The 127184-nt window shown below is 47.3% G+C and overlaps 3 protein-coding genes across 3 annotated transcripts; 1 reads left to right on the top strand and 2 right to left on the bottom strand.

The window, feature by feature from the left end:
* Positions 1–5609: 5609 nt before the first annotated feature.
* LOC132394440 (ABC-type oligopeptide transporter ABCB9-like) lies at positions 5610–22798 on the bottom strand. Its single transcript, XM_059970600.1, has 12 exons — positions 22684–22798; positions 21783–22337; positions 20016–20130; positions 17437–17567; positions 17157–17362; positions 16614–16811; positions 15464–15592; positions 12926–13114; positions 12079–12252; positions 10194–10353; positions 8749–8885; positions 5610–6105 (listed from the first exon to the last, which is right to left on the bottom strand). Exons 2-12 carry the CDS (start codon positions 22279–22281, stop codon positions 5899–5901), a joined length of 2145 nt encoding a protein of 714 aa, XP_059826583.1. The 5' UTR covers positions 22282–22337; positions 22684–22798; the 3' UTR covers positions 5610–5898.
* A 2651-nt stretch (positions 22799–25449) lies between these two features.
* psmb8a (proteasome 20S subunit beta 8A) lies at positions 25450–58234 on the bottom strand. The gene is made up of 6 exons (XM_059970599.1): positions 58050–58234; positions 47654–47798; positions 45665–45776; positions 40491–40620; positions 26602–26806; positions 25450–25691 (listed from the first exon to the last, which is right to left on the bottom strand). The coding sequence occupies exons 1-6, from the start codon at positions 58185–58187 to the stop codon at positions 25591–25593; spliced, it is 831 nt and encodes a 276-aa protein (XP_059826582.1). The 5' UTR covers positions 58188–58234; the 3' UTR covers positions 25450–25590.
* A 38820-nt stretch (positions 58235–97054) lies between these two features.
* On the top strand, positions 97055–106422 carry LOC132394438 (proteasome subunit beta type-9-like). The gene is made up of 6 exons (XM_059970598.1): positions 97055–97255; positions 100966–101033; positions 101912–102043; positions 103625–103754; positions 105358–105499; positions 105979–106422. The coding sequence occupies exons 1-6, from the start codon at positions 97202–97204 to the stop codon at positions 106104–106106; spliced, it is 654 nt and encodes a 217-aa protein (XP_059826581.1). The 5' UTR covers positions 97055–97201; the 3' UTR covers positions 106107–106422.
* The last annotated feature ends 20762 nt before the right edge of the window (positions 106423–127184 follow it).

The raw sequence follows: 127184 nt of genomic DNA, 5'->3' as shown, positions 1-127184 counted from the left end.
GTTTAACCATCATCTAGGTGTATTAAAAAAAGTCATCAACCACCAATACACATTTAAAAAAATAATAAAATTGGAAGGAAACCATATAGAATAATTCAAATTAAATGGTAATAATTGGCAAAAGGACCCCATCTTCTCTCAAAATCAAATCGAGGTTCAAAAGTTCTACTTCTAACTTTTCCAAGCTGAGACATAGCAAAACTTGAGAAAACCATTCAATTAATATAGGGGAAGAAATATCTTTCCATTTTAATAAAATAGCCCTTCTTGCTAACAATGTAACAAATGCAATTACATGTTGATCTGAAGATGAAATACCCTGAATATGATGCGGAACTATTCCAAATAGAACAGTTAGTCTATTAGGTTGTAAATTAATTTTCAGAGATTTAGAAATTGTAGAAAATAAAGATTTCAAAAACAGTTTTAATGAAGAACGTGACCAGAACATATGTGACAAAGTAGCTACTTCAGTTTTCTTTCTATCACAGTAATTATCTACACTAGGATATATTTTAGATAGTCTCTTTTTTGTTAAATAATAACGATGGACAATGTTAAATTGAATTAAACAGTGATTGGCACATATAGTAGAAGAATTTACGGTTTTCAAAATTCAAACCCAATCTTCATTCACAAAGGTCATATTAATTTCTCTCTCCCAATCTTGTTTAATCTTTAGTGAGAGGTTCTCTTTCTGTAACAAAAGTAAATTATAAATTCTACTAATGGAATCTTTCACTAAGGGATTCAATTTCAAAATGGTATCCAACAAATCAGATTCTTGTAAGTATGGAAACTTAGGTAAATATTGCTGTAAAAAATGTCTAACCTGAAAATATTGCAAAAAATGTGTATGAGTGAGAGAGTATTTGTTAATTAACTCTTCAAAAGTCATCAATCGACCATCACAGAATAAATCTGTAAAAAAACGGATCCCTTTATTTTTCCATAGGAGAAAAATGGGGTCGATTATTGAAGGATTAAATGAAAAGTTTCGATATAAGAACTAGACAACTTAAATTGTTTAAAATTTTAAAAATTACGAAACTGAATCCAAATCTGTAAAGATTGTTTAATAACCGGGTAAAATTTTAAATTTGGAATTTTAGAGAGCTGCAAAGGTAATGGAGCTCCTAATATTGAAGTTAAATGAAATTGTTTAACAGCTTTTAATTCCAAATCAACCCAAAGTGATTTTTGGCTCTTATCGAGCCAGTATAACCAAAAACTTAATTGTCTAATATTCACAGCCCAATAATACTGTCTTAAATTAGGAAGATGGCTAAAAATCCATCTTTTATGGCTTTTTGTAAATGGTACTTGTTAATTCTTGGTCTCTTATTGTTCCAAATAAAGGAAGAAATAAGAGAGTCAATTTGATCAAAAATATTTTGGTTAAGAAGATAGGTATAGTTTGGAAAATATATAAAAATCTAGGTAAAACCATCATTTTCACAGCATGGATGCGACCTGTTAAAGAAAGAGTAAGTGGATTCCTTCTAGAAAATAGTAATTTCATGGAGTCTACTAGAGGAACTATATTAGCTTTATAAAGATCTTGATCAGCTGTGTAAGTGAGTTGAGGATTGGAAATAAAGGGAAAGGCCGTTGATTGTTTTGTGAAACGGAGGGACCTCAGACAGAATTCGCTGGTGATGAAGATGATGTTTGGCACACTGGCCTTCATCAGTCAGGACACTGAGTTTAGGAATCTGGATGTTATGTTACAGTTGTACAATATGTTGGTTAGGCCACATTTGGAGTAATGTGTGCAGTTTTGTTTATCCTGTGTTAGGAAAGACATTATTAAATTGGAAAGAATACAGAGAAGATCTATGAAGATGCTGCCAGGACAAAAGCCAGGGTTACAGTGAGAAGATAGGACTTGGAATGCAGCAGATTAAAAGGATGACCTCAGAAAGGTATAAAAAAAATTGTGAGGGGCAGAGATAGGGTGAATTCACAGACCTTTTCCCCTGAAAATAGAGGGCATAGGTTTAAGATGAGAGATGGAAAATTTAAATGTAAAAGGGACCTGCAGGACGAACATGCAGAGGGCGATGAATAAGTGGTGAGCTGCTAGAGGAAGTGGTTGAAGCAGGAACACTATTACAACAGTAAAAGACATTTAGATTTATACATGAATAGGACTTGGGACCGAACTAGAAAAATGGGACTGGCTTGGTGGGCATCATGTTTGGCACGGACATTGGGGTGAAGGGCATGGTTTTATGCTGTATTACTCTAGACTCTAAGACATTGGGGTGAAGGGCCTGGTCTCATGCTGTAGATTCTACTACATTGACTACCCTGTTATACAACAGAACCAATCATTATGTCGCAGATTTGGCTGCTGCTGTTATTTTCTCCTGAGAGGCTGCACCACGGACAGTATCCACACTGATATGATTGTTGAGGGTGGGACAACCACAGGAGACCCCTGCACTAACTGCCTCCCCTCCTAGTAGTCACCCATGTATTTGAGTGAACCTTCAATTTGACCAACTCCCTCAAACTCTCTGTAAGGCTCTTGGTGAATCCAATTGCTGTTCCAACCAATCCGTGGGATCTGAGAGGACACACTCCCTGCAGATACAGTCGCCAGGGACTCTTGACTGTTCCCTGATGGCTCACATTTCATAGGTGGAGCACACCACCTTCTGTCTAAGTCATACTTACTAATGTAAAAAGGAATCACATTACCTCACCCTACTGAATTGCTGCTTATGCTTCTTGCCAAAGCCTCAGTATGAAAAACTGCCAACTGTGTATAACCATAGTGATGTAATTTATAAAGGGACTTTACAAGGTATTGGTGAAAATCACTCTGGGGACCAACTGTTGTTTGGGGTGGGGAGTTGGGAAAACCCCTCACCAAGGCTGTGGTAAACTCACGAGTGAATGGGTAATATCCAACCTTAGTAAAAGAAAATGAATGTATCATGTTTTCAGTGATAGAGAACGTAATTGGTAAATACTTGTTGGTGTATGCATGAGTTTAAAAACAGAACTCTAAATGTGTTTGTTTAGATGGAACTGTGGTCAGACAGCAAAGGACAACACTAGGATACTGTCAGAGTGAAAGGCGTTGAGGGCACTTTAGAGCGAGCTTTTCAGCTGGTATGTAGCAAGCTCAACACGAGGCAGGGGACAGAGGAGAGGCAATTCTGGATTTAGTTTTGAGGAAGTGAACCTGGGCACGTGACAGGAGAGCAAGTGGGAGAGGACCTTTGTGGTGGTGATCATAACTGACAGAGTTATGAAAAAGCCCGACATCACATTGAGTCACACAGTATGGAACCAGGTACTTTGGTCCAATTGGTACATAACAACCAAGATTCCCACCTAAGCTAGTCCTAGTTACCCACAACTCTCTAAATGGCTCCTATCCATGTACTGTCCAAGTAGCTTTTAAATAAGGTTAATGTACCTGCCTCAACTCCTTCCTCTGGCAGCTCATTCCATAAACTGTCCATCTTCTGGGTAAAATGTCTTCCCTCTTGCCCTAAAGCTCTTTCCTCTAGTTTTAGATTTCCCGACCCTGGGAAAAGATGGTGCACATTGACCCCAATTATGCCCTTCATGATTTCACAGTCTATTAAGATCACCCCTCATTCTCATATGCTCCATGAAACTGTCCCAGCTTGTTCAACCCCTCTCCATAACCCAGTCTCGAGTCCTAACAACATCATTGTGGATCCGTACTGCACTCTTTTCAACTTAATGGCATCTCTCTTTTCAGTGAACAGAACTCAACAGAATATTTCAAACAGCCTCACCATCATCTTGTATAACTGCAACATAACGCCCCTACGTCTATACTCGATGCCATGACTGAACACAGCCAGCTTGTCAAATCCTGTTCATTACCTTATCTATCTGCAAAGCATCTCAGAAAACTACGTAGATGTACTCTTGGGTCTCTCTGTTCTACATCATTCCCTGGGACCCTAATGCTCACTATGAAAGTCATACCCTGATTTTTCTTCCCAAAATGTAAAACCTCACTTATTTGAAATGAACTCTATTTGCTATTCCACAGAACACTAGCCAGCTGATCAAGATCCCTTTGTAAATGTGGTAAAGGTTTGGTTACTTACCTACAGGAAAGAGAACTATAAAATTTGAAGAGTACAGAGAAAATTTTACAAGGACATTGCCGGGAGGGGAGGACCCGAATTATAAGGAAAGATTAAATAGGTCATGACTTTATTCCATAGGTTGTAGAAGATTGAGAGGAGATTTGATAGAGGTAAACAAAATGATAAAGGGTATATATAGGGTAAATGTAAGCAGGCTGGGTGGGACTATTACTAGAAGTCATGGGTTAAGGGTGAAAGGTGAAAAGTTTAAGGGGAACATGAGGGAAACCTTCTCTCAGAGGGTTGTGAGAGTGTGGAATGAGCTGCCAGTGCAAGTGGAGTGAGCTCGATTTCAACGTCTAAGAGACGTTTAGATAGTAATGTGGATGGTAGGGGTATGGAGGATTATGATCCCGGTGTAGTTCGATGGGAGTTGGCAGTTTCAATGGCTCGGCATGGACTAGATGGGCCAAAGAGCCTGTTTCTTTGCTGTACTTTTCTATGACTCTATTCTCAGTTGGGGTCAGGCCAGCATTACTTGACTAAGGAGCGATTTAAAAAGCATTCAAGGAAGATTCTGAAGAGGCTTTAACAATGCAGTACTTGCTAGTGCTAAGCAGATGGGTTAGAATAGATGATGTGCTCAAACCCCGAAGTGGGTCTTTAACCCACAACTTCTGATGCAGAGGAGACATGGTCTGTTCACTTTTAATGTAGGAGAAAAGGAACCTAAGTGACTAAGAGTAATGAGGTAACGGTTTTTGGTTAATGATATCACATCAGTGTCAATATGGCTTTGTACCATCCCCCCTCACCCAAGAATTTCCAACAATCCCTCCCTGCCACTCACTCATTACCCAGTCCACTCCACTACAGTGAAATGCTAACAATAATGAATGTATCTAATCAGATTTCAAATGATAAAATGGTATTTTTTCCAGCCATTTTCGAGTTATTTTTTAGCATGTTATTTTTTAGCTTTCAAAAATAGCTTTGAATTACACCAGGTTTTCTGAAGAAATGCTAGCAATTCTCATCTTTTCTGTACGACTGTGACTCTTGAACTTCCTATATACAAGTTGGGTTTTATGTGATCCTTTGCCTAGTGAAGAGAACACGAAATTGTACGGCACAGAACCAGTCCTTCAACCCATAATGTTACCAAATTAAAATAATCCCCTCTGGCTGCACATGATCCATATCCTTCCATTCCCTGTGTATTCATGAGTCTGTCTAAATGTCTCTTCAATACGAAAGCATTTGCCTCCACCACCATCCCAGGCACCAGTTCCAGGCACACACCAATCTGTGTGGAAAAAAAATTGCCCTGCATATTTCCTTTAAACTTTTCCATTCTGTTTAAAACTACGTTTTTTTAAGATTACCTTGGAGAAATGACAATATATTTTTAAAAAAGGACTTTAAGAAAAAAACACTAATCTGAGTACTGTTTCTGGATTATGTATCAGAGCACATTTTAAGTTTTATCCAAGAGTACAAGAGGGTAATGTCTGTTTCTATAAATATATATATGATACTTTTTTATTTTGTCACTTCAGACCATTAACCAGTTGGCAAATTATTCCATGCTATTTTACATCTGGTTTGCAAATATAATGAAATATAATAACAGCCATAAACTATCTAAACTTCAAACAAATTCACAACATTTCAATTACAAATATCATCAAATGATTCTAGAACAATTTACTGATTTGGTATGAAATTTCTCTTAAGTTTCAAATAACTGTACAAAGCACTAACAGCATCAAAGCAAGTGGGTCCATGTCCAATAATATCCAGGTACTTGGCTTTACTCTCCATTATTGGACTTTATGAAGTCTCTCTGAAGTAATCTGTAGTATTGTCCTTTAGCTTGCATCAACTCAAGGTGAGATCCTTCTTCCACTATGGACCCGTTCTCCATCACCAGGATTTTATTTGCCCTTTCTACTGTTTTCAGACGATGAGCAATGACTATAATTGCCTGATCTTGGAATTTGGACAACTCCTGCTGAATCTGGAAGAGTTAATACAGAATGTTAGAGATCCTGCAGGCTCTGGAGATCCAGAGCACACACACAAAATGCTGAAAGAATTCAGCATGTCAGGCAGCATACTTGAAAAAGAATAAACAGTTGACGTTTCAGACCGAGACCCTTCATCCATCCTGATGAATGGTGTAGGTCCAAAACGTTGACTAATTATTCATTTCCATAGATACTGCCTGTCCTGCTGAGTTCCTCCAGTATTTTGTGTGTGTTAGTACAGAAGACTATTGCATTAGCATTATTCAGATTTGTTTCAGGTGCAATATTCACGTGCTCTCCGAAGCTACAGGCTGGATAAGTAAAGTATCTCCCAACCCAACGTCGACGTGCTAAAGAAACTCATTTGGCACTGCTGGGTAAGCCATTTGGCTTGTATGTCCAACATAACTCCCTCTACTAAATATCAAAGAATCAAGGATGCTCTCAAAGTCACCTTCAGTGGGAAGAATCTCTAGCCCAAGATGGCGAGGAAGCATTCTGAGTGGTACTGAGAACTTTGAGTTCATGCAGCAGGAACACTCTGAAGCCCCAGATACATCGGAATATACCACCTCACACCCATCATCAAATATTTGGCTGGAGGATACAGAGGCACAGAGAGGAGAACTAGGAGACAATCAAAGTTTTGAATGTCCTCAGGTTTACTAGTGGGATTGAGATAGCTAGCCATGTGTCACATCCCTGTAGTAAAAAAGATGGAGATGAGGGCTTTGGCCATATCCAGAGGTGTGATCCATTCAATCAGTGGCGTAAACAAGCTCACGTAATCAAATCTGGGGGTAGAGTGTTAATGCCAATAATAGTAGTGATAAAACTATATTCAATTTACCAATTCAGGAACAGAATTTGCCTGGTCTGGTTGTAACCCCAGGCCCACAAGTGTGATTAACTACAAAACTTCTTGGTTCACGGACAATCCTCATGTGAATCAGGAGCAGGATGAGACTCAGCTCCTGGAGACAACTCCCCCTTGTAGTCATGTCACAGCTGATGAGACTACAACCTCAACGCTGCGTTCCTATTTCCAGTAACCTTTCAGCCTCCCTGCTGATCAAGTATCTATCTACTTCTGACTTCAAATATTCAAAGATTGCTTCCACTGCCCCTTGATAAAGACTTTCCAAAGATTCATGACCCCTTGTAATGAAATGGTGAGCACTAGTTCGAGATTCTCCCACAAGAGGAAACAATCTCCATAGTACTCTATCAAGGCTCCTCAGGACCTTAAACGTTTTTCCTCAAGTCCCCTCGCACTCTTCTGAACTCCAGTGAATTCAAGCTCAGATTGTCCGGCCCTTCCTTACAAAACAAACTGCAGATTCAAGGAATTAATCTAGTGAACCTCCCTTCATAATGAAGTAGATCAATTCTGTAAAGTATGATTGCACCAAACCCCTATGTAGCCAAGCCATAGAATCATACCTTTTGTATTCTATTCTCCTTACACTGGACCAAAACATTTTCTATTTACTCATTGCACCTGCACTCTAGCCTTTTGAGAAATATGCACCTGGTCTCCTAGATCCATCTGCATCTTAGAGTCCTGTAATCTCTCACCAAAATATGCATTCTTGCTTTTAAAAAAATCCTGCCAAAATGAACATTTTCCACATCATTAACAAGATCGGTGCCCATTTGCTTAACCTACCTACATCTTCTCAAGTCCTCTTCACAACTTACTCTCCTTCCATTGTGTCAACAGCAACCCTGCCTTCAGTGCCTACATGTTATCTGTATAACCTGTGAAAAGTTGAGGCCCACCACTCATTACATTTTGAAAACACCTAATTATGCCAACTCTTTATTCCCTGTAGGCCAGTGAACCTTCCGTCCATACAAGTATATCACTGTCTACTCCATATGCTTTATCCCCACCACAATAGCCAGTGATGCAGCACGTTACTAAATGATTTCTATTGCTGTGTGATAAAACACTTCCCAGAAACTGAGTCACACAATGACTCCAAAGTGCTCCTCATCCCAGTCTAATCCCAAGCGAACGAAAGCCCTTACAACCCACATCATTTCTTCAGATACCAAGTATTCTGTGTTTCCTAAATGTTAGCTAAGGGTCTTAGCTGTTCATCATTTATAGTAGTCTCCAATTCCTATGCATAAGTGTCATCTTGAGAGTATCATTGATGTCTGAGTCGAGAGTTTTACAGAATAGAAATTCTTGATGCCATTCCTCTGATATCTTGTATTTAGATAGTGTTATTGTAAGATTTAACATCAATGTGATCCAAATAGTAATTAATTTACTACTTCTTATAAAAATGATTTGTGTGATACAAATATTTTGATTATTCACCTTTTTTAACCATTTAAAATTAGTATTTGACAATGGATAATGAACAAAGTGATCTTGGCTTTCATGGATTTCACTACACTTGGGTCTCTGATATTTCTCCTTGAATATATCCAAGTCACAATAATGCTTCCATTGCATGGCCACAACATTCTTGGCCCAAAGCTTTTGCCACTTACTGCTGTCCCTGCTAGGATCCTCAGCCTGGATCCCATGGTTGGTCTGCTCTCTTCGGAAGTACCTTCAAACGGGAACTCATGGTTCTACCTAACTCAGTCAGAAGAACTGGAATGAAATGTCTTACCAAGTGCTCAGTTTCTACATCCAGGGAACTGGTGGCTTCATCCAGGATGAGAACCTTTGGGTCTCGGACAATGGCTCGAGCAAGTGCAATCCTCTGTTTCTGCCCTCCGGAGAGATGACCTCCCTTTTCTCCAACATCTGTGAAGAGATTTTGCAATTGGATTGTAATGCTCATATCCCATCTTACATACAAGGGTTCACATACTCTTCGTTTAAAGCCTTGGTTCCAAAATTATGGATGTGGTATCACAAGTGTAACGTTTGGAGAGTTATGGAAATAGGCATTCAGTCCGAGTTCATTTGGACCTTCAAGAACCACTTTTGCACTCTTCCTAAATATATTCTCCCCAATTTCCATCGGTGCCATTCTCTATACCCCTGCAACTTATTCTCTTATCAACTGCCACTTTCAAAATTCAGCAGAGCCAAGGCATAATTTACAATGGCTTATTAACCTTCTGGCAAGCTTTTGGGAAGTGAATGGGAAATGGAGCAGCTGGAGATCATGGACAAAACATACAAAAAACTCCACACAGACTGTCTGAAGTGGGAGGGATGTAATGTATGAAAATTGAGGTACACTCTATATCACAGAACTCTCAATCTATGTGGTGATGTGGGTTCATTTGTAACAGTTAACAGGAATTTGGAAAGGTACATGGATGGCAATGGGGCGGAGGGCTATGGTCCAGGTGCAGGTAGGTGGGACTAGGCAGAAAACTAAACAAGCACAGACCTGATGGGCCAAATGGCCTGCTTTGGTGCTGTAGTGGTCTGTAATTCCATGTCCCAAGGACCCAACATCAGGTGCTCCCAATTGGACAAACTGTGTCCAAGAGTCAAGGAAAAAATGAGTGATCACTTCCAATAGCTCAGAGGGGTTCAGTGCCAGGTGCATGTCCAAAGTCTGTTGGATAGCTCTGTGACCTTTTTCTCTGTCCTCTACCTGGACACCAGTGGGCTTCCAGCCTCTGGTCTTCTGGCCATTAAATGGGTGAATGGAGAGGAAGTTGTTCCACCAGCCCAGACTCCTCAACCGCCAGTTATTATGATGGAACAGATGGCTTTCAGCCCACATGCAACACCTGACTCAAAGCCATGGGCTCTGAATAATTCTGGGAGAAGGGCTAGTTCCTGTTTCTACACCTCCATCCCTTTCCACATTATAATGCAACACTAGCTAGTCTAATCTCTTGGGGTGAGGAGGACCTGGAGAGAGCAGTCCTTTAGTTGTCTAGTCGAGACCCAGTTTGAATGAGGTAATAATACAGTCACATCTACCCTTAGTTTAGGACAGAGAGACAGACATCTGATATGATCCCCAGCACATGGTGTGATGCGCTATGCAGTAGAAGTCTGGGGGCTGATATGCCCTGTGATATTGCTCAGACACAACTCACTTTAACCGCTGTGGACAACCGTGTAACCGGCACATGCAACACCTGCCTGTGTCATAACCATCCTTCAAAGCCCGTGTGAAACCGGCAGCCTTGGCCTTTTCAGCAGCTTCGCTCACAGCTTTACGTGGACAGTCTGTGAGGCCATAGGAAATATTCTCCTGGATGGATCGAGCAAACAGTATCGGTTCCTGGCTGACCAGAGCAACCTGGGGGGGGGAAACAGAAAGACCAGTTTTAATATCTAACAACAACATCATCAAATATTTTTTAAAAATAGTTTTTGTTTTTATATCCATCACCCCTTTAATACTGAACTCTGATCCTGGCCTCTTGAGCAACACTCTACCACCTTCCAGCTACCAAAGTCTGAAGCTCTGGAATCTCCTTCTTTAAGAAGCTTCCTCAAACACACCTCATCAGAGTCTCTCTCTCTCTCTCTCTCTGAATGTAACCCTGGCCATAAGCAGACCAGTCCAAAGCAGTGGACATTGGTGACCCAAGCGGGTTTGCATGACAATTCAAAAACAGGGATTTGATTTTTAATCCCATGTTTAATGACTTAAACCTGAAGCTCCCAAACCATTGTGTTGGGATTGAAACTCATGTCCCTGGATCATTGCTCATCACGTAACATGACCACTACTGCAATGCACCCTGAAATTTAAGTGTCTCCCTGGAAATACTAAAATGGCACTCCATTAGCATCCTTGGTGGATATGACTGCCGTGTACCATTCAGCTGGGTCTTCTAATATATAGTAACAACCTACAACAAATTCAGAGTAGATAAAATTATAGGCGCATTTATTACTTGTGAGGAAAGTCTATCTCTAAACATCAAGTTGGTAGGTAGTTTCAACCTTATAGGACAAAACAAACCACTTTTATACTTTTACAGAGACTAGCAATTACAGTGTTCCATCCCATAACATTTCTTTCTTATCTGGAGGCTTTTTCCCCCCATGACAGACGTGAGCTGTGTTTCTCTAGTGTCAAAACATTCCTGCCTTAAACATGCATCTTGATATAAAACACACTCAGAGTACTTGCAAGCTTCCATTCAAACAACAAAGCACTCTGGGATCACATAGGTTCCATTTTGTCACAACACATTTTATAAAAGTTATAAATTCATAAAGACTTCAGGGTTACAGAAATATTTCCACATGACATTTCACGTGTCCTTTCTAAGCACAAAGGGCCAGCCAGCCTTGCACCATCACCCTTCTGCATCTGCTGAACTACATTTGCACAATTAACAATTTCTCCTTCAGTTCTATTCCCTTCATCCACATCTATGCCTATCCTTTTGGTGAAGCTATGCTCACAATGCTGCAGAGGAACGAGTTTCCCAGGAATACAAATTTTTTGGAATGTTGAGTTGGCAGTCGCACATTGTTTCAAACACATTTGCACTACTTATAAAATGCTTACAACTTTTCAGACTGAACCATTAACTGTTCAACTCTTCACAGACACTGTCCGACCTGCTGAGTGTTTCCAGCATTTCCTGCTTCTAATTCACATGAGTCGCTCATCCCAGCTATGCCAACAGCATCTCAAGGACCAATCTCCACCAATATAAAGGAGAGCGACATTGGCTGCACGGAACAGCACCATCTGAGATTCACCTCCAAAAGGGAATATGATCACCATTCCTTCCATATCACTGTGTGTAAATCCTGGAACTTCCACTGCAATATCTCTATGGGAGCACTTTCATTTGATGGCAGCAGCAGTTCAAGGCAGTTTGCATTGCCTTCTCAAGGATATTGAGAGAGGACAATAGATGCTCCTCACCCACAGCTCAAAACAAGGGAAAGCAGGAATCAGTGTGTATGTAACATTCTGTACCCCATGGCTCTCTGAACCCTCACTGTCCTGTGTATGGAGCTCTCTCACCAGCCCCTGTGTAACCCCCCCCCCCCTTACCTTGCTGTGGTAATACTTGTGCTCGTACTCCTCAATGGGAATCCCATCCAGCAGGATCTGTCCTGACTGGGGCTGATAGAAGCGTTGCAGGAGGGACACACAGGTAGTCTTCCCACCACCCGTGTGTCCCACCAGGGCTGTCACCTCCCCACTCCGCACCTCAAAGGACACATTCTGCAAAGAAAAATCAGATTTGTGAGGAACTTCCATCGTTCAAGTTCATATTTAATTGCCATTGAAGCAGGCATGTGTATCCAGCTAAACAAAATACTTACCAGCTTGCGCAAAGAAATATTCGGTGAAGCAGGATTATAGTGCTGGACAGAACTATGTTGCTTCCTATAAAACTAGTTTTACTTTTCCATGCAACAGGATATTTCCACAATGATCACTATTTCTCTTGAATAAAATTATGAAAAATTACCATCTAAATTTTGGGAACAGTTAGTCCCAGAGTAATTCTCAAGTTTCTTAGTCCTGGATTACTTCCCCCATCATCTCCACTACAAGCATCAGCTCAGCCGTTAGTGTATTAGGTAAACTAATAAGCATTCACCCAAATTCACTCAGAAATGGCAGTTCAGACCATTCATTATTCCATCATTATTTTGTATGTGAAAAGTTAGCCTTCATGTAAGGCCATTAACTAGAAACTCTATCTGAACTTTAACCATTACTGCCTAGACAATAGAATGCAAATGCATGGAAGTCCAACTGCAACAGAACAGCAGCTCTTTTGGGGAGGAGGGTGCTCAGTATGTCAGGGTGTCATGCTAACAGTGGGTCATCTTAACTGATGTGTTTGGCAACACAGTTGAACTAAGATTTTCCTATTGAACAACTTTACCTTCAGCACCATTAGCTGTGGTCTGGTGGGGTAGAAGAATGATACATTACGAAACTCCACATGACCTCTCAGTGACTTGGGCTGCAGCTTCCCATCATTGCGCAGAGCAGGTGTCCGATCCAGGTAGGCAAAGACTTTGTCTGCAGCTCCTACGGAGCGGTAGAGCTCAGCGTGGAAGTGAACCAGAGTCTGTGGACGGGTGTGAATCAAGCATATTAGATTTTGTCATTACATTCACTATCAACAGCAGAATCCTTAACTCACTCATGGGGTTTCTCTGTTAACCACATGCTTCTCATCTCAATACAGAAAGGTGAGCACGACAGCACAGAAACAGGCCCTTTAGCAGATTCACACTGTGCTGAATGTTAATCTCCCAAGCCCACACCTGGACCAGAGCCCTCCATACCCCTTGCATCAGTGTAATTTTCCAAATAGCTCGAAATGTTGAAACCTAACCCACATTCACTTCTGCTGGCAGCTTATTCAACACTCTCACCAGCCTCTCAATGAAGGTGTTCCCTTCAGGGTCTCCTTAAATATTTCACCTGTGACCATTAATCTATGACCTCCAGTCCTAGTCTCACCCGACCTCAGAGGAAAAAGCCTGTTTGCATTTACCCTATCTAAACCCCTGATAATTTTGCAAATCTCTATCCTCATTCTCCTATGCTCCAGGGAATAAAGTCCTAACCTATTCAACATTTCACTATAACTCAGGTCCTGAAAACATTCTTGTGATCTTTTTCGGTACACTTTTGATCTTAATGATACCTTTCCTGTAGGTAGCTGACCAGAACAAACAATACTCTAAATCTGACCTCACCAATGTCTTGTAAAACTTCACCAGAACATCACAACTCCTGTACTCAATACTTTGTTCTATGAAGGCCAATCTGCCAAAAGCTCTCTTTATGACCTTCTCAAATTGTGATGTCACTTTCAAGGAACTGTGGATTTGTATTCCCAGATCCCTCCGTTCTGCTGTACTCATCAGTGCCCTTCTGAGGTTAGTAACTCATCCATGATGGAACGGTGGAGCAGACTCAGTAGGCCGAATGGCCTAATTCTGCTCCCATGTCTTGTCGTCTGAAGGGACAGATGAGATGGTGCCAGTGGGTAACGGTGATGAGCATGGATCAGCAACAGAACTAAGATATTGTAGCTATGACAGAGGCTTGTTTGAGAGAGAGACAGTAATGAGTGTGTAGTGTTCCGAGTTTTGATGTTTTAAAATATATAGAAGGAGGTAAAGGGGCAACTAATCAGGAACAATAGAACAACTGCACTCGGGGGGGACGTAATGGAGAGCTCATCCACTGAGTCCATATGGGTGGAACTCAAAAATAATTATCCTCTTGCTCTTAATGTATGGATAGGATGCCTTCGACCTCTATTTAATTCAACTTGACAAGGACTTTTCATGGCCCCTCTTGGCTTTCCTAACTCCCTTCTAAAATTCTTTCTCCCATCTTTATAAACATCAAGGGCTTTGTTTGATTTTCGCTTCGTGGGGTGGTAGGTAAGGACAAGTGGAACTCTATCTCGAATACGGAGTGAGGGTGGATATCCAGGAAATGGAGAAGATGCATGTGGGAGCAGCATCAAAGGTAGATGAAGAGAAACCCAATTCTTTGAATGAGGAAGATATCACCAACGTTTTGGAATGGAAAGCCTCATCCTGAGTGCAACTGAGAAAAGGGAATGGTTTTTTTCAAGTGACAGTGTGGAAATTTACTGGATGTTTATGTTGGGACAATGAAGTATGTGTTTTGAATTAATTATGATTCATTTACTGATTTGCCTAACCTAGGTCAGTTTGTTATAGTTCAACTGCATGTCATTAAGGCAAAGGGAGAAAAGAGTTCAACAGAGATGTGCAGGGAAGATTGTTTTCATTAGAGAGTAGTGAGTGCCTGGGAGGCTGATGGAGGCAGATATGATAAAGATGTTCCAGAGCAGAGGTCCGCAACCTTTTTAATGCCATGGGCCAAGACCGTTACTCAAGGGGTCCATGATGGCTTTTAGCCATGAATGTGCAGTGAACAGAGGGATAGAGACATGGATTAGTTTAGGTGGGCAGTTTAATCAGTCTGGCACAATATCATGGGTGAAAGGGCCAGTTCCTTTGCTGTACTCTTCCATATTCTATGTTCTAATGCTCTTTTGCTTTAAACATCCTTTGAGAGAAAGACTTTATGAGGAAGGGGATTTACACAGGGTGGACGTTAAGGTACACCCATCAGGACTCTGTCAACCTGCTCCACTCAAAAGAAAACAAACTCAGCCTCTCCAGTCTCGTCTTATAACTGAAACACTGCATCCTAGTCAAAATCCTGGTGGATTTCCACACTCTCTCCACTGCAATCACATTCTTCCACAGTACGGTGACCAGAACTGCACAAAGTACTTGGAAGGTGGTCTAGCCAATGTTCTATCTGAGGCTTGTGGCTGAGGGGGAGAAGGCTAATGGTCATGGATCAGGAGGAAGTGGGGATGGAGGGAGAGAATTAATCTTACTTTGAGGAAGTAACTCACCTGAATATAAGCGCCAACATCTGTTTGATAAAGCATAAAGGAGACCAGATTTCCCACAGTCATGTAATCACTTTCGATTAGTTCCTTCCCACAGTACAGTATAAAGATGTGCATAAGCAGTTGGAGAAGCTGAAAGAAGACCAGAGATGATTATAAGCATTTAAACTAAAGCAAGTATACATACTGTAATTCAGCGGGGGTAAGATGTTGCATTAATTAATAAGGCAGACAAGGACATGGAAGTTACAACAAGTGAATAGCACAAATAAAACCCAATAAATCTGGAGCCCAGATCAAAAGCCGGCAACAGCATCAAATCTAATTAGGTGCTCACTTCTGCAGGTTACATAAAACTAAGGCCCCCAGAGGAACTGAAATGGACACCACTCTGAAATTATCACCCATTACAAAACAGCAATAGCTGCTATTCCATCAGCACCTGGCTATCTTGAGACAATCTGGTCTACACTAACTTCTCACCAGCATTTTGTCTATTTATAGAGTCACAGAAAAGTACAGCACAAAAACAGGCCCTTTGGCCCATCTAGCCCATGCCAGACCATTGAAACTGCCTACTCCCATTGACCTGCACTAGGACCATACCCTCCATACCCCTACCATCCGTGTACCTATCCAAACTTCTCTTAAACATTGAAATCGAGCTTGCATGCAGCACTTGGGCTGACAGTTTGTTCCACACTCTCACGACTCTCTGAGTGAAGGAGTTCCCCTGATGTTCCCCTTATAACTCAGAACCTCAAGTCCCGGCAACATCCTTGTAAGTTTTCTCTGAACTCCTTCAGTCTTGTTTTTGTCTGTCTTCTAGGTAGGTGACTAAAACTGAACATTATACTCCGAATTAGACCCCATCAATGTCTTATACAACTTCAACATTACATCCCATCTCCTGTACTCAATGCTCGATTTGCCAAGTAATATTTTCTGTGATCCGCCATCATCATCATAATCTATAAAATCCACTCTTACCCCTTATTTGTGATTTTTGTACAACACCTAATAACTTCAAAGCCATCGCTTCTCATAACAGAGTGGCTGAAAGTTTAAGGGGCTACTGAAAGGTTGACTAAAACCATCCTATACCCCACCCCTCATGCATATCAGACACATCTCATTGCACAAGTTCACTCACCCTCCGAAAAAGCAAGTAGCCAATTCGGATAAAGTCCCTCTTGATTTTTAGATTTTGTGTATTTAAGAGTTTCGTATGATAACGTTTTGCTTCTTCTTCTTCTGTTGCAAAGCTCCTCACGGTTTTGATAGAAGAAATTACTTCAGCTGCCTCCTGGTCTGACTTTGCCATTGAATCTTGGATCTCCTTTGCCAGATCCTAAAATTTCAACAGCAGGTTAGTAAAATATTCTGAGAAATGCTCTTTATACTACAGTCTCCTACTAACAGACAAATCAAGAGCCAGGAAACACAGAATGAAGGTAATTGTCAAAATAACCAAATTTGAAGCATAGCCAATGGGTGGAACCAGGAACACATTGCTGGTGGAATGGTGAAAGCACATTCCATTTTACGGAATAGTATCTGAAAGGACTGAATTTCAATGTTGTGGGCTGTGGGACTGCTTGGATTGCTTTTACAAGGAACCAGTACAGATACAATGGTTAAATTCAGCCCAGTATTGATTCTCAAAACACATATCTCTCTGCATACATTTAAGTACCTGATAATATTTGTTGTACAACTTATGCACTGCTCCAGTTAGAGGAGACTCAATAAACGTTAGTAAAGTGAGTTGCCAGGAGATCTTGAACATGAAGAAGTACATGCCGATAGTGTTTATGAGACTCCGAAGGAAGATGTTGACATTTGCAGCAATAGAGCGACTCATCACTGTTGTGTCCGTGGACAGACGGGATATGATTTCACCTATTGGAGCAAGAGAGAACGTGAATACTTCTGATGATGTCATTGTGGGCTGACTGACTCTGGACAGAACCTACCTGTGTGGGTGCTCTCGAAAAATCCAATTTCCTGAGAGGTCAGGGATGTGAAAAGAAGATTCCGGATCCGTTTGTTAAGTCGGGCAAGTGTGAACATAAACAGACCTCCTCGGCATCCAGCCGAAAGAGCGCTAGAGAGAATAAATCAACATTTTAATTCAATTATTTCACCTTATACAGCACTTTTTTTGCTCTTTAACATAATGTTTTACCACAATGGTAATCAGCAGTTGTTCTTTGCCCATCCTTAAAGGAACCAGATCGGGTTTTAAACAATAAACTTTTCTTGGGCTTCCAGCCAGGTACAGGTATCAATTAGAACCAATGTTTCAATGACAGACTGTGCCATCTTCATCATCCCTGATGAGGAAGATGCCAGAGTTTGTCACTGAAACATCAGTACCGATTAATGCCCGAGAAGAGTTTATTCATTGTATAGGCCTGGAAAGCACTATATCTTTTTCTCAATAAAACAGTAGTTTTGTATTTAATTTTACTAATGTGTACTTAATTTTAAATTCAAGAATTTCTAAATTTTAATTTCACGGCCATGATGGGATTTGAACTGTCCCAGATTATTAGTTTATTAGTCCATTTAGAAAGAGTGCTGTTGCAGAAAAGCAGTATCCATCAAGTACGCCCACCATCCAAGCTCTCTGCCTTATGCTGCCAGGAGATACCTGGGCCTCAAGTCCCACACCACCAAGTTCAAGAGTTACCCCTTAACCACCAGATGGGAGAACTTCAATCACCCCAAAACTAAATTTCACTTTTGAAGACGCTACAACTTGGTGGTCTTCATATTTATTTCTGTTTTTTCTTTTTGTATTTGCATAATTTGTTGTATTTTGCACATTGGTTGTTTGCCCATCTCTGTTGTGTGCATTTTTTCATTGATTCATTTGTGTTTCTTTCTATTTCCTGTGAATGCCTGCACAAAATGGGTCTCAGGGTAGTATATGGTTACATCTGTGCACTTAGATAACAAATTTACTTTGGAAAGGAGTGAAAAGGAATTTTTTGGACCAAAAAAAAATGCTTTGAAAGGCCTATTCATCAAAGGCTGTCAGCATGGTTTCGTTAATGTGGGAGATCCCTTCTGACCAACTTTATTAATTCACTCTTTAAAAAATCATCCAAGGTGATGTAGTGATCTGGTCAGTTTGAACTTCAGTAAAGACTTTGACAAGGCCCCATTGGGAGACTTGGCCCAAAAGGTTGGGGCCCAAGATATCCAGGACAAGTTGACAAATTGGATCAAAGTATGCTTGGGACCGGAGACAGAGGGTGATGATGGAGGTTCTCTTTTGTGAATGGAAGCCAGTGACCAGTGGTTTACCACAGAGATCCTTAAGTTGTTAATATGTATTAATGATTTTAAGTACAAATGACGGAGATACAATCACTATGTTTACTGTTGATACAGGAATTCATTGTGGCATTGATAATGAGAAGTCTCAGGCTACAGAGTGATGTGTATCAGTTGACTTACTGAGCAGAGCAATGGCAGATGGAATTTAATGCTGATAGCTGAGAGGTGAGACACCTTGGGAACAATAATGACTTTACACTATAAATGGTAGGATCTGGGAAGAACTGGAGAATTTTCTCACCTACAGGGTGGTTAGAATCTGAACACACTGCCTAAGGGGTTGGTGAAGGCAGAGACTTACAACTCTTAAGTAGCATCCAGACGAGCACTTCAATTGCCAAGGCAGACTGGAAGTGGACCAAGTGGTAGAAAATGGAATACATGGTTGGCATGCACAGGGTAGGCCAAAGTTCTGTGCTACATCTCACACAAAGAGGTCAGTGAGGGTTATGCTAAGGGTTATACTCTAATTGACAGAAGCAGTTAAATGAGTCAATTTGAGATTGCACAGGATGACTTATAGCTGTACTGAGAAATATTATTTTTGAATTATATACAAATTGTGTATGTTATTAACCATATAACCATACTGTAATGTTGACTCTAGGATACCAATAATATCATTGTGTAAGGCATCTAGATTAGACAAGCAGGATCTCAAGAGGCCACCTTAATTTTTAATTTCAACTCCCATTCCAATATGTCCATCCATGGCCTCCTCCACAGTCACACACTTAGGTTAGAGGAACCACGCCTTATATCCCACTTGGGTAGTCTCCAACCTGATGGCATGAACATCAATTTCTCAAACATCCGGTTATGCCCCTCTCCCACCCTTCACCATTTCCCATCTCCTTGTCCCTCTCTCATGCCATCTCCTTGCCTCCCCATCACCTCCCCCTTTTCTTTCTTCCATGGCCTTCTGTCTCTTTCACCAATCAACTTCTCAGCTCTTTGCTTTATCCCTCCCCCACCAAGTTTCACCTATCATCTATCACCTATCTCTCCCCTATCCCCACTTTCCTAATCTACTCTTCAGTGGTTTTTCTTCAGTCCTGCCAAAGAGTTTTGGCCTGAAACGTCGACTGCACTCTTTTCCATTGATGCTGCCTGGACCTGCTGAGTTCCTCCAGCATTTTCGGATTTCCAGCATCTGCAGGTTTTCTCTTGTTTGTTAGGCTATTTCACCTGGTGTTCGAATGCTTACCTCACTACCGAGGCTAAACACATTAATAAGATGGCGTTGTGAAACGCTGACGTCTTGTACTTATTGCTCAGGATATCGATAACTCTTCCAGTGAAATATGGGATAAATGTCTGGCCTGGAAAATGAACGTAAGTAGGTGATTTAACAAAAACAATTTTTAACTATTCAAATGTGACACATGACAGATTTTGAGATGACAAACCCAGGTGACAAACAATGACGTCTTAAGAGTCACAGAATCATACAGCACAGAAACAGGACCTTCGGCCCAACTGATCAATACTGACCAAGATGCACATCCAACTAATCCTACTTTTCCACATTTAGCCCTTATCCCTCTGTTTTCCAATGCCTGTAGCTGTCCAAGAGTTTTTCAGATGTTGTTCCTGTACCTGCCTCAGCTACTCCCTCTGACAGCTCATTCCACATACGCAGCAGCCTCTGGGTGAAGAGATTGCCTCTCAGCTCATTTTGATATAAGACATAAGACATAGGAGAAGTAGGCCATTTGGACCATCGAGCCTGCTCTGCCATTCAATCATGGGCTGATTCAGTTCTTCCAATCATCCCCACTCCCCTGCCTTCACCCCATACCCTTTGATGCCCTGGCTAATCAAGAACCTATCTATCTCTATCTTAAATACACCCAATGACTTGGCCTCCACAGCCACTCGTGGTAACAAATTCCACAGATTTACTGCCTTCTGACTAAAGTAATTTCTTCACATCTCAGTTCTAAAAGGACTTCCTTCAATCCTGAAGTTGTGCCCTCTTGTCCTAGACTCCCCTGTTATGGGAAATAACTGTGCCATTTCTAATCTGTTCAGGCCTTTTAACATTTGGAATGTTTCTATGAGATCCCCCCCTCATTCTCCTGAATACAGCCCAAGAGCTGCCAGATGCTCCTCATACGGCAAACCTCTCACTCCTCTTGCCCTCCAGCTTTTGATTCCCTTTCCATGAGGAAAAAAGTTTGAGTGCTTTGACTGGACCTCAGCCACTCCTGATTTTATACAGCTCTGTAGGGTCACAGGCTTTAACTTTCAGGATGTGCATACGGCTTTCCCTCAGCTACAGCCTCCTCCAAAACTGTGACAACTGCCCCAGATTAGATTTTAAAACCCAACCAAAACCTTTTCTACAAATTTGGAAATTAGCTATTGTATCATTTAATTTCCTCTGCCTTCCATCCATCTTCCTTTTTGATTGATTTATTCATTGCATCTTTTTCTTTATCAATCTTTTTACTGATTTAAAAGGAGCATAAATGCAGACAGGAGGAGAATTATCTCAAATATATATATAACAATACAGAAAGTGAAATAGACATTATCAAAATCATACATAGTGTTAAGCTAGTATATTATACATAATCAAAAAGTCATTGCATCTTAAAACCAGTAGTATTGTAAAACTAATGTTGACAATTATGATGAAAGATCATTGACTCTGTTCTCTCCCCACAGATGCCATCTGAACTTGAGTGCTGGTTAAAACAGATCCCTTCCCCCCCCCCCCCCCCCCAAAAGTTGCTTAGAAACAGGATTGTAATTAATTCAGCCTGATAGTTACCATTATTAAGGAAGGAATCCTACACACTAGTTATCTGGAGCCAAGGTCTTGGGGAAAGTAATTTTGAAAGTGAAATTTGTTGAAGCCATTCACTATATTTATAATATTTCTAAATCAAACTGTCAGGTTTTGTTACAAGATACCGGTATATCGTTGAGCTTTTTGCACATCAAAGCTGTGGGTCAGAATACTCACTGAGTACTGCAATTGTCAGGAAACAGAAAGCTCCCAGGAGGTAGAAGACGTCAGGCTTGGAATAAGAGAGGAGTCTGCGGATTGTGGCTTTGGATTTCTGTTTCTCAGCGGTGACTTGAACGTTTTCACTGGCTGGACTAACAGGCAGGAAGGTTGTCCAGAAACCCATTGCGAGGGCAGAAGCAACATGAGACAGGAGCAGGAAAACCCAGTTGTACATGTGGTTTTGATGACCCCTCTCCAGCAGCTCCTGGACTCTCCCCAGCACAGGCAGCAGGAGACACAAAGTCCCTAGGTATGGAACTAGCTCCCTCCTCTCATGCCCCTTAAACAGGTTCCCCAGGGACAGCCCAATCAGTGCGGAAACGCGGATGAAACAGAGCCATTTGTGTAGACTCGGGGGACTGAGAAAGGGCAGCGACTGCAGGGCGAAGAGGAGCCCGATATCAGCGGCTGCAAGGATCAGCAGAGGCTGGCAAATTAACCTCACGCTGGCCATGCTGATGGCAGTCTCGGCAGAGCCAGGTCCCGATCAGCCACTCACTGCACTGAGTCCTGGAATGACAGAAACATCCATATTCACTAACGCGACGGGTTACCGAGACAGGAAGTAAACTCTCCTCCAGCTATTGCACCCATCCGTCTGGCCATCGTCTCCCGACCAGAACCACACTAATATCCCTGGTTTTCCACAGTCCCACTCCGCCACAACCCCCCACCCAATGCCTCCTCACCCGCCCCAGGGTCTGCCCTCCACCTCCACCCAAAATACGCCCCCAGCTCCCGCGTTTACATCCCGGCCACCGGTCTCTATACACGACTCCGGTTCAGCCTCCGGCCCCATGCACCCTCCTTAATAAACTGCGGCCAGTTCCCCACCGACCGTCGGTAACGAACCCACCATTGAAATGACGGCGAGACTCCGCTCTCCGGGGCCACACTCGGGTTTCACTTTCACACGGGGCGGCAGTACGGGCGGGGCCAGAGTGACGGGGGCGGGGCAGAACCAAGGCGAGAGGGGCAGAACCAGGGAGAGTGACGGGGGGCGGGGCAGAACCAAGGCGAGAGGGGCAGAACCAGGGAGAGTGACGGGGGGCGGGGCGACGGAGACAGGCCGGGACCATGGAAACGGGGGCGGGACGACGGGGGATAGGATAGGCCGGGGCCATGGTGTCGAGGGCGGGACGACGGGGGATAGGCCGGGACCATGGAAACGGGGGCGGGACGACGGGGGATAGGATAGGCCGGGGCCATGGAAACGGGGGCGGGACGACGGAGATAGTCTCTGCCTATACACATCAGGTAGAATTATAGCCAGATGCAATTTAACGGGTCCAGTAGCATCATACGGGGGGGAATTATGGACGTTTCAGGTCAAAACCCTACAGATAGAATATGCTCATTGCATATTGTCAAATAACGGTCTTTTCAACATCACCCTGACTAATATCAGTTGTTTAAATACACATTATAGATTAATAGAGTTTAAAATCCAGCTCTGTTGTGCAGGCATCTGAGCTCAAAGATCTGGATCAGGATTATGACCTACCTGTTAAATACGCTCTTCTTTAGTACAGCACTAAATTAGCCTGAGTTATACATAGATCCTTGAAGTAGAATTTAAATTGCAGCAAGCCCACCTGTCTCCTCGAATTGTTCCTCCACACATCTGTTGAGGACACATTTCTCTCTTGTGGAACCAACTCTGAGTCATCATTAATTAAAAATTGGACAACATTTCCATCCCAGCATGCAAGGGGAAAGCAGAGGACTTTACAGTATTAGAAACACAAACAGGAAAAAAACCTTCTGGAAGGGTCCTTTGCACAGAGCCACAAGCTAGACCAATCCAGACAACATTTAGCTTTCTCTCTGAATTTGCCAAGCAACAGGTCAGTGTTTACTTAATTATAAGCTTTAAAGTGCTGACAAACTGGGCAATGCTCCCACAACCCAGAGCATCCAACTTTCCCATGACAAATACCGAACGTGCTTCGACTCATAATGCACTGGAAAGTGTCAGGGGACAGGAGATGAAGAGTGAGTGAGTGGGGAAGGATGAGCAGATCAGGGAGTCATGGAGAGGGGAAGATATGGCTGGTGGTGGTGTTCTGTTGCAGCTGGCGGAAATGGTAGATGATGAAGTGTTGGATCCCGAGAGTAGGGTAGCTGGAAAGGTGAGGACCAAGGGAACTCCATTGCTGTTCTCCCTAGAAAGAAGGTGGGGGGGGGGGTGAAGTTGAGAGAGGAATCCAGGAAACTGGGGAGATACATGTGAGCGGGCTCCATCAACCAACGTACTCTCTTCTGGAAGAAGGACACTTCAGAAACTCTGGAGCTGAAGGCCCCATCTCAGTAACAGACGTAACAGAGATGGAGAAACTGAGAGTAATGGGTGGCATCCTTACAGGAGTCAGAGTGGGAGGAGGCATGGCTGAGGTAGCTGTGGGTGTAGTTTTTGAAAATGTAAGTGGTACATCTGTCTCCTGAGCTGGAGACAGAGAGATCCAGAAAAGGAAGAGATGTGTGGGAATTTGAGAGCGGCATGGCAGTTAATAGCAAAAGTGACGGAGCTGTCGAATTCAACATGCTGCAGGAAGCTGAACCAATACAGTTGCTAGTGTAGCAGATAAAGAGTAGAGGGTGGTGGTGGTTTCTGGAGCAAGGCCTATTCCTCATAGCCATCAATGAGTCAGGCAGAGCTCAGACCCAAGTGAGTGTCTGTAGCTACACATTTGATCTGTAGGAAGCAGGAGGAATCAAAAGAGAATCTTTCCATTATCTCCTCGCCATCTGGTTCGACATATCACTTCCTCGTCCTTGTCCCACCCACTTTTGGCTGCTATATACGGGTGTCCTTGCCCCTTCCTTTTCAGTCCTGATGCAGAATCTTGACCCTAAACTCATATCTTTTGCCTCCCCCCTCCATATACTGATTGACCTGCTGAGTTCCAGTGCTTGTTTTTATTCTAATGTGGATTAGAGTAGATAAATGATGATTACTCATCCCTAGTCTGGGTCTGCAGAATAAATAGAAATCCATTGCTTTTCCAATAGGTTGAAGTGGGTATAGAGTCGTAGAGATGATCATAAAGTCATACGGCACAGATTCAGGGCTCTTGTCCCAATTGGTCCCTGCGATGCAAGATGCTCATCTAAGCTAGTCCCGTTTGCATGTGTTTGGCTTATATCCCTATAAAGCATTCCTTTCACATATCTGTTTTTTGTTTTTTTTTTAAATTGTTATTGACCCTACCTCAACATCCTCTGGCAGTTTATTCCACATACAGCATATACCATCCTTCGGGTAAAAAATTTGCCCCTCACTTTGCTATTAAATCTCTCCCCTCTCACCTTAAACCAATGTCCCCTAGTTCTTAATTCCCCGACACTGTTAAAAAGACAGAGTACCTTATCTATGCAGCAAGGAATAAAGGTCTAGCTTGTCAAACCTCTCCGTATAACTCAATCCCTCAAGTCCTGGCAACATCCTTGTAAATAGTTTCTGTACTTTTTCTAGTTTATTAACATTTTTCTGGTTTTCATAAACGCCTGCACCTTACCTGGCCCCAGTTTGTTTTCAGGCATGCATAGAGGCCATGACTTAATCATGCAGAGGACTGATTTTAACTGCATTAATTCATTAGAATCTGTCACAAAATAGCAAATCAAAAGCCTTTCCTGGAATTTTTTATTTAATTTTGGGATTACAAAATAAAAGGATTCTACTTGCAGATTAGACAAACATTTTTTGTGAGTCTAATGATTTGATACTGTTGAACTGGCCAGCTTGCTCTGGTGACTGTCCTCACTGGAGAATCTTGGTTTTCTCAGCTCCATACTTGTAATGAAGCTCACCAACATCATCCTGGCAAACTTTTATCCAACCATCTTCACGCATGTGATACACTAAAAACAAAAACAGAAATTAAATTGAAATATTTGCAGAGGTGCCTTGCTCCATCACAGTGAATTCATGGTGCAATTGCATCTGGAATATTGTGTACAGGTCTGGTCTCCCTCCTGAAGGAAGGATACACTTACAGTAAAGGAAGAGCAATGAAAGTTCACCAGATTGTTCACCAGGGTTTATCATGTGAAATGAGATTAAACTGTATTTGAAAGAGCTTAATAAGATGAGGAGTGATCTTAGTGAAAAGTACAATATTCTTACAGGGCTCGATAGGCTAGATGCAAGATATTTGTCCTAAAAGAGCTCCCAATTTAGAGGTCACATTTTCAGAACTTTTTTTTTTTTTTCATCTAGAAGATAGTGGATCCTCATAATTCTCCATCCTGGAGATCTGCAGAAGTTCACTAACTGAGTATACAGTATTCTAGTCAGAAACTATTAAGTCTTAAGGGAGTTAAGGGATATTGGGTTCACGCAGGAAAGTGATGAAGAAGTAGAAGACCAGCCATGTTCTTATGGGATGGTTGAACAGCCTCCTCCTGTTTACATCCTCATGAACAGATAATCAGAACATGGAGTCCAAAGCCAACCAATGTACAACGTCCATGTGAATTCTCCCAGTGTCCATTTCTGCCCTATACAGGCCAATGCCTTCATCCATGTAAAGGTAGGAAGTGACTGATATGTTATTCCAGTTAGACGGAAAGATGAAGGAAAGATCTGTGATTCAGTAACTGGTGACCTGAGCAAGGGTCTTCATTCTTCTACCCTTAACCAAATGTACTAGGAAAGGATAATTTGTGGAACCAAAATGATAGCTCAAAGAAATTAGAAAAAAGTGGGTGAGGGCAGTCGGCTGTCAAATGCATGAATTATATTTGTTTTTATTTGCTGGGAATATCTTACTGTTGACAAAGCCTCCAGAGTACGAATCGCGATGTGTGGCATGGTAAATGGCCCGTCGTGCCAGGTTGTAGGCTTCTTCCACTGTCAGATCATATCTGTAGCCACTGTCAATGACACCGTAAGCATAACAGTTTCCAGAACCAGTGGAAAACATTTCTCCAGACAGTCTTGTCCCATTGTCATCTACATAGTAGAGTCCTGGGCCCTATGTAATAAAGAAAGGTCCAATGTAAATTCCAGGCTGAGTAATATTTATTTTCTACTAAAATTGTGCTAACATGCAAAACTGCTGCAGAAACAAAGCAGGGTCTGGGACTGAATGCATAGATCTCAATTTGAATGGGAGATAGTACAACAGTGGGAGCACTTGATGGTTTGAAACATGAGGTTCTGAAGAAGTGACTGATCGGGACTGAAGCCTGATATTGCAGGATCTGCAAATTCTGGAATTTCACTATTTAAAATAGGCATCAAATATCAATAAAACCAAATGATTGTCAATATAATCATTAAACGTGTTGAATAACGGATGGTTGATGGTCAGTTTGCACTTAATGGGCTAAAGGAGATTTTTTGTGCTGTATCTTCCTACAACTTCCAGCTATTTGTTTTAATAACTGAAAAGTCTCACAAACGCTGTTAACATTGAACTACAGCACAGGAACAGGGTCTTCCCCACACCGTGCTGTGCAAAACTAATTAAACTAATCCCTTCTGCTTACACAATTTATATATTCCTCCATTCTCTGCCTTATCTATGCAATAATATATGATGGAGACTTTTAAGAGGCAAGTATGATAGACCCTCTTAAACACCTCTTTTGTATTTGCCTCCACCACCACCTATGGCAGCACATTCCAGGCATCCACCACTCTGTGTAAACAACCTCCTTTGAACATTGAACAACCCCCTCTCACCTTGAATGCATGCCCTCTCATGTTGGTCATTTTGACCCTTAGAAAAAGATACTGGCTGTCTATTCTATCTAATCCCCAGCTTTCTGATGATATTAAATTGAGTGGGAAAGCAAACTGTGCAGAAGATTCAGAGAGTCCGCAGTGAGATTATAGATAGGCTAAGTGAGTGGGCAAGGGTCTGGCAGATAGAACACAATGTTGGTAAAAGTGAAGATGTCCACTTTGGAAGGAAAAAATGAAAGAGCAGGTTATTATTTAAATGATAAAAATTGTAGTGTGCTGCTGTGCAGAAGGACTTGGGAGTGCTTGTACGTGAATCACAAAAGGTAGGTTTGCAGGTGCAGCAGGCTATCAAGAAAGCAAATGGAATGTTGGCGTTCATTACTGGAGGGATTGAATTTAAGAGCAGGGAGGTTATGCTGCAACTATACAGGTACTGGTGAGGCCGTGTCTGGAGTACTGTGTGCAGTTCTGGTCTCCTTACTTAAGGAGGGATATACTGGCTTTGGAGGCGGTGCAAAGGAGCTTCACCAGGTTGATTCCAGAGATGAGGGGGTTAGACTCTGAGGAAAGATTGAGTCTCCTGGGACTGTGCTCGTCGGACTTCAGAAGAATGATACAGAAACATATGTACAATGTCCTGGGTATGTTACTCAAAATGGCCTCTTTGGTTTGTTACAAGTAGGAATGTTTCTTTGGCGGATAAGTGTTTCTCTAGCCGTTGTTTCACTTTAGAATGGCTGATATGGTAATTGTATTCATTTGTTAATCAATGGGGAATGTCATTGTGTCTTGTGATGCTGGGAACTTGGGGGAGGGGTTTTTTTCGCGGGTTTTTTGGGGGAGGCCGAGGAAGACATGGAAGAAGGTGGACGTGTGCTGGACTGCTCGTAAGACCACCGGGGTGGTCCCAGGTGCGACGGCCGGATGGGTCGATTGGTTCGTGGATTGAGCTCCAACGAGTGCACTAAACAGACTGAACTTTGATAAGTGGCGCCTTTTGTTTTTTTCCTTGTGTATATATATTGTATTGCTTACTACTCTTTTTAATTTTAGTAAACTCTTTAAAGTGTATTTCATAACGGTATTTGTTGTGGATTTGATACTGTTGGCGGGCTCGAGGCGTAAACTCGATTCTCACAGCACCTGCGTGTACGGGAGGTGGGTTGGAGAGTGGCTGGATCTCCGTTTCCCCTAGACATACACCAGCCTGTGGGTAAGTGTTACATTTGTGGGGTGCTCGTCCCGGATTGGATTGTCAGGGGCTGTGGAATCGCGCAGGCTGCAGAGCGGAGATGGACAGAGACAAGTTTGTTTGTTGGTGCCAGTTTGAAGGTGTACCGGTACAGTACGCATGCGTAGTGAGCGGAGTGGATTTTCGAGTTTCGGGAGACGCGATAGTGCGGGGTTTAAGTTCGGTGAAGGGTATTGGGCAGGTAGAATTGGTAGCTAGACGGTGTGGTAAAGAGGTGGGGTCTAGCTGGGTGTTGGTTCGTACGAGTGCTGAAGTCAGGACGGTGGGACTGCCGGCGACGGTCAGTGTACCGGGGGAGGAGGGGCCATGGGGGCTCCACTTCTACAAGGATGAGGCTGAGGAGACATCGGGGGAAGAGTTAGAGCTAGAGGTGGACCCCAGAGAGGTGCCCGGCACTAGTAAAGAGGGGTGGGAGGAGGGAGTCGTGACTAAGCCCCGCTCCCCAGGTAGGGTGGAAGTCTCGGAGCTGGCAGCCGCACTTTATTCCCTGGTGGGGGTGGCCGAGAGGCCACGGCTGAAGCCAGGGGTGTTCTCCGGAGCCAAGCCTACTCCGGATGGGGAGGTGGACTATGAGACCTGGATCGAGCATACGTCTTTGATGTTAGAGGAGTGGCCAGGTTCAGAGGAGGAGAAGAGGCAGCGATTGCTGGGAAGTTTGAGGGGTTTAGCAGCCACAACCATCCGGGAGTTGAAAGCTGAGAAGCCTGGGGCCTCAGTGGAGGACTGCCTAGAAGTTTTGGAGGGAGCGTTTGGGTTGTCAGGGGAACCCTGGCTGCTTTTAGCAGAGTTTCAACGCCTGGAACAATGGAGAGGGGAAAAGCTCTCCGAGTACATATTTAGGATGGAGGGGATGCTCTCGGGGCTGCGGCGCCGAGGGGTAGTGAAGGCGACTGACGTGGCTAGCGTGAGGATGAGTCAGCTATTCAGTGGCTCTCTGGAGGAGGACAAGGTGGCGTGGACTATCCGGCAGGCTTATAGGAAAGGTCCCCCTCCATCCTTCGGACAACTGATTAGAGAGCTGCGAGAGGACGAGAGAGCATTGGGGCGGAAAAGGGGCACGGGCCTACGGGAGCGATCCTCAGCGATACAGGAAGTGGTGGCTGAGTGGAGGAATGACAAACCCCCGGGGAGTAGGGAACCCCCTTTGGAGGGGAGGGACAGGGGAGGTACCTACTCTCAGGGGCGATCAGTGCAGTGGATTGGGAGCAGGAGCCGTCCTGGGAGAGGAGGGGCAGCCGGCAGTGTGTGCTTTAACTGTGGGAAAGAGGGGCATTTCAGGCGGGACTGTGGAAGGCCAAGGGTGTGCTATAGCTGTGGAGAGGAGGGTCACTTTAGGTGGGATTGTGAGAGACAAGGAGTCCCGCGGAGGACAAGCCCCCCTGCGACTAAGAAGGGAGAGGTGTCGGGGAAACTTAGGAGAGGCTCAGTGAGGGAATGGACTGGAGCCTCTGGAGGAACACGTTCCCAGAGATCAGCTGGAAGACCACCGGGTGCCCACGCCTCTGTTCCGGATGGGCTGGTAGGACCCCGTGCCAGTGTGGGTCTACGGATAGAGGGAGTTTACGCAAAAGCCGTTCTTGATATGGGATCGCAGGTGACCTTATTGTACCGGTCTTTCTACAATCAACATCTAAAGCATTTGCCCATAACACCATTTGACGCCCTGCAGATTTGGGGTGTGAGCGAGGGTGACTACCCGTACGATGGGTACCTATCGGTGAGACTGGAGTTCTCAGAGGGCGATGTGGGAGTGTCGGAAGCAATTGAGACGTTGGTGTTGGTGTGTCCTGACCCGGTGGAGACCGGTGGTGCTGCCCTCCTGGTGGGGACTAACTCCCCAGTTGTGCGACGGCTCCTGGGAGCTTGTAAGGAGAAAGGGGGGGAAGACTTTCTGTTGACCCTCTCGGTGCATCCAGTGTTTCGAGCAGTGTTCAAAGAAGGGGTTGTCTCCCAAGGGCTGGACCCGGAGTGTAAACGAGGGACGGTGTGGTGTACGCAGGCGAGGCCCAAGGTGATCCAACCAGGGGAGGTAGCACTAGTGATGGGGACCCCCAGATTCCCAGGAGTGCCGACGGGAGAAGCCCTGTTAGTAGACGCCCCAGACGATCTTGAAGGGGAGACACGATTTCCGGTGGGGGCGCTGGTGAGGCCCGAAGTGCAGAGACCAGGGGTGGTACATGCGAGGCGTATAGCTATAAGTGTCAGGAACACCACGGCAAGAGAAATCACCTTTAAGAGGGGAATGCCGCTGGCACATCTGTTCCCGGTGACGGTAATGTCTAGCGCACCAGTGCGGACCCCTAACGGGGAGGGATCGGAGCATCGAAGGGAGCTGACCGCTGAAGCCTTTAACTTCGGGGATTCCCCAGTGTTGCCGGAGTGGAAACGCAGGCTAGTGGAGAAGATGCTGAAGATGGAAGCTGTTTTTTCTCGGGGCGAGTTTGATGTTGGCTGCTCCAAAAGCACTCGCCACACCATCCGGGTGACGGAGGACACCCCGTTCCGAGAGAGATCCCGGTGGCTGGCTCCGGCAGATGTTGAGGACGTGCGACAGCACTTGTGCAAGTTGAAGGAGGCCGGAATCATAGCTGAGTCTCGAAGTCCTTATGCGTCCCCAATAGTGGTGGCACGGAAGAAGAATGGGCGAGTGCGCATGTGTGTTGACTACAGGACGTTGAATCGGTGAACTGTCCCTGATCAATATACTGTCCCAAGAGTCGAGGATGCGTTGGCCTGCCTGAGCGGTGCAAAGTGGTTCAGTGTGCTGGATTTAAGAAGTGGGTATTACCAGATCCCAATGAGTGCGGCCGATAAAGAGAAGACCGCTTTTATCTGCCCACTGGGGTTCTTTCAGTTCGAATGAATGCCCCAAGGCATATCCGGAGCCCCAGCCACCTTCCAGAGGCTCATGGAGAGAACTGTGGGGGATATGAATCTGTTGGAGGTGCTGGTGTACCTGGACGATTTGATAGTGTTTGGATCGACTTTGGAGGAACATGAGGAGAGACTGTTGAAGGTGTTGGGCCGGCTTAATGAAGAAGGGTTGAAGCTTTCCCTGGACAAATGCCAGTTCTGCAAGTCGTCGGTTAACTACATTGGCCATATCATTTCGTGAGAGGGAGTGGCTACTGATCCAACCAAGATAGAGGCTGTGACCACCTGGCCGAGACCCCAGAAAGTGGGTGCTCTGCGCTCATTTTTGGGGTTCTGTGGGTATTACCGGCGATTTGTGAAAGGATACGCCAAAGTGTGTCACCCGTTAACTCAGCTGTTGTGTGGCTATCCCCCGGTGGGGAAGAAGAGGACGGGGAACCAGAGGCAGGATGCTGGAGGATACTGGAACCCGGCGGAACCTTTTGGCTCGAGATGGGATGATCAATGTGAAGAGGCGTTCCGATCTTTGAAAAGGGCACTGACCCAGGCCCCGGTGTTGGCTTTTGCCGATCCCCAGAAGCCATATGTGCTGCACACGGATGCCAGCCGAGAGGGTCTCGGGGCTGTTCTGTACCAGGAGCATGGCAAAGCATTGAGGCCAGTAGCCTTTGTCAGCCGAAGCTTGTCGCCATCGGAGAGAAACTATCCCACTCACAAGTTGGAGTTCCTGGCGCTGAAGTGGGCGGTGGTGGACAAGCTGGGCGATTACCTTTACGGAGCCAAGTTTGAGGTGAGAACGGATAACAATCCTCTCACTTATATTTTGACTTCGGCGAAGCTGGATGCCACAGGACATCGGTGGCTGGCGGCATTGTCGGTATATGATTTCAGCCTGAGGTACCGCCCCAGAAGCAAGAATATCGATGCGGATGCATTGTCTCGTCGGGAGCCGGGGGAGGAGGAGAGGGACGAGGAGTGGGAGAGTGTCCCTGCCCCTGGAGTGAAGGCGATGTGTCAGTTTGTTATCACCGTGAAGGCCGAGGGAAGAGGGAGGCTGGAACGAGCCGTGGATCATTTGGGGGTTTTTGACGACGCCATACCCCTAGTTTACTGTGACCTGACCGCTCTGGGGACTAAACAGTTGCCGGAACTGAGTCCGGGGGAAGTGGCAACTGCTCAGCAAAATGACCCGGGCATTGGCACAGTGTGGAGAGCGGTCGAGAAGGGGGATGGGGCGTTGGCTGAGAAGGCGAAACACCCATACGTGCCTCTGTTGTTGAAGGAGTGGTCTCGGTTGAAGTTAAAGAACAAAATCTTGTACCGGGTAACAACGCCTCCGGACCAACCCCGCTGTTGGCAACTGGTCCTGCCAGAGGAGTATCACCAGACTGTACTCCAGGCCTTACATGATGATTCTGGACATTTGGGGGTGGAAAAGACATATGGATTACTCAAAGACCGGTTCTACTGGCCCTGGATGAGGGGGGACGTCGAAGAATACTGTAGGGGATGCCGTCGTTGCATCCAGAGGAAGACCCTGCCAGCGTTGGCGGCTCCACTGTCGCACTTGCAGAGTGCGGGACCTCTGGACCTGGTATGTATGGATTTCCTGTCGATTGAGCCTGACACCAGCAACACCGCGAATGTATTAGTCATCACCGATCATTACACTCGCTATGCTCAGGCATTTCCCACCAAGGATCAGAAGGCGACGACAGTGGCGAAGGTGCTATGGGAGAAGTACTTTGTGCATTACGGCCTTCCCAGGCGAATCCATAGTGATCAGGGGCGGGACTTTGAGAGCCGCCTTATCCAGGAATTACTGACTATGCTTGGGGTTGAGAAATCCAGGACTACCCCTTACCACCCACAGGGAGATCCTCAGCCAGAGAGATTCAACAGGACCCTGTTGGATATGCTTGGGACGCTGGAGATTGGGCAGAAAAGCAGGTGGAGTCGTCATATTGGACAATTGGTTCACTGTTACAATTGTACTCGCAATGAGGCTACAGGGTATTCACCCTATTATCTGATGTTTGGGCGGGAAGCGAGGTTGCCCATTGACGTGTGTTTTGGAGGTGGAGTGGGTGAATTTCCCGGGAAGTCCCATCTAAAGTACGTGTCCGACATGAAGAGGGAGTTACAGCGGGCGTACGAGTTGGCCGAGGCGGCGGCTACCAAACAAAATCAGCGGAATAAGATGCGGTATGATCGAAAGGTGAAGTTTGTACAATTATTACCGGGCGACCGGGTCCTTTTACGGAATTTGGGACTCCCTGGTAAGCACAAGTTGGCAGATCGATGGGCGGCCAGCCCCTATGTAATAGAGAGCCAGATGCCGAACCTGCCAGTTTACCGGGTGAAACCTGAGGATGGGAAAGGGCCTATCAAGGTACTCCATAGGAATCACCTGCTGCCACTGGGTCAAGGGGTGCAGGTGGATAAGGAGCCCGAGTGGGAGGTTACGCCCAGTACAAGGACTCTGCGAGGGAGCGGAGAACGGGAAGAGCCCGCTGCTGAAGAGCGGGGACGGGTCCCTCACTCGGGAATGGCTACCGATTCAGAGGAGGACGACTCCGATGAGTGGGTCCTGTTCCCATTCGCTAGTGCTCCAGTACCAGGAGAGGAGGCTCCTGGCCCTTCCCATACTGAATTGGGTGAGAGGAGGGAAGGTCTTGAGGGTCAGATGGAGAGGCAGCCTACATTGGTGGGAGAGAGGGTGGAATCTGAGCGTGAGCCGGAGAGATCTCGGGTGAGGGAGGACCCCTGTGAGGAAGGGGGTGCGGGTCTGTCAGGTAGACCTGGGGTGTCCGAGACAGTGGGTTCGCAGGTGACGAGGGAGCCCAGTGGGGCAGAAGGGGTATGGAGATCTCAGAGGATTAGGCGCCCCCCGGAGCGGTTGACATATGTGGTACTGGGAGAACCGAGTGTGATTTCTACTGCTCTGGGTAGTTATGTCATTGCCTTCTGCACCTGGGTTGGGTTTTGTGTGTTGCAAGAAGCTTTGGGGACCTCTAGTAATGCCATGAGGGCATGACATTTGCTGGTGGGGAGAGAATGTACAATGTCCTGGGTATGTTACTCAAAATGGCCTCTTTGGTTTGTTACAAGTAGGAATGTTTCTTTGGCGGATAAGTGTTTCTCTAGCCGTTGTTTCACTTTAGAATGGCTGATATGGTAATTGTATTCATTTGTTAATCAATGGGGAATGTCATTGTGTCTTGTGATGCTGGGAACTTGGGGGAGGGGTTTTTTTCGCGGGTTTTTTGGGGGAGGCCGAGGAAGACATGGAAGAAGGTGGACGTGTGCTGGACTGCTCGTAAGACCACCGGGGTGGTCCCAGGTGCGACGGCCGGATGGGTCGATTGGTTCGTGGATTGAGCTCCAACGAGTGCACTAAACAGACTGAACTTTGATAAGTGGCGCCTTTTGTTTTTTTCCTTGTGTATATATATTGTATTGCTTACTACTCTTTTTAATTTTAGTAAACTCTTTAAAGTGTATTTCATAACGGTATTTGTTGTGGATTTGATACTGTTGGCGGGCTCGAGGCGTAAACTCGATTCTCACAGCACCTGCGTGTACGGGAGGTGGGTTGGAGAGTGGCTGGATCCCTTTTTCCCCTAGACATATACCAGCCTGTGGGTAAGTGTTACACATATAAGATTATGAAAGGGATAGATAGGGTAGAGAAAGGAAAGTTGTTTCCACTGGTAGGTGAGACTAGAACTAGGGAACATAGCCTCAGGATTCAGGGGAGTAGATTTAAGATGGTGATGCGGAGAAACTACTTTTCCCAGAGAGTGGTGAATCAATGGAATTCTCTGCCGAGGGAAGCAGTGGAAGCTACCTCAGTAAGTATATTTAAGACAAGGTTGGATAGATTTTTGCAGAGTAGGGAAATTAAGGGTTGTAGGGGAAAGGCAGGAAGATGGAGATGATTCCATGGCCAGATCAGCCATGATCTTATTGAATGCCAGAGCAGGCTTGACGGGCCAGATGGCCTAATTCTGCTCCTATTTCTTATGTTCAAATCCTATAAACATCTATCAGGTTATCCCTCAGCCTCCACCACTCCAGAGGCAATCCCAAGTCCAGCCTCTCCTTCAAGCAGCTAGCTTATTTCCTCAAATCCAGGCAGCATCCTGGTGAACCTCTGCTGTACACACCCCCACCCTTCCTATAGTGGGGCAACCAAAGTGAAGACAATACTCCAGATGTGGCCTAACTAGAGTTTTATAAAGCTGCAACATAACTTCCTGACTTGTGAACTCATTGCCTCAACTCAAAGGCAAGCATATTGTACACCTTCTTTATCTCTATATCAACCTGTGTAGCCACTCTCAGGTAGTTATAGACTTGGATTACAAGATGTATCTGTTTATCAACCGTGTTAATGGTCCAGCAATTAACTGTGCCCTGTCCCTTTACACTTGATCTTCCAAAGTGTAACAGTCCACACTTGATTGGATTAATCTCAACCTGCTATGGCTCTATGTAGATTTGCAATTGATCAATATCCTGCTACATCTTTGGCAATTTTCTACACTATCCACAACACCACCAATCTATGTATCTTACTAACCCACCGATTTACATTTTCATCTAGAGCATTTATATGTACAAAAAAACAGCAGAGGTCCCAGTACAGATCCTTGTGGAACACTACTAGTCGCAGACCTCCAGCCAGAATAAGTCCTATTGATCATTAATCTCTGTTTTCTATGGGCAAGACAATTCTGAATCAAACAGCCAAGTCACTATGGATCCCATGTACCTTGATCTTCTGGATGAACCTCCAATGAGATACTTTGTCAAATACCCCACGATCCTCCGTGCAGACAATATCCATAGCTCTACTTTCATTATTGACTTTCATTACCTCCTTATAAAAAACTCCATCGCATTAATAGGACATGTTCTGCCCCAAACAAAGCCCTAAAGCATGATGATTGCCCCTAGCTAGACCATGATCTACCACATAGTCATAAATCCTATCCCTAAGAACCTTCCCCAGCAGCTTCCGTACCATTGTTGTGAGACTCATTGGTCTATAGTTTCCAGGATTATTTTTACTTCCCTTCTTGAACAACGGGACAACATTAGTCACTTGCAACATCACCTGTGGCTTATGAGGACACAGCGATGCTGGTCAAAGCCCCAACGATCTCTCCTCTCACCTCAATTCTTTAAGAGACCCAACACTACCTTCTTTATGTCGAGCATGGTCCACACTGATCTCACTGTCCTCCATGACATTCTCTTTGGTAAGTATTGACACAAAGTACTAATTTAGGGCCTTACCTACATCCTCAGCTCCAAGTATATGTCCTCTCCTTTATCCCTGACTGGTCCTACCATTTCCCTAGTTATCCTTATGCTCTTGATGTATGTGTGGGAGCAATAAAGTGATTTTCCAGTTTAGTACAGTGATAACTAATGGCTCAGATACTAGGAAGTTTTTTATGTGGGATATTTTATATGCAACTTGAAGGCTTCTCTGGGTTGATGATGATAAATGCTAATCACATTTTCCCATATATCGAAGTGCAGTCCAACTAATGTTTTGGATGCCACCATGACATCCCAACTCTTATTCTTATTGCCTCATCCTATGACAGCAAATCTATCCAAAGCCTTTTTCATCACATAATCCATCTGTGTTGCCCCTTCAGACAAACTATGGAATTGAACCACGTTGTCCCTCTGTACATCAATGCTCCTAAAGTCCCTTCCATTTACTCTAAGTGTCCTACAATGAGACCAGTGATATTAAACCTGATTCTGTTTCTGATTCTGAAATATCTAATCACGTGGGAGCAACTCAATGCGTAAAAGCATGCAGACATGGTCAAGAGGTTCAGTCGTTGTTCAGACCAAACTTCAGAATAGGGAAGAAATGTGATCTGAGAGACTTTGACTGTGCAATGATTACTGGTGCCAGGCGGAGTGGTTTGAGTATCTCAGAAACTGCTGATTTCCTGGGATTTTCACACAACATCCTCTAGATTTTACAGAGAATGGTGCAATAAACAAACAAAAAAACATTAAATGAGCAGCAGTTCTGGGTGAAAATGCCTTGTTAATGAAAGCGGTCATAGGAGAAATGCCAGACTGGTTCAAAAGGAAGGCGACAGTAACCCATTCATTGCAACGGTAGTGTGCAGAAGAGCATCTCTGAATTTACAACAATGAGCTAGAAGTGGATGTAACACCAGGCCACTGAGTGAGAGAATGTGTTTGGATGTGTATGTGTGTGTATATATATTATATACAGTATATATTTATATTTATAACAAACAACAAAGTTCCCAGCACTGACCCCTGTGGTACACCACCATTTCAGACTCGGGTCACATAAACACCCATTCACCACCCTTAACTCTCCAGCTTCCATGTCATTCTCCCTGGTGATTACCTCAAGACAGTGGCAAAGTTGCCCCGAGATCTACTGAGTTTGATGCCACATATGAAATGGCTATTGACTGGTTAACAATCTAATCGGAATCTCACTTGAGAGGTCTGAGTTAATTTCTTGTCAATACTTTAGTGAAACTGTTGCATCCTACTTTAAACCTTACTCCTAGCCTAGATTAGTCTCTATCAAATGCTTAGGAAATCTAAGCAACATGCAAATAAAATTCAATGATTTTTGTCAGAAATATTTAAAGAAGGAAATCTATTGGTGTTGTTTGCAGGCCAGTGTTAATTGCCTCTCCCTAATTACTCTTGAGAAATCTGACGTGAGCAGTGCCTTGAAGCTCTTGGTCCTCTGGTGAAGCTCCCCCCATAGTCCTATTGGGGAGAGAATTCCAGGATTTTGACCTGGCGATACTGAATGAACATTTCCCAGTCAGGATGCTGTGCAGCTTGGAGTGGAATCTCATAATGGTGGCAACCCTCTACATCTACTTCCCTTATTCTTCTTGGTGGTAGAGGTCACAAGTTTGGGAGGTGGCATGGAATTAAGCTCGATGAGTAACTGCACACTACAACCTGTGTGTTTATGATGAAAGGAATCCATGTTTAAGGTAGTGAATGGGAAGCTGATTAAGTGGACTGTTTGTTCTGAATCATGTCAAGCTCATTGCCAATGGAGCTGCAGTTATGCAGACAAGCATTCCATTGCACTCCTACTCTGTGAAAGATGGAAGACCTTGGGGTATTGGACTACAAGTTACCCTGCCTCTGAACTGCTCTTGGAACCATCGTTTCTATGTGGCCACTTTGGTTCAATTTCAGGGTGTTGATGTTGTAGACCCAGCAACTGATAAGTAGTTAGACTCTCTCTTGTTGGAGAAGATCACTGCCTAACAGTACAATGATGGGAATGTTTTTGCCATTTATCAACCTATGCCTGAATGTTCTCCAGGTCCTGCTCCATGCAGGCATAGGCTATTTCATTTGCTAAGGAAATGCAAATGGATTTGAGCATTGTGCAGTCATCAGTGAATATCCCTACTCTTGAAATGGTGTTATAAAGGTCTGCCTGTGACATTGAGTGATTCCATTGCTCCCATTTATTCCCATTGCTTTTCATTCTACTATTTACTGCAAATGAACAACAATAAGATTAGCTTGGCCATTTCAGTGGATTGCTAACAATCAAAAATATTACTGTAGATTAGGAGTGACACACATATAAACCAGGAATGAAGTTATTTCAGCCTGGGTCCAAATGGATGAAATCTAGAGGTGAGCTGAGAGTGACATCAAGGTAGTTTGACTGTGTGTTAACAAAGAGACTAGGTAAAACAGAAGTCCATAGGCATTAAATCGAAAATGCACCATCTAGATGGTATTTTCATCACTCAGTACTCCACCATAAATATCCTTGGTCACCGTTGACCAGACACTCATCTGGAACAGCCACGGAGATAATCTGGCTATAAGAACAGGTCAGAGGCTGCATATTCTGAGATGAGTGACTCATCTTCTGACACCCTAAGGCACAGGTTAGGAGGGTTATGGAGCAGTCCTTACTTGTCTTGGTGATTATGGCTCCAACTTTCAGGAAGCTCAATACCATCTGGGACCAAACATCCTGCTCAACAGGTACCCCTGCACCACCCTAATTATGAATTCCCTCCTTGAACATAATGGCTTTGGTGTTTATGAGATGGACTGCAATGATGTACCACAATTTCACTGACAACACCTCTCATCTCCATGACCTTGTGGAGGTCAAGGCCAGCAGGAACAAGGGAAACACCTCTGTTAAACTCCCCATCAACTTGCATATCACTCTGAGTTGGAACTGTTTTTCCATTTTTTTCATCTATGCAGACAAAAATCATTAAACCATCCTTCCCCACAAAAGCAACGTGGGAGTACACCAGAAAGGCTTCTGGAGTTCAAGGCAGCAGATCACCACCACCACCATCTGAAGGGCAGAGAGGAATGGACAATAAATGGTGGTTTTGCTAGTGATATCCACAGTTTGTAAAAGAAAAATCAAAGGTATAAATGCAGGTAGATCTTGGCTGACCTTATACTCAACCACTCAGGATCTCACTGAATGGCTGAACATAATCAACAGCTCCAATAGTCTATTGGCGTTTCTGACTGCATTGTCCAACACTTTTGAGGTTGGGATGATGATAGTGTGTTGCTGGTCAATATTTACCCCTGCACCACCCGAATTACTAATCCCCTGATTATAATCTTTCTGGTGTATTTCCACAATGCCTTTACAGTAGATTGTGATCCAAGATTGTGACCCAGTGTTAAGGAATGGGCATATAATCCACATCATGTAGGTTGGTTTCCTGTTCATAACTGATACCATGATATACCAGTGAGATGGGTCAGGGTGTATTTTCGAACTGTTATGATACTCTACCTTCTTGTCCCAGCCACAGATCATGCTGCCCATGGACAGCCCCATGCCTCTGTACTCACACATCATGTTGCTCAGCAGTTTGGAAGCAGCTGATACCGTGATGCGTTCTTTGTTTCTCAGTTTGTATAATCTGTCAAAACAATATGCCAGCATAGTTTTAGAGACCTTAACATCAACATATCAGTGCTCCTGAATGAGGTCACCTTTCCGACATATACCATAACTGTTTGTGTACAACAGCACTTCCTGACGTACACCATGACTGGGTAAAAAACAGCACTTTCTGACATATGGTTGCAAATGTTGTTCCATTGCTCAGGAAAGGGAGTAGAGATAACCCAGGAAATTATAGACCAGAGAGTCTGACTTCAGTGGTGGGCAAGTTGTTGGAGAAGATTCTGAGAGGCAAGATTTATGAGTATTTGGAGAGACATAATCTGAATAGGAATACTCAGCATGGCTTTGTCAAGGGCAGGTCATGCCTTCTGAGCCAGATTGAATTCCTTGAGGATGTAACAAAACACATTGATGAAGGTAGAGCAGTGGATGTAATGTATGTGGATTTCAGTAAGACACTTGATAAGGTTCCCCATGCAAGGCTCCCTTGGAAAGTAAGGAGGCATGGGATCTAAGGAGATCTTGCTTCTTGGATCCAGAATTGGCTTGCCCACAGAAGGCAAAGGATGGGTTGTAGATGGTTCATATTCTGCATGGAGGACAGTGGCCAGTGGTGTTCCACAGAGATCTGTTCTGGGATCCCTCCTCTTTGTGATTTTTATAAATGACCTGGATGAAGAAGTAGATGGGTGGGTTGGTAAGTTTGCTGATGGCACAAAGGTTGGGGGTGTTGTGGATAGTCTAGAGGGTTGTCAGAGGTTACAATGGGACATTGATAGGATGCAGAACTGAGCTGAGAAGCGGCAGATGGAGTTCAAGCCAGATAAGTGTGAAGTGGTACATTTTGGAAGGTCCAATTTGAAGACAGAATATAATATAAATGGTAAGAATCTTAGCAGTGTGGAGGATCTAAGAGATCTTGAGGTCCCTGTCCATAGGACACTCAAAGCTGCTGTGCAGGTTGACAGTGTTGTTAAGGAGGTGTATGGTATTTTGGCATTCATCAACCATGGGACTGAAATCAAGAGCCTGAGGTAATGTTACAGCTTTATAGGACCCTGGTCAGACCCCACTTGGAGTACTGTGTTCAGTTCTGGTCACCTCACTACAGGAAGGATGTGGATACTACAGAGAGAGTGCAGAGGAGATTTACAAGGATGTTGCCTGGATTGGGGAGCATGCCTTATGAGAAGAGGTTGAGTGAACTTGGCCTTTTCTCCTTGGAACAACGAAGGATGAGAGGTGACCTGATAGAGGTGTATAAGATAATGAGAGGTATTGATTTTGTGGATAGTCAGAGGCCTTTTCCCTGGGCTGAAATGGCTAACACGAGGGTCATAGTTTTAAGGTGCTTGGAAATAGGTACTGAGAAGATGTCAGGGGTAAGTGTTTCATGCACTTTCAGGCAGTGGAAGCAGATACAATGGGGTCTTTTAAGAGACACCTGGATATGTACATGGAGCTTAGAAAAATAGAGGGCTATGCAGTAGGAAAATTCTAGGAAGTTTTTACAGTAGGTTACATGGTCGGCACAACATTGTGGGCCGAAGGGCCTGTAATGTGCTGTAGATTTCTAACATATACCACAACTATTTGTGTAAAAACAGCACTTTCCGACATTCTGCTTGACAGCCCAGAATGTCATCAGTCTACACACATCTGGGAACCTCATGGTTGGGCCAGGCTTTTTACTGCCCACCCCCTCAACCTTTCAATGTTAGTTTTCTCCAGACATGTAAAGAGTGCTCGAGCAATGGCTGACCTGGAACGCAGAGAATGGGGGCAGATGTTACAGGTGAGGTTCAGAATCTTTGGAGGTACAGTGATGTAAGAAGGTTTATTTGTGAGTTGGTTTAGGAGGGGATCAATGAGGGGGAATGCGCTGTGTGTGATTAGTGGAAAGTTATCTTCAGTAAGGAATTAATGTGCAAGCCAATGGGTGCAGTGGGGGCATGGCATTTCTGAGGGTAAATAGCCATGGGGGGAATGGTAGTGCTCCACTTCACCCCTTCCTTTCTCACTGCCAACTCTTACTTGAATAGGTCTGCTGTTCACCCTAGTTTAAACACAATGAAGCAAGCTGCACGTGTTATTTATTTATGTAGGGATGCAGCTCAGAACAGGCCCTTCCAGTCCAACAAGCTGACCCACCCAGCAACTTACTGATTTAATCCTAGACTATTCACAGGACAATTTACAATAACACAGGGGTTCCCAACCTTTTTTATGGCATGGCCCCCAAGTTGGGAACCCCTGTACTAACCGGTACGTGGGAGGAAACACATGTGATCACAGAGAGAACTTATAATTTCCTTACACATGGCACTGGAATTCAAAGTTCAAAGTACTACAAAGTACATTAATTTTTCAAGTATGTTTACAATATACAACCTTGAGATTCATTTTCTTGTAGGCAGCCATAAAACAAAGAAACACAATAAAATCCATGGGAAAAAACCCACACAGCATAGTCAGTCAAACATTCAAAGTGAGAAAGATAAAGAGCAAATCATGCAAACAATGAAAAAGTAAATGAATCATACATAGAACCCCAACCACAGAGTCCCAGAAAGTGAGTCTAGATCCCTAGAGCTGACTTCATGCTGAGATGAGTGCAGCAAGTCCAGGAGCCTGATGGCTGCAGGCCACAGCTGCAGCGTCAGTTTAGTGCTGAGGTGAATAAAGCCTTACAGGTTCATCCTTCACCCTCAGGCTCTATGCCTGAATTTTAAAAATCTGGCTTGGTGCTTAAATCAGCTAAATGTTGGTTAATTTTTCACTCTCAGGCCTAGGCTCTGCTGCTTCAATCCAGCCCAAAGTCCACCCCGGAGATGGCCCCCCAAAGCTTGAGAGTCCAGTTCACTGAATCCTTCAAAATACTGCAAAAATGCCAGGTCATACAGACAGCCCAAAACCACAACTCCCAAAGGGAAATTACGAGCAGCAAATTGCAGTGATTGATGACCAGAAAAGGTTTATTTAGTAAAATAGTTAGCAGTTTTGTTAGCTGCCCAAAAAACATCACTGAATCTCAAGTAATGAATTACAAAGCCCTGAGCTGTAATAGCGTCATGCCAACTGCTATGCCAGCATGGCACCCTTTTAACTTTTAATCTTTTTTAACATTTTCTTTAATTTTTTTAATATTTAGAATTTTTAACCTTTTAACCTTTTAACTGCTCTCTGGTTAAACAGCTTCACCTGAGCTCTCTGCTGGATTTATGAAGCAGTTTCTTTGTTTTATACTCCTTATCCATATGTGAACTCTTATCTGCCCCACAATTTTTATATTCCCACCAAAGTTTTTTGTGTGGGGGGAATAGTTTGAGGGTTGATGATCGTGCTGCCATTCTTTTCTTTTTTGGTTTTGTGGTTATCTGGAGAAGAAGAATTTCAAGTTGTATACTTTGATAATAAATGAACCTTTAAACTTCTACTTTCTATGAACACTCTAACAAACTTCTATAGATGTACAGTTGAAAGTGTTTTCACTGGTTGCGTCATGGTCTTGTGCAACAACTCAAATGCACAGGAACTCAAGAAGCTACAGACAGCAGTGCTTTCTGCCCAGTCAAGCACGTCCTTTCCCACCATCAGCAGTATCTACAGGTGTCTAAAGAAGACAACATCCATCAACAAAGATCCCCACTATCTAGGCCATACTACGTTTTCATAGCTGCCATCAGGCAGGAGGTACCGAAAGTTTCACATCGCCAGGCTCAAGAACAGCTATTTCTCTTTAACAATTCTGTCCTTGAACCACCTGACAAAACCCTAATCAGTATGTGTAAACACAAGGAAATCTGCAGATGCAGGAAATTCAAGCAACACACACAAAATGCTGGTGGAACGCTTCATCCTGACAAAGGGTCTCGGCCCGAGATGTCGACTATACTTCTTCCTATTGATGCTGCCTGGCCTGCTGCATTCCACCAGCATTTTGTGTGTGTAACTATGTGTAGTGTAGGGTAACATCATTGGGAGAAATGTGCAAAATTCACAACCACCAACATAGAGTCGGGGTTTCACTTATGTCTGATGTGATGACGTTGTTATGTAAGGATTTTTAGCACACTTTGGTGGTGTAGGTTTTGGAGTTCAATAAAATGTGTTACCTGTTTCATTAAACACAAAACACCTCATTTTGTTTTATTTGAGTAAACCTACAGTAGCAACACTATGACCTCTTTACATTACAGTGGAATTTTATTTGGTTATAATAATGTTCATTCTTTTTTAATTTTGTATAATTTATGCTTTTATTCTTGTGAATGTTGTGTATCTGATGCGATGTGCTTGTGAATCTGCTGTAAGTAAGTTTTTCATTACACCTGTGCTTATATGTACTCGTGGATATGGCAGTAAACTCAACTTTGACTTTGTTTTATCCTCTGCTTTCTCAGGTTGGCTGGAGCTGACTGAGCAACTTTGTGACCAGTTCTGGAACTTAATGACCGTGTCAGCCTGAAACCTATGCAGAGTCTCCTATGTTCAATCGCACAGCAGGTAGTGTGTACCATGATGAGGCAGCATTCCATCACTCTCACAAAATAACTTCATGTTTCATAATGACAAAATAAGGAGGCCATTTGACCCATGAGGTTCTATGCTGGCCCATGGAGAAATTCAGATTCCCCAGATTATTTCCCTGCAACCTATTCTCCCTCATATATCTAGTAACATGAACTCCCCCCATTCCCTTGCCATCACCTGCTCACTGGGGTTATTTTATAATGGACAATTAACCTAGCAACACTCCCTGCTAGTCTTTGGGATGTGGAAGGAAGTCGATGTAGTCATAGGGAGAACGTGTGAATTCCCCACAGACAGCACCAGAGGTAGAACTGAACACCGGTATCCCAGAGCTGTGAATTAGCAGCACTACCTGCTGTGCTATTGTTCCATTTCAAATTTCCATGACCTTCAGGAGAATCCATGTGGATGGGTGAATGCTGGGTTACTGACATACTACGCTATTACACATCAAGCTATCGGCCTGATTTTTAACTAGATTTGAGATATTTAACAGTTTAAGAAAAAATGCAGAATGTTCTTACCTGCACTGCTTAGCCAGCAGTCTCTCCCAGTATTGACAATCAGCAGCACTTCCAGACATGGTACCCAGCAAGTATGGGTTGATTTCAATCACCTTGTTCTTATTTGGAGTAGCTGTATAGCACATAATAACTTGCATTTATATCAATAGATATTGACAGTTATGTCAGAAAAAGAGCCCCTTGTAGTTCAAAGGGAACATACCAGCAATAAGCAGGGTGGGAACTCACTCCCCTGAAAGGGACAGAGAGGCAGAGACATTCATCAATGTTAAAGAACACTTGGCCTAACAAATGGAAGGTCTGTCTTGAGCTGACTTGCTAAGGCGGGGCTGCACTTTCCTCACTATCACAGACAAAAGTATTTAAATGGCTAACATATCATAAATCCTCAATGATTCCATGATGCTAAAATCTTGACTGTACATCTGTGGAATTACATTGTGTTTGGGGTAATATGCAGGTGAGAAATACAATTTGAGCAACACACACACAAAATGCTGGTAGAACACAGCAGGCCAGGCAGCATCTATAGGAAGAAGTGCTGTTGATGTTTTGGGCCAAGACCCTGTCGTGTTTGCAAATACAATTTGAGCCTCCTTGAAATTCCATGTGTGGGTTTGGGAAGGGAATACTTTTTGTCATACTTTCATTCATTTTCTGAATGTGGCACCACCATCTCCTTTGCTGTATAGCAACCCTGGAATTTTGCCTCAGTCAGAATTAATCCAAATAGCAGCTTTGATCTGTCTGATTTAGTATCAAGGAAGATTCTAGTTGTGATCAGGCCTTAACCTTCATTTCCCTCCTCTCTCCTACAAGGCTTCTTCTGAAACTTTGCCTTGTGAGCATTTTTGTCAGTGTGGCCAGGGGATTGGTGTCACAAAAATGAGATTTACTGTATATATTTTAATATATTAACCAGAAACACTGGTTTAACAGGCAATTGTTATCCACATCAGTCAAAAACAGTGGAGTGAGGCCAACAACCTGTCTCTTAATGTGAACAAAACAAAAGAGATGGTTGTTGACTTCAGGAGGGCACGGAGCGACCACTCCCCGCTGAACACCGAAGGCTCCTCGGTAGAGATTGTAAAGAGCATCAAATTTCTTGGTGTTCACCTGATGGAGAATCTCACCTGGTCCCTCAACACCAACTCCATAGCAAAGAAAGCCCAGCAGCATCTCTACTTTCTGTGAAGGCTAAAGAAAGTCCATCTCCCACCCCCCATCCTCATAACATTCTACGGGGGTTGTATTGAGAGCATCCTGGGCAGCTGCATCTCTGCCTGGTTCGGAAATTGCACCATCTTGGATCGCAAGACCCTGCAGCGGAGAGTGAGGTCAGCTGAGAAGATCATCGGGGTCTCTCTTCCCGCCATCACGGACATTTACACTACAAGCTGCATCCGCAAAGGAAACAGCATTATGAAGGACCCCATGCACCCCTCATACAATCTCTTCTCCTTCCTGCCGTCCGAAGCATTCAGGCTCTCACGGCCAGACTATGTAACAGTTTCTTCCCCCAAGCAATCAGACTCCTCAATACCCGAAGCCTGGACTGACACCTTGGCCTATTGTCCTGTTTATCGTAATGCCTGCACTGTTTTTGAGCACTTTATGTAGTCCTGTGTAGGTCTGTAGTCTAGTGTAGCTTTCTCTGTGTTGTTTTTTTTAACATAGTTTAGTCTAGTTTTTGTACTCTGTCATGTAACACCATGGTCCTGAAAAACGTTGTCTCATTTTTACTATGTACTGTACCAGCAGTTATGGTCGAAATGACAATAAAAGTAAATTGACTTGACTTGACTTGAATCAAGCAGATTTCATCTTTCCCTAATTACATAGAGTAAATTGAATGTATTTCTTTGGAATTAGAAACACTGATAATCACTTTCTAATCTGTTAACAAAGTAGTAAAAGTATTTCTACTGATATGTTATTCTGGAACTGAAACAGGTTGTTAAGACAATTGAAATCATTTGGACTCACCAATGTAATTTCCTGCTGAGGCCCTGGAATCCACAGCCACAATCACTCCATGTTTAAATTTAAAAGCCAGAGTGGTTGTTCCATGGTTAATCTTTATTCTTATTCCTTCTTCTCCTTCACTGTATGACTTCAGGAATTCCACGGGCTGAAAGCGATAAGTATAAAGAGCCTTACTCAGATTTATAGTAAATTGATAAGAATATTAATCACCATTGTCAGATCTATATTTAAATACAAATACAGTAGGATCCACATAGCCACGTAGTCTTTCTGCTTGCCATTCACACCAATTATAATTCTGATCAGTTCGTACTTTCCCATCGTTCCAAGAATTTTACTTTCCATCAAATTTTTCTCCTACTTAAACAGGATATTCTTGAAGGACTATTCAATGAGGCCATATGGGTAGAATTTAGGAATAAAAGAGGGACAATCACTTTGCTGGGGATATATGGCAGGAATTAGAGCAACAGACAGCTAAGCAAATTGCAGAAAGATGTAAGAATAAGATTGCTACAGTAGCTTCTCCAATATTGACTGGGATTCCATTACTAATTAGGCCATGCTCTTTCCTTGATCTACCACTGGGCAGGAGGTGCAGGAGCCTTAGTCTCACACCACCAGGTTCAGGAACAGTCAGAACCAGCAAGATAGATTAACTGGTTGAATGGTGTTGCAGAACAACTTGGCACTCAATATCAATAAGACCAAGGAATTGATTGTGGATTTCAGGAAGGGTAAGTTCAGAAGTGGGAAGGGAGAGCAGTTTCAAGTTCCTGGGTGCTAACATTTCTGAAGATCAATCTGGGCCCAACATATTGATGCAGTTAGAAAGAAGGTGTGACAGTGTCTATATTTTATTAGGAGTTTGAGGATATTTGGTATGTTACCAAAGACGCTTGCAAATTTCTGCAGATGTACCATGGAGAGCATTCTAACTGGTTACATCAGTGTCTGGCATCTGGACCACTGTACAGGATCAGAAAATGCTGCAGAAAGTTGTAAATCCAGCCAGCTCCATCACAGGCACCAGTCTCCCAACATCCAGGACGTCTTCCAAAGTTGATAACTCAGAAAGGTGGCATCCATCATTAAGGACCCCCATAACTCAGTACCTGCCCTCTTCTCATTGCTACCATCAAGGAGGAGATACAGAATATTTCAGGAACTTCTTCCCATCCACCAGCAGATTTCTGAATGGACAATGAGCCCATGAATGCTTCTTCAGTATTTTCCCTCTCTTTTTTCACTACTTACTTAATTTATTGTTTATACATATACTTCTTATTGTAGTTTATAGCTTTTGTTACTCTGTATTGCAATGTACTGCTACCGTAAAGCAATGAATTTCACAACATATATCAGAGATATTAAACCTGATTCTTATTGTGATTCTTCTGAACCAACATGGATAACATTACTCTCCACTATTCTGAACTGATTCCACAATAACTCATCAGGGGTAATTGATAAGTTCGTGGCCTAAGGTAGAAAGAGATGAGTTATTAACTTCAAACTTTCTGCATAATCACTCAAAGTGTTGAACTGCATGTGCAAGTAACGAGAGCTGTATAACTCATCTCCTTCTACCTTAGGCCACAAACTTATCAATCACCCCTGTTGTGGACACTTTCTGAAGGTCCAAGATCTGTACGCTCCACGACCGCTGAACTAAGTGTGTAAATGTAGGACTATGTTGAAAAATTAATGTGCTAGGTTTTCTAAAATTGACTCCTTCTCCCTTAGGCCATGAACTTATCAATCACTCTTTGTACTCTACTTTGATAATACATTTGCTGTCATTTTAACATTGACACTGTAAGGGGTTTGTTTGGGATGGAATTTGTTAAGTATGTCCTGGTGAGCAGTAAGACAATATGTGGATATTCCTACCACAGAAGGGGCCACATGACATTCGGCAGGTGATGGAAATGTTGGCAGGTAAGTCATTGGAAGTTACTGGTAGGTTTAAAAGTACTGTAATTATGGAAAGCGATGAAGTTGATCCTTAAGTTAAGGTACTGAATTGGGTAGGGCTGATTTCCATGGTGCAAGAGAAGACCTGACGAAAAGAGATTTCTTTATTTCAAAAATAAACTTTATTCATAATAAAATATATACATAGAAGAAAAAAACACAATACAAAACTCTTTAAGTTCTTAGTGTCATTTGGTCAATACATTTAGTAGCGTTAATGCATTTTTCCAAAGTACATTAAGAGCAAATCCCTGGAGATAAAACAACAGCAGATAAGTGGGAGTCTTTTAGGAGAATTAGCAAGAGTTCAGGATTAGCATGTTCTGGTAGGGGTGAACAGTAAAGATGGCAAAGGATATTGAAGGTTTGATCAGGAAAAAAGGAAGCATGTGATAGGTTTGGGAAAGTGGAAATAAGGGACAACAGGGATGACAAGTATCTAGAGGTTGGTAAGGATTTAGGGAAAGGATTTCGATTCACTTGGAAAGGCAGCACTGATCAGGGACAGTCATCTTGGTTTTGTGCAGGGCAATCCTATCCAACTGATCTTAATAAATTTTTTGAGGAAGTAACCAAGAAGAGAGACGAAGGTAGGATATAGAGCAGGGGTTCCCAACCCTTTTTTTTAATGCCATGGACCAATACTATTAAGCAAAGGGTTTGTGGATCCATGTTGGCAGAGGTGGTATCACATGGACTTTACCAAGGTTTTAGACAAAGCACCATGTGCTAGGCTGGTTCAGAAGGTGGAGACTCATGGGATTCAAAGTGGGCTGGCTAATTAGATCCAAAATTGGGTCATGGCAGAAAGATAGTTTTCTGATTGGAAGTCTGCGACAGAGATCAATACTGGAATTATTGCTGTTTAGCAAGAAGCACCATGCAAGAATCTTCACCACAATAACACCAATGGACAAAGATGAAAATGGTCCACACCTTCACAGGAGCCATTACTAGTGGTTCTCATCATAAGTATTTAAGATAAGAACAGGGGTCTTATGAAGATAAACTAATTTGGTATGACAAAATCATTTTGCCTTAACTCAGAACTCAAAATTTTGAAAGATTTAGGTTGGCCCTACATTGCCACATCCTCACTTACTGGGAAAGGGGAACATCCAAATTGCTGTCCATGTGGGCAAGAAAAATACTGAAAGGGTTTTTAGTCATCTCCTAAGATAAAATCAAGTGGTCCCTTCTGTGGTAGGACCATCCACATACAGTCTCACAATACTCACCAGGACACACTTAACAAATTCCACCCCATCCAAACCCTTTACAGTCAGGGGAAATATGAACAAAAGAGACCTTGAATATGGCAAACTCTAGATTATTGTCAGTAACTACAGAGCAGTAAATAAGATGAGTAATCATTGGAAATGTGCTGCAGGAGAGAGGGCTTTTTTCATTGGAAGAGTGCCTTCCTTGGCGGGTAACTAGTGTGAGAAACAGATTGTTAATTTTACACAGGGCAGTGATAAGCTCCAAATATTGAGGAGTAAGCAAGACATGAAGTATTAGAGTAAACAATAGTTAGATGTTGGACCATAACACCATAAGGCATAGGAGCAGAATTAGGCCATTTCGCCCATCAAGTCTGCTCTGCCATTTGATCACAGATAAGTACACGAGAAATAGAATGGGTCGGTCTTTAGTCTATGAAACTGCTCCGCCTTTCAATACAGTAATGTTCCAGATCAAAATATTAAGGAGTAACAGTTAATTATTAATTTTGATGCAAGGGACTTTTATAAGGAAGAGTGTCCAAGAGATAAAATTTTACATTGAGTTGAGAATGATATCATGCAATGCAAAGGTATGGTCTTAAACCAAAACAAAGTAGAAGTGAGGGAAGAGATGTTAATAGTATGAGAAAATGCAAGAGTCATAGAATCATAGAACACAGAAACAGCTCCTTTAGCCCACAATGTCAACTTGAGAAGTTCCACTGCATTTGCAGTCAAATTTGGAATATCGTATTTAGTTTTAAACAATAGACAATAGACGGTAGGTGCAGGAGTAGGCCATTCGGCCCTTCTAGCCAGCACTGCCATTCACTGTGATCATGGCTGATCATACACAATCAGTACCCCGTTCCTGCCCTCTCCCCATATCCCTTGACCCCGCTATCTATAAGAACTCTATCTAACTCTTTCTTGAATGCATCCAGACACTTGGCCTCCACTACCTTCTGGGGCAGAGCATTCCACATATCCACCACTCGCTGGGTGAAAAAGTTTTTCCGCATCTCTGTTCTAAATGGCCTACCCCTTACTCTTAAACTGTGGCCTCTAGTTCTGGACTCACCCATCAGCGGGAACATGCTTCCTGCCTCCAGCGTGTCCAATCCCTTAATAATCTTACATGTCTCAATCAGATCCCCTCTCATCCTTCTAAATTCCAGTGTATACAAGCCCAGTCGCTCCAATCTTTCAACATATGACAGTCCCGCCATTCCGGGAATTAACCTTGTGAACCTACACTGCACTCCCTTAATAGCAAGAATGTCCTTCCTCAAATTTGGAGACCAAAACTGCACACAATACTCCAGGTGGGGTCTCACCAGGACCCTGTACAGCTGCAGAAGGACCTCTTTACTCCTATACTCAATACCTCTTGTTATAAAGGCCAGCATGCCATTAGCTTTCTTCACTGCCTGCTGTACCTGCATACTTGCTTTCATTGACTGATGTACATGAACACCTAGATCTCATTGTACCTCCCCTTTTCCTAACTTGACTCCATTTAGATAGTAATCTGCCTTCCAGTTCTTGCCACCAAAGTGGATAAACTCACATTTATCCACATTAAACTGCATCTGCCATACATTTGCCCACTCACCCAACCTGTCCAAGTCACCCTGCATTCTCATAACAGCCTCCTGACATTTCACACTGCCACCCAGCTTTGTGTCAGTGGCAAATTTGCTAATGTTACTTTTAATCCCTTCATCTAATTCATTAATGTATATTGTAAACAGCTGCAGTCTCAGCACAAAACCTTGTGGTACCCCACTGGTCACAGCCTGCCATTCCGAAAGGGACCCGTTAATCACTACTCTTTGTTTCCTGTCAGCCAGCTAATTTTCAATCCGTGTCAGTACTCTGCTCCCAATACCATGTGCCCTAATTTTGCCCACTAATCTCCTACGTGGAACTTTATCAAAAGTCCAGGTACACTACATCCACTGGCTCTCCCTTGTCCATTTTCATAGTTACATCCTCAAAAAACTCCAGAAGATTAGTCAAGCATGATTTTCCCTTCACAAATCCATGCTGACTCGGACTGATCCTTCTACTGCTATCCAAATGTGTCGTAATTTCCTCTTTTATAATTGACCCAGCATCTTTCCCACCACTGACGTCAGGCTAACCGGTCTATAATTCCCTGTTTTCTCTCTCCTTCCTTTCTTGAAAAGTGGGACAACATTAGCCACCCTCCAATCAGCAGGAACTGTTTCTGAATCTATAGAACATTGGAAAATGATTACCAATGCATCCATGATTTCTAGAGCCACCTCTTTAAGTACCCTGGGATGCAGACCATCAGGTCCCGGGGACATATCAGCCTTCAGACTCAACAATCTATCCAACACTGTTTCTTGCCTAATATAAATTTCCTTCAGTTCATCCTTTACCCCAGTTCCTTTGGCCACTATTACATCTGGGAGATTATTTTTGTCTTCCCTAGTGAAGACAGATCCAAAGTACCTGTTCAACTCATCTGCCATTTCCTTGTTCCCCATAATAAATTCACCCGTTTCTGTCTTCAATGGCCCAATTTTGGTCTTAACTATTTTTTTGCTATTCACATACCTAAAGAAGCTTTTACTGTCCTCCTTTATATTCTTGGCTAGTTTACCTTCGTACCTCATTTTTTCTTGGAGTATTGCCTTTTTTGTTATCTTCTGTTGCTCTTTAAAAGTTTCCCAGTGCTCCGGTTTCCCGCTCATCTTTGCTATGTTATACTTCTTCTCTTTTATTTTTATCCTGTCCTTTACTTCCGTCGTCAGCCATGGCTGCCCCTTATTCCCCTTAGGATCTTTCTTCCTCTTGGAATGAACCGATCCTGCACCTTTTGCATTATTCCCAGAAATACCTGCCATTGTTGTTCCACTATCTTCCCTGTTAGGGTATTGTTCCATTGAACTTTGGCCAGCTCCTCCCTCATAGCTCCATAGTTCCCTTTGTTCAACTGTAATACTGACACATCTGATTTTCCCTTCTCCTTCTCAAATTGTAGGTTAAAACATATCATATTATGGTCACTACCTCCTAATGGTTCCTTTACCTCGCGGTCCCTGATCAAATCCGTTTCATTGCACAACACTAAATCTAGAATTGCCTTCTCCCTGGTAGGCTCCAGTAGAAGCTGTTCTAAGAATCCATCTCGGAGGCACTCCACAAACTCCCTTTCTTGGGGTCCGGTACCATTCTGATTCTCCCAGTCTACCTGCATGTTGAAATCCCCCATGACAACTGTATCATTACCTTTGCGACATGCTAATTTTAACTCTTCATTCAACTTCCACCCTACATCCAGACTGCTGTTTGGGGGCCTGTAGGTAACTCCCATTAGGGTCCTTCTACCCTTAGAATTTCTCAGTTCTATCCATACTGACTCTACATCCCCAGATTCTATGTCCCTCCTCGCAAGGGACTGAATACCATTCCTCACCAACAGAGGCACCCCACCCATTCTGCCAGTCAGTCTGTCCTTTCGATAAGATGTATATCCTTGAATATTCATTTCCCAGGCCCTGTCCGCTTGAAGCCATGTCTCAGTTATTCCCATAACATCGTACTTGTCAATTTCCAACTGAGCCTCAAGCTCATCTACTTTATTCCTCGTACTTCGTGCATTCATATATAATACTTTTAAGTCGGTACTCCCCTCTCCTTTCATATCAATTTCTATTCACTTGGCCATACTGTATGATCTCTTCTTGAGCTTTCTACTCCATTGATTCTGTTGCCCTTTTTAACTTTTCTTATTTTCACTTTCCCTTTAACTCCATCCTTATATTTCCAGTTCATCCCCTCCCCCCCCACTACTTAGTTTAAACACATCCGTGTTGCAGTGGCAAACCTGTCTGCCAGAATGCTGGTCCCCCGCCTACTTTGGTCACTCTGCTATTAAAAGGTGCCATTAAACTGGGAAGAGTACAAAGGAAATTTAAGGATTTTTCTGCGATTCAAGATATGTTTTGGAGAGAGGTTCAGCAGGTTAGGACTTTATTCATCAGGGTGTAGGAGAATGAAGGGTGATCTTAAGGAAGTGCATGAAGAGCATAGATAGGGTAAATGTGCACCAAAGTTTGGGGAATTAAGAACTAGAGGGCATAGGTTTAAGGTGAGATTTAGTAGGGACCTGGGGGCAATCTCTTCACACTGAGTGTCATCAGAGGAAGCTGCCAGAGGAACTGGTTGAGGCAGGTTCATTAACATTTAAGACACTTGGTCAGGTATATGGATAGGAAAGGCTTAACAGGATGGGTATTTTGAGTGGGCATGGGCTAAGTTGGGCTGATGAGCCTATTCCTGTGATCTCTATGTCCATGACTATGACAGAAACTTTGAAAGGCATTTTTAGGTGAATGGATAGTCTATTTATCTCCAAAATTTCTACAGGTGCAGGTGTAGTTCTGTGGACTAGGCAGGAAATAAAATGTCCCAGCTATTTAAGAAAGGAGGGAGAGAGAAACTGGACACAACCAACTTGTTTGACTGATGTCAATACAGTAGTAGGGAAAATTCTATAAACATGAATGAAGAATTAAACAACAGAACACACTGAAATGGAAGGTAACATGGATTTTTGAAAGGGAAATTCTTTTTAACTAAGTCTGGAGTTCTTTGAGAATGTGACTAGTGGGATAAAATAAAGGAAACCAGTAAAGGCCACATACTTGGATTTCTAGTGTCTTTTGATAAAGCCCCACACAAATTAGAGCCACGCTAAGGTAGTAGTCAGCACAACACTATTACAGCTTGGGGCATCGGAGTTCAGAGTTCAGTTCTGAAACTGTCTATAAGGAGTTTGCATGTCCTCCCTGTGAACACATGAGTTCCCTTCAGATGCTGCAGTTTCCTCCCACATTCCAAAGAAGTGGCGGTTAGTAGGTTAATTGGTCATTGCAAGTTGTCCTGTGATTAAGCTAGGGTTAAATAAGTAGGTTGCTGGTTGGCGAGGCTCATTGGACCAAAAAGTTCTGGTCTGTGCTGTATCTCTAAGTAAATAATAGAATAAATAATAAAACGGGACATGGATGGGAACTGGTGTTTAGACAGAAAGCAAAGAGTGGGAATAATTATTTCCTTCTCAGTGTTTCAGGCTGTGACTAGTGTGTACAAAGAGAATCTGTGCATTGACCCCAGTTATTCACAATGAAGGGTCTTGGCCCAAAACATCAAATGTTTATTCCTCTCTATAGATGCTGCCTGACTTGCTGAGTTCCTCCAGCATTTTGTGTGTGTTTGATCAAGATTTCCAGCATCTACAGAATCTCTTGTGTTTATGATTCACAATCTAGATCAACAATTTCACTGAAGGGATCAAGTGTATTTCCCAGGTTTAGTCATGATACAAAGATTGGTGCGATTGTGAATGGGATGGAGGATGTCAGGAGGTTTCAGTGGGGGGGGGGGGAAGAATGTAGAACGTGAAACATTGTGAGGTTCTTCACTCTGACTCACAGAACAGAAAGGCAGAGTGCTTCCTAAGTGGGAGTGATGGGATGGTTTAATGCTCACATGGAGCTGGGCTACTTGTACACAATTATTGAAGGCCAACAGTGCAGCAGGGCATTAAGGTGATCAATGATATTACGTGAGGATTTAGATTCAGGAGTAAGGATGTCTTACTGCAGTTGTAATAGGGCCTTTGGGAAACTACACCTGGAGAAGCATGAACTATTTTGGCCTCTTGCCAAAGAAAGGTCCTATGGAATCTATCGAGAGAAATTTTTAAAAGTGGGATTAATGTAGGATTAGCATTAATAGGTGAATGATGGTCAACATGGGCTTGGCAGGCTGAAGGGTTGTTTCAGTGTAGTATCTCCTTGCATAAAGAACGATGGAAATTCATTGATTTTCACAAGAATGGTTCTAGTGGTGATGGCAAGATTGAGTCAACTGGCTCTCCACAGTTTAGAGCAGGGGTTTCCAATCAGGAAAAATGTGCCACTTGCTTAACGTTTGGTCTATGGAATAAAAATGGTTGAGGAGACCTGGTTTAAAAAAAATAGCTGGATGCAGGAAGAATTTATCCCCTGATTGACCAGCAGTTTGTGTGTGTTGCTTGTGATAAACGACGACAGACTGTCAGTGTGGATATAGGGAGGGGAATTAAAATGGCAGGCATTTGGGAACCCTAGATGGTCGTGGCAGACAGAACACAGCTAACTGGCCATGTAGCGGTCACCGTGTCAGCACATTGTCTCACCAATACAGAGTGGGACACCGGATACAATTAACAAAGAATGTGAATTCCTTATTCCTATTCACCAGCACATGTATGGCCTCATATTGTATCTATCTGTACAGGAAGGATGTCTTCCCTTGGAGGCCACTGTTAGAGAATAATGGTCGCTAACTTTGTCTTTCATCTAGAAATAGATAGAAATGGCAGAAAATAATGAAGTAATGCATGTGCTGCAATGAATAGAAATAAGGAATCCACATTCATCTCCTTCAACAGCTTTTTAAATGTCCTGTCATTCACAGAGATCTCTCTACCCCCAAACCCCTCTCCCTCCTCCTCTCCTCCCCATCTCCCTCTCCACTCTCCGTCACCCATCCTTGTTCTCTCCCAATCCCCTCCCCCTCTCCCTTTACCCCTTCCTCCCCTCTCCCTCTCCACTCTCCCTCTCCCCCTTTCCCCTCCCTCTCCCCTTCCCCTCTCCTCTTCCCCTCTCCCTCTTCTCCTCCCTCCCCCTTCCTCCCACTCTCCCTCACCCTTCCTTGTCCTCTCCCCTCCCCTCCTTCACCCTCTCCTACTCCCCTTCTTCTTCTCTGCCCTCCCTCTCCCCTTCCTCATGCTCTCCCTCTCACCTTTCCTCGTCCTCTCCCCCTCCTTAACCCTCTCCCTCTCCCCCACTCTCTCCCCCTCCCCCTCTTCCTCTCTCCCTCCCTCTCCCCTTCCTCCCCTCTTCTTCTCTCCCTCCCTCCTTCCTCTTCCCCTCCCTCACCCCCTTCCTCTCCCTCCCCTTTCTCATCCTCCCTCTCCCACACACACAAACAGCTCTTACTCCATCTCTTACACACATACAGACCCAAGTCTATCTTACAGTTGCAACTAATATTCAGCCTCCGTTTTGATAGACTCTGGCAATTCACTATGCTCTGTACACTTCCCCACACAGCCCAACCCCAGAAGCGGCCGTGCGAGTGCCCGAGACGAGCCAACACTGAGAACTCACGTCCTGCCCGACTGGCACAGCCAACTGCCCATCCGCGACCCCGAAAGCCCCGCTTCCACTCAGACATGGACTTTTCGCTCCGAAAGGCGAGAAGTCCAGATCCAGGTCCCGAAATCCGCAGACATCTATTAACGCCATGTCCTCGGAGAGTCCCGCCGCACAAAACGCAAGTGAAACTAACTCTGACACAGAAACCGACAGGATGCAAAACACGGACTGGGGCTGAGTGGGGGTAGGGGAATGAGAATAGGGGACCGGTCTGGGACAGTGGGAGTGGGGGAATGAGAATAGGGGACTGGTCTGGGACAGTGGGAGTGGGGGAATGAGAATAGGGGACCGGTCTGGGACAGTGGGAGTGGGGGAATGAGAATAGGGGACCGGTCTGGGACAGTGGGAGTGGGGGAATGAGAATAGGGGACCGGTCTGGGACAGTGGGAGTGGGGGAATGAGAATAGGGGACCGGTCTGGGACAGTGGGAGTGGGGGAATGAGAATAGGGGACCGGTCTGGGACAGTGGGAGTGGGGGAATGAGAATAGCAGACGGGTCTGGGACTGGGGGAGTGGGGGAATGAGAATAGGGGACTGGTCTGGGACAGTGGGAGTGGGGGAATGAGAATAGGGGACCGGTCTGGGACAGTGGGAGTGGGGGAATGAGAATAGGGGACTGGTCTGGGACAGTGGGAGTGGGGGAATGAGAATAGGGGACCGGTCTGGGACAGTGGGAGTGGGGGAATGAGAATAGGGGACCGGTCTGGGACAGTGGGAGTGGGGGAATGAGAATAGGGGACCGGTCTGGGACAGTGGGAGTGGGGGAATGAGAACAGGGGACCGGTCTGGGACAGTGGGAGTGGGGGAATGAGAATAGGGGACCGGTCTGGGACTGGGGGAGTGGGGGAATGAGAATAGGGGACTGGTCTGGGACAGTGGGAGTGGGGGAATGAGAATAGAGGACTGGTCTGGGACAGTGGGAGTGGGGGAATGAGAATAGGGGACTGGTCTGGGACAGTGGGAGTGGGGGAATGAGAAAAGGGGACCGGTCTGGGACAGTGGGAGTGGGGGAATGAGAATAGGGGACTGGTCTGGGACAGTGGGAGTGGGGGAATGAGAATAGGGGACCGGTCTGGGACAGTGGGAGTGGGGGAATGAGAATAGGGGACCGGTCTGGGACAGTGGGAGTGGGGGAATGAGAATAGGGGACCGGTCTGGGACAGTGGGAGTGGGGGAATGAGAATAGGGGACCGGTCTGGGACTGTGGGAGTGGGGGAATGAGAATAGGGGACTGGTCTGGGATGTGGGAGTGGGGGAATGAGAATAGGGGATGGGTCTGGGACAGTGGGAGAGTGGGAATGAGAATAGGGGATGGGTCTGGGACTGTGGGACTGGGGGAATGAGAATAGGGGATGGGTCTGGGACAGTGGGAGTGGGGGAATGAGAATAGGGGACCGGTCTGGGACAGTGGGGGTGGGGGAATGAGAATAGGGGACTGGTCTGGGATGGGGGAGTGGGGGAATGAGAATAGGGGATGGGTCTGGGACAGTGGGAGTGGGGGAATGAGAATAGGGGACTGGTCTGGGACAGTGGGAGTGCGGGAATGAGAATAGGGGATGGGTCTGGGACTGTGGGACTGGGGGAATGAGAATAGCAGACGGGTCTGGGACTGGGGGAGTGGGGGAATGAGAATAGGGGACTGGTCTGGGATGTGGGAGTGTGGGAATGAGAATAGGGGACTGGTCTGGGATGTGGGAGTGGGGGAATGAGAATAGGGGATGGGTCTGGGACAGTGGGAGTGTGGGAATGAGAATAGGGGATGGGTCTGGGACTGTGGGACTGGGGGAATGAGAATAGGGGATGGGTCTGGGACAGTGGGAGTGGGGGAATGAGAATAGGGGACCGGTCTGGGACAGTGGGAGTGGGGGAATGAGAATAGGGGACCGGTCTGGGACAGTGGGAGTGGAGGAATGAGAATAGGGGATGGGTCTGGGACTGTGGGAGTGGGGGAATAAGAATAGGGGACCGGTCTGGGTCTGTGGGAATGGGTGAATGAGAATAGGGGACCAGTCTGGGACTGTGGGAGTGGGTGAATGAGAATAGGGGACCGGTCTGGGACAGTGGGAGTGGGGGAATGAGAATAGGAGACCAGTCTGGGAGTGGGAGAATGAGAATAGGGGACCGGTCTGGGACTGTGGGAATGGAGGAATGAGAATAGGGGACCGGTCTGGGACTGTGGGAGTGGGGGAATGAGAATAGGGGACCAGTCTGGGACAGTGGGAGTGGGGGAATGAGAATAGGGGACCGGTCTGGGACAGTGGGAGTGGGGGAATGAGAACAGGGGACCGGTCTGGGACAGTGGGAGTGGGGGAATGAGAATAGGAGATGGGTCTGGGACAGTGGGAGTGGGGGAATAAGAATAGGGGATGGGTCTAGGACAGTGGGAGTGGGGGAATGAGAATAGGGGACCGGTCTGGGACAGTGGGAGTGGGGGAATGAGAATAGGGGACCGGTCTGGGAGTGGGGGAATGAGAATAGGGGACCGGTCTGGGACTGTGGGAGTGGAGGAATGAGAATAGGGGACTGGTCTGGGACTGTGGGAGTGGGGGAATGAGAATGGGGGACCGGTCTGGGACAGTGGGAGTGGGGGAATGAGAATACTATATATAGTATTTTTTTAGCTCAAGCTGGTGAAACTTGTGGAACAGGCATAGCCAAGCGCTTTCATATCACAATTGCTAGGAAATTTCAGATTATTCCACTAGTGTTTAGAATTCTGAAGATTTGCATTAACATTGCTGTGTAGCCTTAATTGTGTAGACTTTATGATGAATCTATTTGTAGATATTACTACTGTGACAATGTAGATATAACCTGTCCGTGTTCCATCACGAACAGGGTACACATTGAATTTTTAATTCAGCATATCTCTGGTGTTTCTCACATGGATTTCTATATATTATGTGTGTTGAATAGCTATAACTATTAAATAAGTTGTTTTTGCTTGTTTATCCTGTATTATTATTTCATTTTTCCTTAGTCCATTCTGTTTGGTGTGGTTATTCATTGATTATAACCATATAACTATTACAGCACGGAAACAGGCCATCTTGGCCCTCCTAGTCTGTGCCAAACTCTTAATCTCACCTAGTCCCACCTACCCGCACTCAGCCCATAACCCTCCACTCCTTTCCTGTCCATATACCTATCCAATTTTACCTTAAATGACACAACTGAACTGGCCTCTGCTACTTCTACAGGAAGCTCATTCCACACAGCTATCACTCTCTGAGTAAAGAAATACCCCCTCGTGTTTCCCTTAAACTTCTGCCCCCTAACTCTCAAATCATGTCCTCTCGTTTGAATCTCCCCTACTCTCAATGGAAACAGCCTATTCACGTCAACTCTATCTATCCCTCTCAAAATTTTAAATACCTCGATCAAATCCCCCCTCAACCTTCTACGCTCCAATGAATAGAGACCTAACTTGTTCAACCTTTCCCTGTAACTTAAGTGCTGAAACCCAGGTAACATCCTAGTAAATCGTCTCTGCACTCTCTCTAATTTATTGATATCTTTCCTATAATTCAGTGACCAGAACTGCACACAATATTCTAAATTTGGCCTTACCAATGCCTTGTACAATTTTAACATTACATTCCAACTTCTGTACTCAATGCTTTGATTTATAAAGGCCAGCGTTCCAAAAGCCTTCTTCACCACCCCATCTACATGAGACTCCACCTTCAGGGAACTATGCACTGTTATTCCTAGATCTCTCTGTTACTCTGCATTCCTCAATGCCCTACCATTTACCCTGTATGTTCTATTTGGATTATTCCTGCCAAAATGTAGAACCTCACACTTCTCAGCATTAAACTCCATCTGCCAACGTTCAGCACATTCTTCTAACTGGCATAAATCTCCCTGCAAGCTTTGAAAACCCACCTCATTATCCACAACACCTCCTACCTTAGTATCATTGGCATACTTACTAATCCAATTTACCACCCCATCATCCAGATCATTATATTGTGTTTTTTGTATTTACTATGAATGTTCGTAAGAAAACGAATCTCAGGGTTGTATATGGTGATATGTATGTACTTTGATAATAAATTTATTTTGCACTTTGGAACCGGGAGTCTGGTGGACTAGAAGCGGTGGAAGTAGGGCACTGGTGGACAGGGGGAGTAGGAGACTGGGGACGTTGGCCTGCGATCTGATCTCCTGGTCCTGGACACGAGGGACGGGGCCGTGACCAGGGAAGTAGGTCCTGAGGAACAGGTCTGCAAGGGGAGGACGATGATTATAGGGGATAGGAGCAGGAGTTTGGAGCTCTGAGGGAATTGAACTGAGGGGCCCCAGTGGGACCGGGGTGTCTAATCCTCCCAGTCAGAGTCGGGTCTGTGTCTGTGACTAAATCTAGAGCAGTCTGCGAAATGGGACTGGCTGATTTTTTTTCGGGGTGCTCGTACAATCAGCACGGTCTGTGGTCATTGAGTTCAGAGATGATTGAGGTTGTGACAGTGTTTTGCCTGAGTTTCAGTGCCCCCTGATCTCACTGACCCCCACCCCGCCCCCGGACCGGCTGTGACTCCGCCCACTGTTCTGCCGCTGAAAGTGTTAACATCGCAGCCCCAGCGGTTTGTTCACTCTCACACTTGTCCCTGAGCACACCCGCTGACTCTGTACATGTGTTACTATATCACACCTGCCCGTTTCACAGGGCACACTCGCAGCCCCCGTACGCGTTTAACTCTCTCACACCTGCCCCCGTACGCGTTTAACTCTCTCACACTCGCAGCCCCCGTACGTGTTTAACTCTCTCACACCTGCCCCCGTACGCGTTTAACTCTCTCACACCTGCCCCCGTACGCGTTTAACTCTCTCACACCTGCCCCTGTACGCGTTTAACTCTCTCACACCTGCCCCTGTACGCGTTTAACTCTCTCACACCTGCCCCTGTACGCGTTTAACTCTCTCACACCTGCCCCAGTACGCGTTTAACTCTCTCACACCTGCCCCTGTACGCGTTTAACTCTCTCACACCTGCCCCTGTACGCGTTTAACTCTCTCACACCTGCCCCTGTACGCGTTTAACTCTCTCACACCTGCCCCAGTACGCGTTTAACTCTCTCACACCTGCCCCAGTACGCGTTTAACTCTCTCACACCTGCCCCCGTACGCGTTTAACTCTCTCACACCTGCCCCCGTACGCGTTTAACTCTCTCACAGCTGCCCCCGTCTCCATGCGCGCACACGGTGCAAACAGCAAGTTTGCCAGACATTATCAGCCAATGAGCAGCCGGAGTTTGCTTTGTCATCAGTTGCCGGGCAGGATCGGCGTGTACAGGTTAGCTCCGCTCCTCGCACATGACCGGACGCTCAACTGTAACCCGCTCATTGTGAAACTAGTGTCAACCGTAAACAGACAGTCACCACATTTCAAATAGATGTCAAAGGTACATTTAATGTCAGAGAAATGTATACGATCTACATCCTGAAATACTTTTTCTTCGCAACCGTCCATAAAAACAGAGGAGTGCCCCAAAGAATGAATGTTAAATGTTAGAACCCCAAAGCCCCTCTAATTCCCCCTCCCACGCGTAAGCATCAACAAAGCAAGAACCCTCCTCCCCCACCAGCAAAAAAAGTATCAGCACCACCCCCAACTGAACACTCAATAAAGACACAGACTTGCGGTGCCCCAAAGATTACTCGTTCACCCGGTAATTCGACATACCACAGGCTCTCCCTCTCCCTAATAAGGGAAAAAGAGGTGTCTCCGTTTCACCGGAGTTTATTTCAGACTCCGAAATTCTGAGCTTTCAGCTATCAGGTATAGATAGGACATTGGACAGTTCAGCATGGAACAAGCCCAGAATGTCCGCGACAAATCAAACCTGTGCCTTCTACTACACGGTGGCCATATCTCTCTGTTGCCTGCAGATCTATGTGCCTGTCTCATGGCCTCTTAAATTCACTTTGAAATCTGCTTCCTCCACCACGTCTGGCAATGAATTCCCAGGTGTGTCAAAAAGACTTTGAATCATAGAACTCTATAGCTGAGAAACAGGCTGTTTGGCCCATCTAGTCTAGTCAAACCAATAATCTGCCTCGTCCCATTGAACTGCAGCTGGTCCATAGCACCCTCCCTCCATATCCCGCCCCATCTATGTACCTATCCAAATTTCTCTTAAATGTAGAAACTGAACACTCTACTGCCCAGTGAAGTTCCCCTTAAATATTTCACCTTTCACCCTTTACCCATGACCTTTAGTTCTAGTCTCACCAAACATAAGTGGAAAAAGCCTGCTTACATTTACCCTATCTACACCCCTCATAATTGTGTACACCTCTATCAAATCTCCCCTCATTCTCCTACACTCTAAGGAATGAAATGCTAACCTATTCAACCTCTCCCTATAACTCGGATCCTCAAATCCTGGTAACTCCTTTGTAAATTTTCTCTGCCATCTTTCAACCTTATTTACATCTTATCTGTAGGTAGGTGACCAAAACTACACACAACACTCCAAATTAGGCCTCACCAATGTCTTACACAACAACCTATCTCCAGTACTCAATACTTTGATTTATGAAGGCCAATGCACCAAAAGCTCTCTTTATGACCCTATCTACGTATGAGGAATTATAGATTTGTATTTCCAGATCCGATCCCTCTGTTCTACCACACTCCTCAGTGCACTACTGCTCATTGTGAAAGGCCTACCGTGATTGGCCCTCCAGAAGTGCAACACCTCACCATTGCCTGCATTCAATTCCATCTGCCATTTGTCTGCCCATTTTCCCAGCTGGTCTAGATTCCCCTACAAGCTTTGAAATCTCCCTCGCTGTCCAGTATACCCTCAGTCTTGGTGTCATCGCCAAACTTGCTGATCCAGTTTACTGCATTGACATCCAGGTTGTTAATATAGATGGCAAACAACAAGAGACCAGCACCAATCCCCATGGCACACCACTAGTCACAGGCCTCCAGTCAGAGAGGCAACCATCAACTACCACTCTGTGACTTCTGCCACAAAGCTAATGTTCCCAACTTTTATTATGGCATAGTCCCCTACCATTAATCCTGTGGACCCAGGCTGGGAACCCTGAACTAATCAAATTTACTACCAGATCCTGAATGCCAAGTGACTTAACCAACCTCCCATGCAGTACTTGTCAAAGGCCTTGCTGAAGTACTAACCCTTGTATATCAGTTAAACTTTTCCCCTCTAACCTCAAACTTATGTCCCACAGTGTTTCACATTTCCACTCTGGGAAAAACATCTCTACCCTCTCATAACTCTACAAACCTTTATCAAGTCTCCCTTCGGCCTCCAACACTCTGGAGCAAACAGCCCAAGTTCAACCTCTCCTTACAGGCATGTCCTCTAATTCAGACAGCTTCTCTGCACCTTTTCCACATCTTTTCCACAGCTCCAAATCCTACCTTTAATGGGGTGACCAGAACTGTACAGTAACCCTCAGGTTTTAAAATGGATTGAAGGGACATTACTGAAGAGTAAATAGCGAGGGTTTAGAGGTAGAGTGCAGTTCCCTTCACACTGGCCCTTCACACATTCCTGGCATCAGACAAATGGTGGAAATCTCTTACATGCTCTGAGGTTTAGGCGTAAAGGGAGGGTCACTCTGAAATCTGTGATGGGACATTGTGGGGGAGCTTCACTCTGTGTTTCACCCCGGGAGTGTGTGATGAGACCGTGTGGAGGGAGCTTCATCTGTATTTCACCCCGGGAGTGTGTGATGAGACCCTGAGGAGGGAGCTTCACTCTGTGTTTCAACCCGGGAGTGTGTGATGAGACAGTGTGGAGGGAGCTTCACTCTGTGTCTGACCCCGGGAGTGTGTGATGAGACCATGAGGAGGGAGCTTCACTCTGTGTTTTATCCCGGGAGTGTGTGATGAGACCATGAGGAGGGAGCTTCACTCTGTGTTTTATCCCGGGAGTGTGTGATGAGATAGTGTGGAGGGAGCTTCACTCTGTGTCTGACCCCGGGAGTGTGCGATGAGACCGTGTGGAGGGAGCTTCACTCTGTGTTTCACCCCGGGAGTGTGTGATGAGACCATGAGGAGGGAGCTTCACTCTGTGTTTTATCCCGGGAGTGTGTGATGAGACCGTGTGGAGGGAGATTCACTCTGTGTTTCACCCCGGGAGTGTGTGATGAGACCGTGTGGAGGGAGCTTCACTCTGTGTTTCACCCCGGGAGTGTGTGATGAGACCATGAGGAGGGAGCTTCACTCTGTGTTTTACCCCGGGAGTGTGTGATGAGACCGTGTGGAGGGAGGTTCACTCTGTGTTTTATCCCGGGAGTGTGTGATGAGACCGTGTGGAGGGAGATTCACTCTGTGTTTCACCCCGGGAGTGTGTGATGAGACCGTGTGGAGGGAGCTTCACTCTGTGTTTTATCCCGGGAGTGTGTGATGAGACCATGAGGAGGGAGCTTCACTGTGTTTTACCCCGGGAGTGTGTGATGAGACCGTGTGGAGGGAGGTTCACTCTGTGTTTCACCCCGGGAGTGTGTGATGAGACCCTGAGGAGGGAGCTTCACTCTGTGTTTCAACCCGGGAGTGTGTGATGAGACAGTGTGGAGGGAGCTTCACTCTGAGTCTGACCCCGGGAGTGTGTGATGAGACCATGTGGAGGGAGCTTCACTCTGTGTTTCACCCCGGGAGTGTGTGATGAGACCGTGTGGAGGGAGCTTCACTCTGTGTCTGACCCCGGGAGTGTGTGATGAGACCATGTGGAGGGAGCTTCACTCTGTGTTTCACCCCGGGAGTGTGTGATGAGACCGTGTGGAGGGAGGTTCACTCTGTGTTTCACCCCGGGAGTGTGTGATGAGACCCTGAGGAGGGAGCTTCACTCTGTGTTTCAACCCGGGAGTGTGTGATGAGACAGTGTGGAGAGAGCTTCACTCTGAGTCTGACCCCGGGAGTGTGTGATGAGACCATGTGGAGGGAGCTTCACTCTGTGTTTCACCCCGGGAGTGTGTGATGAGACCGTGTGGAGGGAGCTTCACTCTGTGTCTGACCCCGGGAGTGTGTGATGAGACCATGTGGAGGGAGCTTCACTCTGTGTTTCACCCCGGGAGTGTGTGATGAGACCGTGTGGAGGGAGGTTCACTCTGTGCTTTACCCCTTTTTTATTATACAAAATATCTTTATTATAATTTCAGTGCTATATATACAAACCAGTGACTAAAACAATTACTACACTGCAAATCCACAATACACATTAAACCAAAATGTTTCCATTTCTGTCAATGATGGCAATTACCCCCCACAGAGCCCAACAGTCCCGGCCTGCCTCTAAGGTCGCCGTGGACTGTGCGTGTTCCTTCTCAATATTTACCCGGGCATGAACATACCCCCTCAACATTGCCAGGCAGTCTTCCCGGGCAGATCCTCCTGCCACCCGTTTCCAAGACCCCCAGATGGCTGATTTCGCCAGCCCCAGGAGCCAGCTGACAAGGACATCGTCATCCCTCCGCGCCCCCTCCTTACTGGATGACCGTATATAAATAGGGTGGGGCTAAAATGCAACCAGAAGGCGAGAAGCAGCCCAGGCAATTACTCAAAAAGGGGCTGCAGCCTTGCACACTCCAGGTACACAGGAAGAACCCCCTCGTAAAGGGACTTCCAGTGGGGACCCTCCTCACCTCGAGGTGGAAAGACTGAACACCATGGCGTGCCGGGACGGTGGACAAGGGCTGGGAAGTGGAAGGTGTGGAGCAGCAGCCCAAACAGGTACCTCCTACTTGCATCCCTGAATAGGATTGTGGGTGTCGAGGAGAGACGGCTCAAGTTGTGTGGACTTGGCTCTCGGATAAGATTGCGGAGCCTGGACCCAACAAGCAGCTCAGCCTGAGTTGGTCCACACCCCTTAGCCGCACCGACATCCCTTGAGGTAGGGCAAGGGTTGGCCAGGATTCCGCCCTCTGCCAGAGGAGGGGATTCCCAACCTGAGGCAACCACGTTCCAGACTCTCAGCAGGTCCTGATGGAAGCCAGACAGACTCCGCAAAGCAGCACAGCTGTCGCCCGCCGCATATCTTCGTGAAGACAGAGTGCTGCTATCTCCGGAGGAAGAATGTCGCCAACACGTGCCACCTGGGAGGGTGCTCGGCGTACAGGAATCTCTACAGAGCCGCCAGTCGCGTATGTACACACACCAGTGATTATCCGCCCTCTCCCACTGGGAGACTTAAGACCGTTGTGGAGACCCAGTGTTTTCTGTTACCCCAGAAGAAGTCCACTAACTTCCTCTGCATTCTTGCCACAAAGGGGGCAGGAGGGGCCAAGGTGACCATCCGGTACCACAACATGGAGGCCACCAGCTGATTTATGACGACCACTCTGCCTTGATAGGAAAGCACTCTGAGAAGGCCTGACCAGCGCCCCAGCGGGGCCATGACTTTCGTCTCCAGGTCCTGTCTGTTCGCCAGCCAGGTCTCCTCAGAAGGACTCAGGTAGACCCCCAGACAGAGGAGACGCCTGGTGCTCCACTCAAAAGCTCTCATCTCCTCCGGCAGGGAGTCCACCTGCCACTGACCCACTAAGAGTCCGGAACATTTCGCCCAGTTGATCCTAGCGGAGGATGCCGCCGAGAAAACTTCTTGACACTCGCGCATCCTCCACAGGCCACTGGGATCTGTCACCATGAGGAGTACATCGTCGGCGCAGGCCGAGAGGACGACCTCGATGTCCGGTTCATGCAGAACCTCGGTGTTTTACCTCGGGAGTGTGTGTGATTGGACGGTGTGGAGGGAGCTTCACTCTGTGTTTCACCTCGGGTGTGATGAGACCGTGTGGAGGGAGCTTCACTCTGTGTTTCACCCCGGGAGTGTGTGATGGGATGGTGTGGAGGGAGATTCACTCTGTGTCTGACCCCGGGAGTGTGTGATGGGATGGTGTGGAGGGAGATTCACTCTGTGTCTGACCCTGGGAGTGTGTGATGAGACAATGAGGAGGGAACTGTTCCTGTGTTGTTCTATGTGATTGGTTGAATTTAATCTGTTTATGAATTTAGAAACAAATTAATGAAAAGCTGGAGTTCGCGATGGTCTGATATAAACTGTTTGACGAATGGGCGGTGTCTCATCAAGACAAGGTGTTATCTGAACCTCAATCTGCTGTAAATTGTGAGCTCGGCGGGGTCCGATCGGCGAGCAGAAACGATCCTGTTCAGAAAGATCTGCCCCGACAACTGGTGACGCGACAGATGCCGGGTGCTCATTGGCTGTTGGTACATTCGCGGTTAACGTAGCGTGTTATGTCAAGCATTGCAGTTAAACACAATAGATGTATTCAAAGTGTTAACGTCAGTAAAAGGGCAAAGGTTAAATGAAGGGCGGGAGTGGTTGGTCAGTGCTCCAGGGTACAGAGCCCTCAGCAGTGATGGGGGGTGGGGGCGGTAGGGAAGGGGTATCGGAGACGCCTTTCCCTCACTGACCTTTGTGGATGGAGATCCTGGGTCATCCCTTTGCTGAGGTGTACCGTACAACAGACTCTTCTTTTAATTTCAAAACTAAACTTTATTCATAATAAAACATATAAGATATAGAGAGCTGAATTAGGCCATTCTGCCCATCTAGTCTGCTTTCAGCATAGCTAATCCTGGATCCCACTCAACCTCATACACCTGCCTTCTCCCCATATCCTTTGATGCCCTGACTGATCAGAAAATGATCAACTTCCGCCTTAAATATAGGCTAGGATGACCTCCACCACAGTCTGTGGCAGAGCATTCCACAGATTTACTACTCTCTGGCTAAAAAAATTCCTCCTTACCTCTGGTTGCCCCTCAGTTTTGAGGCTATGCCCTCTAGTTCTGGATACCTACCCACTATAGGAATCATCCTCTCCACATCCACCTTAGTCAGTCCTTTCAAAATTCAGTAGATTTCAATGAGATCCCTTCATTCATCTAAATTCCAGTGAGTACAGGCCCAAAGCTATCAAACACTTAATGTGAATAAGTGTGAGGTTATCCACTTTGGGAGTAAGAACAGGAAGGCAGATTATTATCTGAACGGTGTAGAGTTAGGTAAGGGAGAAATACAAAGAGATCTAGGAGGCCTTGTTCATCAGTCACTGAAGGTGAATGAGCAAGTGCAGCAGGCAGTGAAGAAGGCTAATGGAATGTTGGCCTTTATTACAAAGGGAATTGAGTACAATAGCAAGGAAATCCTCTTGCATTTGTACAGAGCCTTGGTGAGACTACACCTGGAGTATTGTGTACAATTTTGGTCTCCAGGGTTAAGGAAGGACATCCTGGCTGTAGAGGAAGTGCAGCGTAGATTCACAAGGTTAATTCCTGGGATGTCCGGACTGTCTTACGCAGAGAGGTTAGAGAGACTGGGCTTGTACACGCTGGAATTAAGGAGATTGAGAGGGGATTTGATTGAAACATATAAGTTTATTCAGGAATTGGACAAGATAGAGGCAGGAAATATGTTCCAGATGCTGGGAGAGTCCAGTACCAGAGGGCATGGTTTGAGAATAAGGGGTAGGTCATTTAGGATAGAGTTAAGGAAAAACTTCTTCTCCCAGAGAGTTGTGGGGGTCTGGAATGCACTGCCTCAGAAGGTAGTTGAGGCCAATTCTCTGGATGCTTTCAAGAAGGAGCTAGATAGGTATCTTATGGATAGGGGAATCAAGGGATATGGGGACAAGGCAGGAACCGGGTATTGATAGTAGATGATCAGCCATGATCTCAGAATGGCGGTGCAGGCTCGAAGGGCCAAATGGTCTACTTCTGCACCTATTGTTTATCATCTATTGTCTATATGTTAACCCCTTCATTCCTGGAATCATCCTTCTGAACCTCCTCCGGACTTTCTCCAATAATAAAACATCCTTTCTGAGATATGGGGCCCAAAACTGTTGACAATGCTCCAAGTGCAGCCTGACTAAAATGAAAACTAAGTGTAACCATTTTACATTCTCCATCATGTTAATGCATTCTGTAGGGTTGACTTATTAGAAATACATAGCATTCTCAGCCTTCATACAACCCCTGCTCTGATACACAATTTCAGTGTTTGAGGTCAGTCCAATTGTAGATGAAATTTGAATTGGGAAATTTAAAATAATGAGGAAGTAAGTGATTGCTGCAAAAAGTATATGGAATTGCTTCACATAATCATTGAGTACGTGGTAAATAAAACATTGCTATTACAAATTCTGCAGCCGAGTTTCGCACGTTTGGGGACATTACAGCGGTCAGCAGACCTGGAGAGGAATGGGATAACATCGTCCTGAGCTTTTCCTATTTCAAAAAAAAACTTTATTCATAACACAACATACAAAATAACAAGAAATTGCAAAACTTTTACATCGACAGTCATTATTTTTAATACTGTTAGGCCCAATGCTGAACTGATTCCACAATATATGGACTTACTCTTAAGGACTCTACTGCTTGTGTTCTCAATATTTATTGCTTATTTATTATTATTATTATTTTTAATATTTGCTCAGTTTGTTGTCTTTTGTACACTGGCTGTCCATCTTTGTTGTTGTGGTTTTTCATTGATTCTACTGTGAATGCCTTCATCAAAATGAATTTCAGGCTACTATATGATGGCATATACGTACTTCGATAATAAATTTACTCTGAAGTTGTTCTTTGAAACATTGCACCATATCCCATCAGATGGGATATTCCTTTCATTGTTCAACAGATTGCCCACACAACTGTGCTCCTCCACGTACAGGAGGAGAGATCCTGACTGTGGTCCTTACCAACAGAGCCTTTGCATTGGCTGCTCTGAGCCAATGTACATACCACAGCCCGTGCTCCTGCAGCCTGGGCTATGTCACTCTGTATTATTTCCTTATGGTCATCTTGCCTTGTTGGAGGACCAACATGGTTTGGTCCTCCAGTGAGCTGATGAGCTTCCAGCAGCATCTGATGTCTGTCTCAGTGTGTGCCCCTTGGGAACAGTCCATAGATCAGAGTCCGCTGCTTGGACACGTAGATGAAGAGGCAGCAGTTTGCAAGTAGAGCTGCATCAGGGAAGTGGGGAATATTTAACTGTGAAATAGGCAGAGGTGAAGGCCAACGTGTTCCTGTAAGGATAAAGGAGAGTCAGCAGATTTATAGATTCAAAGTACATTTATTATCAAAGGATGCATGCTGTCTGCAACCCTGACATTTGTCTTCCCCACAGAGAGCCATGAAACAAAGAAAAGCAAACAGCATACAGAAGTGAACAGAAAGCAGAAACACATCATAACATGAACAACAGCGTCCCATCCACAAACCGTGTCAATTAAACCTTGCAAAGACCCAGTACTCCAACACCTTCCTCCAACAGCAGCGAGGGAGAAAGGGACCATTCAAACACTGGGATTCCTTCGGGAACAGTGAGTGAGAGGGAGGGAGAGAGAGAGACTGTCACACGCAGACACCTTCCTCCGGGAACAGTGAGTGAGAGGGATAGAGAGACTGTCACACGCAGACACCTTCCTCCGGGAACAGTGAGTGAGAGGGAGAGAGAGACTGTCACACGCAGACACCTTCCTCCGGGAACAGTGAGTGAGAAGGAGAGAGAGACTGTCACACGCAGACACCTTCCTCGGGAATAGTGAGTGAGAGGGAGAGAGAGACTGTCACACGCAGACACCTTCCTCCGGGAACAGTGAGTGAGAGGGAGAGAGAGACTGTCACACGCAGACACCTTCCTCCGGGAATAGTGAGTGAGAGGGAGAGAGAGACTGTCACACGCAGACACCTTCCTTCGGGAATAGTGAGTGAGAGGGAGAGAGAGACTGTCATACGCAGACACCTTCCTCCGGGAACAGTGAGTGAGAGGGAGAGAGAGACTGTCACACGCAGACACCTTCCTCCGGGAATAGTGAGTGAGAGGGAGAGAGAGACTGTCACACGCAGACACCTTCCTCCGGGAACAGTGAGTGAGTGAGAGGGAGAGAGAGACTGTCACACGCAGACACCTTCCTCCGGGAATAGTGAGTGAGAGGGAGAGAGAGACTGTCACACGCAGACACCTTCCTCCGGGAACAGTGAGTGAGTGAGAGGGAGAGAGAGACTGTCACACGCAGACACCTTCCTCCGGGAACAGTGAGTGAGAGGGAGAGAGAGTCTGTCACACGCAGACACCTTCCTCCGGGAACAGTGAGTGAGAGGGAGAGAGAGACTGTCACACGCAGACACCGTCCTCCGGGAACAGTGAGTGAGAGGGAGAGAGAGACTGTCACACGCAGACACCTTCCTCCGGGAATAGTGAGTGAGAGGGAGAGAGAGACTGTCACACGCAGACACCTTCCTCCGGGAACAGTGAGTGAGAGGGAGAGAGAGACTGTCACACGCAGACACCTTCCTCCGGGAATAGTGAGTGAGAGGGAGAGAGAGACTGTCACACGCAGACACCTTCCTCCGGGAACAGTGAGTGAGAGGGAGAGAGAGACTGTCACACGCAGACACCTTCCTCCGGGAATAGTGAGTGAGAGGGAGAGAGAGACTGTCACACGCAGACACCTTCCTCTGGCAGCAGCCAGCGAGAGGCTGGTGGACGCCGCTGAACTCTCGCTTGCCCTCAGCACCATCCTCCATGATTTCAATAGTCCTCAGCACTTTAATCAGCGAGATCAGAGAGAAATAGATTAAATCTCGGGCTCGTGCCCCATCTCCTGACTTCTTGGCCTCAAGGCTGCGTACCTGACGGAAACCCTTGGAGACAGCAAAGCAGCAGATCGCTCAGTCGGCCCAGAATCAAACTGTAGATCTCAGGCTCCAACAGTAGCAGAGCCACATTTGGAAGAAAAAGAAGTGAAATGAAGTAGTTTTGTGAAACATCTGGAGGATGTCATCCTTGGTCGCGTTGTTCTCAGGTGCCATCTTGTTCTGGTGGTAAAAATTGGACATTTATGGTCGTTCAGGGATATAGAACATTGAGGGAAGGGGTAACCAGGGGAAGAGCAGAGGCTTACTAGTGGCCAAAGGGGCAACCTGTGTGTGACGTCTGAAATGCATAGCTGTCATCTGTAGTCATCAGGAGAAGGACAGTGGATCTGGAGAGTTCAGAAAAGGCGGACAGTGAAATTCCAAAACACGTTACTGTATTAAAAAGGTCAAGTTTAATTGTTATTCAACCATACTCATGAATACAGCCAAATGAAATAGCATCCCCCGGGGCCAAGTGTAAAACACAGCAGCATCAGTCTCACACACACAGCACATCTAGCACATACCATTATCATAGCAGAAAAATGTACAGTCACAAAAATACTATGAAAAAATAAAAATATAGCCCAAGACCCTGAATGTCAGGGCCAGTAGATTGGTGGTGCATGGACGTTATCCTGGAGCTACATTTCTGGAAGAACGAGCTGACAGCAGTTCCTCAGTCGGGAATGCTGCTGCACTCAGCCAGCTCTGGTGTGCCCTTCCCCGACAGCCACAACGGGCCACCCTGAGGCATGAGGTCATTGTCTGTGCAACAACCAAGCCAATGCAGCTCCTCACCCCCACCCCGCTGTCGCTCGTGGCAAAGAAACGGTGAATCGGACTCACAGTATTCTACATTTAAGAAGGAAATATTGGATGTTTCTATCTTACGGACAAGTGGATTAAATCTCCAGAAGCTTTCTGGGATCCTGACAGAGAGCTGGACACAGGTGGTTCCAGATAACTGGAGGACTGCAAATATGGTTTCTTTACTCAAGAGCAGCTAGGAAAGGTCAGGTAATGGGTAACTATAGGCCAGAGAACTAATGTTAGAGGTAGCAAGATTTCAGCAAATATTTCTGATGGACAGGATTTGTCTACAATTGGAAAGGTAGGGTTAAATCCTTGACTTTCTGACCAACATCACTCAATCAACAAGGATAGGAAACAACACCTCCACCACGATTCTGGACACTGGTTCTCCCCAAGTTTGCATCCTCAGTCATCCTGAGATGGTTGACAGCTTCAAGTTCCTGGGTGTGAACATCACCAATAGCCTGTCCTGGTCCAACCACATTGGTGTCGTGGCTCAGAAAGCTCACCAATGCCTCTTCTTCGTAAGGGGTCTAAAGAAAATCTTGCGTGTCCCCATCAACCCTTACCAGCTATTATCAATGCTCCATTGAAAGCATTCTGTCTGGATGGAAGCTTTATGCATGCCAACTGCACTGCAGAGAGTTGTGGATAGTAGTGGAGAGTCTCCTCCTTGGACTCTATCTGTCTTGTTACGGTAGCCACTATAATCAAATACCCCACCCACCCCGGGCATTGTTTCTTCTCCACCTCACATCTGGGAGAAGAAACAAAAGTCTGAAAGCACATCACCAGCCTCAAGGGCAGCTTCTATCCCAGTGTTCTCAGACAGACAAATATATGGACCGCTTAAATGAAAAGATTCTTGACCTCACAAGTTATCTCATATTAGATCATTGCACCATAAGACCATGAAGGAGAGCTAGGCCATTTGGCCCATCACATCTGCTGTCCCATTCGATCACGGCGATTCATTATCCCTCTCAAACCCATTCTCCTGCCTTTTCCACATAGTGTTTGATGCCCGGGCAAATCAAGAACCTATCAACCTCACTTTAAATATACCCAGTGACTTGCCTCCACAGCTGTTTGTGGCAACAAATTCCACAGATTTACTACCCTCTTTTTAAATGATTCCTACTCATCTGTGTTCTAAAGGGATGACCCTCCATTCTGAGGCTGTATCCTCTGGTCTTAGACTTCCCCACTTATATGAAACATCCTCTCCACATCCACTCTAAGTTGGTCTTCCCATATTCAATAGGTTTCAAAGAGATTCTGCCCTCATTCTTCTGAACTCTAGTGCATGCTGGCCCAGAACCAACAAATGCTCCTAATACATTAACCCTTTCAGTTCCAGAATCATTCTGATGAACCTCCTCTGGACCCTCTCCAATGCCAGCACATATTTTCTTAGATAAGGAGCCCAAAACTGCTCACAATACTCCAACTGTGGTCTTATTGAATGGCAGTGCAGGCTCGATGGGCCAGATGGCCTACTCCTGCTCCGATCTCTTCTGTTCTTATGACCAATGCCTTAAAAAGCCTTAGTGTTATATTTGTGCTCTGATATTCTAGTCCTTGCAAAATTAATGCCAAAATTGGAGACAATATTCCCTCTGGTGGGTGTATCCAGAACTAGAGGGCACAGCCATAAAATTGAGGGGCAAGCATTTAGAACAGAAGTAAGGAGGAATATTTTTAGCCAGAGAGTGGTGAACCTGTAAAATGCTCTGCACAGACTGTGGTGGAGGCCAAGTCTGTGGGTATATTTAAAATGGAAGTTGATCACTTCCTGGTTGGTTGGGACATCAAGGGATATGGTGAGAGGGCAGATGTATGGGGTTGATTGGGATCTGGGATCAGCAATGATGAAATGATGGGCTGAATGGCCTAATTCTGCTCCTATGTCTTACAAGTATAAGAACATAAGAAATAGGAGCAGGAGTAGGCCATCTAGCCCATTAAACCTGCTCCATCATTCAGTAAGATCTGGCCATAGACTCATCTCCATCTACCTGCCTTACTATTCCCCATACTAATTCCTCTACTATGCAAAAACCTATCCAACTTTGTCTTAAATACATTTACTTCTCCGTGGATTGTCACCTTATCGTGGTGGAGAAACTTGTGTGGTCCTGAGATCCCGAGAGCGATGCCGTCTGGGGCTATGCTCCTGGTAGGGTCACACATGGCGGTAAGGTCAAGGGTGAGGTCCCTGACAAAGAACAATCCAACCAGGACCTCAACGGTGGAACAGGCAGATGAAGTTACTTCAAACTCAACGGCTGTGAAGGTGGATGAAGGCTGCAAAAAATCCATCAGCTCCAGTTGTTGTGGTTTCCATGCTATTGGAATCAGTTGGTTGATTTGTGAAGTATCGTGTGCTTCTTGGAATGCAACATCAAGTATACGTTAAACAAATACACGCACAGGCATCTTCGTTCTGAGGGCCACTGATCAACAGAATGAAGACCATCATCCTTGACCTCGAAGGATAGCCACGACAATGATGAAATATGTTTACTGAGATAGCCTCCACTGCTTCATCAGGCAGAGAATTCCACAGATTCACCTCTCTCTGGGAAAAGCAGTTCCTCCTCATCTCCGTCCTAAATCTACTCCCCCGAATCTTGAAGCTATCTCCCCTAGTTCTAGTCTCACCTACCAGTGGAAACAACTTTCCCACCTCTGTCTTATCTATCCCTTTCATAATTTTATATGTTTCTATAAGGTCTCCTCTCATTCTTCTAAATTCCAGTGAGCACAGTCCCAGGTGACTCAATCTCTCCTCACAGTCTAACTCCCTCATCTCTGGAATCATCCTGGTGACCCTCCTCTGCAGTGCCTCCAAAGCTGGTATATCCTTTCTAAAGTAAGGAGACCAGAACTGCATGCGGTACTCCAGGTGTGGCCTCACCAGTACCCAGTACAGTTCCAATGTAACCTCCCTGCTCTTAAATTTAATCTCTCTAGTAATGAAAGCCAACGTTCCATTTGCCTTCTCGATAGCCTGCTGCACCTGGAAACCAACCTTTTGTGATTCATGCACAAACACTCCTAAGTCCCTCTGCACAGCAACATGCTGCAATCTTTTACCATCTAAATAATATTCTGCTCTTTCATTTTTCCTTCCAAAGTGGGTGACCTCACATTTACCAACATTGTACTCCATCTGCCAGACCCTTGCCCACTCACTTAACCTATCCATATCTCTCTGCACACTCTCCGTATCTTCTGCACGGTTTGCTTTTCCGTTCAATTTAGTGTCATTAGCAAACTTAGATACACTACACTTGGTCCCCTCTTCTAGATCATTAATGTATATCATGAACAATTGCGGGCCCAGTACCATCCCCTATGACACACCGCTCACTGCTGACTGCCAACCAGAGAAACACCTACCTATCCCAACTCTCTGCTTTCTATTAGTTAACCAATTCTCTATCCATGCTGTTACGACTGTGCCCCAACTCTGAGGGGCTGAAGGGTACAAAGTAGCCCCCTCCTTTTTGAGAATCACAAGATCGCTATTAATTCAGGTCAGGAGACCCAGGAAATGAGAGAGAGATGTTTGGAATGTGTCCTGGCCTCAGCGATACAAAGTCACGGATATCGGCCATTGTCTCTTGGAGATGGAATTGTGTATTGAGTACTGTACTCCATGGAAGCCCTCAGGGAATGGACAAAGTGGGCTGGTTGAGGGATTGCATCATCCCAACCTGATTGACATCTGAGACCCTGTGAGTAAGGATAAAAGAAGGTTTGGGGAACAAACCCTTTAGACGCACCAGGAGAAACGCTAGAAATCCCCTGACAGTGTTTAATAGCGACAGCCGGTGGGGGGCACGTGTGCGTCCTTTCCCGTTGCCCGGGATTGAGGCCTTACCACGGAAGATGGCTTAGCTAAAGAAGAGATCACCACCGACGACATTTCGAAGGATCGACATCATAAAAGAGGAAAATCGGGCAAATTCCCAAAAATCTCTCTCTCTTGACTCCAACCAAAGGCTGCAGCCTGAATGAACTAAAGTGACTTTTATGTTTCCCTTGGACAATACATTATCCCCTAGACAACGATAGAGCTATTTCTTATTGATTATTATTATACCCGCGCTTTTAGATTTAGTATTGACGATGTATGTTTGCATTGATATTATTTTTTTGTGTATTTTTGTCAATAAATACCATTAAAAATAGTACCATCAGACTTCAATGGACCTCTCTATCTTTGCTGGTAAGTGACCCAGTTATGGGGTACATAACAGTGCTAATACATCACCCCCAGCTCTATGCATCTTTATTTTATGTGGCACATTATTGAATACCTTCTGGAAATCCAAGTAAATAATGCACATCTGTTCCCCTCCATCCACTGTACTTGTTATATCCTCATAGTGCTCCAGTAAGTTTGTCAAATAGGACCTGCCTTTGGTGAATCCACGTTGGTCTGCCTGATGGATCCATTTCTTTCCAGATGCCTTGCTAATTTCTGTAATGATAGCTTCAACTACAGATGTTAAATAACTGGCTTATAGTTACCTACCTTTTGCCTACATCCTTTTTTGAACAGTGGTGTGACATTTGCCATCTTCCAATCTACTGTGACCTGCACAGAGTCCAGAGAATTTTGGTAAATTATCACCGAAGCCTCTACTATAACTTTGCCATTTCTTTCAGTACCCCGGGATGCATTCCTTCAGGACCAGGGGTTTTGTCTGTCTTCAGGCCCATAGGGTTGCTCAGCCCAGCTCTTTAGCGATAGCTATTGTATTGAGGTCCTCACCTCCCATCGCATCCACATCATCTCCCTTTGACATGTTAGACATGTCCTCCACCATGAAGACTGACACAAAATAGTCATTCAAAGCCTCAGCCATTTCCCCAATATCAATTCCCCCTACTCATCCTCCAAGGGAACTCCATTCACTTTGGCTACTCTTTTCTGCTTTATATAATTATAAAAACGTTTTTATATTTTGTGCCAGTTTATTTTCATAATCTTCCTTCCCTTTCCTTATTGCTTGCTTAGTGGTTCTTTGTTGCTTTTTAAAGTTTTCCCAATCTTCCAGTTTCCCACAAAACTTGATGACTTTGCACGCACAAGCTGCTAGTTTGATACCTTCCTTTATTTTCTTAGTTATCCCAGGCTGACTCCCCCCACCCTTACTGTCCTTGGTTTTAACTGGAATATATTTTTGTTGAGCACCATGAAAAGTCTCTTTGAAAATCTTCCACACTGTTCCTCAACTGTCCCACCATATAGCTTGTCTTCCTAGTCTATCGTATCCAACTCCTCCCTCATCCCATTGTCGTCTCCTTTGTTTAGGCATAATACATGTGGTCTTATGGTCTTATTGCATTTGCCTTCCTTACCAATGACTCAACCTACAATTTAACTTTTAAGGAATCCTGCACAAGGTCTCCTAAGTCCATTTGCACTCTGATTCCTGAAGTCACTCCCCATTTAGAAAATAGTCTACAATTTTACTCCTTCTACCATATACTTCCCTGCTCTATATTCTATCTGCCACTTCTTTATCCATTCTCCTACTCTAAGTACTTCAGCAGACTCTTCCTTCCTCAACACTACCTGCCCCTCCACCTATCTTCATACCACCTGCAAACTTGGCCTGAAAGCCATCATTTCTGTTATCCAAACCATTGACATAATGTATAACATGAAAAGAAGCAGTCCCAAGACCAACCCCTGTAGAACACCTATACACATTGGTAGCCTTTAATCCTACCCTTTTCATCCTGCCAGTTAGCCAATTTTCTAACCAGGCTTGTATCTTTCCTGTATTACCATGGGCTGTTATCTTGTTAAGCAGTCTAATGTGTGACATCTTGTCAAAGCTCTTCTGAAAATCTAAGTAAACCACATCTACTGACTCTCCTTCGTCTATCTTGCCTGTTGTTTCCTCATAGAATTACAATAGGCTTGTCAGGCAAGATTTCCCCTTAAGGAAACCATGTTGACTTTGCCTATTTTATCATGTTTCTCAGAATACCCCAAGATATCATCCTTGATAATGGACTCCAACATCTTTCCAATCTTCTGCCTTCCTCCTTTCTTAAAGAGTGGAGAGATATTTGCAGTTTTCCAGACCTCCAGAACCATTTCAGAATCTAGAGATTCCTGAAGGATCACTATCAATGATTCCACAATCTCTTCAGCTACTTCTTTCAGGACCCTGGTGTGTAGTCCGTCTGGTACAGGTGACCCATCTACTTTCAGAACCCTGGGGTGTAGTCCATCTGGCACAGGTGACCCATCTACTTTCAGAACCCTGGGGTGTAGTCCATCTGGCACAGGTGACCCATCTACTTTCAGAACCCTGGGGTGTAGTCCGTCTGGTACAGGTGACCCATCTACTTTCAGAACCCTGGGGTGTAGTCCTAACACCTGCCTGTCCTGCCTCACAGTCTCATGACACACTGCATTTACTTGTATATCAACTGTCCCACCCTTAGTCTTATCACTTTGGTTCTCAACCCCTGCCAAATTAGTTTAAACCCTCCCAACAGCTTATTTTGACTCAGCAGCAAATTAGGGTAGATACATCCCCAGGGCCTGACAAGGTGTTCCCCCAGACTCTGTGGGAGGCTAATGCAAAAGGTGTTGGACCCCTAGCAGAGATATTTAAATCACTGTTAGCAACAGGAGAGGTAGTGGAGAATTGGACGATAGCCAGTTTTGTTCCACTGTTTAAGAAAGGCGGTTAAAGTAAACCAGGAAATTATAGGTGAGCTTGATATCAGTCGGTGTAAAGGTATTCTAAGGGACTGGATATATGAGTATTTGGATAGATTTGCTAAGTATGCCTGCAGATTTGCTGAGTACGTCTGACAGAAAAAGAATTTCAGGGTTGTATGTGGTGACATACACTGTAGATACTCTGATAATAACATTTGCATTGAACTTTAGACTTTGAACATGGACTGATTAGGGATAGTCAGCATGGCTTCATGAATGTTAGGTCATGTCTGACCAATCTTTTAGAGTTGATGAAGGCAGTGGTGTCTACACCCCCATTAGCAAGGCATTTGGCAAGGTCCCCCATGGGAGGTTGGTCAAGAAGGTTCAGTTGCTCGACATTCAAGATGAGGTAGTAAATTGGATTACACATTGGCTTTGTGAGAGAAGCTGAAGAGTGGTAGAAGATGGTTGCGAGAGATTTAGAGGAAATTGGATTAGACATTGATTTTGTGGGAAAAGCCAGAGAGTGGTGTTAGATGGTTGCCTCTCTGACTGGAGGGCTGTGACTATTGGAGTGCCACAGGGATCGGTGCTGGTACATTCTTTGTCATCTCTATCAATGATCTGGCTAATAATGTGGTTAACTGGATCAGCAAATTTGCAGATGACACAAAGCCCTGCCCCCACCTCGGTTACTCAGACCACATCTGTTATGCTATTTCCAGCATACAGACCGCTTGTCAGGCACTCCAGACCAGTTCAGAAGCAGGTGAAAACCTGGCCAGCAGGAGCCATCTCTGCTCTTCAAGACTGCTTTGAGCACACTGACTGGCACATGTTCAGGGAGGCTGCAACCGATGGTGACTCCACCAACTTAGAGGAGTACATGGTATCAGTGACCAGCTACATCAGCAAGTGCACTGAGGATGTTACTCTGTCCAAGACCATCACTATATGTGCCAACCAGAAGCCATGGATGACCGCAGAGGTGTGTGCGCTGCTGAGGTCCCGCGACTCCGCCTTCAGAGCAGGCGACAAGGCAGCTTTAACAACAGCGAGGGCCAAACTGTTCCGAGTTATCAGAGGGGCAAAGCGTGCACATGCCCAGCTAATCCACAGCCACTTCCAGGACAGTGGCGACACACAGCGCATGTGGAAGGGCATCCAGGACATCACCAATTACAAGACAACATCACCTGACTGTGCAGGAGATGCCTCCCTCCCAAATGCACTGAATAGCTTCTACGCCCGGTTTGAGGCGGAAAATGATGTGGCAGTGAGGAAGTTCACCTCTCCTACAAATAACCAGATGCTGTGCCTCTCTGTGGCCGACATGAGAAGACCCCTGTGCAGGGTCAACCCACGGAAGGCTGCTGGACCAGACAACATCCCTGGTAGAGTGCTCAGAGGATGTGCAGACCAGCTAGCAGATGTTCTCACTGACATCTTCAACATCTCCCTGAGCAGCGCCACCGTTCCAACGTGCTTCAAGGCTGCCACCATCGTCCCCGTGCCGAAGATGTCTTCAGTGTCCTGCCTCAATGACTACCGTCCCGTTGCAATTACATCCATCATCATGAAGTGTTTTGAGAGGCTTGTCATGAGGCATATCAAAACCCTGCTGCCCCCCTCACCGGACCCCCTGCAGTTTGCGTACCGTCCCAACCGTTCAACAGATGACGCCATTGCCACCACCCTCCACCTGGCCCGAACCCACCTGGACAAAAAGACACATACGTTTGGATGCTGTTCATAGACTTCAGTTCAGCATTCAACACAATCATCCCTCAGAAACTGATTGGAAAGCTGAGCCTATTGGGCCTGAACACCTCCCTCTGCAACTGGATCCTAGACTTCCTGACTGGGAGATCTCAGTCAGTCTGGATCGGGAACAGCATCTCCAACACCATCACACTGAGCAGGGGGGCTCCCCAGGGCTGCATGCTCAGTCCACAGCTGTTCACTCTGCTGACCCATGACTGGGCTGCAACACACGGCTCGAACCACATCATCAAGTTCGCCGATGACACGACCGTGGTGGGTCTCATCAGCAAGAACAATGAATCAGCATACAGAGAGGAGGTGCAGCGGCTAACGGACCGGTGCAGAGCCAACAACCTGTCTCTTAATGTGAACAAAACAAAAGAGATGGTTGTTGACTTCAGGAGGGCACAGAGCGACCAATCCCCGCTGAACATCGACGGCTCCTCGGTAGAGATCGTAAAGAGCACCAAATTTCTTGGTGTTCACCTGACGGAGAATCTCACCTGGTCCCTCAACACCAGCTCCATAGCAAAGAAAGCCCAGCAGCGTCTCTACTTTTTGCAAAGGCTGAGGGAAGTCCATCTCCCACCCCCCATCCTCATCACATTCTACAGGGGTTGTACTGAGAGCATCCTGAGCAGCTGCATCACTGCCTGGTTCGGAAATTGCACCACCTTGGATCGCAAGACCCTGTAGCAGATAGTGAGGTCAGCTGAGAAGATCATCGGGGTCTCTCTTCCTGCCATCAAGGACATCCGAAAAGGAAGCAGCATTATGAAGGATCCCATGCACCCCTCATACAATCTCTTCTTCCTCCTGCCGTCTGGGAAAAGGCTCCGAAGCATTCGGGCTCTCATGACCAGACTATGTAACAGTTTCTTCCCCCAAGCTATCAGACTCCTCAATACCCAGAGCCTGGACTGACACCTTGCCCTACTGTCCCGTTTATTATTTATTGTAATACCGGTACTATTTTGTGCACTTTATGCAGTCCTAGGTAGGTCTGTAGTCTAGTGTAGCTTTCTCTGTGTTTTTTATTACGTAGTTCAGTCTAGTTTTTTGTACTGTGTCATGTAAACCATGGTCCTGAAAAACATTGTCTCATTTTTACTATGCACTGTTTCAGCAGTTATGGTCAAAATGACAATAAAAGTTGACTTGACTTGAAATTTGGGAGTGTAGTAGACAGTGAGAAAGGCTATCATGGCTTGCAGTGGGATCTGGTCCAACTGGAAAAATGGACTGAAAAATTGGTAGATGGAATTTAATGTAGACAACTGTGAGGTGTTGTCCTTTGGTAGGACCAACCAGGGTGCGTCCAGTGAATGGTAGGACATTGAGGAATGAAGTAGAACAAAAGGATCTGGAAAGACAGGTCCATAATTCATTGAAAATGACATCACAGGTACATAGGGTTGTAAAGAAAGGTTTTGGTACATTGGATATAAGTTAAAATATTGAGTACAGGAAATGAGATATTATGTTGAAGTTGTCTAAGGCATTGGTAAGGTCTATTCTGGAGTATTGTGTGCAGCTGTGGTCACCTACTACAGGAAAGATATAAATAAGGAAGAAAGAGTACACAGAAAATTTAAGTCTTATACAATTTCAACATAATATCCCAAATCCTATATCAGAATATTGATTTATGAACCTATCTACCCGTGACGCCACTTTCAAGGAATTATGGAGCTGTATTCTGATATACCTTTGTTCTACCACACTCCTCAGTGCCCTACTGCTCACTGAGTAAGACCTACCCTGGTTTGTCCTCCCAAAGTGGCACATGTCAATCTGTAGATGCTGGAAATCTGAGCAACACACACGAAATGCTGGAGGAACTCAGCAGGCCAGGCAGCACCTATGGAAAAGAGTACAGTGATGTTTCAGGCTGAGAGCCTTCATCTTTTTTCCATAGATGCTGCCTGGCCTGTTGAGTTCCTCCAGCATGTGGTGTGTGTTGCATTGACACAGAACCATTCTCTGTGGCACTCTACTAGGGATCACTGCTCTTCTTGCTGCTGTCATCAGGAAGAAGGTACAGGAGCCTTAGGATTCACACCACCGGGTTCAGAAACAGTTACTACCCTTCAAACATCAGGCTCCTGAACCAGGGGAGATAACTACACTCAACTTCACTCACCCTGCGACTGAACTGTTCCCACAACCTACCTATAACCCTGCAACCTATGGACTTACTTTCAAGGACTCTTCATATCATGTTCTTAATTATTGCTTGCTTGTTTATTGTTATTATTATTATTATTATTATTTCCTTTCTCTTTTTCTTTTTGTATTTGCTCAGTTTGTTGTCTTGCACATTGGTTATTCGTCTGTCTTTTAGGGTGTGATCTTTCATCGATTCCGTTGCCTTGTATTGGTTGTGATTGCCCGCAAGAAAATGAATCCCAGGGTTGTATCTGGTGATATATATGTACTTTGATACTACATCTGCTTTGAAATTTGAGGATCCAGAGTTTGTGATGGGTTTGCTTGGAATTATATTACAGTAGATTCAGTTTAATGGGGCCATTGGTTAATTCAGGGCAGTTACTTCAAAGGTTCAAACTTCAAAGCAAATTTATTATTAAAGTACATGTATATCACCATGTACATACCCTGAGGTTCATTTTCTTGCAGGCATACTCAATAAATCCAATAACCATAAACACATCTATGAAAGACCATACCAGCAGCGTGACCAGCCAGTGTGCAAGAGACAACAATCTGTGCAAGTACAGAAAGAAAGAAAAATTATAAATAAATAAACAAGCAATAAATATTGAGAACATGAGATGACTCTGAAAGTGAGTCCATAGGTTGTGTGAACAGTTCATTGATGGGGCGAGTAAAGTTGAATGAAGTTGTCCCCTCTGGTTCAAGAGCCTGATGGTTCCTGAACCTGGTGTTTTGGATCCTGAGGCTCCTGTACCTTATTCCTGATGGCAACCATGAGAAGAGAGAATGACCTGGTTGGTAGGGGTCCCTGATGATGGATGTTGCTTTCCTGTGACAACACTCTGTGTAGATGTGCTCTATTGTAGGAAGGTCTTTGCCCATGATAGACTGGGCCGTAACCACTACTTCTTGTGGGATTTTCCATTCAAGGGCATTGTTGTTTCCACAATGGGCTGTGATGTAGCCAGTCGATGTACCTTCCATCACACATCTATAGAAGTTTGTCAAAGATTTAGATGTCATGCCAAATCTTTGCAAGCTCCTAAACATTTCATTTGGGACAACTCTTAAAGAACAAATTGAAATTGTGAAAAGAGCCAGAATTCAATATGTTTATTTAGGACACAATGTCACTTATTTGGAGCAGGAGACTGTTTCCGAACAGTCTCACTAATCTCAATCATGTGGTCGTTAGACACTACACTGTTCTTAGAGTGATTAGTTTTTAAATAGTGTCAGTTGCACAGGTTTGTGTTCGAAAAGCAGTGATTTTTGTCTCTGACAGTTGGCAAGAAATAAGCAATAGGAGAATTTAGAACTGTTTTGCTCACTGCAGTTTCAAGCATTCAGGCTTGGTAATGTCAGGAAAAGCTGGGAGTGAAAATGAAATGATTGCACTACTGCAACAAGTTAGGAATTACAAAAGTATAGACAATCATCTTGAATATTCAATGAAAGTGAAGATTTAGAGAATGCGATGGTCTAAAGCATTGAATGAAGACAATACATAATATAATAATTATATTATACAGATAGATAGATACTTATTGATCCCAAAGGGAATTGCAATGTCACAGTAGCATTACAAGTGCACAGATATGCAAATATTTGAAGGGAAATAAGAAAGAATTAAAAAAGTTATTTTAAAAAATAAGATGTACAAGATTTACAAGTCGAAGATTACAAGATTATCCAGATTTCCAAGTTCACACTTGATCAGCTGGTACTGCAAGAATTACCATAATATTATACAGTAATGGGTGCACAGTCACTCTGTCCAGATAAGAAGTGATGGAAGTATTGCACAGAGTTGCACAGGGTGTCGTAAACATAGATAAACAGAGCTCTGGTCAAAGGAGATTACAACTTCCCTGGCTGTAGGTTGGTTCATCATAGAGCCTAATGGCCGAGGGTAAGAATGACTTCACATAGTGCTCTTTGGAGCAGTGTAGTTGTCTTTGTCAATTACTGAAAGTGCTCCTCTGTTCAGCCAGGGTGGCGTGCAGACGGTGAGAAACACTGTCCAGAAATACCAGGATTTTCTGGAGCGTCCTTTGTTCTATCACAGACTCCAGTGTGTCCAGTTTGACTCCTAAAACAGAGACGGCCTTTCTAATCAGTTTATTGAACCTGTTGGTGTCACCCATGTTGATGCCATTAACCCAGCACACACCGCATGCAAGACTGTGACAACAGGCTGCTGGAATATGTGAAGGACCGCAGTCTCCTCAGGAAGTAGAGGCGGCTCTGGCCCTTCTTGTACACAGACTCACCAGGCACTGTGCTGATTTTGCTCATTTACAGTCAAAAGAACATGGCCGATAAATTCCTTCATTGATAACTATTTGGAACTAGTGCACAGGTTGATAGTACCATAGAGTTTTGGTGGTGTTCTAATTTGTTCTGTTTTGCATCTAAATACACAAAATGATAAAAACTGTAAATTGCAGCTTGTCTTTTTAATGCCTTTTAACTACTTACATGAAATGTCGGCTAATTGGGACAGCTGTTTAATTGATCCCCACGTGTCCCAATTAACTAAAACCTACTGTATTGAAGGCAGAGCAGGAATCAGTAAACAGAAGTCTGATTTTGGTGCTCTCTCTGTCCCGGTGCTCCAGGGATGAGTGCAGGGCTGGGGATGTGACATATGCTGAAGATCCTTTTCGGCATGCAGCAATTGCAGTGAGTCGAGTTTCTCTTGGAGGCTGGAGTTAATGAGTGCCTTGACATGGCTCTTGAAGCATTTCGGGATGGTGGAAAGCAGTGCCATGTCATTTATTATTTCTTAGATCCAGGAATGTTAGTGGTCAGATAGAGTCTGTTTCCCGGGGTGGAAGGGTCAAACACCACAGAGCACAGGTTAAAGTGAGAGAGGGAAAGTTTAAAGGAGATATGTGGGCTGGTTGTTTTTCCACAGAAAGTGGTGGGTCTCGGAATGTGCTGCCAGAGAGGCAAATATGACAGAGGCATCAGACAGACTTGTAAACAGGCAGGGATTGGAGGGATATGGAACGTGCAGGCGGGAAATGGAACGTGTTGACAGGGAATGGAGGGATATGGAATGTGCAGTCAGGGAATGGAGGGATATGGAATGTGCAGTCAGGGAATGGAGGGATATGGAACGTGCAGGCGGGAAATGGAACGTGTTGACAGGGAATGGAGGGATATGGAACGTGCAGGCAGGAAATGGAACGTGTTGTCAGGGAATGGAGGGATATGGAATGTGCAGGCAGGAAATGGAACGTGTTGACAGGGAATGGAGGGATATGGAACGTGCAGGCGGGAAATGGAACATGTTGACAGGGAATGGAGGGATATGGAATGTGCAGGCAGGGAATGGAGGGATATGGAACGTGCAGGTGGGAAATGGAGGAAAATGGAACGTGTTGACAGGGAATGGAGGGATATGGAATGTGCAGGCAGGGAATGGAGGGATATGGAATGTGCAGGCGGGAAATGGAACGTGTTGACAGGGAATGGAGGGATATGGAACGTGCAGGCGGGAAATGGAACGTGTTGACAGGGAATGGAGGGATATGAAATGTGCAGGCAGGGAATGGAGGGAAATGGAACGTGCAGGTGGGAAATGGAGGGAAATGGAACGTGTTGACAGGGAATGGAGGGATATGGAATGTGCAGTCAGGGAATGGAGGGATATGGAATGTGCAGGTGGGAAATGGAGGGAAATGGAACGTGTTGACAGGGAATGGAGGGATATGGAATGTGCAGGCAGGGAATGGAGGGATATGGAATGTGCAGGCAGGGAATGGAGGGATATGGAACGTGTTGACAGGGAATGGAGGGATATGGAATGTGCAGGTGGGAAATGGAGGGATATGGAATGTGCAGGCAGGGAATGGAGGGATATGGAATGTGCAGGCGGGGAATGGAGGGATATGGAATGTGCAGGCGGGGAATGGAGGGATATGGAATGTGCAGGCGGGAAATGGAGGGATATGGAATGTGCAGGCAGGGAATGCAGGGATATAGAACATGCAGGTGGGAAATGGAGGGATATGGAATGTGCAGGCAGGGAATGGAGGGATATGGAATGTGCAGGCGGGGAATGGAGGGATATGGAATGTGCAGGCGGGAAATGGAGGGATATGGAATGTGCAGGCAGGGAATGGAGGGATATGGAATGTGAGTCAGGGAATGGAGGGATATGGAACGTGCAGGCGGGAAATGGAGGGATATGGAATGTGCAGTCAGGGAATGCAGGGATATGGAACGTGCAGGTGGGAAATGGAGGGATATGGAATGTGCAGGCAGGGAATGGAGGGATATGGAATGTGCAGGCAGGGAATACAGGGATATGGAACGTGCAGGTGGGAAATGGAGGGATATGGAATGTGCAGGCGGGGAATGGAGGGATATGGAACGTGCAGGCGGGGAATGGAGGGATATGGAACATGCAGGCGGGGAATGGAGGGATATGGAACGTGCAGGCGGGGAATGGAGGGATATGGAATGTGCAGGCGGGGAATGGAGGGATATGGAACGTGCAGGCGGGGAATGGAGGGATATGGAACGTGCAGGCGGGGAATGGAGGGATATGGAACGTGCAGGCGGGGAATGGAGGGATATGGAACGTGCAGGCGGGGAATGGAGGGATATGGAACGTGCAGGCGGGGAATGGAGGGATATGGAACGTGCAGGCGGGGAATGGAGGGATATGGAATGTGCAGGCGGGGAATGGAGGGATATGGAATGTGCAGGCGGGAAATGGAGGGATATGGAACGTGCAGGTGGGAAATGGAGGGATATGGAATGTGCAGGCGGGGAATGGAGGGATATGGAACGTGCAGGCGGGGAATGGAGGGATATGGAACGTGCAGGCGGGGAATGGAGGGATATGGAACGTGCAGGCGGGAAATGGAGGGATATGGAATGTGCAGGCGGGGAATGGAGGGATATGGAACGTGCAGGCGGGGAATGGAGGGATATGGAACGTGCAGGCGGGGAATGGAGGGATATGGAACGTGCAGGCGGGGAATGGAGGGATATGGAACGTGCAGGCGGGGAATGGAGGGATATGGAACGTGCAGGCGGGGAATGGAGGGATATGGAACGTGCAGGCGGGGAATGGAGGGATATGGAATGTGCAGGCGGGGAATGGAGGGATATGGAATGTGCAGGCGGGAAATGGAGGGATATGGAACGTGCAGGTGGGAAATGGAGGGATATGGAACGTGCAGGCGGGGAATGGAGGGATATGGAACGTGCAGGCGGGGAATGGAGGGATATGGAACGTGCAGGCGGGGAATGGAGGGATATGGAACGTGCAGGCGGGAAATGGAGGGATATGGAACGTGCAGGCGGGGAATGGAGGGATATGGAACGTGCAGGCGGGGAATGGAGGGATATGGAACGTGCAGGCGGGGAATGGAGGGATATGGAACGTGCAGGCGGGGAATGGAGGGATATGGAATGTGCAGGCAGGGAATGGAGGGATATGGAACGTGTGGCAGGTGGAATCAGCTGGATCCCATTATGGAGGGCACAGACATGCTGGGCCGAAGTCTCTCCAGGGGTCATTCGGGCAATCAGCCGCAGAAAGCTGCCCCCCGTGTCTGGTTCTTGGAACTGTATCTCCGTTTCTGGGCGTTACCCATCGGTGCCCTCCGCCGCAAACTGCAAATTCGGGATCTACCCGACAACAAGTGACGCTGGGCGCTGCCCTCGCTGATTGGCTGGAGGCGGCCGCTGTTTCTGGGGACTCTTGTTCAGTTTCAAAGCCTGGGATCCCCCCAGCCCTTATCCGAGACTCGGGGTGTCACCCTGCCGTATTTCTTGTGGGACTTTCTGTTCAAGGTCATTGTTCTTTACACAGCTGATTGTGACTCATTAGGGTCAGTCAGTTTACCTTCCACCACACGTACAGAAGTTTTGTCACAGTTTTACATGTCATGCCGAATCTTCGCAAACTCTTAAACCTTTCATTTGGAACAACTCATAAAGAACTAAATTAAATCGAGAAAATAACCAGAATTCATTATGTTTATTTAGAACAGAATGCCACAAAACTGTTTCCGAATCGTTTCTAACTAATCTCAGCACCTGGGTGGTTGTTAGACATTACACTCCGCTCAAAACTATCAGTTTTTAAATAGCGCCATTTATAGCAGTACCTATAAAAAGTATTCACCGCCTTGGAAGTTATCGTGCTTTATTGTTCTAAAACATTGAATCACAGTGGATTTAATTTGGCTTTTTTGACACTGATCAACAGAAAAAAGTTTCTTTCCTGACAAAGCTAAAACAGATCCATGCAAATTAATTACAAAATAAAACACAAAATAATTGATTACATAAATATTCACCCCTTTCAAGCCGGTATTTAGTAGATGTACCTTTGGCAGCAATTACAGCCTTGAGACTGTGTGGAAGGTTTCTGTCAGCTTTGCCCATCTGGACACTGCCATTTGTCCCCATTCTTCTTTACAAAACTGTTCAAGCTCTGTCAGATTGCATGGGGATTGTGAGTGAACAGCCCTTTTCAAGTCCAGCCACAAATTCTCAATTGGATTGAGGTCTGGACTCTGACTTGGCCACTCCAGGACATTAACTTTGTTGTTTTTAAGCCGTTCCTGTGTAGTCTTGGCTTTATGCTTAGGGTCTTTGTCTTGCCGGAAAACAAATCGTCTCCCAAGTCACAGTTCTCTTGCAGGCTGCATCAGGTTTTCCTGCAGTATTTCCCTATATTGTGCTGCATTCATTTTACTCTCTACTGTCACAAGCCTTCCAGGACCTGCTGCAGTGAAGCATCCCCAGTTCATGATGCAGTCACCACCATGCTTCATGGTAGGGATGGTGTGTTTTTGATGATGTGTGGTGTTTACCTTACACCAAATATACTGTGTAGTCTGATGGCCAGAAAGTTCAATTTTGGTTTCATCAGATCATAGAACCTTCTTCCAGCTGACTTCAGAGTCTCCCACATGCCTTCTGGCAAACTCTAACTGAGATTTCATGTGAGTTTTTTTTCAACAATGGCTTTCCCTTTGCCACTCTCACATAAAGCTGTGACTGGTGAAGCACTCGGAGAACAATTGTATGTGCAGTCTCTCCTATCTCAGACACAGAAGCTTGTAATTCCTCCAGGGTTGCCATTGGTCTCTTGGTGGCCTCCCTCACTAGTCCCCTTCTTGCACAAACACTCAGATGTTGAGAATGGCCTGCTCTAGGCAGATTTACAGCTGTGCCATATTCTTTCTATTTCTTGATGATTGCCTTAATTATACTCCAAGAGATATTCAGTAACTTGAAAATTTTCATGTATCCATCTCCTGACTTGTGCTTTTCAATAACTTTTTTCTCAGAGCTGCTTGGGGTGTTCTTTTGTCTTCATGGTGTAGTTTTTTTCCAGGATACTGACTCACCAGCTGCTGGACCTTCCAGATATATATTTACTACAATCAATTGAAACACCTTGACTGCACACATGTGATCTCCATTTAGGTAATTATGTGGCTGCACCAGCGATGTGTCAGTATATGAATACTTATTCAATCAATTATTTTGTGTTTCATATTTGTAATTAACTTAGATCACTTTGTAGAGATCTGTTTTCATCTTGACACAAAAGAATCTCTTTCTGTTGATCAGTGTAAAAAAAATTCAAATTAAATCCTTGTAATTCAATGTTGTAAAACAATAAAACATGAAAACTTCTGGGGAGGGGGGAATGAATACTTTTTATAGGCATTGTATGTTTAAATAGCAGTGATCTTTGTCACTGACAGTTGGCAAGAAATAAGCAGCAGGAGAATTCAGAACTGCTTTACTCACTGCAATTTCAAACATTCAGAATGGAGATTCCAGAAAAGGCCAAGGATGCACGTGAAAAGAAATTAAGAATTATAAAAGTATGGACAATCTTATTGAAAGTTCAATAAAAATGAAGATTTGGAAAATGCAATGGTCAAAGCATTGAATGAAGGCAATATCTGCACTAGATAGATAAGATACTTTATTGATCACAAGGGAAATTACAATGTCACAGTTGCATCAAGAGTGCACACATATGCAAGTATTAGAAGAGAAGTAACAAACAATAGAATTTAAAAAAAAAATAAGATGCACAAGATTATCCAGATTTCCAAGTTCACACTAACCAGCAAGAATTACCATAATATTATGCAGTAATGGGTGCACAATCACACCGTCCAGATAGGAAGTGATGGTAGTATTGCACAGAATTGCACAGGGTGTTCACAACAGCAGGATGTGGTAATCAGAGCCTAAATAGAGGTTAATAACAGTCTAACAGGAGGAGTCATCACTTCCCCAGCTTCAGGTTAACTCATTATAAACCCTCATGGTTGAGGGTAAGAATGACCTCATATCGCACTCTTTGGAGCAGTGCAGTTGTCTATCTGTTACTGAAAGTGCTCCTCTGTTCAGCTAGGGTGGCATGCAGACGGTGAGGACCATTGTCCAAAATTGTCAGGATCTTCTGGGGGTTCCTTTGCTCTTTCACAGTCACCAGTGTGTCCAGTTTGACTCCTATAATAGAGCCAGCCTGTCTAATCAGTTTATTCCGCCTGTTGGCATCACCCGTTTTGATGCCATTAACCCAGCACACCACCGCATACTAGATTGTACTGGTGACAACAGGCTGCTGGAACATGTGAAGGAGAGGCCTGCATACTCCAAAGGACCTCAGCCTTCTCAGGAAGTAGAGGCGGCTCTGGCCCTTCTTGTGCTGTGCTGATTTTGTTTATTTACAGCAATAGAAAATAGAAATCTACAGCACATTACAGGCCCTTTGGCCCACAATGTTGTGCTGACCATGTAACCTACTCTAGAGATGGCGTAGAATTTCCCTAGCGCATAGCCCTCTCGTTTTCGAAGCTCCATGTACCTATCTAAGAGGCTCTTAATAGACCCTATTGTATCCGCTTCCACCACCAGCATCAGCAGAACATTCTACACACCCACCACTCTCTGTGTGAAAAACTCACCCCTGACATCTCCTCTGTACCTACTTCCAAGCACCTTAAAATTATACCCTCTCATGTTAGCCATTTCAGCCCTGGGAGAAAGCCTCTGACTATCCACACGATCAATGCCTCTCATCATCTTATACACCCTATCAGGTCACCTCTCATCCTCCATCACTCCAAGGAGAAAAGGCCGAGTACATTCAACCTATTCTCCTAAGGTACACCCTCCAATCCAGGTAACATCCTTGTAAATCTCCTCTTCACTCTCTCTACAGTATCCACATCCTTCCTGTAGTGAGGTGACCAGAAATGAGCACGGTATTCCAAGTGGTGTCTGACTAAGGTCTAAATATAGCTGTAACATTACCTCACGGCTCTTGAACTCAATCCCACGGTTGATGAATGATAACACACTTCTTAACAACACTGTCAACCTGTGCAGCAGCTTCGAGCATCCTATCGACATGGACCTCAGTATCTCTCAGATCCTCCACACTGCCAAAAGTCTTACCACTTATGTTATATTCTGGCTTCAGATTGGGTCTAGCAAAATGAACCACTTCACACTTATCTGGGTTGAACTCCATCTGCCACTTCTCAGTCCAATTCTGCATCCTATCGATGTCCCGCTGTAACCTCTGACAGACACAACACTATCCACAACACCCCCAACCTTTGTGTCATCAGCAAACTTATGAACCCACCCTTCAACTTCATCCAGGTCATCTATAAAAATCACAAAGAGGAGGGATCCCAGAACAGATTCCTGCAGAACACCACTGGACACTGTCCTCCAAGCAGAATACAAACCAATACGAGTCAAAAGAACATGGCCGATAAATTCCTCCAGTGATAACTATAGGGGCACGAGTACACAGTTTTATACTACTGGTATGTTTGTCTGTCTGTCTGAATGTCAGAGCCACTGGCTGTAGACTTATTACATTACTTGTTATTTCTCAGATACAGGGATATTAGTGGTCTTCTTGAAACAGCCGGGGGCCTCAGATTGAAGTAGGGAGAGGTTAGAAATATCTGCAAGTGTGCAGGTAAGGGGGTGGAGAGGTGAAGGAAATGAAGAAGTTGAGTGACAGAGAGGTGAGGGAAGGAGAGGGGTCAGACAGTCAGAGAGTCTGTTTCCCGGGGTGGAAGGGTCAAACGCTAGAGAGCACAGGTTTAAAGTGAGAGAGGGAAAGTTTAAAGGAGATATGTGGGCTGGTTGTTTTGCCACAGAAAGTGGTGAGTCCCTGAATGTGCTGCCAGAGAGGCAAATATGACAGAGGCATCGGACAGACTCGTGAACAGGTAGGGAATGGAGGGATATGGAACATGTTGACAGGGAATGGAGGGATATGGAATGTGCTGACAGGGAATGGAGGGATATGGAATGTGCTGACAGGGAATGGAGGGATATGGAACATGTTGACAGGGAATGGAGGGATATGGAATGTGCTGACAGGGAATGGAGGGATATGGAACGTGCTGACAGGGAATGGAGGGATATGGAACATGTTGACAGGGAATGGAGGGATATGGAACATGTTGACAGGGAATGGAGGGATAAGGAACGTGCTGACAGAGATTGGAGGGATATGGAACGTGTTGACAGGAAATAGAGGGATATGGAAAGTGTTGACAGGGAATGGAGGGATATGGAACGTGTTGACAGGGAATGGAGGGATATGGAAAGTGTTGACAGGGAATGGAGGGATATGGAACGTGCTGACAGGGAATGGAGGGATATGGAACGTGTTGACAGGGAATGGAGGGATATGGAAAGTGCTGACAGGGAATGGAGGGATATGGAACGTGCTGACAGGGAATGGAGGGATATGGAATGTGTTGACAGGGAATGGAGGGATATGGAACATGCTGACAGGGATTGGAGGGATATGGAACGTGCTGACAGGGAATGGAGGGATATGGAACATGCTGACAGGGAATTGAGGGATATGGAACGTGCTGACAGGAAATAGAGGGATATGGAACGTGTTGACAGGGAATGGAGGGATAAGGAACGTGCTGACAGGGAATGGAGGGATATGGAACATGCTGACAGGGAATTGAGGGATATGGAACGTGCTGACAGGAAATAGAGGGATATGGAACGTGCTGACAGGGAATGGAGGGATATGGAACGTGCTGACAGGGAATGGAGGGATATAGAAAGTGTTGACAGGGAATGGAGGGATATGGAACGTGCTGACAGGGAATGGAGGGATATGGAACGTGTTGACAGGGAATGGAGGGATATGGAAAGTGCTGACAGGGAATGGAGGGATATGGAACGTGCTGACAGGGAATGGAGGGATATGGAAAGTGTTGACAGGGAATGGAGGGATATGGAACGTGTTGACAGGGAATGGAGGGATATGGAAAGTGCTGACAGGGAATGGAGGGATATGGAACGTGCTGACAGGGAATGGAGGGATATAGAAAGTGTTGACAGGGAATGGAGTGATATGGAACGTGTTGACAGGGAATGGAGGGATATGGAAAGTGCTGACAGGGAATGGAGGGATATGGAACGTGCTGACAGGGAATGGAGGGATATGGAACGTGTTGACAGGTGGAATCAGATAGTTGCCATTATGGAGGACACAGACATGTTGGGCCAAAGTCTCTCCAGGGGTCAATCGGGTAATCGGCCGTTGAAAATTTGTACCCCGTGCCTGGTCCCTGGTGCCACCTATAGGTGTTCCTCATTTCTGCGTGGCACCTATAGGTGCTCTCCGCAGCAAACTGCAGTTTCTGGATCTACCCGACAACAAGTGACGCTGGGCGCTGCCCTCGCTGATTGGCTGGAAGCAGCCGCTGTTTTGGGGGATTCTTGTTCAGTTTCAAAGCCTGGGAAGCCCCCAGCCCCTATCCGAGACTCGGGGTGTCACCCTGCCGTCCTGCTGTGGATCGGGATCGGGGTGGGGTTGTGGGACGGTGCTCTGTACCCTCCTGTCCCGTTCCGGCTGTACTTTCTGTTTCACTTCTGTGCCGGACACTGCCCCAGACGGCGGTCGGGAGAGAGTAGACGGCGGACAGCGAGATGCAGACGACATCGGGACTCATCGGCGGTTCTACCGTGCCAGTTACCACCGGGGTAGGTTTTGGGGAGCCCCGGTCCCGCGCAGAGATCGGCGGTACTGGGCGGGACCCGGTAGAGTGGGGCAGTGCTGGGGACCCGGGGGGGGGGGGGGGGTATGTGAGACCTAGAGGGGTTGAAACCACAGGGGAAGTGATGCTGGGGGGTCGCTACCTGCGGCAGGGTCCGGCACCGAGCCGGTGGGGCGAGGTCTGCCTCCTGCTCTCGGGGGGAAAACGGGCGGCGGAGGTTCACAGCGGAATTCCCCGCTGCTGTGGGAAGGATTCCCATATGCTGGCCGCGGTGACCTGCGGCACTGGTGCCGTCCCCCAGCGCTGGGGACCCGGATTCCCTCCTGAGTCCCGACGCTGCCCGTCTCAAGTTTACGCGTTCTGCCAGTGATTGGATCTCACCCGGTGCTCCGGTTTCCTCCCACGTCTCAAAGACGTGTGGTATCAGTCGGGTCATCAGTCGCTGCAAATTGCCCCGTGTTGAGCTAAGGGGTGACATCTCGGGAGGGAGAGGAAAGAAACCGCGCGGATTTGGAAGGCCGAGTGGCCTGCTCCACGCAGCGTGACGCGGCGTGGCGGGAATGCAGTCTGTTCAGACCTAGACCCAACATCTTCCCGGTTCTCTCCCCACGATCCCTACCTCACATCAACTCGATTCCCCCAAGTCTACCCGAATCCCGCATTTACCCCCACATCTCGGTGAGACCGCAGTGTGGACAGGTTACTCTGCAATTAATGTCCAGGGACTGTGTGAGACCGCAGTGTGGACAAGGTTACTCTACAATTAATGTCCAGGGTCTCAGTGAGACCAGAGCGTGGACAGGTTACCCTGCAATTAATGTCCTGGGACTGTGTGAGACGCAGAGTGGACAGGTTACTCTGCAGAAATTGTCCAGGGTCTGGTTGAGACCAGAGTGTGGACAGGTTACTCTGCAATTAATGTCCAGGGTCTGTGTGAGATCACAGTGTGGACGGGTTACTCTGCAGTAAGTCCAGGGTCTCAGTGAGACCAGAGTGTGGACAGGTTACTCTGCAATTAATGCCCAGGGTCTCAGGGAGACCACAGAGTGGACAGGTTACTCTGCAGAAATTGTCCAGGGTCTGGGTGAGACCAGAGTGTGGACAGGCTACTCTGCAATTAATGTCCAGGGTCTGTGTGAGATCACAGTGTGGACGGGTTACTCTGCAATTAATGCCCAGGGTCTCAGTGAGACCAGGGAGTGGACAGGTTACTCAGCAGAAATTGTCCAGGGTCTGGGTAAGACCACAGTGTGGACAGGTTACTCAGCAGAAATTGTCCAGGGTCTGTGTGAGACCATGGTTTGGACAGGTTTGTGATGGTTATGTGGGACTGATGTCCTAGACACAGGGGTAGTACAGTGAAGATTCACTAGATGGGTTCACTGACTGGCTTTGCTTGTGGAGGAGAGACTGGGTCCAGATATTGGGAGGAGTGGTGACCTAAATGAAAACTTCCCAAATTCCGGTGCTGGACAGGTAGATCAGGGAGTGAGTTCCCCTCTCCCCAGTTAGAGGAGTCTAGGTTCTCTCAGAATAAGGAGTAGGTCTTTCGGACTATAATGTCTGTTCTAAACATAACACTTAGTTAAATCGTAAACACAAACGATTCTGTGGATGCTGGAAATCCAGAGCAACATCCACAAAAGCTGGAGGAACGCAGCAGGTCAGACAGCATTACTGCAAGTGGATAAATTGTTGACATTTCGAGCTGAGACTTTTCATCGGGACTGAATGAAGGTTTCAGCCCGAAACATCAACTGTTTTCCTCCCCATAGATGCTGCCTGACCTGCTGAGTTCCTCCAGCATTTTGTGTGTGTTATATTCCTCATCTCTCCCTCCACATCCTTCAACACCCTCCTGTCCATCCCAGCTCCCACTTTCTACTGTTGGTCTTCCACCTCTGCTTCCCTCCACCTCCCAACTCCACCTGCCCCTCCCCTCGCCCACCATCACCACTTCTCTCCCACCCTCATCTCACCCCTCACCCTCTCCCCACCTTCCCCCTCACCTTTCCACATACATACCTCCCACACCTCTCCTTCCTCACTTTGCCTTCACCTCCTCCTCCCAACCTTTCCTTCTCCCTACCTTTCCCCATCCCTCACTTCTCCCACTTCCTCACCACTCCCTCCCCATTCATTACCATCCTTTACATTTCTCACTCCAACCAATTTCTCCAATCTTCACCATCCCCTTTACCTCTTCTCTATCCCCCTTCCTCATCCTCATTCCCATGTCCCACTCCTTCTCCCTCTCCCCTAAACCATACCCCTCCACTATTCCCTCTCAATGTCTCTCCCTACCCCCCTTTTACTACTGCACCCACCATCGACTCCCTCCATCCCTCAGTTCTCTCACTCCCACCCATCAGCTCTCCCCCAACCTTCATCTCACCCCTACTTCACCACTCTCCCTCATCCCTCGGCTCTACCTCATCCCTCACCCTTTCCCCACCCCACCTCTCCCCCCACCCCTCCCTATCCACTCCACCACTTTGTAATCTCCTCCCCGGCCTCACCCACACCATCACCTCTCCCTGACCAATCGGCTCTCCATCTCCCTTGGTGCTCCCTTCCCCCTCATCTCTCCCTTCTGCCTTGCCTTTCCCTCCCCTGTTGTCTCTCCTTCCCCTCACCTCTGTCTCAGCCCCCTGACCCTCCTTCCACCCCCTCAGCTTGCCTCTCCATCCCCCATGCCTCTCCCCACCTGTGGGTGAGGGGTCCTGGGGTGTGAATTGAGGGTGTCGTGGTGTGGGTTCTTGGGGGCTGCACTCACAGGAGCAGCTGAGGGGCTTTGGGGTGATGGGTGATGAGGCTTCAGTCATCACTCCGTGGCATTGGGGCTGGGGAGGTCCAGAAGCTAGGGGACGATGGGAAGCTTGGGGTAGTGTGGTTGTGGAAATTGGGTTGGTATGGGGGGGGGGAGAATATGGTGTTTGATCACAATGAGGGAGGGGGATGGGGTGTGTGATCAGGGACAGATTACTGTTTGGAGATCCGGGTGACGGTTTGTTGCAGAGTGACCATTGGGTGTAGGGCAGGGGCAGGGTGTTCAGGTGATGGGATGGGGCTTGGGTCCAGTCTGTAATTAACTTCTAACACCAGTCCCCTCAGACCTTCACTCCCCCCACCCTAGTCCACACATCTCCCGGGTGGGGGAGGGGTAACCCCCTGGAGGAGTGAGCAGTGGGATCAGCCTGTGCCCATCTCCAATTCCTGGGCACCGGGTTTGGACCATTGAGAATACCAACACTGCTTCATGGCCAGTGTCCCACATCATGTATCCTCCCCCCAATGTAAAACAGCCACTTCCCCTTGCCTCACATGCTTGTTTCCCCCTCCCTCAACCAACAACTCCCTTGTTAACCACCCCCCCCCCCCCCCCAGGTCTGAGGAGGACGAGTCAACTGAAATTCCCCCCCCTCCCCGGTCTGAGGAGGACGTGTCATCTGAAATCCCACCCCCCTCCCCCTAGTAGGAGAAGGGATCACCCTGGGGTCGGGGTGGGGAGCTGGGCCGTGGACAGGGAGCTCTGTGTAGGTGGGGGTCTGGGTGGCAAGGGAGGGAGGGAGGTGAGGGTTTGTTGGTGAAGATGGAGGGGATAGGTAGGCAGGTGGTGGGAGGTGGGCTGTGGACAGGGAGGTGAGTGTATGCGTCTGATGTGTGTGTGTGTCTCTCTCTCTCTGTCTGCTGCAGACCACGATAATGGCGGTGGAGTTCGATGGAGGAATTGTGATCGCCTCAGACTCCCGGGTCTCGGGGGGGTAGGTTGGTCCTCACTGTCAACCTGTGACCACACCGACTGGAGTCTGACACTGTGCCCCAGGTGCTGCCCTCACCACATGACAACGTGCCCTCACCATCGGGCTGGTCACTCACTCAGGAACTTGGACACCACAGCACTGATTGCCCCTAGGGTGTGGTAACCACCCACGTTGTCCGGTCTGGACACCTCCCTCCCCCCATTCTGGGGGTGGGGGGTATAATTGCTGCCCTGATATTGGAGTGCATTGTTCCACGATTGCACCGCTGACACCAGCTCCTGATTACTAGGTTGTACAGCACAGAAACAGGGCTTTCGGCCCATCATGTTACTACTAGCCATTGTTCCCGTTTATATCAATCCAGTTTTCCAGCAGGTGGCCCCCAGCTCTCTCTGCCTTGGTGGTCTCAGTGCTTGTCCGGATATGGCAAATCCTGCCACTCCCCAGATTTTACAATTCTGGGCCAGCTGGGTGGGATTAGAACCCCTGTCCTCGAGTGATGTTCAGGACCTGACTGATGAACCAGTAACTCGACTGGTGTGATGTGGGGAACAGCAAGACCCCAGGGACACCAGCGAGATGAACGGGCAGTCACCCGTGGTAGGTGCGGGGAGTCCCCACAGGGGTGGGGGATTGTCCGAGCCTGAGTCCAGAGTCAGTAGCCCTCTGTGTGGGGTGTCAGAGTGGGAGGGGGTCAGTAGGATGGGGTGTGGGAGTGGGAGGGGTCAGTAGGATGAATTGTGGGGTTGCATTCGTGTAGTAGCGATGGGGTCAGCAGGGTGGGGTTTGGGAATGGGAGTGTGTTGGGGAGGGGATGGTTTAGCAGGGTGAGCTTTGGGAATGGGAGTGTGTCACTGATGGTGTTCCCTTGCCACCAGAGAAGAGGTGGTTAATCGTGTGATGAACAAGCTGACGCCCTTGCACGAGCGTATCTGCTGTGCTCTGTCCGGCTCTGCGGCCGACGCCCAGGCCATCGCTGACATCACTTCCTACCAGCTGGAGCTGCACAGGTACCTGGTCCGACCGCCTGGGGTGTGGGGAGGGGGTGGGAGTCCATGTGGAGATAGTGCTGTCCAAGCAGGGACAACAGGGTGGGAGGGGGCGTCCACTTTGGGAGGGAGGTTTTCTCTTTGGGGTTAGAGGGACAGGGACAGCCCAGCCTGGGATGGGGTATGTCTGATATGCAATGGAGGGTGGTTGCTTTGACTATGGTGGGGGTCACTGTCCTGCCTGTTGACATGAGCTGTCCATCTCCTGTTCACAGCCCACACTCTACTCACCATGTACAGTGGGAACCGCTCCACCAGCCCGTTCATGCTCCCAGAGCTTACCTTTGATCTCTCCCCAGTCCACTGCCCAGTGCCCTGTCCCCTGCATTGCCCAGAGCCTCACAAACCCTTCTTTATCTTCTGTGTTCTGGTCCTGTTGGCCCACCAACCACTAACGCCCTGTCCCACACCGGCTGGTCTCGATTCACGGTCCCTCAGTCAACACTCTCGTGCGTCTGAGGTCATTCTCATACTGAAGGACCTCTTTCCCAAACTCTGGGTCTGAGTGTACCACAGGATCCCAGCTCCATCGATATCTCTGTGGGGTTTTCCATCTCCTGCCCTAACCACACCCTGCGCACCCCTCCATCGATGATCGCACCGATGCTGCCTCCTGCTCTTGGGACAGTACAGTCACCATCTGCGCTACCAGTGTCTATCCTGGTCACACACTCACACCTTCCGTCTCTGATCCTTCCCCTCCTCACCTCCGACTCGGTAGTGTAGAGGTTAGAACAATAGTTTACAGCCCAGCAACTCGGGTTCAGTTCCTGCCCCTGCCTGTTAGGACTTTTCCGTGAGACCACGTGGGTTTCCAGACGTACCAGTTGAGTTATTTGGTCATTGTAAATTGTCCTGTGGTTAGGCTGGGATTAATTGGGGTAGTGGGGTGGCTCGAAACTCTGCGCTGTTCCACGGGCCCTGGAGCACGGCCTGTGAGCCGGTGAGCACTGGCGCTGTGTGCGTACAGTGTTACCGAGGGTCTGCAGAGACTGGCTGGGCTTTGGAGGTCACTGTCAATCCCCTGGCTGCCTCCATGAGTGTAAATCAATCAGCAGAAAGCCCAGTCTCAACCTGGGGCAACAGGTAGAGACACTCCCTGAGGGCTCCACAAACGCGACCTCCGGCTCATTCTCCGTGTGGCTAATCCCCAGGTGTTCCAAAGCCTCAAAGGGGTGCGGGTAGGAGGGGCAATTGGCCACTGTGCATTGGTCCCAGTGTACTGGAAATGAGACGGCTGTGGAGGTCCAGTCATTGGGTATATTTAAAGTGGAGGTTGAAAGGTTCTTGACTAGTATGGGTCTAAATGGTTATGGTGGGAATGCAGGGCATTGGGGTTGAGAGGGATAACGAAACAGTGGAGCAGACTAGATGGGCCAAATGGCCTAATTCTGTTCCTATGTCATATTGTCTAATGGGAGGTGGGTGATATTGGGGATGTGGGGAGGGTTGCGGGAAGGTCTGGTTGGTGGCTGGTATGGAGCAGGTGGGCCGAAGGGCCTGTTTCCCATCGGACTGACGAGATTGCCCTCCCTACCCCAGTCTGGAGCTGCAGGAAGAGCCCCGGGTCCGAGCCGCTGCCGCCCTGGTCAGGAACATCTGCTACAAGTACAAGGAAGAACTGCTGGCACATCTCATTGTGGCAGGGTGGGACCGCAGCCACCAGGGTCAGGTAATCCCAGCCGCTGGGTGCAGTCCGTCCCCACGTACCCCGCCTGGGGTCCATCCTGCCTGGGCAAACATGGTTTATCCCCACGTACCCCCACCCACGTAAATGCACTCTGACACCAGTACCCTCCCATGTAAATGTGTACTGTTCCCAGCTACACCCACCTGTGTAAACCGGTCTGTCACGGGGTAACCCAAGCCCTGTTAACACCATCCATCCCCGGCTAAGCCTGCCTGTGTAAATGTCTGTGCATATCTCCACCTGTTTAAACGCAGTCCATGATGATGCAGTCCCCATCCGTGTCAGTGGTCTGTACAGGGTACACCGCCTGCATAAACATAAGCCTGCCTGTGTAAACACATCTGTCCACCCATTTAAACGCAGTCCTTGATGATGCAGTTGCCACCCACGTAATGGTCTGTCACAGGGTACCCCGCCTGCGTAAATGCAGTCTATCCCTTGGTACCTCATGAAAATGCAGAATTCCACACAGTACCCTGACACGGTCTTTCTCTGGCTGTAGCCCCTGTTCTGTGTATACCCAATCCCTCCTCCTGACGCCCGTCCGCACCCCATTCTGTTGTAGGGTTGGAGTTTTCGGTGTCCTTCCCCCGGGACGAAACTGATCGTGTTGGGGAAGGGACTGTTATGAACTGTAACGTCTTAGGAAAAAAACCAGCAGCAATAGACTACACATAGAGTCTGGCTTTGATGTTAAGACCACTCTCTTTATTAGTAACTACTCATAGTCACTTAAACCAAGGTAAACAAAAGTTAACAATGTTGTGTGTGTGTGTGTGTGTGTGTGTGTGTGTATGTTTATATATATACATGTAAATATGACTCCCAAACTATATTGAGCTTGAGGGGGGCTAACAAGGTTTAGAGCCTTGAGATGGTAAAGTAGGAAAGTTCAGTAATCTGTAAAATAAATGATGGGAGAGAGATATTTGTGATCCAGGGTAAATGTAGAGAAGGCAATTTCGTCAAATTCTACAGGGTCCACAATGCAGAGACTGAATATCAGTTGTCCAAGATTCTCCGTCGAGTCGTTCCAAATCCACGTACGAATTATCACCGAAAGTGGCCTGTCACAGGGATATCGTCTTCAAGTGATTGTCACACAACATACCTAGGCAAGGGTTAACACACACAGGATACCCCAGAAAATCCACCCCCATGGATTATGCGAGGTGACAGCCACACATTCGACGTGCACTGGATCGATAATCAACCCACCCTTGTGGGCATAGGAGAGTTCCAGACGTTAGCTGCAACAAGCTGAAGCTACTGGCTTTTCAGTTTTGCTCTCTCTCTCTCTCTCCCTCTCTCTCTCTGCTACTACTGAAAGTCGCTCTCTCTCCCTCGGTATAAACGCCTGAAGCAATCCATTTCAGTCTGTCACTGACGTCATAGTCCCGCCTCACTTCGGCACTCCCTTAAAGTGACAGTCCACAGCAAACGAAACCTATGGGTTCGTACCAGGGTGGTCCCGTGAACACGGTGACAGTGTGCTGGAGTTGCAGACAGCAGTGCAGTGTCACCATGGTGAGGGGAGGGGGGTCTGTGCTGGTCTGGTGTGTTGATCCTGCGCTCTGGTCCCCAGGTGTACGTCACACTGGGCGGGATGCTCGTCAGGCAGCCCTGCGCAATCGGGGGCTCTGGGAGCAGCTACATCTACGGATACGTGGACGCCAATTACAGAGCTGGCATGAGCAGGGATGAGTGCAAACAGTTCGTAACTAATGGTGAGTGATGGTGGGTGTCTCCCATCCACTCCCCCATTCTCTCCTACTCTCTGCCCTTCTCTCCCTCCCTCTCTCCTTCGCTCCTTCCCTCCCTTTATCTCTCCTTCCCTCTTTGCCTCTCCCCCTCCTTCTCTCCCTATCTCCTCTCACTCGCTCTCTCCTTCCCTCTTACTCTCCCTTTTTCTGTGCTGGAGCCTGCGCCGGGATTGGAGTGGGTATGAATTTTGTGGGCTGTATGTTGCTGGGGGGGGGGGGGGTGGGGGTGGTGTCAAGGTCTGATCTCACTGGTGATTGAACTTTTTCCCTCGCTCTCTCTATCTCACACTACCCCCTCCCTCTCCACAAGCTGACCTCACTAATGGTAGTCTTTTTTCCTCTCCCTCCCCCTGGGTTGGGGTGGGGTGTTGGTAGGCATGTGTATTGCACAGAGATCTCCCTAACAGCAGTCTCCCTCTCTCTCTCCCTCTCTCTCTGATCAGCCATTGCTTTGGCCATTAGCCGGGATGGCTCCAGTGGAGGGGTGATCTTCCTCAACACCATTACGGAGAAGGGCGCAGAACACCAGGTCATACTGCCCAACGAGATGCCTCGCTTCTACGACGAGTGACGCCCTGCGGTCACCTGACGTCTGACCCGGAGACCCCGTGTTCCAGAGCTTTGTTACCCGGAAACCCGTGGCTCGGAAACGACGGGCGGAGCAGGTCCCAGTGGGTGGGGGAGATCACGGTTACAACCCACACCCACCCTCAGTAACACAGTCCCTGCTCTCACACACCGGTGGGGGGCAACGGTGACCCAGTACCGGCCCGTGTCACCCAGTGACAGCTCCCGGAGCCGCTGCAGAGCCTGGACTGGAAACCCGAGGTACAGGGTACGGACAGTGACAGGGTTTAATCAATAATAAACGACTCCTTAATACTGAACCTGTACCAGCCTGAACCTTGGGAGAAACAATCGGAAATGGGAGGTTGTACAACAGTTTAAGTTTTATTCAATCTGTGCAGATTGAGTCAGAGAAAGGAACACCAAACACAGAGCAGAGCATGGGAACAGGCCGTTCCGCCCATCAACTTGTGCCTGACCAGTTAGTTCCTAATGCCGACACGTGGTAGCATGAGACATAGAAGGAGAGTTCGGACATTCGGCCCATTGAGTCTGCTCCAGAGCATGTCTTCTCCATTTTCCACATTTCCCATCCAACAGCCTCTTGACCAGTTCTGTCACATCCGGCTCCTGACAGACCCACAGCATTCACCCACCCACCGCTCTCTGTGCGCCTGCCCCTTTAAACGTTCTCCTACACACATTAAACCCATGTCCACTAGAATTTAACGTTTCCAGTCTGGGAACAGACTCTGATTTTCCAGCTCTCTGTGCCTCTGATAATCTGATAAAGCTCCATCAGGTCTCCCTTCAGCCCCAGGTACTCCAGAGATCACAGCCGCTATTTGTCCAACCTCGTTCCCCCTCCAACACCCCCACATCCTTCCTGTCACACAGTGCACACACAACTCCAAGTGTGGACTCTCCAAACAATTACACGTTTTATAACAGAGTGTAAGAATCACACCCAGGGTCACCCTGTACACCCCAAACCCACTGATACACCCGGGGGTCAGCCTGTACACCCCCAAACCCACTGATACACCCGGGGTCACCCTGTACACCCCACACCCACTGATACACCCGGGGTCACCCTGTACACCCCACACCCACTGATACACCCGGGGTCACCATGTACACCCCCAAACCCAATGACACACCTGGGGTCACCCTGTACACCCCCAAACCAACTGACACACCTGGGGTCACCCTGTACACCCCCAAACCAACTGATACACCCGGGGTCAACCTGTACACCCCCAAACCCACTGACACACCCGGGATCACACTGTACACCACCAAACCCACTGACACACCCGGGGTCACCCTGTACACCCGCAAACCCAAACCCACTGACATACCCGGGGTCACCCTGTACACCCTACACCCACTGACACACCCGGGGTCACCCTGTACACCCCCAAACCCACTGACATACCCGGGGTCACCCTGTACACCCTACACCCACTGACACACCCGGGGTCACCCTGTACACCCCCACACTCAGGGACACAGCTGAGACAAACCTCACTGGCCCTGGGGAACAACACTCGTGTCAACGTTGGAACAAACCCCCCCACCCTCAGTTTGTGAAGTTTCACGATTTTTAGATGTCATTTCCCGTACATTAGTGTTAAAGGGGAAGGAAAGAATTACTATTCCCGCCGTTCACAGTGATTACAGCTGATCTGTGTTCCCGTAACCCAGAAATCTGTGACCAGAGATAACAGTTCCTGAACTGGGGAGCTGTTAGCCCACATATCCAGTCAAAGTCGAGTTTATTGACACATACAGGACGACATGGATCCACAGATTTTGGTCGCAGGAACATCACTGGTCGGAGTCTCAGATAAACAGCGTTCACATGTAAATACAATCACAGGTACATGAGAGAGAGTACTGACAATGATATAGACCGAACACAGAATGATATGGACCTAACATAAACACAAAGAATATCTGCAGATGCTGGAAATATTGAAGAAATACACGCAAAATCCTAGAGAACTCGGCAGATCAGGAGCTGAATAAACAGTCGACGTTTCGGGCCGAGACCCTGCCTCAGACTTTGTTTTACTGAACTGTAGTGGTGATCACAGTTTTGCCAATTTGATGGGAAGTAGCAGCTCCTGAAGCGAGAAGATAGGAGTTTCGATCCGTATCGCCAAGTATAGAGAGCAGCCGGGTCTGGTGGGTCTGCAGGAGTAAATCCCACATACAGTGGTAGGTGGTGTATCTGTTAGAGGGCCCGAAGGGCCGTCGCCCCGTCACCCAGCCCACACTGTTCACCTGGTGAGATCGGTCCCGGCAACAGACCGCCACAGGAAACGTTCTCCTTTTTTGTATCAAAACTATAAAAGTTTATTAACAACACCCATACAGAAGACAATCAATATTCTCAAAACAGTAGCTACACTCCAGTTACTGCGGTGGATAAAACAACCTAGACCGCGGGGCGGGGAGGCCACCACTCACGGAAATGCCCCAATGTGCCGCCGCGACCGCGAGTTCCCACTCCAAGGACAACGCTCTCCTCGGGAAACGGGCAGGCAGTCGGCCCGGGCGGCGTCCTCCACCTTCCGCTGTCTAGACCCGTGTCTGGCAGAGGAACGCCAGGAAGTGACAGGCGTGCGGGCCCCGGAGCGGCGCGGTGGGAACGACCCCGAGACGGCCCACGTTGTCCGGACCCTGTCCCTGTGGTCTCCCGAGGCCTGGGTCCGACGCGCACATCGGGTGATGGTGCAGCCGGAATCGCTCCAGCACCCTGCGTCCCCCCGGCACCCACCACCCTAGGAACGGGACCAGTCCCCCCCGCCCCTGCAGGCAGAGTACCGTTCCCCAACGGGGTAGGAGCGCCCTTCCCGGAATCGGTCACCAAGTTCCTGGTAGAAGCGGGGTAAATCCCTCAGAGGGGCGCGGCCGACGTCGGCCTCAGCAATCAGACCATTGCCTTGATCAAGCAGCAGATGGAGCCAGCAGGCCGCTGTACACACCTCAGCCCAGGGAGGAGACGTTCAGCTCCACGACAACCGGTCAACGGGAGTGGAAGGACAGGACCTGGGAGTGGAAGGACAGGACCTGGGAGTGTTTGAGCATGAATCACGGAAGGCTGGTTTGTAGATGCAGCAGGCTGAGGAAGGGAAATGGAAATATCACAATCTCAATCTTTCCCCCCTCCTTACCACCCCTCTCTCCCTCCCGTCCCCTCCTCACCCCCTCACTCTCTTCCCACTCCACTCCCCTCCCCATCTCTACATTCCACCCTCTCCTCTCCCCTTCTTCCCCTCCCCATCTCACCGTCGCCCCTCTCTCACTATCCCCACCCCCACACTCCACTCCCCTCCCCATCTTCCCATTCCACCCTCTCCTCTCCCCTTCTTCCCCTCCCCATCTCTACATTCCACCCTCTCCTCTCCCCTTCTTCCCCTCCCCATCTCTACATTCCACCCTCTCCTCTCCCCTTCTTCCCCTCCCCATCTCTACATTCCACCCTCTCCCCTCCCCTGTCACCCTCGCCCCTCTCTTCTTATCCCCTCCCCACACTCCTCTCTCCTCCCCTTCTCTCCCCACTCCTCTCCCCTCCCATGCACCCTATCCCTCTCCCCTACCTCTCCCATCATCTCTTCCTTCCCCTCTCCCCTTCCATTTCCCCCTCATCCCATCCACACACACCCTTACTCACCCCTCTCTCCCCTTCCCTAACCCCCTCTGTCCCTCCCGTCCCCTCCTCACCCCCTCACTCTCTTCCCACTCCACTCCCCTCCCCATCTCTACATTCCACCCTCTCCTCTCCCCTTCTTCCCCTCCCCATCTCACCGTCGCCCCTCTCTCCCTATCCCCACCCCACTCCTCTCTCCTCCCCTTCTCTCCCCACTCCTCTCTCCTCCCCTTCTCTCCCCACTCCTCTCCCCTCCCATGCACCCTATCCCTCTTCCCTACCTCTCCCATCGTCTCTCCCTTCCCTCCCCCCACCCTTTCCATTTCCCCTCTCATCCTATCCACACACACCCTCACTCACCCCTCTCTCCCCTTCCCTATCCCCCTCTCTCCCTATCCCCACCCCCACACTCCACTCCACTCCCCATCTTCCCATTCCACCCTCTCCCCTCCCCTGTCACCCTCGCCCCTCTCTTCTTATCCCCTCCCCACACTCCTCTCTCCTCCCCTTCTCTCCCCACTCCTCTCCCCTCCCATGCACCCTATCCCTCTCCCCTACCTCTCCCATCATCTCTTCCTTCCTCTCTCCCCTTCCATTTCCCCCTCATCCCATCCACACACACACCCTTACTCACCCCTCTCTCCCCTTCCCTAACCCCCTCTCTCCCGCTACCATGCTCTCTCCCTGTACCCATCTCTCATGCACCCCTCTTTTCACCCTCTCTCCCCTTCCCTTCTCCCAGTCCTCTCCCCTTCTCAATCATATTCTCTCACTCTCTCCCTACCAACTCCTTCTCTCTCCCTCTCCCCTCTCTCTCTACCCTTCCCATCTCTCCCCACTTACTCTCCCCCTCTCTCACTCACCCCTTCTCTCTCCCAACTCCAGTCCTCTATACCTTCCCCTTCCCTCTCCCCTCCTCCTCTTTCACCATCTCCTCTCTCTCCTCCCTCTCATTCACTCCCCAAACCCTCTCTCCCCTTCCCCTCACTCTCACCCCTTCTCTCACCTCCCCTCTCTCTACTGCTATCACACACCCCCCCCCGTCCTCATCTGCCACACCTTCTCCTCTCACTCTTCCCTCTCATCTCTCCCCAAGCCACACCCTCTACCCTCCCACTCACCTCCCTCCCCACCCCTCACTCCCCTCCACCTCCTCCCGCTCCCCCCTCTCCTCTCCCCCACTAGATCCTGCCATCTCCCCCTTCCCTCTCTCACTCTCCTCTCCCTCCCTTTTCCTGTATCTCCCCCACCACTGTCCCTGCCCACTCTCCCCATCTTTCTCACTCCATCCCCTCCCTCTCTCCACCCTCCATCTCTCATCTCCATCCCCCTCACCTCTCCTCTCCCTTCCACATTCTCTCTCCCTTAACCTCCTTCACCCTCTCTACCCCTCCCCACTCTCTCCCTCTCCCCTCCTCCTCTCACCCACTCTCTCCCCTCCCCACTCCCCTCCTCCCCTCATTCCCCTACCCCTCACCTCCCCCCTTTCTCCCCACACTCATTTCTCCCGTGCCATCCCTCCCCATATGTCACCCTTCCCTCTCTACCTCTCCTCTCATTCTCCCTTCTCCACCCGCAGTCTCCCCATCTTCCCTTTCTCCCCTATATCTCCCCGCACTATTCCCTCCCGTCCCTCTCCCCTCCCTCCACGCTCCCCTCTCCCACTCTCTTCCTCCACCATAGTCTAACCTCCATAACAGTGGTCTCTCGCTCTCCCTCTAATTGGCTCGTGAGGGGGTACGTGTTGGATCGGGGTCCTGGGGGGTGGGTATTGCCCAGAGATTCATGATATTCTGTCTCTATCGGTCCCTTTCCCTTCCCCCCCCCCCCATGTCTCTCTCTCTCTGATCAGCCATTGCTTTGGCCATTAGCCGGGATCGCTCCAGTGGAGGGGTGATCTTCCTCACCACCATTACAGAGAAGGGCGCAGAACACCAGGTCATACTGCCCAACGAGATGCCTCGCTTCTACGACGAGTGACGCCCTGCGGTCACCTGACATCTGACCCGGAGACCCCGTGTTCCAGAGCTTTGTTACCCGGAAACCCGTGGCTGGGAAACGACGGGCGGAGCAGGTCCCAGTGGGTGGGGGAGATTACGGTTACAACCCACACCCACCCTCAGTAACACAGTCCCTGCTCTCACACACCGGTGGGGGGCAACGGTGACCCGGTACCGGCCCGTGTCACCCAGTGACAGCTCCCGGAGCCGCTGCAGAGCCTGGACTGGAAACCCGAGGTACAGGGTACGGACAGGGACGGGGTTTTTAATCCGTAATAAACGATTCCTTAATACTGAACCTGTACCAGCCTGAACCTTGGGAGAAACAATCGGAAATGGGAGGTTGTACAACAGTTTAAGTTTTATTCAATCTGTGCAGATTGAGTCAGAGAAAGGAACACCAAACACAGAACAGCGGAGCAGGGATCAGGCCGTTCGGCCCATCATCTTGCGCCTGACCAATTAGTCCAATGATTGAAAGGCTTGAGCATATAGACATTAAGAAAGAGGATGTGCTGGAGCTTTTGAAAAGCATTAAGTTAGATAGGTCACCGGGACGGAATGAGAGATACCCCAGGGTACTGTGGGAAGTGAGGGAGAAGACTGCTGAGCCTCTTGCAAAAGTCTTTGCATCATGAATAGGGACGGAGGATGTACTGGAGGATTGGAGGGTTACAAATGTTGTTCCCTTGCTCAAGAGACGGTGTAGAGATAATCCAGGAAATTACAGACCAGAGAGCTTCACTTCAGTGGTGGGGAAGTTGTTGGAGAAGATCCTGAGAGGCAGGGTTTATGAGCATTTGGAGAGACAATCTGATTGGGGATGGTCAGCGTGGCTTTGTCAAGGGCAGGTCACCAAACAATTACAGGTTTTATAACAGAGTGTGAGAATCACACCCGGGGTCACCCTGTACACCCCCAAATCACTACACACCCGGGGTCACCCTGTACACCCCCAAATCTCTACACACCCGGGGACACCCTGTACACACCACACCCACTGACCCAGGGTTACCCTGTACACCCCCAAATCACTACACACCCGGGGTCACCTTGTTCACACCACACCCACTGATACACCTGGGGTCACCCTGTACACCCCCAAATCACTACACACCCGGGGTCACCTTGTTCACACCACACCCACTGATACACCTGGGGTCACTCTGTACACCCCCAAATCACTACACACCCGGGGTCACCCTGTACACCCCCAAATCACTACACACCCGGGGTCACCTTGTACACACCACACCCACTGACACACCTGGTGTCACTCTGTACACCCCCAAATCACTACACACCCGGGGTCACCCTGTACACACCACACCCACTGACCCAGGGTTACCCTGTACACCCCCAAATCACTACACACCCGGGGACACCCTGTACACACCACACCCACTGACCCAGGGTTACCCTGTACACCCCCAAATCACTACACACCCGGGGTCACCTTGTTCACACCACACCCACTGACACACCTGGGGTCACTCTGTACACCCCCAAATCACTACACACTTGGGGTCAACTTGTACACCCCAAACCCACTGACACACCCGGGGTCACCCTGTACACCCCCACACTCACGGACACAGCTGAGACAAACCCCACTGGCCCTGGGGAACAACACTCATGTCAACGTTGGAACAAACCCCCCCACCCCCAGTTTGTGAAGTTTCACGATTTTTAGATGTCATTTCCCGTACATTAGTGTTAAAGGGGAAGGAAAGAATTACTATTCCCGCCGTTCACAGTGATTACAGCTGATCTGTGTTCCCGTAACCCAGAAATCTGTGACCAGAGATAACAGTTCCTGAACGGGGGAGATGTTAGCCCACATATCCAGTCAAAGTCGAGTTTATTGTCACATACAGGAGGACATGGATCCACAGATTTTGGTCGCAGGAACATCACTGGTCGGAGTCTCAGATAAACAGCGTTCACATGTAAATACAATCACAGCTACATGAGAGAGAGTACTGACAATGATATAGACCGAACACAGAATGATATGGACCTAACATAAACACAAGGAATATCTGCAGATACTGAAAATATTGAACAAACACACGCAAAATCCTAGAGAACTCGGCAGATCAGGAGCTGAATAAACAGTCGACGTTTCGGGCCGAGACCCTGCCTCAGACTTTGTTTTACTGAACTGTAGTGGTGATCACAGTTTTGCCAATTTGATGGGAAGTAGCAGCTCCTGAAGCGAGAAGATAGGAGTTTCGATCCGTATCGCCAAGTATAGAGAGCAGCCGGGTCTGGTGGGTCTGCAGGAGTAAATCCCACATACAGTGGTAGGTGGTGTATCTGTTAGAGGGCCCGAAGGGCCGTCGCCCCGTCACCCAGCCCACACTGCTCACCCGGTGAGATCGGTCCCGGCAACAGACCGCCACAGGAAACGTTCTCCTTTTTTGTATCAAAACTATAAAAGTTTATTAACAACACCCATACACAAGACAATCAATATTTTCAAAACAGTAGCTACACTCCAGTTACTGCGGTGGATAAAACAACCTAGACCGCGGGGCGGGGAGGCCACCACTCACGGAAATGCCCCAATGTGCCGCCGCGACCGCGAGTTCCCACTCCAAGGACAACGCTCTCCTCGGGGGAAACGGGCAGGCAGTCGGCCCGGGCGGCGTCCTCCACCTTCCGCTGTCTAGACCCGTGTCTGGCAGAGGAACGCCAGGAAGTGACAGGCGTGCGGGCCCCGGAGCGGCGCGGTGGGAACGACCCCGAGACGGCCCACGTTGTTCGGACCCTCTCCCTGTGGTCTCCCGAGGCCTGGGTCCGACGCGCACATCGGGTGATGGTGCAGCCGGAATCACTCCAGCACCCACCACCCTAGGAACGGGACCAGTCCCCCCCGCCCCTGCAGGCAGAGTACCGTTCCCCAACGGGGTAGGAGCGCCCTTCCCGGAATCGGTCACCAAGTTCCTGGTAGAAGCGGGGTAAATCCCTCAGAGGGGCGCGGCCGACGCCGGCATCAGCAATCAGACCATTGCCTTGATCAAGCAGCAGATGGAGCCAGCAGGCCGCTGTACACACCTCAGCCCGGGGAGGAGACGTTCAGCTCCACGACAACCGGTCAAAGGGAGTGGAAGGACAGGACCTGGGAGTGGAAGGACAGGACCTGGGAGTGTTTGTGCATGAATCACGGAAGGCTGGTTTGTAGATGCAGCAGGCTGAGGAAGGCAGATGTAAATATCACAATCTCAATCTTTCCCCTCTCCTTACCACCCCTCTCTCCCTCCCGTCCCCTCCTCACCCCCTCACTCTCTTCCCACTGCACTCCACTCCCCATCTCCCCATTCCACCCCCTCCTCTCCCCTTATTCCCCTCCCCTGTCACCCTCGCCCCTCTCTCCCTATCCCCACCCCCACACTCCACTCCCCTCCCCATCTTCCCCTCCCCATCTCACCGTCGCCCCTCTCTCCCTATCCCCACCCCACTCCTCTCTCCTCCCCTTCTCTCCCCACTCCTCTCCCCTCCCATGCACCCTATCCCTCTTCCCTACCTCTCCCATCGTCTCTCCCTTCCCTCCCTTCCCCCACCCCTTCCATTTCCCCTCTCATCCTATCCACACACACCCTCACTCACCCCTCTCTCCCCTTCCCTATCCCCCTCTCTCCCACTACCATGCTCTCTCCCTGTACCCATCTCTCATGTGCCCCTCTTTTCACCCTCTCTCCCCTTCCCCTCTCCCAGTCCTCTCCCCTTCTCAATCATAATCTCTCCCACTCTCCCTACCACCTCCTTCTGTCTCCCTCTCCCCTCTCTCTCTACCCTCCCCATCTCTCCCCACTTACTCTCTCCCTCTCTCACTCATCCCTTCTCTCTCCCAACTCCAGTCCTCTATACCTTCCCCTTCCCTCTCCCATCCTCCTCTTTCACCATCTCCTCTCACTCCTCCCTCTCATCTCTCCCCAAGCCACACCCTCTACCCTTCCCCTTCTCTGCCTGCTGTCTCCCTCTTCCTCCTCTCACCCCTCTTCCCCACCCCGTCTCCCCTCTCACCCCCTCCAACTGTCGTTCCCCCTCTACCCTCCCTTGTACTTTCCCCATCCTGCTCTCTTCTCCAACCCCTTTCTCTCCTACCATAGTCTCTCCCCTCCCTCTACCCCTGCCACTCTCAGCTCCCTCCCCTTCCCCCTCTCTCCACCCTCTCTCCCCTCCCTTCTCCTCCACTCTTTCCTCTCCCCACCACACCCGCTACCTACTCCCCTTCTCCCCACTCATCTTTTCCCTCCTCCCCTCTCACCTCTCTTCCTTCTCCCATCTCCCCCTCTCACTCCCACTCCACCTCCCTCCCACTTTCCCCTGTCCCTCTCCCCCTCCTTTCCTACCACTGTTTCCTACCATTCTCTCTCCTCCCTCTACCCTCCCCCTCTCACCGCCCTCCCCTCCTCTCTTCCCACCCCTCACTCCCCTCCACCTCCTCCCGCTCCCCCCTCTTCTCTCCCCGCCACTAGATCCTGCCATCTCCCCTTCCCTCTCTCACTCTCCTCTCCCTCCCTTTTCCTGTATCTCTCCCACCACTGTCCCTGCCCACTCTCCCAATCTTTCTCACTCCATCCCCTCCCTCTCTCCACCCTCCATCTCTCATCTCCATCCCCCTCACCTCTCCTCTCCCTTCCACACTCTCTCACTCACTCTCCTTCCCCCTCTCTACCCCTCCCCACTCTCTCCCTCTCTCATCCTCCTCTCACCCACTCTCTCCCCTCCCCAACTCCCCCTCTCATTCCCCTCCCACTTTCTCCCCACACTCATTTCTCCCTTGCCATCCCTCCCCTCATGTCACCCTTCCCTCTCTACCTCTCCTCTCATCCTCCCTTCTCCGCCCACAGTCTCCCCATCTCCCTCTCCCTGGGTTGGGGTGGGGTGTTGGTAGGTGTGTGTATTGCACAGAGATCTCCCTAACAGCAGTCTCTCTCTCCCCCTCTCTCTCTCTGATCAGCCATTGCTTTGGCCATTAGCCGGGATGGCTGCAGTGGAGGGGTGATCTTCCTCACCACCATTACAGAGAAGGGCGCAGAACACCAGGTCATACTGCCCAACGAGATGCCTCGCTTCTACGACGAGTGACGCCCTGCGGTCACCTGACGTCTGACCCGTAGACCCCGTGTTCCAGAGCTTTGTTACCCGGAAACCCGTGGCTCGGAAACGACGGGCGGAGCAGGTCCCAGTGGGTGGGGGAGATCACGGTTACAACCCACACTCACCCTCAGTAACACAGTCCCTGCTCTCACACACCGGTGGGGACCACGGTGATCCGGTACCGGCCCGTGTCACCCAGTGACAGCTCCCGGAGCCGCTGCAGAGCCTGGACTGGAAACCCGAGGTACAGGGTACGGTCAGGGACGGGGTTTAATCAATAATAAACGATTCCTTAATACTGAACCTGTACCAGCCTGAACCTTGGGAGAAACAATCGGAAATGGGAGGTTGTACAACAGTTTAAGTTTTATTCAATCTGTGCAGATTGAGTCAGAGAAAGGAACACCAAACACAGAGCAGAGCATGGGAACAGGCCGTTCTGCCCATCAGCTTGTGCCTGACCAGTTAGTTCCTAATGCCGACACGTGGTAGCATGAGACATAGAAGGAGAGTTCGGACATTCGGCCCATTGAGTCTGCTCCAGAGCATGTCTTCTCCATTTTCCACACTTCCCATCCAACAGCCTCTTGACCAGTTCTGTCACATCCGGCTCCTGACAGACCCACAGCATTCACCCACCCACCGCTCTCTGTGCGCCTGCCCCTTTAAACGTTCTCCTACACACATTAAACCCATGTCCACTAGAATTTAACGTTTCCAGTCTGGGAACAGACTCTGATTTTCCAGCTCTCTGTGCCTCTGATAATCTGATAAAGCTCCATCAGGTCTCCCTTCAGCCCCAGGTACTCCAGAGATCACAGCCGCTATTTGTCCAACCTCGTTCCCCCTCCAACACCCCCACATCCTTCCTGTCACACAGTGCACACACAACTCCAAGTGTGGACTCTCCAAACAATTACACGTTTTATAACAGAGTGTGAGAATCACACCCGGGGTCAACCTGTACACCCCAAACCCACTGATACACCCGGGGGTCAGCCTGTACACCCCCAAACCCACTGATACACCCGGGGTCACCCTGTACACCCCACACCCACTGATACACCCGGGGTCACCCTGTACACCCCACACCCACTGACACACCCGGGGTCATCCTGTACACCCCACACCCACTGATACACCCGGGGTCATTCTGTACACCCCCAAACCCACTGACACACCCGGGGTCATGCTGTACACCCCCAAACCCATTGACACACCCGGGGTCACCCTGTACACTCCCAAACGCACTGATACACCTGGGGTCACACTGTACACCCCCACACCCACTGACACACCCGGGATCACCCTGTACACCCCACACCCACTGATACACCCGGGTCACCCTGTACACCCCACACCCACTGACACACCCGGGGTCACCCTGTACACCCCCAAACCCACTGACACACCCGGGATCACCCTGTACACCCCACACCCACTGATACACCCGGGTCACCCTGTACACCCCACACCCACTGACACACCCGGGGTCACCCTGTACACCCCCAAACCCACTGACACACCCGGGATCACCCTGTACACCCCACACCCACTGACACACCCGGGGTCACCCTGTACACCCCCAAACCCACTGAAACACCCGGGGTCACACTGTACACCCCCAAACCCATTGACACACCCGGGGTCACCCTGTACACCCCCAAACGCACTGATACACCTGGGGTCACCCTGTACACCCCCAAACCCATTGACACACCCGGGGTCACCCTGTACACCCCCAAACCCACTGATACACCCGGGGTCACCATGTACACCCCCAAACCCACTGACACACCCGGGGTCACCCTGTACACCCCCAAACCCACTGACACACCTGGGGTCACCCTGTACACCCCCAAACCAACTGATACACTCGGGGTCATCCTGTACACCCCAAACCCACTGATACACCCGGGGTCAACCTGTACACCCCCAAACCCACTGACACACCCGGGATCACACTGTACACCCCCAAACCCACTGACACACCCGGGGTCACCCTGTACACCCCACACCCACTGATACACCCGGGTACACCATGTACACCCCCAAACCCACTGACACACCCGGGGTCACCCTGTACACCCCCAAACCCACTGACACACCCGGGGTCACCCTGTACACCCCCAAACCCACTGACACACCCGGGGTCACCCTGTACACCCCCAAACCCCATGACACACCCGGGGTCACACTACACCCCCAAACCCACTGACACACCCGGGTTCACCATGTACACCCCTAAACCCACTGACACACCCGGGGTCACCCTGTACACCCCCAAACCCACTGACACACCCGGGTTCACCCTGTACACCCCCAAACCCACTGACACACCCGGGGTCACCCTGTACACCCCCAAACCCCATGACACACCCGGGGTCACACTACACCCCCAAACCCACTGACACACCCGGGTTCACCATGTACACCCCCAAACCCACCGACACACCCGGGGTCACACTGTACACCCCCACACCCACTGACACACCCGGGATCACCCTGTACACCCCACACCCACTGATACACCCGGGTCACCCTGTACACCCCACACCCACTGACACACCCGGGGTCACCCTGTACACCCCCAAACCCACTGACACACCCGGGATCACCCTGTACACCCCACACCCACTGATACACCCGGGTCACCCTGTACACCCCACACCCACTGACACACCCGGGGTCACCCTGTACACCCCCAAACCCACTGACACACCCGGGATCACCCTGTACACCCCACACCCACTTACACACCCGGGGTCACCCTGTACACCCCCAAACCCACTGACACACCCGGGATCACCCTGTACACCCCACACCCACTTACACACCCGGGGTCACCCTGTACACCCCCAAACCCACTGAAACACCCGGGGTCACACTGTACACCCCCAAACCCATTGACACACCCGGGGTCACCCTGTACACCCCCAAACGCACTGATACACCTGGGGTCACCCTGTACACCCCCAAACCCATTGACACACCCGGGGTCACCCTGTACACCCCCAAACCCACTGATACACCCGGGGTCACCATGTACACCCCCAAACCCACTGACACACCCGGGGTCACCCTGTACACCCCCAAACCCACTGACACACCTGGGGTCACCCTGTACACCCCCAAACCCACTGACACACCCGGGATCACCCTGTACACCCCACACCCACTGATACACCCGGGTCACCCTGTACACCCCCAAACCCACTGATACACCCGGGGTCACCCTGTACACCACACACCCAGGGTCACCCTGTACACCCCCAAACCCACTGACACACCCAGGGTCACCCTGTACACCCCAAACCCACTGACACACCCGGGGTCACCCTGTACACCCCACACCCGCTGATACACCCAGGGTCACCCTGTACACCCCCAAACCCACTGATACACCCGGGGTCACCCTGTACACCCCCAAACCAACTGACACACCCGGGGTCACACTGTACACCCCCAAACCCACTAACATGCCCAGAGTCACCCTGTACACCCCACACCCGCTGATACACCCAGGGTCACCCTGTACACCACACACCCGCTGATACACCCAGGGTCACCCTGTACACCCCCAAACCCACTGACACACCCGGGGTCACCCTGTACACCCCCACACCCACTGACACACCCGGGGTCACCCTGTACACCCCACACCCACTGACACAGCCGGGGTCACCCTGTACACCCCCAAACCCACTGACACACCCGGGGTCACCCTGTACACCCCACACCCACTGACACAGCCGGGGTCACCCTGTACACCCCCAAACCCACTGACACACCCGGGGTCACCCTGTACACCACACACCCACTGATACACCCGGGGTCACCCTGTACACCCCACACCCACTGATACACCCGGGGTCACCCTGTACACCCCCAAACCCACTGACACAACCGGAGTCACCCTGTACACCCCCAAACCCACTGACACACCCGGGGTCACCCTGTACACCCCCAAACCCACCGATACACCCGGGGTCACCCTGTACACCCCACACCCACCGATACACCCGGGGTCACCCTGTACACCCCAAACCCACTGATACACCCGGGGACACCCTGTACACCCCCAAACCCACTGATACACCCGGGGTCAACCTGTACACCCCCAAACCCACTGATACACCCGGGGTCAACCTGTACACCCCCAAACCCACTGACACACCCGGGATCACACTGTACACCCCCAAACCCACTGACACACCCGGGGTCAACCTGTACACCCCCAAACCCACTGACACACCCGGGATCACACTGTACACCCCCAAACCCTCTGACACACCCGGGGTCAACCTGTACACCCCCAAACCCACTGACACACCCGGGATCACACTGTACACCTCACACCCGCTGGCACACCTGGGTCACCATGTACACCCCCAAATCACAACACACCCGGGGATCACCCTGTACACCCCACACCCACTGACACACCCGGGGTCACTCAAGGTGGCGTTCAAGGTGATCCTGGGGTTCAGAGGGGATCCCGGAGTCCAGAGTTGGTCATGAGGCTGGGCTAGAGGATGAGTTTTGGGACTAGGAATGCTGGGAGTATAGACCCCTGGGCAGGCCACAGAACTCCTGGGCAGGGCCCGGACCTCCCAGGCAGGACACAGGGGCCTGGGAAGGTCGCGGGGCACAACCCGTAGGAGGCGAGGGATCAGAAGGGGCAGAGTCCCTCACCGGGTGACAGCAGTCTGGCCTGGCTTACCCGATGGAGGCAAGGGATAGGAAGGGGGATCAGTCCAGGGTGACTTCCAGACTCACTCGCAGAACTCGTCTTTAACGGTGGGTACTCCAAGCCAGGATAAGCAGGACCCCACCAACAAAAACTATACTCTCTCTCCGTCTTGTTTTACGGCGGTTGGCACCCAGCTTAATGGTGCATTACCGCCACCTTCTGCTCCGGAGTATGCGATGGACTCACATTCTAAATCCCTTCACCCAGTCGCACACATACACATACCCTAACCTACACTTTATCCTCCCCATCCTAATACCCTATTCCTGTTTATCCATCATATCCTATAAAAAAAACCCCTGTACCCCTTAAGAAAACTAAAAATACCCTGACCTGTGTTCTCTCACCCATGCCCAGCAACCCTTTTAATGTGAATTCCAATTCCCTTAGATTAATTCTCATCATCTCTCTCTGTATCCCACACTTCCTGCAACTCAGAACTACATGTTCTACTGACTCCTCTTCCTGACATTCCTCACACAGTCCTGTCTGGTGTTTCCCTATCAATTTCAATGTTTGGTTTAGTGCACAGTGCCCCAGCCTTAACCGAGTCCACACAATTTCCTCTCTTCTGTATCTACTACCTACCCTAGTACCTGTAACACTTCTTTGTATTTGATATAAATGCCTCCCTTTCCCCTCCCTGTCCCATCTTTCTTGCCACATTTGGTTAATTTTTTCCCCAGATTACACACTTAACCTCTGCTTTACTGATACTAATGTGCATTTCTATATCTTCTTTCTTTAATGCCCTCTTTGCCAACTTATCCACCCTCTCGTTCCCCTTCCCTCCTACATGAGCTGGAACCCATTGGAATTTAACCGGACCTCTCTGATTTGCGACTCTTGTGACTGACTGAAGGACTTCATGAAGTACATCTTGCCGGCTGTTTGAGTGAGAAGACCTTAACCTTGCTAGAACTGAAGATGAATCTGAGCATATCAATGCTTTGACTAGTCTAGCTTTCTCCACCCAACGCAACGCAACCAACACTGCCATCATCTCCACTGTATACACCGCCAGCTTATCAGATGTTCTTCTGCTGATTGCAATTGCTTTTGCTGGTATAGCCACTCCTGTTTCAGGTTCCTTAGCACCATCTGTATAGACCTGAGTATAATCACTATACTTTTCCATCACGAGAGTTAAATGGACTTACCAAATCAGTTTTATACTTTCCTTTCCTTTTTACCTCTAACAAATATCAGTCTACATCAGGCCATACAAGTTTCCATGGAGCTACAACCGGATAAACTACTGAAGGACTTATCTTTAGATCAAACACTCCACATGATCTAGCAATATCATTCCCTACCCGACAAAAGTTTTCCCTCTGAAACCTCCCATTTTCCCAGGACTCCTGCAACACTCCTTTAGCAGGGTGAGAATCATTGTGTCCCTGCAAATTAACCCAGTAGTTTACCATCAATTGCATCCTTCTTAATTCCAAAGGCATTATTCCCATTTCTACCTGCAGGGCTGATACTGGTGATGTTTTAAAAGCCCCACTGCACACACTCAAAACCTGAGCCTGAATCACATCCAGTTTCCTTATAAGAGACCTAGCTGCTGATCCATATGCTACACTTCCATAATCCAACACAGATCTTACTAAAGCCACATATATTTCTTCAATACTGAACAACATGCTCCCCATTCCCTACCAGTCAAACATCTCATCACGTTTATTACTTTTTTACATTTCTCCTCAACTTTCCTGATATGGTCTGCCCACGTTAATCGTGAATCAAATATAACTCCCAGAAATTTAAATGATCCAACCCTTTCTAATTCAATCCCATACATCCTTAACTTCTTCCCTACTTCAATTCTTTTCCTAGTGAAAAATACAGTTTGAGTTTTTTCCACTGAAAATCTACATCCCCAATCATAACCCCACTCTACCACTTCATCAATTGCTCCTTGTAGTTTCCTGATTATATGCTCCGTGTTCCTGCCTCTTTTCCACAAGGCCCCATCATCCACAAACAATGACCTACCTATATCCACTGGTACCTTTGTGAAGACATCATTGATCATGATGATGAAAAGTAACGGGCTAATCACACTACCCTGAGGTGTGTCATTTCCACTATGTACTGATTTGATAATTCTGATCCAATCCAAACTTGAATTTTTCTACCAAACAAAAAATCTTTAATCCAATTAAAAACTCTCCCCCCAACCCCCATCTTGTGCAGTTTAATTAATAATCCTTCCTTCCACATCATATCATAGGCTTTTTCAATGTCAAAAAACACTGCAGCTACTGATTCTTTATTTTCCTGGGCCTTTCTTATTTCAGTCTCTAACCTTATCACTGAGTCCATGGAATTCCTTCCCTTCCTAAAACCACTCTGATAACTTGCCAGCATTCCTCTCTTCTCAAGACCATACGATAACCTTTCAGTTATCATCCTTTCCATTACCTTACATATATTTGACGTTAGTGCTATTGGCCTGTAGCTAGTGGGTTTTGACAGATCCTTGCCAGGTTTCCTTATTGGAATTACTGCTGCTTCTTTCCATGCACTTGGTAATCTTCCTTCCTCCCACACTCTGTTATAAAAATGCAGTAACTTCAAGAGCACTCCTTCTCCTAGATTTTTTAGCATAACATAGCACATTAGATCTTTCCCTGGGGAGGTTGGTCTCGATCTCTTTATTGCTCTCACCATTTCTGCCAAAGTAAATGGATCATCCATTATATCATCTGTTTCTTCCCTCCAGTTTAACACACCTGGGTATGGACTCATTGTTCTTTCCCTTCTCCTCCCTTCTTCAGACAAATTTTCTGAACTATGTATCTTTACAAATGACTTGGCCATGATCTCAGCCTTATCCCTGCTGGAGACTGCTGTTTCCTCCTCAGATATCATTACTGGATACTCCCAATCCCTTCTATCTCCCCCCATCCTCTTAATCATTCCCCATACCTCTCCCACAGGCATTGTTCTTCCTATTTTGTTGCAAAAACTCCTCCAACTTGCCCTTTTAGCTTGACATATAGTTCTTCTCACCACTGCCTGTGCCTTCTTATATTGAATCAAATGCTGCATATTATGGGTTCTTTTAACTAGCCTGAATGCTCTATTTCTGTTTTTTACAGCCTGACAACATTCCTCTGTCCACCATGGCACTAGTTTTCTATTCATTCTATTTTTACTCCTGGGTATAGATCCTTCTGCTGCCATAATAATTGCTGAAGTCACCTGACTGTTTAATTCATCTATATCTCCAGAAATGTCAATCTTTGTCAATGCTTCTTCACTGAACTTCTGGAACTTACCCCAATCTGCTTTTCCAAACACCCACTTTGGGACTCCCCCACCTGGTCTTATTTCAACTCTTTCACCCACTGAACATAAAACTGGGTAGTGATCACTGCCTACTGTTGAAGCAGTCCAATCTCCCCAGTTACTAATGCCAGCCAAGACATTAGACACTAACGTAATATCCAATACCGACTCAGTTCCTGGTGTTGTGTTTATCCTTGTCCCTCTACCATCATTCATACACACCAAATCCCTTTCTTCCATCAAATCTTCAATTACCGTTCCATTTGAATCTGTAATCAGATCCCCCATATTGTGCTGTGAGCATTGAAATCTGCACACCACATTACTTTATGTCTATTTTGTCCTTGTATCCTTAGTAGGCTGTCCAAATCCAACCTTTTACATGGATTGTAGTAGTTAATTATAACCACTCCCTCCCTCTCTCCCATATTTCCACCACTATGTATTCCTGATCATCTCCTTTTTCCAGTACTCTATATGGTATACCTTGCTTGATTAATATAGCACAACCTCTTCCTCCCCCTAGATTTCTATCTTTCCTTATCATTATATACCCATGTACCACAAAGTCTAAAGCTGGTTTCAACCAAGTTTCCTGAATACACACTACATCTGATTTTACAACCATTTCCTTAATAAAATCCTTAAATTCCTGGCCATTGGCCAGTAAACTCCTTGCTTTCCATTGCAAAAGAATCACCATAATGAGTACTAATCAACCTATGACACTTCCTGGTTTGACTGATTAGTGAGGTTCTCCCTCACTTCTTCCCATGTCAGTCCTACTAACCCTAAATGGTTTACTGCTGCTTTGACCACCAGCTGAATTTTGTCACTTTTTGACTTTACGTCAGCCGTACTATTAATGACTCCTGCAATGAATGTCACTAAAGCTTTTTTTCCCACATAAATCCTGTCATTTACTCTTCGCTGCATCTCTCACATCCCTATTGCTCTCTGGTCATTAGGAGCATTATTCTGTTCTCTTGACATTCTTACAGCTTCTGCATGTTATCTTTCTTTTCACCCTTATTTCTTGAATTTTATTCTCCCATCTCATAACCTCACACCCATTAATGCCACATTATGAGCTCCTCCACAATTACAGCTTTTTGGTTGCACTCCTGTTCCGCACTTTCCATATTCATGATCATCCCCACATCTAGCACATCTCCTCTGCCTTTTACAGTTTTTAGCTATGTGTCCAAACCTTTGACAATTATGGCACCTCAATGGCTTTGGCACAATCACCCTTACTGGGTAACTCATTAAACCCAGGAACACTTTCCTTGGCATTCTTTCTTCTTCAAATTCAATCAATACTGTTTCACTTTCCTTTTTCACTCCCTCCTTTGTTGTTTTCAGTCTTAGAACATTAATTACTTTTCCCCCTTTGATATTCCTCTTTAACTCCTCCATGTTTATACTCATTGGTACACCCATGATCACTCCTTTACAACCACCATTTCGCGCTCCCACCCTCCCTGTATATTCCACCTTGCATTTTCCTATCTCTTTTAGCTTGAGTGTTTTCTCAAGTTGTTCCTCATTCACACATCTTACCAGTAGATTGCCATCATTAAGGACTTTTGCAAATACTATTTCCCCTATCCTATTTGCCAGAGTTGTTGTTAGCACAAACGGGTTAATTTTCTTCATGTGTCCTTGCACCTTGTCATTAAACCTAATTATGTCAACACCTCCTCTCTGAAATTGTTCATCTTCCTCACTTTCAGAACTCTCTCCACTGTCATTTCTTATTCTTTTATTCCCTTTGTCTCAGTTTTCATTCATCCATCCCCTCACTATCTCCTCATTCCCTTTATTTCTCCCTTCCCAATAATCCATTTCTCCCCAGCTGCCTACCTCTGATCCCAAATCCCTATCCCGCTCCTTCTCCACTCTCTTTCCCTCAGCCCCTCCTCTCGCCTTGTCTGCCATTACCAGACCCAGGCAACCCCCTCTCAGCAATTCCCGCTCCTTCCCCACCCTCTTTCCCTCAACAAGTTCCAAACCACATGCACCAACAACCCACAGTTCCGCTCACAAACTATACCCAGACCCAGAGTCCCTGAGATACGCCGCCAACCGATCGGCATCAGGAGCGCCTCCTTGAGCCCAAACAAGCCAAGATGATCCTCAGGTCTGACTATTCGAGCTCAGGGCGAACCGAGGGACTGTCAGAGGACCCGGAGTCCGCGGACCGGATCAAGAGCCGGAATGCGGGCTCCGGACCGGACCATAACAAACCCAGAAATCTGT

This window comes from Hypanus sabinus, chromosome 5 (genome assembly GCF_030144855.1).
Source record: "Hypanus sabinus isolate sHypSab1 chromosome 5, sHypSab1.hap1, whole genome shotgun sequence".
Taxonomy (NCBI): Eukaryota; Metazoa; Chordata; class Chondrichthyes; order Myliobatiformes; family Dasyatidae; genus Hypanus; species Hypanus sabinus.
This window is presented reverse-complemented; position numbering and strand designations above follow the sequence as displayed.

What these genes read in the sequence shown, in the direction of transcription:
- LOC132394440 (XM_059970600.1), bottom strand. Translation starts at nt 22,281, where the DNA reads ATGGCCAGCGTGAGGTTAATTTGCCAGCCTCTGCTGATCCTTGCAGCC. An exon ending in TTTCGAGAGCACCCACACAG is followed by an intron (nt 17,363 to 17,436) that starts GTAGGTTCTGTC and finishes TTGCTCCAATAG; the next exon opens with GTGAAATCATATCCCGTCTG. An exon ending in ACAAGTATTACCACAGCAAG is followed by an intron (nt 10,354 to 12,078) that starts GTAAGGGGGGGG and finishes TCCCCCCCCCAG; the next exon opens with GTTGCTCTGGTCAGCCAGGA.
- psmb8a (XM_059970599.1), bottom strand. Translation starts at nt 58,187, where the DNA reads ATGGCGTTAATAGATGTCTGCGGATTTCGGGACCTGGATCTGGACTTC. An exon ending in TCTGTGGCTGGGACAAGAAG is followed by an intron (nt 26,807 to 40,490) that starts GTAGAGTATCAT and finishes TTTATTACATAG; the next exon opens with GGCCCAGGACTCTACTATGT. An exon ending in CTCTGGAGGCTTTGTCAACA is followed by an intron (nt 25,692 to 26,601) that starts GTAAGATATTCC and finishes TTTTGTTTTTAG; the next exon opens with TGTATCACATGCGTGAAGAT.
- LOC132394438 (XM_059970598.1), top strand. Translation starts at nt 97,202, where the DNA reads ATGCAGACGACATCGGGACTCATCGGCGGTTCTACCGTGCCAGTTACC. An exon ending in CCGTGCCAGTTACCACCGGG is followed by an intron (nt 97,256 to 100,965) that starts GTAGGTTTTGGG and finishes TGTCTGCTGCAG; the next exon opens with ACCACGATAATGGCGGTGGA. An exon ending in ACCGCAGCCACCAGGGTCAG is followed by an intron (nt 103,755 to 105,357) that starts GTAATCCCAGCC and finishes TCTGGTCCCCAG; the next exon opens with GTGTACGTCACACTGGGCGG.